This window comes from Choloepus didactylus, chromosome 16, assembly GCF_015220235.1.
Source record: "Choloepus didactylus isolate mChoDid1 chromosome 16, mChoDid1.pri, whole genome shotgun sequence".
NCBI lineage: Eukaryota > Metazoa > Chordata > Mammalia > Pilosa > Megalonychidae > Choloepus > Choloepus didactylus.
The window spans coordinates 10,082,168-10,226,346 of record NC_051322.1 but is presented as its reverse complement, the minus strand read 5'-3'; the positions used below and the strand labels follow the sequence as shown (position 1 = coordinate 10,226,346).

Genomic DNA, 144,179 nt, shown 5'->3' with positions numbered 1-144,179 from the left:
TCGTGATCCTAGCTCACAGAACATCCAACTAACATTAAGGGTTTTGTTTTGTTTTGTTTTGTTTTTCTCCTCAACCCAGTCTAGACAGATATACGGGAAGAGTCTTCACCATTCAGAAAAGGGCCAGTAGAAATATGCGTCTTCTGTTCCTTATCCTCCCAGGTGTCTCCTGCCCCCACCAAATCTCTTCAGTCCTCTCACCCACATCACTGGGTGCCTGGGGAGCTATTGGCACCCCACTCCTTCCAGCAAGGGAGACCAGGCCTGCACGTCTCAGTGCAGGGGAGCCTCCTCCTGCTGGGCACCGCGTCCCACTCACCTTTGCTTTGTTTCACGTGGAAACCCTGGGCCCACCCCGAATCTGGCTGCACACTTTTCATGTTCACTCTCTGTCAAAAAAATTACAACGTTGCCTCTTTTATCTGGATTGGGTTTCTGAGCAGACCCTGATAACTGGACTGACCAGGGTAGGTAATGAAATCTGAATTTAAGCTAAATGGAATGAGGAACCCCTGGATAGTTTTAAACAGGGAAGCTGGCAGGGTGCAGCAGCTGATTCCCGGTGCTCTCGTATTTCCTCACCCGGCTGGTTTAAAGCACTGACCTGACTGGTCCCTGCAGGCCTTAGAGTTGGTGGCTCCTGGTGTAGGAAGAAGCAGGGCTTTGATGTCAAACCCCTAGGTCCCATGCTGGCCCCAAAACACACTAGCAGGAAGTAACTGGCAAATGTCACAGTCTTTCAAGCACAATCCCACTGAAGCCAGGTGGAGAGAGAAGGGACATCTAGGCAGAGGAAGGAAGCCAGAATTTTCTACTCCCATTCCCAATACAAAGTAAATGGGAAAAAATAGCTACAAGAAAAAGGCAAAAACAATCAAAAACAGGCATGACTCCATGATGTAAAATAGCAGTTTAGGCAATAAGCAAATCCTGGAGAAACTCCCCAGCCCCCCACAGTCATCCAGAATCTTCCCAATAGCAAAGAAATAAATTCTGGAGATCTTTCTCCTGCTGTGTGTGTGTGTGTGTGTGTGTGTGTGTGTGTGACTCCAATAACGGCTGCTGGGAGGAATTCATAAAATGGTGGAGGGGACGTAGGAAGATCGGCTCTGTCTGAAGTAGAGGTGCAGAGGCTTAGGGTTTTGTACAGGATTGTGGGAGCCCTTTGAATCCTGGGGATATCCCCCCATGGGTATAGCAAACATCCTGCCTGCTCTCTTTAGATTAAGGAGCAATAGTGGAAGACATTTAGCAAAATCTCAAAAGAGAGAGTAAAACTCCAAATTCAGTTCATAAACCACTCCGTTTGGCCATCTTAAGTAACTCCAACTTTTTAGTTCATAGGAAACAAAATTGAATCTGAGATTTAAAAAAAAAATCTCTCTTGAAGGGCATGTTCAATAAATGAATGAAGCTATTTAGCAAAGTACAATTCCTATTTGAACATTAATAACCATTTTAGACATTCAACAACTGCTCTTTCATCAGAATAAATAAGAAATTATTTTTTATTCATTATAGCTTTACTGCATTGCTTAAGCGAGAGCCTCATTACCCAATGGTAAGATTTTATAATGAGGAAAAAATGACGGTACATCCTGCATACTTTTCAAAGGTGTGCCTTTGTTAGTGAAAGCTGGCTAGGGTTTGGTGGAGCCCATAGACAGCATGAAGTTAAAGGCTTATAAAAACAAAAGCATTAGAGGACACCTCTTATTCACAGACAATGGAAAGCTGGCAAAACAGTGTGCTGCTTATATGACATTCAGATAGGAGCCAGAAACAGAAAAATAGCCCTATTGAGCATTTTGAAGTAATTCTTTTTAAAAAGGCATTATTTTCTCTGTTTACCAATGATATATTTCTCTACACAAATTTGCAGAACATTACAATACAGGGTAAAACATTGGCCAGGCTTGAAGGAATAATGAATTCCAAATAATACAATTGATTAATTTGTCTGAAGACCCGTAATTAATGGTGAACATCAACAAATGTTGTCTGCTAATTTGGGTACACAGGAAAAATTAAGGGAATCTGGCCCATGATTTTAAGAGGAACTGCCTATTTACCTTTCTCATATCTAGAAACAAAAGATCCACACATGATTCGAAACTGTGGTTACCAATAAAATATTTGCTGCTTTGTTTCTTTGTTTACTCCAAGTTTAATTTTCTCAGCATTTAATTACGATGGTGCTCAATTAGACAAAACACTGCTGCGTAATATTCATCCCTTTCACCCTAGCAAAGAATTTTCTTTTTTTAAAAAAAGAAACAGAGGAATTTCTGACAATGTTTTGGGGGAAAAAATGTAACTTTTTTTAGTTGCAATGGAATGCTTTCTTTAGTGGTTGGAAACAGTAACAACGGACACTCAAAAACATGCTATACTTTTTATTTTTTTATTTAAGGAATAATATTTTTCAGACATTGCGGTTTCTTATAGAAAAATTAGTGTACAGAGAGTGCAATGTATTACTAATTTTCTGAATCACATAAATGAGACAAAAATTTGAGGAACTTTATTTATATAGACAATGTTTTTAATTATTAAAAAACTAATGTTTGGAGACCTTTTTAAAACTAGTTATAACATTAAGATGGTTAGGAGATTTTATATATACATAAGATAGCTAACCAAATATATGCAATATTTAAAAATATGTCTATATATCAAGAAACTATTTATATCAATGGTTTGCCATTGTATTTTTTAAGTATGGAAATGCTTATCATTTAGTCAACTTTAAGCTGTATTGCCTTATAGGTAGCCTACTTGCTTAGGATCACAGGTAGATTTTTTAATATAATTTTAATTTTTTAATATAATTACTAAATTATAGATGTCCACAGTACCCTATAAAACAAATTCTCAGACACTTTTATGCTAAAAATGCATTAAATGAAAAATATATATAAATTCAAACTTTAACATTTCCTTTTTGCCAGGTTTGCATCCTGGCCTCGCTACTTACAAGCTGTGTGTCCTCAGGCACACTGCTTAACTGCTTCTAAAACTGGGTACTAATGACAGTATTTACTTCTTGCGGTTTTAGAGAGATTAAGAGAGATAATGTATATAAAGTAGTATCGTGCCTAGCTTAGCAGATACTAAAAAATAAGTTCGTGTTTTAATTATGATTGTTCTTTTTGCTGTGTAATTTAACCTCTTTATACTTGATTTTCTATTTTGGAAATGGGACTTATAATAGAACCTATCTCATATGGTTGTTCCAAACACTAAAGGAAATAAAATATTCCAACATTGTAACTAGTACAAGTAAACACTCAAAAAATGTTTGCTATTTTGTGATTATGAATAAGCACTTGAAAAACAGATAAAACAATATCTGTCTGGCCTACACCCCCATGTTGTTGTAATGTTCGAATTTGGTCATGTGAGTGAAAAGCACTGCACTTTAAAAAAAGCCTAACACTATACAAATGTACAAATATAAGATATGTGTGTATGTGTATATGTATGTATGTGTGTATATATATGTATACATACACATTATAAAACACACTTGTATACATAATCTATTTATAATAAAGATGTGGAAATTTACAACAGGCTTGAATTTGCCTCTTTCTTCCTGTGATTGGCTGAATAATGGCCCACCAGATTCACATCTTAATCCCAGGAACCTGTGAATATGTTACATGGTGTATCAGTTTGCTAGGCTGCTGAAAGCAGATACCATGAAATGGGTTGGCTTAACAATGGGAAGTTATTAGCTTACAGTTTTGAAGCTGAGAAAAATACCCAAATCAAGCATCATCAGGACGATGCTTCCTTCCAGAAGACTGGCTGCCGGTGATCCTTGGCTCCTCTGCCACTTGGCCAGGCACATGGAGGCATCTGCTGGGCGATCCCTTCTCTTCTGGGTTTGGTTGTTTTCAGTTTCTTGCTTCCATGGCTTTCTCTCTCTTTTTGCCTGAATTTCATTATCTTATAGAGGACTCCAGTAGGAGGATCAAGACTCACCCTGGGCCATGCCTTAACTGAAGTAGCCTCATCAAAAGGTCTTATTTACAATAGGTTTACACAGCAGGAATGGGTTAGTTTTAAGAACATGATTTTTTGGGGTACCTACAGTTCCAAACCACATGCAAAAGGGATTTTGCAAATGTGGTTCTGTTAAGGATCTTGAGGTGAGAAGACAATCCTAGATGAATCAGGTGGGCCCAATGAAATCACAAGGTCCTCAGAAGTGAGAAGCAGAATCATGAGCGTTAGTAATGGGAAATGTGACAACAGAATCAAGAGGTTGGAGTGTTGGGAGGAAGGGCCACAAGCCAAGGAGTACAGGCAGCCTCTAAAAGCTAAAAGAGGCAAGGGAATGAGGTGTCCTCCATAGCCTCCAGAAGGCGGCCAACACCTGCCCTTTAGCACCTGACGCTCATTTCAGAGTTCTGACATCCAGAATTGTAAGAGAATAAATTTGTGTTGTTTTAAGCCACTAATTTGTGGTTAATCACTACAGCAGTAAAAGGAAACTAATACACTTCCACTGAAGTTGGGAAAATGAAAAATAAAAATCAAGATGGATGAACTGCTTATTACCTTTAGGCACAGTAGTTTCAACATCTTTATTTACTGACATTTTCTCTTCTGAAGTAGGGACATGAGAGGATAGTTCATTTTTAATTCCTCCAAGAAAGAAGGAAATTGCAAAATCAATTAAACTGATATTTGTTGAATACTTAGTCTATGCAAAATTGTTGTATGTTATCTGATAGTAAATATTATACAGTTTTACACAACAAAGAGTTAGAAAGCTATAATCTGATTATCTCAACAGCATTATCAAAAGTGAAAATTAACATTGTTTCCTGGTACATAATAATATGGTTATCACTCAAGATTTTGTATATATATGGCTATTTATCATTTATAGATAAAGAAATTTGATGGCTCAATTAATTGAGATAAAAAAATTACTTCCAAAATGATCAAAAACATATTTTAAAAGGTATTCACAGCAATAAAGGAAGACTTTGTTGATAGTGGGCAATTAGTTATACGCAGGTTTGCCAGATTAGCAAATAAAAGTATAGAGTATACAGTTAAATTTGAATTTCAGAAAAAACAACAAAGATTTTTTTATATAAGTATACATACAATATTTGGGGCATATTTATACTTAAAAAATTATTGTTTCTCTGAAATTCAGACTTAACTAGTCCTTCTATATTTTATCTGGCAACCATACTTGTATGGCTATTGGTAAAACCAGTTAACATACAAGCAATCCCTACTTTTTACTTTAGTGAATTTATGAAAATCACAAAAGAGAAGAGAACTGTGAAATAAAGATCATTTTAACCTTACTGAGTATAAGCTTCTACTTAATCGCAAATCACCATTTGTATCATCAGATACTACCTTACGTTGGTCAATTAAAATGCAAATTGAGGCTGTTTCCTGGCGAACCTATTTCAGAGATGGATAAAGCTTATGAATAACTGATTAATGGTGGAAAATGATATATAGATTTTAATGGCACCGTCAAATAAGTAAATCAGTGAGCATCAAAGAAGGAAAAGGAATAAATGGTGGTGTAATTATTAGATGCTCTAAGGATTATACAACAGCAAGGCATCTCCTAGGGGAGTTTGATATGCAGGGCTATTTCTAGGAAGTATTGGGGCACTCATAATCACATTATGTGCTTCCTTCTCTTCCTAACCATCAATTTTGTCTTGCTGAAATCTAGTTAAATACATTTCAAAGGTTCCCTTGAGGAAAAAGAGAGGTCACCAAAGGACAGAGAAGAAATAGTTTCCCCATTGCTTTGGAAATTTGGGGAGAGAATATAGTTAGAGTTTGTGCCAATCAATTTAGCAGTAATTAATGGGGAAAAGAAGTGGAAAAAAAGGAATAAACCTCTTTATTTTTCCAGCACTTCTCCAGCAGTGGGGCCTCTCTTAAAAAAAAACAAAACAATGACTGATGCCATCTATGGACTAGGGATGGCTTCAAAAATGAAACCAAGACAATGTAAAATAAGGCCAACTCTAATTTATAACTGCCGGAGTTTGAGTACTTAATAGATTTCAGAGAGCAAGAGATCTGTCATTTAGTACTTAAAAATAATAGATGTATCTTGACCATCAACAATGTACAAAAGAATCTCCCTCAAGATGTTTCCATCCATCAGATCCTGAAATGCACTCATTCTCATGGACTTTTTGCTAGGATTAGAGGCACAACACTCAAAAATATCATCAATGACACATCAGGCAAAAAAGGTACCTACTAAAAACTGTAGTACTGTTTTACACATGTCAAATTGCTAAGAAATATTTAAATAATATCCAAACACAATGCACTCCCTTGAAAAGACCTGATGTTTGCTTGTAGAAGTGGGTTTTAGTAGGGTCATGGCTTGTGAATTATTGTATCATGGTAGAAAAAAGGCTATTTGAAATCAGACGGTGTGCTGGTTTTTATATATTATGTCCACTAGAAAAAGCCATATTCTTTAATGGAATCTTGTGGGGGCACATGTATTAGTGTTGATTAGGTTGGAACCTATTGGTTCAGTGTCTCCATGGAGATGTGACTCAGTCAACTGTGGGCGAGACCTTTCATTGAATTATTTCCATGGAAGGTGTTGCCCCTCCCATTCAGGGTGAATCTTAATTGGATCACTGGAGTACTTTAAAAAGAGCCACACAGGCCCGCTGCAGATGAGAGACAGTTTAAAGACAGCTGTTGAAAGCAGACTTTTGTCTTGAGAAACTAAAAGAGGACAAACGCCCCAAGAGCAACTGAGAGTGATATTTTGAAGAGCAGCTACAGCTAAGAGAGGGCAAAATGCCCCAAGAGCAACACTTTGGAGAACGCCATTTTGAAATGCAATCTGGGAGCAAGCAAATGCCAACCACGTGCCTTCCCAGCTAACAGAGGTTTTCTGGACACCATTGGCCTTTCTCCAGTGAAGGTACCTTTTGTTGATGCCTTACCTTGGACACTTTATGGCCTTAAGACTGTAACTTTGTAATCAAATAAACCCCCTTTATAAAAGCCAATCCATTTCTGGTATTTTGCAAAGGGCAGCATTAGCAAACCTAAACAGACAGAAAGTCTTAATACTAGATATGGATGGGTATGGCTTTTAACACATGTAATGAATTGAGGCAGCTAGTAGATGTTGAGGGGTGTGTGTGTGTGTGTATTTTGTGAATTCCTACACAGCTTGGTTCAGCTGGGTACAGTTTATTACATCTACTTAGTGTTTCTTGAGGATGAAATTGTGCATAAGCAAGTGGGAAATTCACGTAAAGCTCAAATTGTTCCGCAATGTATCAATTGCGTTAGAATTAAATCATGACTTAAAAATAAGCATTATAGAGGCGGGGCAAGATGGCAGACTGGTGAGCTGTATGTTTTAGTTACTCCTCCAGGAAAGTAGGTAAAAAGCCAGGAACTGCGTGGACTGGACACCACAGAGCAATCTGTCTTTGGGCATACTTCATACAACACCCATGAAAACGTGGAACTGCTGAGATCAGCGAAATCTGTAAGTTTTTGCGGCCAGGGGACCCGCGCCCCTCCCTGCCAGGCTCAGTCCCGGGGGAGGAGGGGCTGTCAGCTCCAGGAAGGAGAAGGGAGAATTGCAGTGGCTGCTCTTATCGGAAACTCATTCTACTGATTCAAACTCCAACCATAGATAGACTGAGACCAGACACCAGAGACTCTGAGAGCAGCCAGCCCAGCAGAGAGGAGACAGGCATAGAAAAAAAACAACACGAAAAACTCCAAAATAAAAGCAGAGGATTTTTGGAGTTCTGGTGAACACAGAAAGGGGAAGGGCAGAGATCAGGCCTTGAGGCGCATATGCAAATCCCGAAGCAAGGCTGATCTCTCTGCCCTGTGCACCTTTCCTTAATGGCCCTGGTTGCTTTGTCTATTAGCATTTCAATAACCCATTAGATCTCTGAGGAGGGCCGTTTTTTTTTTTTTTGTTTTTTTTTTTTAAATCCTTTTTGCTTTTTCTAAAACAATTACTCTAAGAAGCTCAATACAGAAGGCTTCAAAGAATTGAAATTTGGGCACGTCAAGTCAAGAGCAGAACTAAGAGAGCTCTGAGACAAAAGGCAATAATCCAGTGGCTGAGAAAATTCACTAAACAACACAACTTCCCAAGAAAAGGGGGGTGTCCGCTCACAGCCACCATCCTGGTGGACAGGAAACACTCCTGCCCATCGCCAGCCCCATAGCCCAGAGCTGCCCCAGACAACCCAGTGTGACGGAAGTGCTTCAAATAACAGGCACACACCACAAAACTGGGCGTGGACATTAGCCTTCCCTGCAACCTCAGCTGAATGTCCCAGAGCTGGGAAGGGGGAGCAGTGTGAATTAACAGAGCCCCATTCAGCCATCATTTGAGCAGACTGGGAGCCTCCCAACACAGCCCAGCAGCCCAGAACTGCCCTGGGGGGACGGCACTCACCTGTGACATAGCACAGTCATCCCTCAACAGAGGACCCGGGGTGCACAGCCTGGAAGAGGGGCCCACTTGCAAGTCTCAGGAGCCATACGCCAATACCAAAGACTTGTGGGTCAGTGGCAGAGACAAACTGTGGCAGGACTGAACTGAAGGATTAGACTATAGCAGTAGCTTTAAAACTCTAGGATCATCAGGGAGATTTGATTGTTAGGGCCACCCCCCCTCCCCGAATGCCCAGAAACACGCCCCACATACAGGGCAGGCAACACCAACTACACACGCAAGCTTGGTACACCAATTGGGCCCCACAAGACTCACTCCCCCACTCACCAAAAAGGCTAAGCAGGGGAGATCTGGCTTGTGGAGAACAGGTGGCTCGTGGACGCCACCTGCTGGTTAGTTAGAGAAAGTCTACTCCACGAAGCTGTAGATCTGATAAATTAGAGATAAGGACTTCAACTAGTCTACAAACCCTAAAAGAACCCTATCAAGTTCAGCAAATGCCACAAGGCCAAAAACAACAGAAAATTATAAAGCATATGAAAAAACCAGACGATATGGATAACCCAAGCCCAAGCACCCAAATCAAAAGACCAGAAGAGACACACCTAGAACAGGTACTCAAAGAACTAAAGATGAACAATGAGACCCTAGTACGGGATATGAAGGAAATCAAGAAGACCCTAGAAGAGCATAAAGAAGACATTGCAAGACTAAATAAAAAAATGGATGATCTTATGGAAATTAAAGAAACTGTTGACCAAATTAAAAAGATTCTGGACACTCATAGTACAAGACTAGAGGAAGTTGAACAACGAATCAGTGACCTGGAAGATGACAGAATGGAAAATGAAAGCATAGAAGAAAGAATGGGGAAAAAAATTGAAAAACTCGAAATGGACCTCAGGGATATGATAGATAATATGAAACGTCCAAATATAAGACTCATTGGTGTCCCAGAAGGGGAAGAAAAGGGTAAAGGTCTAGGAAGAGTATTCAAAGAAATTGTTGGGGAAAACTTCCCAAATCTTCTAAACAACATAAATACACAAATCATAAATGCTCAGCGAACTCCAAATAGAATAAATCCAAAAAAACCCACTCCGAGACATATACTGATCACACTGTCAAACATAGAAGAGAAGGAGCAAGTTCTGAAAGCAGCAAGAGAAAAGCAATTCACCACATACAAAGGAAACAGCATAAGACTAAGTAGTGACTACTCAGCAGCCACCATGGAGGCGAGAAGGCAATGGCACGATATATTTAAAATTCTGAGTGAGAGGAATTTCCAGCCAAGAATACTTTATCCAGCAAAGCTCTCCTTCAAATTTGAGGGAGAGCTTAAATTTTTCACAGACAAAGAAATGCTGAGAGAATTTGCTAACAAGAGACCTGCCCTACTGGAGATACTAAAGGGAGCCCTACAGACAGAGAAACAAAGACAGGACAGAGAGACTTGGAGAAAGGTTCAGTACTAAAGAGATTCGGTATGGGTACAATAAAGGATATTAATAGAGAGAGGGAAAAATATGGCAAACATAATCCAAAGGATAAGATGGCCGATTCAAGAAATGCCTTCACGGTTTTAACGTTGAATGTAAATGGATTAAACTCCCCAATTAAAAGATATAGATTCGCAGAATAGATCAAAAAAAATGAACCATCAATATGTTGCATACAAGAGACTCATCTTAGACACAGGGACACAAAGAAACTGAAAGTGAAAGGATGGAAAAAAATATTTCATGCAAGCCACAGCCAAAAGAAAGCAGGTGTAGCAATATTAATCTCAGATAAAATAGACTTCAAATGCAGGGATGTTTTGAGAGACAAAGAAGGCCACTACATACTAATAAAAGGGGCAATTCAGCAAGAAGAAATAACAATCGTAAATGTCTATGCACCCAATCAAGGTGCCACAAAATACATGAGAGAAACATTGGCAAAACTAAAGGAAGCAATTGATGTTTCCACAATAATTGTGGGAGACTTCAACACATCACTTTCTCCTATAGATAGATCAACCAGACAGAAGACCAATAAGGAAATTGAAAACCTAAACAATCTGATAAATGAATTAGATTTAACAGACATCTACAGGACATTACATCCCAAATCACCAGGATACACATACTTTTCTAGTGCTCACGGAACTTTCTCCAGAATAGATCATATGCTGGGACATAAAACAAGCCTCAATAAATTTAAAAAGATTGAAATTATTCAAAGCACATTCTCTGACCACAATGGAATACAATTAGAAGTCAATAACCATCAGAGACTTAGAAAATTCACAAATACCTGGAGGTTAAACAACACACTCCTAAACAATCAGTGGGTTAAAGAAGAAATAGCAAGAGAAATTGCTAAATATATAGAGACGAATGAAAATGAGAACACAACATACCAAAACCTATGGGATGCAGCAAAAGCAGTGCTAAGGGGGAAATTTATAGCACTAAACGCATATATTAAAAAGGAAGAAAGAGCCAAAATCAAAGAACTAATGGATCAACTGAAGAAGCTAGAAAATGAACAGCAAACCAATCCTAAACCAAGTACAAGAAAAGAAATAACAAGGATTAAAGCAGAAATAAATGACATAGAGAACAAAAAAACAATAGAAAGGATAAATATCACCAAAAGTTGGTTCTTTGAGAAGATCAACAAGATTGACAAGCCCCTAGCTAGACTGACAAAATCAAAAAGAGAGAAGACCCATATAAACAAAATAATGAATGAAAAAGGTGACATAACTGCAGATCCTGAAGAAATTAAAAAAATTATAAGAGGATATTATGAACAACTGTATGGCAACAAACTGGATAATGTAGAAGAAATGGACAATTTCCTGGAAACATATGAACAACCTAGACTGACCAGAGAAGAAATAGAAGACCTCAACCAACCCATCACAAGCAAAGAGATCCAATCAGTCATCAAAAATCTTCCCACAAATAAATGCCCAGGGCCAGATGGCTTCACAGGGGAATTCTACCAAACTTTCCAGAAAGAACTGACACCAATCTTACTCAAACTCTTTCAAAACATTGAAAAAAATGGAACACTACCTAACTCATTTTATGAAGCTAACATCAATCTAATACCAAAACCAGGCAAAGATGCTACAAAAAAGGAAAACTACCGGCCAATCTCCCTAATGAATATAGATGCAAAAATCCTCAACAAAATACTTGCAAATCGAATCCAAAGACACATTAAAAAAATCATACACCATGACCAAGTGGGGTTCATTCCAGGCATGCAAGGATGGTTCAACATAAGAAAAACAATCAATGTATTACAACACATTAAAAACTCGAAAGGGAAAAATCAATTGATCATCTCAATAGATGCTGAAAAAGCATTTGACAAAATCCAACATCCCTTCTTGATAAAAACACTTCAAAAGGTAGGAATTGAAGGAAACTTCCTCAACATAATAAAGAGCATATATGAAAAACCCACAGCCAGCATAGTACTCAATGGTGAGAGACTGAAAGCCTTCCCTCTAAGATCAGGAACAAGACAAGGATGCCCGCTGTCACCACTGTTATTCAACATTGTGCTGGAAGTGCTAGCCAGGGCAATCCGGCAAGACAAAGAAATAAAAGGCATCCAAATTGGAAAAGAAGAAGTAAAACTGTCATTGTTTGCAGATGATATGATCTTATATCTAGAAAACCCTGAGAAATCAACGATACACCTACTAGAGCTAATAAACAAATTTAGCAAAGTAGCAGGATACAAGATTAATGCACATAAGTCAGTAATGTTTCTATATGCTAGAAATGAACAAACTGAAGAGACACTCAAGAAAAAGATACCATTTTCAATAGCAACTAAAAAAATCATGTACCTAGGAATAAACTTAACCAAAGATGTAAAAGACCTATACAAAGAAAACTACATAACTCTACTAAAAGAAATAGAAGGGGACCTTAAAAGATGGAAAAATATTCCATGTTCATGGATAGGAAGGCTAAATGTCATTAAGATGTCAATTCTACCCAAACTCATCTACAGATTCAATGCAATCCCAATCAAAATTCCAACAACCTACTTTGCAGACTTGGAAAAGCTAGTTATCAAATTTATTTGGAAAGGGAAGATGCCTCGAATTGCTAAAGACACTCTAAAAAAGAAAAACGAAGTGGGAGGACTTACACTCCCTGACTTTGAAGCTTATTATAAAGCCACAGTTGCCAAAACAGCATGGTACTGGCACAAAGATAGACATATAGATCAATGGAATCGAATTGAGAATTCAGAGATAGACCCTCAGATCTATGGCCGACTGATCTTTGATAAGGCCCCCAAAGTCACCGAACTGAGCCATAATGGTCTTTTCAACAAATGGGGCTGGGAGAGTTGGATATCCATATCCAAAACAATGAAAGAGGACCCCTACCTCACCCCCTACACAAAAATTAACTCAAAATGGACCAAAGATCTCAATATAAAAGAAAGTACCATAAAACTCCTAGAAGATAATGTAGGAAAACATCTTCAAGACCTTGTATTAGGAGGCCACTTCCTAGACTTTACACCCAAAGCACAAGCAACAAAAGAGAAAATAGATAAATGGGAACTCCTCAAGCTTAGAAGTTTCTGCACCTCAAAGGAATTTCTCAAAAAGGTAAAGAGGCAGCCAACTCAATGGGAAAAAATTTTTGGAAACCATGTATCTGACAAAAGACTGATATCTTGCATATACAAAGAAATCCTACAACTCAATGACAATAGTACAGACAGCCCAATTATAAAATGGGCAAAAGATATGAAAAGACAGTTCTCTGAAGAGGAAATACAAATGGCCAAGAAACACATGAAAAAATGTTCAGCTTCACTAGCTATTAGAGAGATGCAAATTAAGACCACAATGAGATACCATCTAACACCAGTTAGAATGGCTGCCATTAAACAAACAGGAAACTACAAATGCTGGAGGGGATGTGGAGAAATTGGAACTCTTATTCATTGTTGGTGGGACTGTATAATGGTTCAGCCACTCTGGAAGTCAGTCTGGCAGTTCCTTAGAAAACTAGATATAGAGCTACCATTCGATCCAGCAATTGCACTTCTCGGTATATACCCGGAAGATCGGAAAGCAGTGACACGAACAGATATCTGCACGCCAATGTTCATAGCAGCATTATTCACAATTGCCAAGAGATGGAAACAACCCAAATGTCCTTCAACAGATGAGTGGATAAATAAAATGTGGTATATACACACGATGGAATACTACGCGGCAGTAAGAAGGAACGATCTGGTGAAACATATGACAACATGGATGAACCTTGAAGACATAATGCTGAGCGAAATAAGCCAGGCACAAAAAGAGAAATATTATATGCTACCACTAATGTGAACTTTGAAAAATGTAAAACAAATGGTTTATAATGTAGAATGTAGGGGAACTAGCAGTAGAGAGCAATTAAGGAAGGGGGAACAATAATCCAAGAAGAACAGATAAGCTATTTAACGTTCTGGGGATGCCCAGAAATGACTATGGTCTGTTAATTTCTGATGGATGTAGTAGGAACAAGTTCACTGAAATGTTGCTATATTATGTAACTTTCTTGGGGTAAAGTAGGAACATGTTGGAAGTTAAGCAGTTATCTTAGGTTAATTGTCTTTTTCTTACTCCCTTGCTATGGTCTCTTTGAAATGTTCTTTTATTGTATGTTTCTTTTCTTTTTAACTTTTTTTTTCATACAGTTGATTTGATAAAAGAAGGGAAAGTTAAAAAAAAAAAAAAAAAGAAAAAAGACAAACAAGGAAAAAAAAAAAAAAGATGTAGTGCCCCCTTGAGGAGCCTGTGGAGAATGCAGGGGTATTTGCCTACCCCACCTCCATGGTTGCTAACATGACCACAGACATAGGGGACTGGTGGTTTGATGGGTTGAGCCCTCTACCATAAGTTTTACCCTTGGGAAGACGGTTGCTGCAAAGGAGAGGCTAGGCCTCCCTGTATTTGTGCCTAAGAGTCTCCTCCGGAATGCCTCTTTGTTGCTCAGATGTGGCCCTCTCTCTCTGGCTAAGCCAACTTGAAAGGTGAAATCCCTGCCCTCCCCCCTACGTGGGATCAGACACCCAGGGAAGTGAATCTCGCTGGCAACGTGGAATATGACTCCCGGGGAGGAATGTAGACCCGGCATCGTGGGACGGAGAACATCTTCTTGACCAAAAGGGGGATGTGAAAGGAAATGAAATAAGCTTCAGTGGCAGAGAGATTCCAAAACGAGCCGAGAGATCACTCTGGTGGGCACTCTTACGCACACTTTAGACAACCTTTTTTAGGTTCTAAAGAATTGGGGTAGCTGGTGGTGGATACCTGAAACTATTAAACTACAACCCAGAACCCATGAATCTCGAAGACAGTTGTATAAAAATGTAGCTTATGAGGGGTGACAGTGGGATTGGGAATGCCATAAGGACCAAACTCCACTTTGTCTAGTTTATGGATGGATGTGTAGAAAAGTAGGGGAAGGAAACAAACAGACAAAGGTACCTAGTGTTCTTTTTTACTTCAATTGCTCTTTTACACTCTAATTATTATTCTTGTTATTTTTGTGTGTGTGCTAATGAAGGTGTCAGGGATTGATTTAGGTGATGAATGTACAACTATGTAATGGTACTGTAAACAATCGAAAGTACAATTTGTTTTGTATGACTGCGTGGTATGTGAATATATCTCAATAAAATGATGATTAAAAAAAAAAATAAGCATTATAGAAGTTCATAATCTGGGGGTTGATGTTTTCATGCCATTTGAATACTCTGTTTCTAATCATGAGTTCTCTTGTTGGTTTCAGCACCCATTGATTAGGTGTACCTGAATCAATTATTTCAATGTGAGTTGCAAAATGATGATTTTCTAATTCCTTGAATCCTTCTACATTTATAAGCTAAAGATCTGAACAAAGAGCTTTTCCTCTTCTATAAGGAAGATGATCTCAGTTTTACCCCTGTGGACTATGCACAGGCCAAATCCTTCTTGTCTGTCTGTCCTTCAAATGCTCTTGATTTTAGATTCCCTCGGTCTTCTGGTCTCCCAATTAAACATTCAAGTTTTCTTTAACTGTTTCTTATATCACATGCTTTGCAAATCCTTCACCATGCTGGGTACTTTCTGGAGTATAAGTTCCAGTTTGCACAGAAAATGTAATTTTGCAAGTGGGGTCTGACTTGGATTGAGACCATTGCTTTCTTCATTCTGGACATTATCTCGTAATGCAACCCAAGGTCAGCATAGCTTTGCTAAGAGTCATATCCTACTGTTGACTCATATTTTGCTCACAGTTCACTAAAACTGCTAAATTTTTAATTTCCTCCAACTGCACTTGTTCAGCTTTTTTTTTCCCTCCAACTACACTTGTTCAACTATTTTTAAGAGACTGACTTATATCAATAACTATTGACTAATTGTTATTAACTAACTGACTAATATCAATAACTTATTGTATTAAATTCTCTCTTAGTAAATTCAACCCAATTGTCCAGATCTTTCTGTTGTCCAGTTTTTCATGCTAGCTATTAATCTAAGGGGCTCCAAATTTTTGTCCAAGTCACTAATAAATTTGCTCAGCAAAGGACCGAGGATAGAGCTTGCCCTTTATTATGATCAGCTTACGTTTCTAGATTCTGATCGTTCATCTAATGCTCGATCTGTCAAAATGTCCTTGCATTTACCTAAACTTTCTCCACTTAATCCCCAAAGATATCACATGAGAGACCCAGTCAAATCCAAATGCCCCAAGTCTACAGCATGGCCCTTAATTACCCCGTTGGTCACACTGTATAAAAGAGAAATGAGGTTCATGTGACATCACCTGGTTTTAGGGAAACCATGCCACAGCCTCGTGAGCATGGCTTCCTTTGTAAGGAGCTCACAAACTGCTGAATAACAAGCAACTCATTCATCAATGTAACAAAATCAGCTAATTTGAAAGAGTAAAAATAAAATATGTTTAGGGAGAATTGCCTTAAAAGTAGGTAAAAGATAGTGAGTTGTAATAATTGCTTATTTTAAAAAGTTCTAAATTTCTTTTGTGCTTTGACTAAAGTTGAATATTATAGAAGCAAGAAAATATAATAAATAGCAATGATAAGTGTGCTTAAGTTCAAAAGAAATCCTTCCATTAAGGTTTGTAATGCATTTTATTAATTTTAATTGTTTCATATTTTGAATAAATTCTCATTGTTTTAAAGGGTTTACAATTTTCTAAAAGAAAAAAAAAATGTTGAAATCAGCCCTGTTCTCCAAACTTGCTTTTAAATTTTTAATATCATTAGTTGGTAACACTTGCTGTGAAGCTTCTTTAAATAATATATCTATATTACTCACTTTATGTGATATTTGATAGATCTATAAATCTATCTAAACAGAAGGTGAAGGAATCAGTTAACAGGCACTAACCAAAGGGATCAATCAGTGATTTCACGGCAGACAATCATGAAAATACTTTGGTCTGTGTTAAAATTTTGTCATTGCAGTTACATTCTGGAGTGAAAATTCATGCAGTAGAGTCTGCATGTCATTACATCATAAAATTAAAAATATGAGTGAGAAAGAGTTCAATGACTATTTTGGTATAAATTTAGAACACTAAAGAAGTGTTTCTGGCAATAAATTTTCCTAGACCTAAAACCCCACTAAATCTTTGTCTTTGAATTCAATATGCAGGAAAATCAGTCTGTAGTGCAGGACCCCAAATTTCCCTTGTGAGTGAGAATTGCTGAAAAGGGACAGTGAGGTATGAGGTTGAAATGTTAAAGGCATATAGATAAATCCTCACTGATGCAGCTGTTTTGTTCTGTTTATTTTAAGATATGAAGATCCATGTTTAAGACTTTTGGGAAATGAAAGTGAACATATAAATCACTTTCATATGGAGTAGAATGCTAGGTGTTTAATCAAAGAAAAATAATATGCTTAATATCATCACAATATGTGGGAGAGTCATTTAAATGTTACCAAAGAGAAAATACTGATGCAAACTTATATCAACAAAAAAACTAACAACATCAGTCGTATTTAAAAGAGGATAATTTAATGACTTTGTTTTTCTGGAGAGGAAATTAGCTTATTACCTTTTATTTATCTCATGGAATTCTTCAAGGAATTTTGGATATAAATATTACTTGGTAATTTTCATCTTCTGTCGAAATATCAACTTTTTTTTGAATATCCAATCATTGTTATATTGTGCAAGGAATAAAACTTACATGGCAAATGATTCTTTCTCTCCTCACCACCCTGAAAGAAGAACAGAAACTGCTTCTTCTGGGTGATTTTTTTTTTTAATCTAGATAATGACAGCGGCTTTTGCATTATTGTTTATCATGCTAGTTTATATTATAGGGAATTATGGAATATATAATAAAAATGGAATCATTGTTAGTAGTAAATTATGCAAAATATATTTTACTGAGAAAGTTTAATGTTTATCTCAGATGAAATTCCTAAGGATTTATTTATTTCTCTCCCCCTTCCTTGCCCCATCTAAGCTTTATGTTATTTGCAAACTTAGCTCTGGCTCAGTAAATTACTGACCCTGCTTGTCTCTGTTTGTGTGAGCTACCAACAGACTACATCACCAGCGTGACTCTTTTAATAGACTATAAAATTAGTGAAATAGAACATTGTCCAGGTTTTGGGCCAATTACTTTTAAAATAAACCTCTTTTTTACTAAACAAACTCTATGCCAGTAGATTTATTTGATTTAGAAAATGATTTTCAAAATTAAAAGAAAGTCTTGGCTTAGTTTCCATAAGGATCTAACAACCCAAGCCCATTATCCTCTCAGATTGGTGAGTTCCATTGTGGATGGCATTTAATTAAACAAGGTAATGTATGTTCTTATTAATATGGATGTTCTTAATCATCTCTTCTTAAGAGGGAGATTCAAATTTTAATCATTACATTAAATAATATTTTTCTGGCAGTGAATATGAAAAGCTTTTGAAGTATAATTGTTTTCTAAATTATTTTGTTCTATTCAGCTAATTTTACAAATTGACAAATTAAGATTCTGGTTTTCTCCCCTCTATTCCTATTTGAAATAAACAAGAAGTCTTGTGATTCTTAGACATGCTGTTAGTGTTTTTTATACTTATATTTATGAATATAAACTTTTCCCCTATTCTAACATAAAAATATTTGGACAGACTCCACAATATCACATTGCTCCATAAACGCAAAGACATTCATTCATAGTAAGGGTGGTCCTGACATAATTTTTGATATTATTACTCAATATTGTGTGATACTTTCTATCAGATATGAGTGTCAGACAGTGAATGTACTGTATGCATTAAAGTCTTAACTTTGAAGAATAAATTCCAAAAGAAGAATGAAAATAGGAATATAACTACTTCTAGAATATGAAAAAAATTTAGATTAGCAACCTTTGTTTCACACACGTGTGCACACACATACGTGCACACACATACACACAGAAGACAAAGGCTGACATAATAATGAGTTTCAAATATATGAAAAAATTTATAAAAAGAGAAATGTAGAATGTATCCGTGTTTGCAACAAATGCCACAATCAGTAATGCTCTCAGGTTGGGGAGATTTTTATTGTTGTAATGAAAGAAGGTTCTTACATTCAGCTGATAAAACACTTGAATGGAAGGAGGTTGTTTACTAGAAGTTTAATGAAAGACTAGATAACACCCATTTCCTGATTGACTTAGACAGCCATTTAATCAAAGCGATCCCTGGTTACAAAGAAAAAGAGAGAGAAAAAAATGGGATTAATACAGATGAATAAAAAGCATGTCATTTAAATTTTATAAGTTAATGATTTCTTAACATGTTTCACAAAAGCCTAATAACTATCACACGATGGTTTGAGATGTAACAAAAATAGCTAATTTGAATTTTAGTTAGATTCCATGTCTTAGCCTCTGTGGGAATGAATGCTGATGGCCCCAAAGTAGACATCCAGATTGACATTCATTAATGACTTGTTTTCTCAATGGGAATGCTGTTTCAGAGTGTTGTTGCTGTTTCAGAGTATTGTTTCTAAGGTATTTTAGAAGGTAATGAGACTCTGACATTATAGTTGAAATGGCATTAATATAGAAGAAAGGTAAATAGAAGAAAGTATTTGAATCCTTAATGTACATATGGAAAGATAAAAGAATGGTGGCATCTGTACAAGTTGGGGTTTGATCAGGGAAGCTGAACACATGGAGACACACATACACACACATATTTCTTTATCATACGAATATTGATTTATTACAAGGATTGACGTTACACAATCACTGGATTGCATTAATCAGTCTCTACAAGGCTGTTCTCTTTCCATCTGATGTTTGACCCTCAGGCTGCAGGGCCACAGTCAGGAATGGAAGTGGATGAAAAGTGGAGGACAGGGAGGGCAAACTGGAAACCAGGAGCGTGAGCTGGAGCCCACAAAAACAGACTTGAACCCAAGTGCATCTTCTACCACTTCCAAAGCAGATGATGCAAGTGTCCTCCAGGGGAAGCTGGCACCTGTCTTAGAGCTAAACACACTGGCCCAGGATCAGAGACACTTGAGGATCTGGGGAAAATGGAACAGCCACAGGCCTAGGCACTGTCCCACTAACTATGGGAGCCAGCAGATAAGGGACAATGAGCCTGAGCTTCTTTACCTGGTGCTTCTCCACTCATCCTCTAAGCATAAAAGCAATATAACTGCTAATTTACTTCCATTTTTAAAATGTCTGTTATAGTCCACACTAACTGGAAACATAAAGGATAGAGAATTCTGGCAAATGTTGTGCCAACTTGGCCAAGTTAGCACATTACCAGGCCACCAGTGTGTGCTTAGAGATTATGGAGAAAATGAGATGACAGCATGGTTCTAAAAGTGTGCTCCAATAAAACTCTTCCAAGCTACAAACTTGAATCTCATCCATTTGCATGAGGTATAAAGAAAAGGTGCTATGTTAGGGCGCTGGTAGAAACAGATGACAGACCCAAGGGGTTTAACCAAAGAAAACCTAACAAATGCCCTGCAGACTAAGCTGTGAGCAGAGTTAAGGAAACTGACAAGGGATAATGAGGCCCCCAGGAACAAGCAACAATGGGAAACCATCCCCACCCACCACTGCTGAACCCTATGGACCTCAGAGGGCAAGAAAGCCCAGCTGCTACAGTCCATCGAGGCCAGCATCCTGGAGCTCAGAACAGAGTGGAGAAGGATGGGCAGTGGATTTGAGTGGGGAAACAGAGAGTACTCAGTCCAAGTGGTCAACCCAAACTAAAATGGCCCCCTTTCATAAGCAGACATATTTATTGAAAACAAAACAAAGCAAAACAAAAAGACATGGCATTTGCTGATCCTATTGTAGAAGTTATCAGTCAACAACAGAATTTTGTAAATATCATTAAAGGTGACAAATTTCTGGGAAATACTAAATAACTCAAAAGGAATTATTCCTAAGGGAAAAGGTAATTCATTGTTCTTTACACATAATAGAAACTGGTAGTTTTGGCATCCCAAGCAAAGGATTTAGAGAAAAGTACAAACAGGAATTATTCTACAGGTTTAGAGATAAGTTTAGTAATGAAACATAAACAAGAAGATTATTTTCAAGTTTATCAGTACATTGGAAAGAAACCAAAAAATGTTAACAGAAAAACATATTGAAATCTTCTAATTGGGAACAAGAGTTGAATTAATAAGTCTCTTCTAGAAAGTTTGTCTGTATATCTTCATCTTGCTTGTGTTCTGAATCACCTTTGTTTCTGGAAAATCAGTTTCTCTTTCTAGATACCTTTTGTCACATTTACACAGATGACTGTGGTAGATGGATACTTTGGTGGCTCCCAAAACCCACGTCTCCCAGAATGCCAGCACACCTGCAGGTTGCCCCCTCCTTCACTGACTGTAGGCTTGGCCTTGTGATTGGCTTTAGCAGTGGGACGTTAGCAAGTGTGATGCAGGAGATGACTTAGTAAGTATGTGTGAAATGGGGCTTGCTGTCTTGGGAAACTGTCTTGAAGCTTGGCCTCCATGATGTGAGGGAGTACAAGCAGCCACGTGGAGACGCCGATGTGGAAGAGATTCCTAATCAGCAGTGAGCATTAATCGCCAGCCATAGGAGTAAGTGCCCCAGCTGCCTAAATGTGAAGCAGAGGAACCGCCTGATCAACCCACAGAGTTGCGAGAAATGATGAATTTGTGTTCTTTTAAGACACTAAGTTATGGAACGGTTTGCTATACATACAGCAATAGGTAATTGGAAGAGTGACTGTGGTTTTAAATGTGTGAAAGAGCTTCTGGTTCAAAATATTTGGTGTCAAAAGAAATAAAAATTAAATATATATTTCAGTGTGTTATTTTGAAGCAGATGCTCTTTCACACATTTAAAATTACAGCTTTAAACTAACAACAACACAGAGAGTGGGAGGGGCCCATCAGCTGTTGAGGAATTTCACAAAAGTTTTGGAAGACAGAAAGAGAATGGACAAATGATGAACGATGAAGCTGAATGAAGGAAGCCACTGCAAAAAAAAAAAAAAAAAAAAAAAGCCATAAGGCTTCAGAAAAGAAGAAGGTTGACCTGCCTAGTAGAATCCTAAAGAAGCTCCAGACATGCAGGCACGGTGGGTCCCTAGAGTAGGACCACCTCCTTGCAAAGCCTGTTGATAAGCACCCAACGAAAGCAGCCATTCTTTGGGTCACATCATTCTTTTTGTTTGTTTGTTTTTGTTTTTTTGGTTTTTTTTTTTTTGTTTCTTTTGTTTGTTTTTGTTTTTATTTACACATCATTCTTAAGGATGAACAGACAACCAAGTATCCATAGATGCTTGGGAAAATGTGCAGAGAGAACAGGAAGACCAAAATGAATGGTAAAACCAATTCCAAAGGTAATGGGGACAGTTCAAAGATCTGAAGAGAATTTGAAAAGGAGGGACAAAAAGCAGAGTTGATTGGGTTGAAGTGAGCTAAATTCTTATCTTTCACAGAAAGAAGTCATTAAGTAATATCCCAGATTAATAAATTAGGACGCAGACAATATTTAGCCAAATGAAGGGAACCACCAGAAAATCTTAAAACAGACACTGTTAAAAAGTGGTTACTTCTAGTGGTGGGGTAAATGTGGATTATGTTCAATATAAGCTTGGTTAAACTAACATTTTTGAATTTTGAGCATGTATTATTTTTGTATCCTAATTTTGAACAATAAATATAAATGTGAGTATGTGTCTTTTTTTAACCTACCTTTTAAAGAGTTCTTTTTTTTTTTAATATGTTTCATGATTCTCAGCATTTGTCAGTTTGCTGGTTTGAATGTATTATGTCCCCGAGAAAAAGCCATGTTCTTTGATGCAATCTTGTGGGGGGGGGGGAGGGCAGACATATTAGTGGGGATTAAGTTGGAATGTTTGGATTAGGTTGTTTGCATGGAGATGTGCCCCACCCAACTGCAGGTGATAACTCTGATGAGATATTTCCAAGGAGATGTGGCCCCACCCATTCAGGGTGGGCCTTGATCAGTGGAACCATATAAATGAGCTGACAGGCAGAGGGAACTCAGTGCAACTGTGAGTGACGTTTTGAAGAGGAGCTACAGCCAAGGGGGACACTTTGAAGAAAGCACAGGAGCTGCAGATGAGAGACAGTTTGAAGACGGCTGTTGAAAGCAGACTCTTGCTCTGGAGAAGCTGAGAGAGGACAAATATCCCAAGTGCAACTAAGAGTGACATTTTTGAGGAACTGCAGCCTAGAGAGGAACATCCTGGGAGAAAGCCATTTTGAAACCAGAACTTTGGAGCAGATGCCAGCCACATGCCTTCCCACTAACAGAGGTTTTCCGGACACCATTGGCCATCCTCCAGTGAAGGTACCCAATTGTTGATGTGTTACCTTGGACACTTTATGGCCTTAAGACTGTGACCAAATAAACCCCCTTTTATAAAAGCCAATCCATTTCTGGTGTTTTGCATTCCAGCAGCATTAGCAAACTAGAACAGTCAGCAAAATATTATGAGAAGTAGTTTTCCAGTTATGGTGGTAGAAGCTTACCCTCTTAAAAAGAGAGATTGAGATAGAACAGGCTCTGGGTCCAATCATAATTCTTATTGCTGATAAACGTTTAACAAAAGGGGCAAGAACTGGAGTTTCCTTCCACCCCTGCACTCTGAGTCCCAGCAGCAGCACACTCCCCTGAGTCCCTCACTTCCCCTCTTCTCCCCCACTTTCCTCTACTCACACACACACCAATTCCAGAGCTGCCTTTGAACTGTTTCAGAATCAGATAATCTATCCCTGGTCCTCTCTTCTTATGAGCATTTTAATGACCATGTTAAATAGAGGGTCCCTTACTAGGACAGAATTAAAAAGAGGCCTGGAATCTACAAGGCACAGGCAGGGGAACTTGTATTGTAAAGTGAGAGAACATAAGGCTCCTAAAGTCCTTCTAAAGCGTCAGCCACCAAGAACAAGCATGTCCCCACCTGCTCTACTCCCTGCTCGGGTGGCAGAATCTCACATACTTAATAAAAGCAATCTGGTAACAGGCCTTTAATTACTGTCGGGATTTAAGAAGGGATTAAACTGGTGAACAGAAGGTTAAAAAACTGTCCCCACCACATAAAACTAGTGTGCAGAATAGCAAGGAATCAAGGCCTCCAAACTTAATCCTTTCTACAAACTAGGAGAACTTACCGATGCATGTGGTGTGGATGAAAGGCGGTAGTTATTTTAAGAAAGCTTCTTCCAAAGCTTGTCTCCTAGAAATGTGAATAGAAGTCTGAGTTTAGCAAATAAACTAAAGGGTGATTCTTACTTCATAGGAAAATATCCCCTTTACAAATGGACTCACCCCAGGATTCCTTTGAGTGGAGTTCTGTTAATAAACATATACGATTGGCTATGTATACCCTTCTTATGCCTCATCACCTCTACCAGGATAAACCTGCATCATCAATTGTCTTCAGCCCCAGACAAGGCTGAGATTTCCACATGGGGCCAACTTTATATTCAGATCTGTTTTAGAGTCATCAACAGTGAAACCACCCACAGGCAGTACCTGATCCATCCTTTACTCAGAAGAATCCTTAACGCAGTAACAATTTTAACTTTTGGTAATCATGGGACATAATGTAAACAGACACTTTCAGATGAAAACAGTGAGAGAAAGAGATAAAAGACTACATGTCTCTTTTAAAACAATTTTGATTGTGAACTATTTCAGACATAATCAGTTTTTAATGTTAACAACTGTGTTGAATATTGCTGGTTTTAACTCAATAAATATTTTTCTTCAGTCAGTGCTACTCTGAGCACTGGAGATGGGAGGGCAAGAGGTGAGAGCTGGAAGCAGGCACAGGATAAGCCAGCAACATGCCTGATTTGAGAAAACACTACACACTTTGGCCAAGGAAATTTTTTTCTTGAGAAAAAGCAAATGAAGTAGCAGTTTCCCTCTCTCTCTCATTCTCTCCCTCTCTCTGTCTCTGTCTCTCTCTCTCTCTCTGTCTCTCTCTCTCTCTCTCTATATATATATATAGGGTAGGGCAAGATTACCTAATTTGTGGGGCGCAGTGTGAAATGAAAACATGGAGATCCTTGTCCAAAAAGCAGGAAAAAAAGGGGGGGGGCTGTTAAAGGTAAATAGAAATAATGTTTCATCATTTGTAACAAAAGTACCACAAAAATGTTAGAAAATAGGGAAAACTGTGTGAGTGGTGAGGGATGTAGGGGAACTTGACTTTCTGCATGATTTTTCTCTAAACTTGCAACTTCTCTAATAATAATTAAAAAAAAAAGATAATGAGAAAATAGAAAGCTTTTTCCTGTCTTCCAGGGCCCGTCTCCCCCTCTCCCCTCCACCCCTCCAAGGTGTTTTTTGTTGGCCGTTTGATGTGGCCATCCCTCAGGCACCAGGAGCCTTGCAGCGTGTGTGCAGATCCTCAGGGGAACGCACACAACTGTTGAGTGCCCCTGCCACCCAGCCACCCAGGTAATCCCCCACGGGGGTTGCAGCTTCCATTCGGGGTACGCTAGGTACCCCCGTGCGCGACCCCAAGGTGCTGTGGGGTGAGCGTGTCCCCGGTGGACCCTCCAAGGCAGGGGCTGGGGTGGGGGTGCAGGAGGGGCTTGGCCTGTGCAGGGGGAGGCCGAGGGGTGCAGGGCCACCTGTGGGTGCGTGCGCTGTGGTCTCTTCTCTTACCGCACTCAGATGCAAAGAGCAGTTACCAAGAACCCCAAGATCGCGGCTGCAGGCCCCAACCCACGGTGGCCTCCGTATGACCGTGGCCCTGCGGGACTGCGTGGGTCACAAGCCCACGATGCCAGCCCTGAGTAGGGCGTTGAGTCGGGCTTTTTCCAGAAATTCTCTCAGGGATTTTAATCCTAGTTAAAATGAAGCCAATTTCCTGAAGGGATGCCACCCCTTGGGCCTGGAACATCTTGCAAATACTCTTGAAACCAGACATAATGGTTGAATGTCTTGGGCTTTGAGACAAGGAAAGATATTTTGATTTTTTTTTTTCTAATTTGGTGAAAGGGTTTTCTATGTATTAATTAGTCAATAAGTGATATTTCCCTATATGCTGGCTGTATTTCTGGTAAAGATGTTTTTAATACTGACACATGATGAACATAATGAAAAGGATTTTCTCTTGAAAATTTTCTTGTGAACCCAGTGGCTTTGACAAGTAGCTGAAGACCTTTTACAAAGAGTTTTAATTCCCATTCTCTAAAAAACAGTCTTTTTCACTTCTTTCCAAATGTTAAGATTTTGAATTTTTATTCTGACACGGATAAAGTGAATTACTCTCAGACAAATATTAGACTCTTTCTTAAAGAAACACTGAAAGTAGAAGAACCAGTGTAAGCGTTTCCACAACATACCTTTGTTTTACATGGTTGAAATGTTGGTAATTCATTTAATTAGATCTGAATGTCAAGCGCAATGTGTCTATTTCTGCTGGTTTCATAAGCTGAAAGGAATAGTCAAAATTTTGCCTACTATTGTATTTTCAGTTAGTTCAAAAAAAAAGTCAATAATTGGAAAAATTCAGATCTTGCTTTTTGAAGCATGAATTAATGTAAAATAGTTTGGAAAATGTCTTCTTTCCCATGGAGTAGCTATTTAGAAAATATGTGATTCTTGTAACAGTTCTGAATTCCAAAATGGAATTTTTTTTTAACCATTAGATAATTCATTTTAAGCCTCTTAAGAGACTGAAAGATGTAAAAAAAGATTAGGGGAAAAAAATAACTTTGAGATTCTTCAATTCCCTGATTTAAATAGACAATAAAATAAAACTTTTACCAAAATCTTTTGAGACAAAGAGTGTTCTAAATGGCCAGCATTAACATAAAATATTTAACCACAGTGCTTGTGAAAATTAGCTGAAATTTAAACCTGTGTTTGTATTTCTCAGTTTTTACTATATGGCTCCCTATCTCCCTTTTCAAAAGAATGAGGTATATAACAAAGAATAAAACCAAGAAGTAATAATTTGTAGTAAGTTCTAGAAAACAAAAAGGAAGTTTATTTCATCTCCCAGAAAATGTCTGAGTTCTGTTTCATTACATCTGTTTTATTTTTTTATTTTTTTAATTATTATTATTTTTTGACTTTAACAATGAGAATTTATTAGCTTACAAGCTTACAGTTTTAATGCTGAGAAAAATGTCCAAATCAAGGCATCACCAAGGTGATGTTTTCTTCCTGAAGGCCAGCTACTGGCAATCCTCGGCTCCTCTGCCACATGGCAAGGCACAGGGCAGTATCTGCTGGTCTCTCCCTTCTCTTCTAGGTTTTGTTTATTTCAGCTTCTTGCTTCTGTGGCTTTCTCTCTCTTCTCTGTATTCACCCCATTTATAAAGGACTCCACGAAGAGGATTAAGACCCACCCTGGGACACACCTTAACTGAAGTAACTTCACCAAAAGTTCCTACTTACAATAGGTTTATACCCACAGGAATGGATTAGCTTTAAGAACATAATTTACTGGGGTACATACAGTTCCAAACCACCACTGGGAGCAATGACCCATACGAAGAAACGGGGTAGAGAACTGTTAGTATACATCTGTTGGGTATATATCTAGGAGGTTGCTGGGAGACAAATTATAGGTACGTTCAATTTTAGTAAAAAGATAATTTTTTCTAAAATGTTTACATCCATTTACATTCCACCAGCAGTGAATGGGGTTTTCTATTGTTCCACACCCTCATTTCTACATTGCATTGTCATTCTTCGCAATGTTATTAGTCATTTTGGTGGTTGTGTGGTGGTACGTTGTTGCATTTGCTTAATTTTCTATGACAGAAGTGTCCAACACACACAAAAACAGAATAGTATAAACAACCCATGAATCTCAATGTGCCAGTCACTAGCTTCAGTAATTGATATTTTGCCAATGAAGAAAACCCCAACATCTAATTATTCTGGGAATTATTTGTTGTGTCTCTAATGGATAAGGATATTATGCATGATTACATCTAACATAATTAGCAATAATTCTTCAATGTTTAGTTCAAATTTCCCCCAATTGTTTAAATGTTTTTTACAGAGTATCAATGACCAATAAAGTCCATACATGGTCACTGATTTGTCTCTTAGATCTACTTAATTCAAAATAACCCTCCATTAATTTTTGCCTCATGCCATTTATTTGTTGATGTAACTAGGGTAATTTGTCTCGTAGGATTCTTCATATTCTGGATTTGGCTGATGGCCAGTCAAGATGTTCGAACCCTTATGACATCATTGACCATGTTGATGAATCCCTCTTTATTGATGAAAACTAGCAATTAAATCAAAAGACTTGATGAGATCTAGACTCAGGTGTCTCTCCAAAAACATTTCTCAAGTGGAACTTTGTACCTCCAAGTGCATCCATAAGAAGGCACATAATGTATATTGATGTTAAGTTTGATCTGAGAATTCATGAATTTATAGCCTAATCTACCCCTTAAAAAGTTCCCCAGAAGTTTGTCACCTAATAGTTAAACATCCTTGGGAAACCACATAATCTTTGCCTATATCCTTTATTCCATTAAGAACTGCAACACGGTGAATTTCTAACTCCTTCTGCATATAGTAGTAGGAACCCTTCTATAACAATTTTCTTTCATCAAATACTTTGTTAATCTGAAATACATTTTATATGGAAAAAGACAAGATAATTGCTTGTTTCCATTTATTTGCCAATTTTCAGAATAATTTGGTGCCCTACCTTTTTTTCCTTCATTTTATATATTTCAGCGTATCATAGTTATTATTCTTTTAGTGATATAACATGATACACAAATTTAAATAAATTATAAGTGTACAGCTTAATGTATTATATCATTATACCTGTTTATCCAAGGCCAAACATTAGACCACTGCTCACATCTCAAAAGCCTCTGTATCCCCTTACCATCACTCTCTCACTCCTCCACAAACGCAACATTTATTCTGATTTCTAACACCATGTTACTTCATGTAATTGAATTTTTTTCATTATAGTAATAGCACATTAAAAATAGTTAATGAATGGGAGAAAATCACAAGCCTCAAATCTTTTAGGTTTTTCTTACTTGCCGTGCAAAATGCATTTACTGTTCTCTTATTTCAATTGCTCTATTGATAGGTTAATAGCTGCAAATAGAGCTGATAATGAATTTGATTTCACAAAAAAAATAATAATCAGCAGTTTGCTAAATAACCTGTCTATCCTGCCTAGAAGATTCAGAAATGTAAGGACACAAATTATGTAGGTTGAGATGTCCGTCAAGTTGTTCCCTGACAAAGACAGTAATGGTCTTGTCTCTGCACATGAACCAACCATTTTTGTTGACATCTAACACAGAACAGATTACATATAGCCTATTTCTCTAACTCTTTATTATAAATTTCCGCACAAATCTTTAAGAACAAATGGCACCTTCACTTGATCAGCCACCTTCTTGCCACTTCAGTGCCTCAACAATAGCAAGAGCAAATTCAAAGCTGGTTTCAGGATCCTGGCTGGTAAGAATAAGGCCATCCTTCTCCACATGGTTCTCTGAGTAGCTGTAGTGATTTCCATTCATCATTTTGTCTTTAGCAAGTGGGTGTGTTGTAACTTTGCTTCCAAAACCTGTTTCATGAGCCAATAGAGCCATAGGACCTGCAGAGATGGTGGCTATGAAACCCTTCCTATTTACTTGTTCTTTCAATCTCTCTCTCTCAGCACCAAACTTGGGTAAATCCTGTGCACCAAGATTACCTCCTGGCAAAACCATCACATCATATGGTCCCTCTCTTTTGGCATCTTCAAGACTGGTATCAGGACAAATGACAACATCTCTGCTACACTGTACTGGCTCTTTTCCAGCCAAATCTGCAACGATGACTTTAATTCCAGCTCATCTCATGACATCCACAAGGGTGACCATCACCATCTCCTCTGCTCTTTTAGCCAGAATAACCAGAGCTCTTTTGGAAGTCATTTCATTGTATTTTTTTTAAAGACTGAAGCCTCTTCTCTTCCTAAAGACCCAATGTAACTGAATTTTAAACAAGCATTTCTTGCAGTTAAGTATTTCACGTGTCTGGTATTTGTACAATATTATCTTAGTGAGATAGATCCATGCTGTTATTTATTTTCATCGTGGTGTACTATTCCATGGTTTGGACAGTCACAATTTATTTATATATTCTACTGTTGATGAATATCTTTTCAAATTGGGGCTATCATAAAATACTTAGGAATTTTTTTTACGTATCTTTTAGTGCACATATCCTTTAGCATATATTTACGTTTGACACAGATGGAGAGGTGAAATGTTGAGTCCTAGGTGAAGCATATATTCTACTTTACAGGTAATTCTAAAGTTTTCATAAAGATACTATCCGCACAACTGAAAGGTATATATAGTTCATTTTGTATATATATAAAATGAAAGAATTAAACTTGTTCTGAGTTACAAATCCAAAATATCTACTAGAAATGTATAAACATTTAAAAAATCTACTTTCAGTAAAAACAAACAAAAATAGCTCTATCAAACATTCATCGGAGAATGGGAAAACGGTTTCTTTTCTATGTTAAAATGAGAAAAAGAATGCTTTGCAGGAATGTAATATTTTTGGTTCTTCCAATGGTCAATTATAGAAGCCTCTACTTCTCCTGCAGAAATCTGAGATCCCAATCAGGTATTACTTTTTTTCTTGAGTAAAACAGCATCTCTTTTACACTTGAACATATATGTGGTGCTGGGTAATCCACTAATCGCAAGTTGACTTTCTATCACCAGGAAGGTGATTTTTACAAAAGGAATATGTTGTACTGACACTTGGACTTGATTGTTGTAGCTGGAAAATGACCATGATTAGAGCAGAAAAGCAAAATGAAATGCATAGGATCCTCCAGAAAGCAAAGCTGTGGCTGAAATTCTTGTCCTAGGTACCAGAAAAAACAAGTGGATTCGGTGTTCCTTTGTTCTGACCCGATGTCTTGATTTCCGTTTTACTCATTCTCCTTTCCATGGTATTTGTCACATACCTTTAGGCAATGCAGACACTAAACAGGGTTGTATACCCAGAATTTGGGAACAATATCAGGAAAAGCAACTAATCCTGGGGGCCAGAAGTCCAAAATCTGAAGGACCGTGTCTCCTCTGAAAGCTGTGGCTTGCTAGCAAACCATTAGTGTTCTTCAAATTCCGCCTCTGTCACTTGGCCATCTTCTCTCTCTTTCTTCTCAGTCTGTGCTCAAATTTCCTCTCCTTAGTTTCTCAGAGCTGGGAAGCCTACATCTGTTTTAAAAACGATTTAGGCTAAAAGTTTTTGCCATGTGCAAGCATGGATTTGAAAGTTGGGATCTCTGTTGCTTATTGGTCGTCAGGACAGAGCAGAAGTAAAATTTGTTAGGCTTATGTTGGCCCAGTCCTTGGAATGCCCTAGGGCAGCCTGAGGGTCAGCCAGGAATCTTCTAGTCCGACCAGTCTTTGTCTAGTTCCCTGACTTTTGCGGGTGCTACTGGCCTACCCTCCACCTGTCTAATGGTTAAGCCTATTGCGCTGCACTAAGCAGCCGTAAAGTCTAAGGACACTCCACACATTTGTGTACCCCACCACCACTCAATTCTTATCAACAACTCAACTGAGGTAGTTATCTTCACAGTGGTAGCCCATCAGGGATTCAGTCCGCCAGTCCTCTAAAGAAGAGAGCTAAAAACTTGGACTGCCGTTGTTTGCTCCATCATCCCCCATGGAATTGTTTCCAGATAAAATTGAACCTTCAAATAGTCAGTGACAGGAGAGCTGAATCATGCTGATGCTTCCTTAGTAGCTCTTCAGGTCTCCTTTTGTTGCTTTCTCTTCCTAAATTGTAGGGTTGCCAGTTTTTCCTAAGTTTACCCAAACTCAGCAGTATTTTTGAGGGAGAATCTGCTGGAAATCTGTTCCAGAAGATCTTGGTCAAAATTATTCATTGAACATTTTTCATAGATGTTCGTTTGCTATTATAGTGAACTATACCCTCTATGCCAATGAAAATGTAATTTTCAAACAAAATAATGAAGCATTTATTGAAAGGCATTTATTTGTTTCCTTGGATAATAAAGGATCATCTTTTGCCAAATGTTTTTAAGTTGGTACACAGCTACTCGTACTTCTGGTCTCATTTGAAGTCATCATTTTTCATGAGGACAACCTTGGGATAATAAAGGGAGAGAGGAAAGAGATGCATAGGGGTCCGATTTAGTACTTATTTCTTGTGTTAATTATTACTACCTAGCTGAAAGTTCCTTCTACCTTACAGTTATTCCCAATTCCTCTTGATCGAAAGGATTAGGCGTAAGTTTGCATTAAAAATTGGTTCGTCTCCCCACTTTCTTTCATGTGATTGTTGGATCATCTCTCAGTCATTTGTTCCCTACAAAATATAGTTTCCATGAATAAAAAATAGGCCTTGGATGGGATCCCATCAAAATGTACACGTGCATGTTATTCAACCATAAAAAGAAATGATATTTTGATACATGCTACAATATGAATGAATCATGAAGACATCGTGTTGAGTGAAATAAACCAGACACAAAAGGAAAATATTATTTGATTTCACTTATGTGAATAAGCAAAAACATAGAACAGAGAATAGATTACAAATTATCAGGAGTTGGGGTATAGGAATGGGGGATTATTGATTAATGTGTATAAGTTTCTGTTTGAGATGATAAAAAAGTTTGGACGATACTGATGGTAGCACACATGAATGTAATTAATATCACTGAATTGCACATATGATAGTGGTTAAAATGAGAAATTTTGTGTTGTATGTAACTTATCAAATAAAAATTTTTAAGGTAAAAAATATGTAGATATAGATATACCATGGACATAGCAAAAGGATTATTTGGATAATGTCAATACTAAGGAAAAAACCAAGGCGGTAAATTAGAACAACCACATGGTCAAGGTACAGAGTTTCTTATTATGGGGAGACTGGGTTTATGTATTTCGAATCCTCACAAGTAGAGGATGAATGTTATTTTCTTAAAATGTTAATACTTGATTAGGTTATTTAAATTGAACATCCAGTCTATTAAAAATTAAATTAAATTTTAAAAATTAAGGTTAATACTAATGGAGAAGGGAGGTAAATCGGGACAAGAGAAATACATTCCAAAAAAAATTTTTTTAATGAAAAGAGCACAGAAAAATCTTTATTAAAAATGTTCATTTATCAGAATCTCATTAAATTCAAATATATAAAACCCTGACTACAAAAAAATAATAATAAAATTCTATAATGAGCATATTCAAATACCTATGGCCACTTAGAAATCCTAGTCAGTCCCCATGCTGAGCAGCCTGCACCACTCTCTTTTAAAAGGCACAGAGTTTAATGATTAAGGACGGGCACTAAACCAGACTAAGTGGATTCAAATCTTGGTTTTACCACTTTCAGGTGAGTCACTGGACAAGTTATTTAACCTCTCTATGACTTATTTTCCTCTTCAATAAAATGGGGTGTACTCGTTATCTATCACTGGATAACAAAGCACCCCAGAACTTGGTGGCTTAAAAGAATAAACATTGATAATCTTACAATTTCTTAGCTGGGTGGTTCTGACTCAGAGCCCCTTATGAGCTCGCAGCCGAGATCTGGGCTGGGATGCATCATACAAGGGCTCGGTTGGGGCTAAGGTTGCCACGAGGCTCCTCAGGTGTTGCTTGTCAGCAGGCGGCCTCAGTTCCCCCCACCTGGACTCCAGGGGTTGCTCGAATCTCCTCACAACACGGTGAGCGGCTTCCTCCAGTGCGAGCCTTCCAGACTCAGGAGGGAAGCCGCAGGGTTTCTCAGATCTGGCCTCAGCAGCCCCACTTCATCAAGTCTGCAGGATCCTGCTGGTTGCACAAATCAGCTGTCTACGTTGCGGAGAGAATGAAATCAGGGCGTGGTGACCAGAAAGGGATTGTTCAGGACCGTGTTAGAGTCTGGCCGCCAAGTAGGGGTGATAATAGAACTCACAGCCCATGGTGTGGTGGGGAACACACTAATTTAACAGGTAAAGCGCTTATTTATATGCAAATCACTCTGTAGCCATGACCTATTATCATAGTGTTTATTGTCCCTCATTCTCTTTTTTCCTTTTTCAGGGCTAAGTATTTTCAGCCCATAATCAACCATCTTTCCCATTAATTGAAGTTACCTGAACAAAACAGCATGCTATACTTGTTATTTAGGGAATAAATGACCAAGTATGTTACACTTGACTCACTTCTTATCAACTGCCTATTAACATTTCACCTAGATATGTCAAAGGAACTTTAAACTCGGTCAAACCAAGATCACGATATTTAGCCCCAAAATACCGTATCTCCTTTCTTAACAAAGGGGAATGCTATCCGCCTGGGTATACATGACTGAAACCCAAGAGTCAACCCTAACTCCTTCCTCTCCCCACGCTAATATCTATTCCATAACCAAATCCTGTCAATTTAACCTACTAAATGTCTTTCAAATCCATTTTCTTTTCTTTGTAATAACAACCCTTGTTGAGTTAATGGTCATCTCAGCTGAACTACTACAGTAGCCTTTTCACTGACCTTTCTGCTTCCACCCTTGGCTCATTTCAATCCATTTTACAGTCCAAAGCCAGATCAATATTTATTTCTTTAGAGTAGCCTTCTATGGCCAAGTTAAATTATGTGCTTTTATAGCATCATGCATCACTACTTTAGAGCACTTAGCACATTTATCTGTTATTTTTTTAGGGTAATGTCATCTTCCTTTCTAGACTGTAGATTCCATGATGTCCAAGAAAACATAGCCATATCCCCAATGCTGAGATGCTCATTATGTACTTGCCAATGAAATTTCTTTCAAAAGCTTGATTTTCAACAATATGATTAGTGTATTCACTTTACTTTTTTTCTCATTGTAACCAAAAAGGAAAATAGTTGACAATATGTGTTACTGTGGAATTGCTGTATGTACTCAAGCATCTGTTCAAAAATAAACTTTATTCTTTTTTTGATACTTTTCCTTCAAAACCAGTCTGTAGACATAAATGTCTTCACTCCTGAATAAAATCTCTGATGGGTCCCCTTGCTTTTCCAGGCATTATCAGGTAGTAAAAAGTCCTCTCATCACTTTTAGATTAAAAAAAAAAAATCCAGTCCATGGTAATATCAAACCTATGAACTGTCATCCAATATAAAATGTCTCCCTTCTTCTGTAGCAATAAGGGCTTTGGGTTTGGAGGAGGGAAATGTGGTGAGCTTCCCGATCATTTTCTCCCTCCACTTCTTCCCCCATTTCCTAGATGCTATTTTGGGACATACCAGTATTGGAGAAAAAAAAAAAAATAATGAGCAGAAAGTTCTCACCAGTAATAGAGTTGTAATCTGGTGAGCTCAATGTAGCAGATTCCCAATCCGATTTTTTTCTGACGGGGCGCTTTTGTGGTTCCTTAGAGACAAATTCCCCTCACCCAACCGTCACTGGGTTCTTTCCCCTGTAGTTCGCTTCATTCAGGGTGTCTCTCTCTCAGCTGGCCTCTGACATGTCCTCAGCTCCTGTCTTCCAGAGCATCCATCTCTGCTGCTCCTGAAGGCCCCTGTCAAATAAACAAGTCCAGACTTAGGTAAGTAGAGACTTTATTCAAAAGGATTATTGCAAGGAGGGAAAGCAACGATTGCAATAGGGGGAGGGTGGCTATTGCAACGGTGCAACTGCTCCCTCCTTGAGATCTGGAAGCATCTCAAAGGGTTTTTCATTTACATGGAGGGGCAAACAAGGCTAGAAAGAAGGGCATGGGGAAGTGGGATGAGCCAGAACAAAGGGTAGTGTGATCTGATTGTAGAGCACAGAATGTGTGACCCTGAGGTCAAGGAGGGTCTGTATGCTGGCCCAGGCTCAAGGTGGGCCAAAGTTCAGGGGGAGGGAGGGAAGGAGGGAAGTTTAAGCAAAGTTTGGTTAACAAGCATTTTTGTTTTGATTGATTGTGTGGACAAAACAGTTCAGCTCATAAACGAGATACAGAATGGGAAATTGGAGGGTTTGTTCCTGGCCTTGTCATAGGTAAGCAAGGGGGCACCCATGGGTCTTATCTAGGTCATATGGGAAGGGTCATTGCCTTGCAGTAAGCCATTTCCAGAACACAAAGACGAGGGGCATTTTTTAACCTTCTCTGTTATCCATGATCACAGGGCTCAGTAAAAGTTCAACAATGTCATCTCTCTAGGGCAGAGATCTTTGTATGTTACCTCCTTCCAGCTCATTTCTCCAGGTCCACGGTGACCAACGAGAGACAACAGAGCCCTGTCTTCCTTCTGCTGCTGGGCAAGGGGCAGGTCTAGCCACAGCCAACATTCTTCAGCTTTTCCACATGTGAGTCTGTCTCTCAGATCCAAGGACAATCACAGTCAAGCTCCCAGTTGGGTTTTCTGGAAGCTTCCCGGCACTTGGCTTAAAATGTGGAGCAAACCACTCTCTTCTGACTCCTAAAAAATCCTTACCCCTGGCCTTTGCTGTTCAGTCTCTCCTCCTTCATAAGCTGAAGCTAGATGGTTAGGCTAATTTGGGCAGAACAGGTTTTGTAGCAACCCTATTTGCAAGACTGGAATGTCAAGCACTTAGGTAAAAGTACTTAGCACCTATTGTTCTCAACTTCTGTCAAAACTCTCCCCCAAACAGAACATTAAAATGTATTCCTTCCGAAATGCTTTTCACAAAAACACTTCTGTAGTGCTTCTTTCAAAGAGAATGCCTTTTGATCTCCAGTCCTTTGATCAGTCACTAGTAAGCATAACCTTTAAAAAATTAAAGGCTGAGACTAGGCTAGAATAACTATTACAATAGCAAGTATACACAAGGGTGAGACTCCTTGTGTTTCAGTAATTTCAGGTATTAACTTCTGTCTGTTCTACAATATAGAAAGAAAGACATTTATGTAATGATTCAGTAATCATAATCATTTGTTCATTTTTAATTTCTCAGTTACAATTCCTCCCTTTTGTTTTTGTTAATTCCTCAATTTTCAGGGGTATCTGGATGACTACTGTTCTAAATTCTTCATGCTGAAAATGGGCATTGACATTATGGGGCAGAGGAATGAAACTGGTTATTGTTCTTGGAGACACTGGTACCTCTGGGTTTCAGGGCTTAACTGGTTTAGGAACAATCCAGAGACTTTTAGTCTCTGAAAAATAAACTTAATAAGTAAATTGAAAATTTTAGTTTTAAACAAAAAGAACAGAAGGAGGTGATTTATAAGTATGTTACCTTGGGAAAATAATATTTTATAGATTTTAGATAGAACCTCGGTGTTCCTTATGGTTTTCAGGAATAATGTCTGAGACCTGCATAAGAGTAACCTCCAGAATGATCTCCCAATTCTATTTGAAATCTCTTAGCCACTGAAACTTTATTTCTTTTCCCCCTTTAGATCATTAATCCATTGCTAATCCCATGATTTCAGGGAAATTTACCCCTGAAAGTCATGTCCCATGTAGGGAGGAAAGTAGTGAGTTTATTTACAGAGTTCCAGAGAGAGAGAGAGAGAGAGAGAAAGGGAGAGAGAGGCAGAGAGTCCACATTTGAGCAACATGGAGAGTTTCAGTGAGTGACTGTTGTGTGTTATGTCATATTAGCCAGAACTCATATATTTTAGAGTAAATTAGGAGCCCCTGTTGCTTGAGAGAAGAGTAGGAATTCCCCAGGTGGGGAAGTTTAATAGTTCCATACTTTCTTTTCACAGTCACTCAAGGCACCTGGAAAATACTTTTTCATTTTATGCACTGTTCTAGTTTGCTAATGCTGCAGAATGCAAAACACCAGAGATGGATGGGCTTTTATAAAACGGGGGTTTATTTCGCTACACAGTTACAGTCTTAAGGCCACAAAGCATCCAAGGTAACACCTCAGCAATCGGGTACCTTCACTGGAGGATGGCCAATGGCGTCCAGAAAACCTCTGCTAGCTAGGAAGGCAGCTGGCGTCAGCTCCAAAGTTCTGGCCTCAAAATGGCTTTCTCCCAGGATGTTCCTCTCTAGCAAGCTTGCTCCTCTTCAAAACATCACTCCCAGCTGCACTCAGTTAGTTCCCTCTTTCTGAGTCAGCTCATTTATATAGCTCCACTGATCAAAGCCCACCCCGAATGGGCGGGGCCACGCCTCCATGGAAACATCTCATCAGAGTCATCACCCACAGCTGGGTGGGGCACACTCCAAGCAAATCCAACTAGCACCAAAACGTCTGCCCCACAAGACCACAAAGATAATGGCATTTGGGGGACACAATACATTCAAACCGGCACATGCACAAAACACTCTTAAATACAGCTGAGTATCACATCAACTCATACAGAATACTAAGATCTCATTCTCTAGTCTAGGTTCCATGCCACATAAAGCATAAAGAATTAGTTTATTTAAACAAACTGACCAGACAGGTTAAATTAGATAGTATGCCATAGAAAATTTAAATTTTGGAGAAGATAAACTTCTCCTTCTTTGTCTCACACAGAAATTAAATTCTGAAAATACAGACAATATCATCTTTTACCCCGTATTCTGATTTACTTTAGTCCTAAACAGATTAGCCTCATTTACATCCCTAATTGAAGGCTAATCTTTTTCAGCTTCTTTAATAGTGTCTATATGGCATAACATTGCTTCTTTAGTACTTCTAGAGCTAGAGAACTCTGAAACTGAGTCTCAGATTTCACGGAGGTACCCAAACTTCCAAGGAACTACCAGGTTATACGCAAAGAATAAAGCACCTCAGAATTTAGAAATAACAGAGCTCAGGAATGAGTGTGACTGCTGTATGAACTTATAGTCTAGGCCCCTAATTTTCTTATAAGCATTTTCTAAATGAAGCTATTTCCAGAAATAAAAACATTTCACAGTTGACTTATATTGGGGTCATCAACCACAAACGATAGCAGTTTTACCTTCTCACATTTACCAGGGTTATGTTAATTAACAGGTAGAACATAATTTAAATACTTGTCTTGCTTCTCTTTTAAACTCCCTTTTTGTTGACCACATGTATTTTAGAGATGCATTAGAGCAAAGTAGTATAACTGACAAGTAAATTGGGTTGTTTCCATGATCTGTAAACTTCTTTTAAGAATAACGAAAACCGTGACTAACAATATCATATTGTTGTCTAACATTGTGCAGATCAGTATCAGGATATTACATAGACAGTGAGAACATTACCAAGTCTGTAGGAATTTTATACAATCTCTAAATATATAATAACATTTCACCCATACAAATTTAGCCAACAGAGGGATAGAATATCTCTTTTAATTATTGTATTACTTCCCAAACACTTCCTATGTAGTATGTTCAACTGTGTTAGCATCTCACTTTTACAAGGTGAAAGATCAAATCCTTTGCAACAGTTTGAAATAAAAGGATCCTTTTGGTTTGATTTTGGGAGGGCAAATGTCAATAGTTGTCAGGTTTGAACACTATGCTCAACAGGAAAATGGGGTACTGTGAAACAATTTTTGGTTTCTTATTTAACCAAAGTGACAACAAAAAGTCTTCTAAAATAAAGGATGATGAGGTCGACATAAACACCAACAAAGATGTTATTCTGATATGACATAGAATCTTTATCTTCTTAACAGAATATTCAGATGGTTAAGAAAAACTTTTTATAACCTTTCATTAAGAGCAGACCATCAATCTGCATTATTTTAACAGAGAGAAAAACAAACTTCAATTTTTTTTGAATACACAGTTTGACACAAAATGGTCTTAACAAGCCTATCAAATTTTTTTTTTTGTTGTTATGCTACCTTGTTTTATCAATAAACATGTATAAACTTAGGGAGAACCAAATTTACCCAAGTGGAATAAAATTGTATTCATTTGGTTCAGAAATCATCAGGAATAGGACTAGACTTTGTCACTGCATTTTTGCAGAAGTGTTTGCCTTTTTCTATTGGAGATTAAAAAATCTCTTTGTTTTCATAATATCCTAAAATTATAAACAACCTCAAAAACATCAAACTCTGGAAAATATACTACAATTGTTTAATTTGTCTCAAACAAACATCCAGGAAAATTCTCCATAGCTTTCAAGGACATTTTCCTTTACTTACTGAAATTTAGCAATTCAATCTTATTCAATTACCCATATCCCAAGGCTGTTTATACTTTAATAATGATTTGTTTATTGCTGTTACTGTTGCAAAGGTATATTGGAAAAAAATAATTTTAAATTGGGGAATTCTCTCAAAACAAGCATGGCCTATTCCACAACATTTCCTCTGTGCCTACCATTACTAATCTCCAGGCCGCCCAGTAGAAAGAATTCCAAACCAAGACCATACCTCCCCCATCTTTCTGAATTCAACCCTCCCCCCATCGCTGCCTTAGCTGGTTAGCCCTGGGGCAGGAAGAGGTAAGACAGAAACAATGAGGCCTGGTTCTAAAAGTTTTAAATGAAGGTGGTGGGATTTAAGAACCCTAAGGTGGTTTTAGTGTTGATGAACATTTCTATGCCCTTCTTTTAATTGTTTCCATTTATTACATCTATTTTGCCTAAAGCTGTGACCCATACAATTGTAAAAATCTTTGCCTTTTCCTGAGAAAGCCCTCTGCTGCCTTCAGGAAATTCCAGGGAGTGGATTCTTTTCAATATCCAGGTTTGTTTACAGTAATTACAAAAACTAAGACTTTGAATCTTGGTGCCTTGAGTATTTTTTTTCTTTTTCTTTAACGGAGTCCAGGTGTACTAATTTTTACATATATATATATATATATATATGTATATACACACATTTATTTATCTTTAAGCAATTCAAATAGAGCTCTTTAAAGAATTTTTGTTTGCCAATTTCGTATTACTCTCCAGAGGTAGGAAAATATATATTGCACAAAAAAATAGAAAGTTAGACACACAAAAAAACAGAAACATAGAAATTAAAAACACAATAATTTGAACCCTACTTTTTCATCTTTTCTGATGTGCTTGAATATTAGCCCAGTTTGGGTTATTGGTTGAACTAAGCTTCTATTTTGGGCCTTCTCTATAGAGTGGGGTATTATTTTCCCAATTATAGAAATCTGATGTGGAATGGGGTATGCACGTACACAAATCCTCTGGGGCCTCCCTGTTCCTCTACTCCTGATCACTTGCCAGAGGGGTAGACATTTTGCCAGTGGCTCTGCTGCTGGTTTTAGAGAGCAGCCCTGTCAAGATTGAGCACACTAGCAGGTATGGGGGGGCATCTTTTCTATCTCAGAGTCTTTTGCCTCTGATGAAGAGGGTCTCAGATGTGGAGGAGGAGGTAGAGGAGCTTCTTCCTTTCCTGATCTATTGGCCCCTTGGTTATAGGATGTAGGTGGAGCAGATGAAGTAGTTAATTAAAGTTCTATTGGATCCTCTGGATTTGAATCAGGGAGGACATTTTTCTTTTCTCTGCTAATCTTTACAGGTAAAATTTTACATTTTCTCATCAACAGTAATCCCTGGGAGAGACAAAAAAAAAAAAAAGAGATTGAACATATCTCATCCCATTTCTGCTCTTTGCAAAACATCTCTAACTGTAATACAGTTTTATTTTCTATAGAGCAATTTTCAGGTCATTTCTTTCCTGATTCTATATCATATTGAGGCCAGACTGTATTGAAGAAATAAACTAATTTCTGTTGTTTTTTTTTTTTCCCATAGGCTGTTCCAGTTTGTATATATTATGTCCCCCAGAAAAAGCCATATTCTTTGATGCAATCTTGTAGGGGCAGATGTATTAGTGTTGATTAGGTTGGAACCTTGTGATTGACTGTTTCCATGGAGATGAGACCCACCCAACTGTGAGTGACACCTTTGATTAGGGTGTGACCTCTTGATTGAATGTTTCCATGGAGGGGTGGCTCCACCCATTCAGCGTGGATCACTATTGGATCACGGGAGTACTTTAAAAAGAGCCACACAGGCCTAGATGCTGCTGCAGCCTAGAGAGGAATGTCCAGAGAGAAAGCCATTTTGAAACCAGAACTCTGGAGCAGATGCCAGCCACGTGTCTTCCCAGCCAACAGAGGTTTTCCGGATACCATTGGCCATCCTCCAGTGAAGGAACCCGATTGTTGATATGTTACCTTGGACACTGTATGGCCTTAAGACTGTAACTGTGTAACCAAATAAACCCCCTTTATAAAAGCCAATCAATTTTGGGTATTTTGCATAATGGCAGCATTAGTAAAACAGAACATAGGCTCATAACTAAAATCTTCCCAATTTTTCAAAATACAACCCAAAAGTTATATTCAGGAATGCTGTTAGAATTAGATTTCCCATTTTAAAGAATTTCCATAATCAGCAACCAATTAGGAACACTTGAACAATACAAATGCAGTAACACACCAACTATCAAATTTAAACAAACACTTAATACTTGCTTAAGTAACACATCATTTAATAACTAGACAGAATGCACCAATTAAATAGGCATCATACATTTGCTTAATTTCATTAAATACCAATTAATTATTGGATTACTTAGTTTCCAGGATTTTACTGAACAGACAAACTCAGGTCAGGGCCTCAAACAGAAAGGTGTAGGTGTCAGAACAAAGGGGGTTCATTCTCGAAGTGGGACCCAGAACCTCAAATCCAGGACAAGGTAACTCAAACTGCCATACTAACTTCCTGATCCACTTCTACCTTGATGACCCACTCACCCAGTCTGATGTCCATACTTTGAACTGTAAATTGTTTCGCTCTTTCTTCTCTATAAAAATTTCACTCACTGAGTTTATTCTTCAGAGACTTAAATCCTTCAGAGTGCTCCTGTGCCAGCTAAGCCCCAAAACTCAGAGGCAACAGCCTCTTCAAGAACATCATGTAGATGTGTCCCCATTGCTCATAAAGTTGACACCCTTTTCAACATGAACAGGTAAGGGTGGTCACTGCTTAGACATCTCTGAAGATCAGGAAAGTGATCAAACCAGAGGAGGGGTAGTAACAGACAAGATGGAATTTAACAAAGGATTATAAATACTGAATCTCTATATAATTTTCTTTTTCTTAGTTGCTAGGGTATTAGAAAAGCTAGAAGGAAAGAATTGAAATGGTGGAACTATAACCCATAGCATCCTTTGAAATTTGTTCTATAGCTACTTGTTAAATTGTAATTTGAAAGCTATCACATTTTGTATATATGTTATATTTCACAGTAAGGAAATAACTGAAACTGTGGTACTATAGCTCATAACAACTTTGGAAATTTCCTATATATCTATTTGTTAAATTATACTTTGAAAGATATTAACCTTTTTGTAATCTGTTATATTTCATTATAAGAAAATAACTGAAACTGGAATGGTAACCTATAATATTCTTTGAAATTTGCTAACCACTTGTTAAATTGCACTTGGAAAGCTATTACTTCTATATATATATGTTATATTCTACAATAAAAAATAGTATGTATAAACAAGGGTGAGACTAGTTGAGTTTCAGTAATTTCAGTTAACTTTTGCTTATTCTTTAATATATAAAGATAAACATCTATAAAATGATTCAGTAATCATAATCATTTATTAATTCTTAATTTCTTTGTTACAGCATTATAGCTATTAGATCTTTATGATAAAAATTATAAGTTTGGGTTTAATTAAATTAAGTTATTATTTTGACAAACTTTATTTTAAAAATATTTATGCTTCATAAGATGTTGAAAGACAGTATCAAAGATCTTTTTGTTACCTTAAAGTGTGTTAATATGTAAAATATACAAGATGTGTTTTGTTAAAGGAAAGGGTATAGTTTTATCCTCAAGAATGTGTAGGAGAAAGCCTGAGTGAATTTGGAAGGTTGTAGGTGGTTTGTGAAAGGGAATATTGTTTACAGTAGTCAATTTGATAAGCTTGTCTAAGAGAGTATGGACTGTCCTAAAGTAAAATGACTAGTTTTAATATGTAAGTCAAGACCTGAATGGAAGATTTGTGAAAGTGAATTCTGTCTGTTATAGTCAGTCTGACCAAAAATTTGATAGGCTTGTTTGTAACATATTTTTAAAAGAGTTTTTGTGTCAAACTTGTATTCATAAAAAATTGGAGTTTAGTTTTCTCTCTGTTAAAATAATGTGGATGTTTGGGCTGCTCTTAATGAAAGATTATAAAAAGTTTTTCTTAACTGAGTACTCTGTCTAGAAGACAAAGATTTTATATCATATCAGAATAATATCCTTGTTAATGCTTTAAAAGCATTTTCTAAGAAAATTAGGGGCCTAGACTGTAAGTTCATACAGCAGTCACATTTATTCCTGAGCTTTAATTCTGAGATGCCTTATTCTTTGTGTATAACCTGGTAGTTCTCTGGAACTTCGAGTATCTGTGTGACACCTGGGAGTCAGAGTTAGAGTTCTCCAGCTCTGAAAATACAAAAGGAGCAACATTACTTCATATAGCAACTGTTAAAGAAGATGAAAAAGACACCAGACTTCAACTAGAGATGTGAATGAGGCTAATCTGGTCAGGACTAAGGTAAATCAGAATACAGGGTAAAAGATGATGTTGTCTGTATTTTAAGACTCTAAATGCTGTGTGAGACCAAAGTAGAGATGTCTATTTTGCAGAAAATTTAAATTTTTTGTAGCACACTTTCTAATTTAACCTGTCTGGTCAGTTTATTTAAACAACCTAATTCAGCTTTATTTGACATGGAACCTAGAAGAGGGAATGCGATCTTGATATTCTGTACAGATTAATGTAATACCCTGATGCATTTCATAGTATTTTGGGTAGAAAATGAAAAAGTATTTGAAAAGTCCCTTGAGGGACTGGAGAAAAAGACGTGAAACTATTAAACTTCCCTACCTGGGGAATTCCTGCTATTTTCTTAAGCAGTAAGGGCTCCCAATTTAATAAGCCAAGCCTTCGATCTTGAGGCTTGCCCTTATGAAACTTATTTCTGTAAAGGCAAAGTTAAGCCTAATAGTCACCCCCAGAGAACTGCTTTTGTTGCTCAGATGTCGTCTCTCTCCCTCTCTCCCTCTCTCTTTCTCTCTCAGCCAAACTCTGTGAATAAACTCACTGCCCTCCCCCCCTACATGGGATATGACTTCCAAGGGTGTAAGTCTCCCTGGCAATGTGGGATGTAACTCCCAGGGATGGGCCCTGGCATCGTGGAATTGGCCATGATTTCTTGACCAAAAACGGGGAAAATAAATAAAACAAAATAATGTTTCATTGGCTGAGGGATTTCAAATAGAATTGAGAGGTCATTCTGGACATTACTATTATGCATGTTTCAGCCAGATACTGCAAATTGCCCTAGCATGCCAAGTCCCAACCAACCTGAACACACTAAAGTATATCCCAGGCTCTGCTTATTAAGTTTATTTTTCAGAGACCTAAAGCCTCTAGTTTGTTCCTATGCCAGATAAGCCCTGAAACCCTGAGATTCCAGGTCTCTCCAAGAACAACATCCAGTTTCATTCCTACCCATAATGTCAATGCTCCTTTTCAGCATGAAGAAGTTGTCACCCAGATATGCTTCCAGATTGAGAGAACGATCAAAAGAGAAGGAGGAGTCATAACTAAGGAGTTAGAATTTAACAAATGATTAATGATTACTGAATCATTATATAGATATTTCTTTTTACTTTCTTTTTAGACTAGCCAGAGGGAAGTACCTGAAATTGCAGTTGCCTTGATCTTTGATAATTATGTGTAACTATGTAGCCTTTATCTTTTTATTGTAGAAACCTTGTGACTGACGCTCACTTTTACACCCTTATCCCATTTTTCAACTTTGGAGTCTAATGATTGCTAAAGATAGCCCCTAATTTATTAATAAAGGGCTTTGAGTCATTCCAGAATTAACCCATCTCTAATCTCTTCATCTCAAGCCATTCTACTCATTATCCTAAAACCTGCCCATCTTTTGATACTATGAAACTGTCAGAGTTGCTGCAGTTCAGAGAGACAGATTTTAGGCTGACAGGCCATCTGATCTTCTGCTTCCTGCTTAGCAATAAACTCTTTCTGTCTTTGAAACCCCAGTGTCTCAGGAATTGGTCATTTGAGAACATCAGGAAAAGGACTCACTGCTTTTGATTGGTATTAATACTTTAATAATATTTGATTGACAGGCCTGATGTAGCACTATTTATATCCTTTAAATTCCTCCTGGATTGCTCACTAATGACAATTGTTCACTACGTTAATCTAGTACCAATGTCTGCCCCTTGGAGTAGTTTTTCTCTCTGAGATAAATCTGACTTTTAGCACATTTGAAGTATTTCATAATCTGTGACCAACTTCCTTCTCAAAAATGTATCTCAATATAGTAGAAAATTGTAAGGCAACTTCCCTAAATAATTGCTCCCAATGTCCAATGTAGCATTTTTAAGTATCCGTTAATATCCTCTGAAAAAGAACAGTAGAAAAATAAAAGACTTGGGAATGTAAGTTTTTCAAAAAGTCATGAATCTTGAACACATGTTCTCTTTCTAATCGAATGTCTTATTTATAGGTGACTTAAGATAAATAAACAAAAGTTATCTTACTTGAAAATATGTATTGTATAGTTTGGAAAAGAGTAACTAAATTACAAGCAACTCAAAGTTTGGTAAATTTAATGATGACTATATAATCATACAAGGCCCATATGTAATCTTCAGATGATGAATTTCTCATCCAGATTCTCATTCATAAACTGGCAATAATTTTACTAAGCACATCGAGAAATTTTGCAAACAGAAGTAATAAAGACACTATAATAAGAAATTTAATGTCTTTTTTTTTCTACTCTCCATTTGGTCCCACCCAGAATTTATATTTTGACATGGACATCTTCAAAACCAAATGTGTCAACTACGTTTTTAAATCATTCATTTATTCAACAATTTGCTATTAAACACCTTCTGGTGCCCACTACACTTAGGAATTGCAGTAAAGAATACAGAGGTCTCCACCTCTGCCCCTTGGATTTGAAGTCTCTCAGGTGACAAAGACATTTAACAAATAATCTGGTAAGTAATTAAACAGTTGCAATCATAAGGGCCAGGAAAGAGCAGTAACGGCCAGCTGCCATTTATTGAGGATTTGCTGTAAGTCCAGCTCGGTGCTAAATGCATTAGATAGTCACTTAATCTTCTTAGCAACTGAATAAAGTAAGTGCTGTTAGTATGACCATGACAGATTTCCACAGTTTTGGCTTGCCCCGTGTCTCTTGCATGTTTTTTTCTTGTGGGAAGACCATTTCATGTTGCTTACGTGGACCGCTACATGCCAAACGCCACAGGCGGGAAGACACAACCCCAGGCTGGTCAGTCAGAGGAGGCGTTCCCTGACTACATTATCATTCATGCCAGACCAAGTAGAGCCTTCCCTTTTGGAAAAAGACACCCTCTCTTCTCTGGGATCACCAACAGAATGGATCAAAAGCAGAAATGACTGGAGATGGCTGCAAAAGAGAACACAAAAGGAGGCTGGACCCCAGATTCCCAACATAGCCAAGAGTCCCACTTCCAGCTTAGACCTGACCAGTGGTCCAGGGGCACACTGACGAGTGGGAGATGAACGGACCCTCGTTCTCCAGGAATCACCTTAGCTGCACACATTCTTGTGTACCCCTAGAGAAAGAGGAAAGCAACTCCCATTCGCAATAACTATAAACTTGAATTTTCTCCCAGTCCACTAAGATAAACACTCTGAGCTGTACAAAGAAAATTAAAAAGTAGGATTTCTCCTACTTGTGTGTGTAGTTGCTTATTCCTATCTTCTCTAGGAGTAGAACTAGTATTTGTAAACCAGGAAAGGCAAAGAGAAGATTTAGATTCAAGGTTGACTTCAGACTCCACATATAAATTTTTTTTCAATATTTCAAACATGCTGAAAAGCTTAGAGACTGATAGAATAAAAACCTACATACGCAACACCCAAATTTAACAAATGGTTACCTTTTGCTGTTTCCTTCCTTTTTTTTTTTTCTTAAAGAAAAATATATTAAAGGCACCGCTGAAATTGCCTTTGTGCCTCTCTCTGGTGATTCTCCTCTCTCTTTCCTCCAAAATAACAACTAAATTAAGTTTTGCGTGTATTCTTCAATTTATGGTTATATACTTCTAACTATGCATGTGTCCATAAAATTTTTTTTATCAGTTTGAATGTTTCAAACTTTATATGGTATTATGCTGCAAGTATCCTTCTAGAACTTGTATTGTTTTTTTTTCCACTCAGTAATGTTTTTGATACATATCCATGCTGGATACACATAGTCCAGTTTATTCATTTTTTGTTTGGCTCTAAGTCATTTAATTTATTCCATTATCCAATTGATTGACATTTGCATATTCCCCCATTGTGTAGTCTTGAGGTTTTTACTATTATAAACAAAGCCTCATTGGGCATCTATGCTTCATTGGACATTCCTTGTTTTCATATAGGAGGGTTTCTTGATAGTATATACCCAAAAGTGGAATTGCTGGTCAGAGAATATTTATATCTTCAAATTTATTAAATATTTCCAGGTTGCTGTTTAAAGTGGTTGAACCAATGTGTAATCCCATTGGCATTTTAAATTTTGAAATCCTGTCATTCCCTTACATTCTCACCAACACTTGGTATTGCCAGGCTTTTTAACTGCTTTTTTTCCAGTCAGTATTGTGTTGATTTTTATTTCTCAGTTTACCAATTAAGTTGAGTATATTGAGATTCTTTTTTTTTTTGAGTTTCCATTTTTGCCATTGAAGTCTTTCGCCGATTTTCTAAGTCTATTGTCGTGTGTGTGTGTGTGTGTGTGTGTGTGTGTGTTCATTTGTCTTTTTATTTATAGTTTGGTTTTCCTTACAGCATGGCAGCCTGAGGTCATTTGGACTGCTTATATGGAGGTGTAGAGCTCCAGAAAGAGTGTTAGAGCAAATACAGCAGAACTGACTTCCGCTTTCATGACCTTACTTTAGAAGTCATGCAGGATTCCTTCTATAGCATTCTATTGGTTTAAAGTCCGTCACTATGATCAACGCAGATTCAAGGGACGGAGACCTAAAGAAAGAGTGTCAGACAACTTTGGGGCATATTTTCTGGCCTCCAAAACGCCTCTGTCCTGCTTTTAAATTAGTTGTACTTGCCTATTAATTAGTTGTACTCACCTGTCATCTTAACTCCAACCAAACCCATTCACTTTACTTCCAAGGCCACTAGCCTAGTCCAAAGCAGTATCACCCCTTACCTGGATTCCTAACTCTTCTCCCTACTTCCAACCTTTTCCTGCTAAAATCCATTCTCCATTCAGCAATGAGAGAGACTGTTTAAAAATGTAAATTAGCTTTTATCATCCCCTGATTAAAATACGTGTTACTTCCTGTTGCTCTTAGAATAAAATTGAAACTACTTACCTATAGGGTCTGACAAGATTTAGCCCCTGTCTCCTTTCTCATCCCATCTCATGTCTTCCCATCCCTTTTCATCATGTTCCAGCCACACTAGTCTTCTTTCCTCCTCCAACATGTCAAATTCTTTCACACCTCAAAGATTTCCTGTCTTTTCATAGAACTTAGAAGACTTTCCTGCCCAGATCTTTGCCTGGTTGTCTCAGGCTCAATCATCAAGTTTCAGAATGAAGGTCACTTCCTTGATCAATTCAGATAAGTTTACCAATCCCTTCCCCAGGTACTGTCTACCCCTATTTATTTCCTTCATAGCTGTGCCAGTTTGAATGTATTATGTCCCCCCAAATGCCATTATCTTTGATGTAATCTTGTGTGGCCAGACCTATCAGTGTTAATTAGATTACATTTCTTTGAGTGTATCCATGGAGATTTGCCCCACCCAACTGTGGGTGATGACTCTGATAGGATAATTTCCATGGAGGTGTTGGCCGGCCCATTCAGGGTGAGTCTGAATTAAATTACTGGAGCACTATACAAGATCAGACAGAAGGAGCAAGCTGCTACAGCCAAGAGGGACACTTTGAAGAAAGCACAGGAGCTGCAGATGAGAGACAGTTTGAAGACAGCCGTTGAAAGCAGACTTTTGCTCCAGAGAAGCTGAGAGAGGAAAAACGCCCCAAGAGCAACTAAGAGTGACATTTTTGAGGAGCTGCAGCCTAGAGAGGAACATCCTGGGAGAAAGCCATTTTGAAACCAGAACTTTGGAACAGACGCCAGCCACGTGCCTTCCCAGCTAACAGAGGTTTTCTGGACACCATTGGCCATCCTCCAGTGAAGGTACCCGATTGCTGATGTGTTACCTTGGACACTTTATGGCCTTAAGACTGTAACTGTGTAACCAAATAAACCCCCTTTTATAAAAGCCAATCCATCTCTGGTGTTTTGCATTCCAGCAGCATTAGCAAGCTAGAACAATAGCACATTATTAATACAGATTTTTTTGCTCATCTATTTGTTTAATTACTTTGTGTCAGGTCTTTCCTCCCTTCCCCCATCCCCACTCGATTAACCTCTTTGAGGGCAGGCATCTTGTCTGTCATGTCCCCTACCTGGAACATACGGATGTTCAATAAATATTTCTCGACTATTGAATGGACGAAAGCTGCGATTTTGCTCCATGCATCTAACCCATCTACATGATTGGGTTTCTGCTTTCTTGAATGGGATGTCATTTGTAAGGGACCTAACACAATATTTATAACATACGGGGGGCTCCAAAGGGAAAATCCCCTTCCCAACTTTGACCTACTTTAGTTTCTCTGCTTGGAGTGGAAGCCAGTCCTGAGGCTAGGCAGTTCACTCAGCTGAGTCCAGGACACCCTTCCAGTCTCCCCAACCCTTTCCTGCCAGGAGCTGAGGCTGACAGGTTAATTTCTCTGATCCAGATCTTTTGGTTCCAGCTGCTACTCATTCCTCAAAAGCCTACCACTAAAGCACTAAAATACCTTACACACAGCATCTAATATATTAGCACCCTAGAAAGATCTAACATTCATTCTAGCTGAATAATTTAATTGCATTATAAGCTTTTTTGTTGGGGGGAGTATAATCTGGGAATCAAATGACCTTTTATAACACTGCATTGTTCCTTAGAAACATTGAATTGTAAATATCTAAATCACAAATAAACTTGCTCAGGTAAATAGCAGGACATTTAGATACGAAAAGTTAGAAATGACACAGGAATCAAATAACATGACAATAATATATGATCACAAAGTAATAAACAACTGATGACATCCAAAAGGACTATTGCTCCTAGAGGGTTATTTGGACTTTAAAAAAACCCCAAACCTAAAGGAACAAAGCCCTAAAATAGAATTTTTGTCAATGTCATGGGAGATACAGTATTTTTTTCTGGATTGTTAGGCCTTCCTAAGGCTTTAGAATCACAAGCGTGGGTAGACGTTTACTTTTTCTGTAAGTGCTGATCCTGCTATAAGTTTCTAGCTTTTCAATTCAGTGAGTTTGCAACTCACTGCCTTGCCATAGAGATGAGAACTTTAAGAGCTGGATTCTACCCAGCTTGTAATCTCACTGGGAGAGGATTGAGAGATGGAGTTCAAGGTCACCCTGAGCTGGCCATGGGATTCCTGGCTCTCTGCCCATGGTAGTGAAGAAATACAATATGTTTTTTCATTGTTGGGTTAATAGGGGAGAACCGTAGATACTGTTAGTCTGTACTGTAGGTCAGACTGTCCACATTTCCAGGTGTGGCAAATACCTGTCATCCACTCCTTATGATAATGGAGGCTTGCTAGATTTTTCTCATTAACTCAGTAGGGTTTCCTTACATAGTTTAAGCACTCATGGGAAGCTCTGGATCCTGGGAGTGGAGAGGGTAGGCCAGAGCGAGGTGTTTCCTTTTACTGTCTACAAACAGGAAACTTCGATTTGATATAGAAAATAAGGTAAAGCCAAGCTAGATGTACTAGGACCCTTATCATGTAACAAAAATATTTTGCTGAATTGCTACTTTTGGGAGTAAACGAACAGGTACACGTGTACTTTCTGCAGGTCTTAAAAGTCTTCAGAGCCCGTTGTTCTGGGTGGCAAGCATCATTCTTGTGTCTCCAGCAGGTCCCCACCCAGAGAACCTGGCTGCTCGTTGGAGTAGCACAGACCTTTCTACTCACTGATGATGCTTCGGAAGGCAGGTATTTGTCACTCCCCAAAGTACAAGCAAAACACCCCAATATCCTGAAGTGGATCTTTAAAAGGGTTTTGAAAACCCATTTAACACAGGGCTATTCTCAAATAGATGGGGAGAAGAGTGAAATATCCATATTTATTCATCTTTTACATATAGGGTAAAAATGAATAAGATAAAGAATCTGCATTCAAAAGAAGGGAGAAAGATTATGGTAATTCAGGGTAGAGAGTGAAGTATACTCTAAAAGAGATTGATCCAAGGTGAGGTTCCTAAATAGGAATGCGTCATTTCTGACTGGGTGGATCTGAGGAAACGGTATTTGAAATGAACCTTGACTGATGATGAGTAAGATTTCAAAACCACAGAAACAAGCAGAGGGTAGGGGGTGAGGTGGAAGAAAATTCTAGGCAGACAGAAAAGCACGAGTTAAGGTACAGGGCTGGGACTGCTAGAGGAGTTCTCCAGGTCGGGCTGGCAAAGCATAATATGATGCAGTGAGCTGGGAGGCAGGTTGGGTCCGACTCCCAGAGAGCTTTCTGCCAGGTAACTGAGTCACTATTTTACACTTTTGGTGGAAGGTGGGTGTCTTAATTTGCTAGGCTGCTGTGACAAACACCACACAATAGTTGGCTTAAACAAGAATTTGTTGGCTCGCAGTTTTAGAGGCCAGAAGACCCAAATCAAGGCGTCAGCAAGGCCATGCCTTCTGGAGTTGGCAGCATTCTGGTGATGGCAGTCCGTCAAATGGCCACGTCCTCGGTTTCCTCCTGCGTGGCTTTCTCTGACTCTCTGAGTCTGCGTTTCTTCTGCTTCTGAAGGACTCCAGTAATACAGATTAAGGTCCACTCTGGTTCAGTTGGGCCACATCCAAATAAGATCTTAGAAGAGCCTATTCACAAATGAGTCCACACCGTAACTGATAATCTATCTTCAGAGGGTCCTATTTACAAATGGGTTCATGCCCACAGGAATGCAGATTAAAATTAAGAACACTTCTTTTGTTGGGGTACATGATTCAATCAACCACAGTAGGGTAAACATAGAAATAAACATCTGGACTGGGGTGAATTTAACGTGAAAGGTGGCACTATTAATAATTGTGCCAGGACAACAGATATCATGGCACTGTCCAGGACAAACTGGGGCTTGTGGTTGCCCTAGTCTTTGGGAAAACTCTGCAAAGAGTAGATTTGATTGGCAGGAGGCTGCGGTGAGATCAATCCAGAGAACAGGCACTTGGGGTGGACAGGCTAGGCACACAGTAGAGGGAACTTTGAATGAATGGGGGACAGCAGGTAGACCTCTAAGTCGCAAAGGCAGGAGGCAGCAGAAGGGCTGCTGTGGGAAGGAGAGAGGCAAGTGGTGGGTGTTGGGCTTTGCAGGGACCCAGGGACCCAGAGGGTGCTTTTAGCCCTGGGGTGCACTGGGAACGTCAGGACTGGGTGGGAAGACTGAAAATTGTATCTTGCACGCTTTCCACCTGGTTTTCTCAAGTCTAGGCTCTTTTCTCCTTCTGAGAGAAAGGAGGAAGTATTTCCTGTTAGAAATCAAAGCAGACTTGAAATTGGAAGATCTCAGTTCAGGTCATAGTTCAGCTATGTATGGCCAGTCATTTGATCTTGATCCCAGAATTTCCTCCTCTGTGAAATGAGGGTGTTGGATCTTTATCACCTCTCCTTGTCTGTAAAATGAGGTTGTGGAGGATGATCATAAAGGCCCCTCTGGCTCTACACACTATCACTTTTGGAAGAAGCAGTGGAAATATGCTCCCCTGCCTCTGTTCAGAGTCGGGCTTTTAATAGGAAACTTTGCCATCACTATCTTTTAATAACTATATCATAGCATTTGTGGTTGCAAACAACAGAAATTGGCTTTCTTGAGCAAAACGGATTTATTAGGCTACTGGGGGCTGGCACCAGGAGCAATCTGGTGCAGATCTGACCCTTCTTCTTTCCCCTGGGCTGCCCTCCTCCCCCATGGCTACTCTGTGTTTGCGTCACTTGCTCAACAGTCAAAGTCCCAGGTAATAGTCTGATGAGTGGATCTGAGTCATGGGCACACGTCCTAGCTGTGCTGGGTGTAGATGAGACAAAGACAAGATTTCCCTCACAGGGAGACTGAGCTGCTGATAGAAAGAAGGATTGGATGGTGGACAGCCAGGAAGTATTTGGAATTTGGCCAAGCATGGTAATTTTAATAGTATATTTAGCCACTAGTGTATATCTACACTAAAGTTGCTGCTATATTATGAATATTAACTCTATTATTTTAATTTCGTGGTTAAGAGCTCATTTTCTGCATTTAGAATGACTAAGTCTGAATTCCACATCTGTCCCTTAGGTAGCTGTGTGACTTGGGGAAAGTTATTTACTACTTACATACGAAAAGCCTCTGTTTTCTCATCTGTAAAGTGGGGATGATAATACTGACCTCAGATGATTACTGTTAAAAACTAAAAGAGATAATATATACAAAAGAGTTTAATGCAATGCCTGGCCCATAAAATATACATTACCTGGTAATATTCATTACCGAGCAGGATCAAGTTTTCATGCAGTATCTCACAACCCTTATGTTAGAGTTAATATTAGAACCTACCCACCTTGCTTCTTTTCTAATATTATTTATTACTACCACCAGCCTCTGACCATTCTATTTCAATCTACATTCAGTCGTGCATGCTGATTAGATATTTGAAAGTTTATTTGCACTTAAATCAGGATAATAATAATGGTAGCACTGTATTGACAAATTCAAATAAGAAACAAAGATGTCTGTGGTCAGTCTGGTGAATAACACAACCGATGACATCAACTTTACATATACTGTTTAGTTATGAAAATGGATTGATTCACCTAAAGATCCAAGTTTTCTGTTATTAATCCAGATTTTGTGTTTAGATGAATATTGCACATTGGACATGTAGAGGGATTAAGATCAATTACTTGAAAATTTTTTCTTAAACTAACAGCTTTGTTGAGATAGTATTCAGATATAAATTCACACTTGAATTTAAAAAATTTTTTCCCTAGCTTTATATCTTTGCACTTTTTCTTTTCAAAGGCCCATAATATTCAAGAAACACAACTTTTAAGGTAATAATTCTTAAACTAGATTTTACTGCTTATTTTAAATCACTTTTCATCAAACTAGAAATAAAAATTTTCCTGTTAATTCTCATTGACAAAAATCAAGTTTTCTGTTACTGCTATATATTAGTAGTACAGTCAGCCAATTTCTAAAGAAACGAGGCAAAAAAGATTGATAAGATCTAGTTTAGTTCTCTAAACCTTTGATGGAATCCTAACCATCCAGAAGGGTAATTTCTGGGTGGGGAAAAAAAGTTATGCAACTTTCCATCACACCACCTTGGAAGCCGGCGGCACAAACGATAGTGAAATATAACTTGCATAAAACCCCACTAAAAATGACTACATGGAAAAGTACGTGATTTGAACTAAAAACTAGGTTATTTTTTAAAGCAAATCTTATGAATAAGGTAGAGAAGGTGTGGGAAAGGCGTGCCCACCACGCGCCCGGGTCCGCAGGCGTGCACGGCCGTCTCGGGTCTCCCGGCCAGGTGCGGGGACCTCGCTCTCGCTCTCGCTCTGGGGGGCTCAGCCGCTGGTCGCAGGAGCGGGGGGTGGGGGTGGGAGGACGCCGCAGCCAGTCCGAGGGGCAAGAGGGCAGAAAATGTTCGTTCCTGCTTTGCCTTACCCAAGGCCAACGAAGAGGGGAGGTAAAAAAGGCAGAAGTGGTATCACGGGGGGGCACAGCGCCAGGGTCCGGGGTTGGGGGGCGGCTCAGGGACTGCGGGGGCTCTCCGCCCGCTCCGCCCGGCGCCCCAACCCCCAGCCCGTCTGCTCCAGTCGCCCCTCGCCCGCCGGGGCGCCCTCCGGGGATCCTGCTCGGCCCCCCCGGCCCCCAGCTCCTCGCACCCGCCCCGCCCCCTCGGCCCCTGCCCCTCTCCCCGCCCCCTCTCCCCGCCCCCTGCGCCGCGGGCCCGGGTGGTGGGAGCGGGATCCCCTGCCCCTCTCCGCCGCTCCCCGCTCGGGCCGAGGCGCCTCGGCGCGCCCTCCCGGCGGCAGCGGAGGAGGAGGAGGAGGAAGGAGGCGGGAGGAGGAGTTGCCCGAGAGGAGGGACGAGCGCGGCAGTCGCGCCGGCGCTGGGCGAGGAAGCGGAGCTGCCGCCGCCGGGTGAGCGTCTGCGGATCCCGAGAGGGAGGTCGGCCCCGGGCGCTCCCTTCTGCCTCCCGCTTTCCCGTCCCCGGAAACCGGCCGCGGAGCTCCGTCCTCGCCCCCGGCGGGGTGGGCGGTGGGGGGAGACGCGCCGGGCCGGGCGGCGGCGGAGGGGCCGGGCGGGCCGCCGGGCCTGCGGTGGGCCGGGGGGCGCCGGCCGCGGGGGCCGCGGGGGCGTCCCTGGGAGGGCCGAGGCCTGCGCGGCCGCCGCTTCCGCTGCGCGCCGCTCCCTCCCGGGCCGCGCGCGAGGCCGGGCCGCCGCCTTTGTTGCCCGCCGCCCGCGGGGAGAGGCCGGGGAGAGGCGAGGCCTGGGGCTGGCGGGGCCTGCGCGGCTCCCCCCGCCGCCGCCCCGGGTCCCCGCGGCCCCCGAGGGCCCGGGGCCAGCGCCCTGACGCCCCCGAGGGACGAGGTCCGGCTCGCCGCGGCTCTCAGGCCGCAAAGCGCGGCTCGGCGCGGGCCGGCCCCCTCCGGGTGGGCTTGGGGGCCTTGTACCCGCACGCTCGCCCGCCCCGGCTGGGACCCTGGTTCCTCTGTGAAGGTGCGCCTGGATGTTAAATTTAGTTATCGGCTGTAGGGAGTGAAGGAGGGTCGAATTTAAACTGCCCCTGGGACCGAGGCAGGCCCTGATTTTCAATTTGCTTTAGTAGTTGGCAGTTTTCAGGAACACCATCCTGGCTCATTTATGTGGCAGAAGTATAGAATTTCTCACTGGCAGGTCCTGGCACAAAACTTGGAATGTGTGCAGTAATCTGTATACCCAGTAACATTCAGGCAGAATGCGAAATTCGGGGTTCCCATTCCCACTCTTTCTGACAAGAGCGAGGTGGTCACATGTGGTAGAACTCAAGCTTCCAATAATTAAGTAATTTTGAATTCAGTTCAGCAAACGTTTCTTGAACCTCTGTCTTGGATAAGGCAACATGCTAGAGTGTATGAGGAAGAAGAACTTCATCACAATAATAATGTGAATAAGATGCAAAACGTTTCCTAAATAGGTTTTTAAAAAATTTTACTGTGTTCCTTGGAATGAATACAGATACATTTGTAATGAAACAGAAGTAAACTACCATCTACTCACAGATGAAATATCTGACATGTTCTTACTCAGAGGAGGCAGAAAGTTATCTTGACTTCCTTTTTTTCATTATTATTCATTTTATTGAGATATATATACATACCACGCAGTCATACGAAACAAATCGTACATTTGATTGTTCACAGTACTATTACTTAGTTGTACATTCATTACCAAAATCAATCCCTGACACCCTCATTACCACACACACAAAAATAACCAGAATAATAATTAAGGTGAAAAGGAGCAACTAAAGTAAAAAAGAACACTGGGCGCCCTTGTTTGTTTGTTTGTTTCTTTCCCCCACCTTTCCACTCATCCATCCACAAACTAGACAAACGGGAGTATGATCCCTATGGCCCCTCCCAATCCCACTGTCCCCCCTCATAAGCCACATTTTTATACAATTGATGTTGACTTCTTTTGAACCCAACAACTCCCAAAACATGAAATCCACTTAGGTTACATGAAGGAATTTTAACTAGGATATTTGGTGCCAAGGAGAATTAGTGTTATTTGAAAACATGAATGACATTGTTTATCAAGTTTCATAGATAAAACCCTAAAAAGTAATTTGCGATGTGTTCCCCTGTGCTTGCTAACTTATTCTCCCTTCTGTATCACTTAGCATGGACATAGTGAGTGTCAGAATCCGTGCTACAAGATATGTGGCCTTGACCCTTGGTTTCCAAGGCCCTCTCCCTCATCCTTTTTTGTTGTGTCTGAGGAAACTGTATGATAAGAGTGTCTTTAGAAGAGCTCAGTGTCTGTGGGTCCTCCTTATGGATAAGGAGTTTATGCACCTGACCTTTACCCCTTCTAGGGTTCCACTCAGTATCTCTTTTGAAACACGTTTTCCCCTCTTTTTTTCTCTCTTATTATTGTCTTTCTAAAATGCCTTCTGGATTTCTGGGAAGTACCTGGCCGGCTCCTTTCCTGTTCTTGTAGTGGAAGATGGGACGGCCCTAGGCACTGCCTCCATACCCAAGGACACACCCTCAGGATGTCACCTGGCCACCTGGCATGCAACCTGGGAGGGCGGTGCAGGGGGTTTGGGTGGAGAAGCTGTGCTGTACTGACTGGATTCCCAGGCATTCACATTGCTGTGCTTTGCTCCAGTCTTGCTTTAGAACTGGAAATGTGCTCTTACCACACTCTTTTTAGAAAAGAAAAGGCAAGTATATTCTTAAGGCTGCCTTTTTCTGTAACTTCACTCCTCCGAGAAACCCTAGAATTGTTATCCATTGTGGCCGGTTTTCAGGAAACTTTTGTGCTGCGATAGTATCTTTTATTTTGTTTATAGAAGCACTGTGTGATCTTATTTAATATTCTCTGAAAAAGGGGGAAATATATCCATTTCTGATTTGTGGCAGTTACTGTTATGCTCTTCCGAAAATATGCAGTCATGCGAAAAGGGATGATATACATACATACGTATGTTGAAGTACGAGGTCAAATGCCCTGTATTATGTATAATCCAGCACAACTAATGGGTATGTATATGTGTGTGTGCATGTGCGTGTGTAATTTAAATAACAAGGGTAGGGAGGTAAGTGACCTAGAGCTAAGAAGATCACCTTTTGCTATTTTTCTATTTGTTGTTGCATCTTTTTTAGGAAGTAAAGATTGTCTACTTCAGTTTTCTGTCTTCATCTCTCTCCTCTTCCAATTTTGGAAATGACACATCTTTGATGCCTATGAGCATTTTGTAAAATTATTCTTTTCACAGGGGCGAACTTTCTAATACTAGTATGTGCCGTTAAAAAGGGAAACCTTGTGTGAATACATTGTCAAGATCATAGTAAAAGAGAAACATCAGTGGGACATGCTTGTTTTTGAGTTGTTGAGAGTGAAATTGTCATTAATGTTTTTATGGATAATTTATTGTGCTACTCAGCATGTTGGTTTAGTTGGTGAGTAGTGAAAGGTTTAGGACTGAGGGCATGTTTTACTTTAAACTGACTTTGGGGTCTTTATTGGTGATCCACACAAAAATTAAATTGTACTTTAATAGGAATAATTGCTTTAAGGTGGCTATTGGAAACTAGATTAGGAGGGTATCTCTTGATGTTTTGGGAACAGACATACTCAGATAAAGTCATTTGATATTTCAGTCCCCGCATTACATGTAGAGGGTGTTTTGGAGGTGTTAGATCTGGGGGAAAGAGCATGCTTTTACTAGCTATGTGACCTTGAAAAAGTTTTATACCCCCACTCACAGAGTTATTGTGAGTACGTTTTGTTTAGAATAAAATCCAAGCTCTTTGCCCTAGGCTTCCAGGCTTCTGCCTCATTCTGGAATGTTACTCATTTTTGCCTACTTCTGAACCTCATCTTGAACAGCACTCTGCCTTGAAAAGTTATGCTCTAGCCTTTCTGTTTCTCCACATCCCAAGCTGTGCCCTGCCTCCCACCTCGGACATAGTCCTTCACTTCTCCTATATGTTCTGTTTTTCACTGGCTCCTCCCATGTTTGGTTCACTCTGGGATCTCAGCACAAACACTACCCCTCAGAGAAGCCTTCCCTGACCGCTTCCATGCTCCTGCAGTAGTTCTTTCTTAGCAAGTTGTTTGTTTCCTTCATAACATTTATTAGTGTGTAATTACTTCATTTACTGGTTTCCGGTGTGTCTCCTTTCCTCCTTCGACTCCTTCCAGTGTAAGTTCCATGAGGGAGGACATAGTCTGTGATCTGTCTTCTTTGTATCCCTAACACACCCCACGGGGCCTGACCACTGAGTAGGGACGTGGCATACAGAAAGTGCTTAGCCAGCTTCACCTCTGGCAATAGAAGTTTGTAGCTGTAATATTGTCATCTATACATTAACGACAAAGATGTGTTGTGTTCATCTTAGAGATCTCTTGGGTTTTTGTATTGTTTATTTACCCCTGTCTGAGCTGGCCTGCTCAGCTGATTAAATCATAGTAATAATAAAGCCAGAGTACTTATAAATGCACAGCCCAAGAGAACAGTCTCTGTGTGTGGGGCTGATAGTGATGCCAAAGCCATCATCACATCTGGAAGTTCAGTTATTTATAGTGTGTGGAGAGTAAGCTATGTTAGCTTAGGTGGCTTCTTAGGTAAAAACCTCAGCTATCTGACACTTTCTGACAAGCTCTGTAATCTGCAGAATCAAGCTGGAAGGGAAAACTTGTTTGGAATTAGACAAGCCAAAGGTCTAGAAGACTCAGGGTGCAACTGGTGAAGTCTGTCTCTCATAGGGATTCAGATCTAGGTTTGAAGTTCAGCACTTTGATTTTGGAAGGTTGGTTTTAAAAGAACTCTTTAAATCTTATTTGCCTTATCTATAAAATAATAGTAGTGCCGTCCTCAGAGTTGGTGTGAAAATTAGATGAGATCGTGCATGTAAATTTATTAGGTCAGTGCCTGAAATATAGCAAGTGTTAATGGTAATAATTAGTTCAGAATATACTATCATTAGTTAAAGGGAGTATTCTGATCAATCATCAACATCTATGTAATACTCAGCTTTTCTTGTTAAGGAAGCCAAGTGTGGGAAAAGGATATGAGACCAAAGGGACAAGAAAAATGGAAATAAAGGGGAAATAGAATGGAAGTTTACAGGACTCTCAATGGTGCAAGTGGTTACAAGGTCGGCAGGTGATGGGATTGCTTGGCAGCTGGGTGGTTCTGGGTGGGTGGGAGATCCAGGACCAGGAGGTACCAACCTTTGCCTTCTCTGCAGAGCTCCTGTTAGTTCTAATATTGTTTCATCACTCTGAATAGTCGTCACAGTGAAATATTTTCTTTAAGTTATTAAAAGGGCGTCACATTTGAAGAATATGTTTGGGGAGCAGTGGCAATTTCATTTTCTCTAGTAGCAGTCTCTTAGTAGAGAAGAAAAAGACGAAAAAATCAAACATGTAAAAGAGAAAAAAGAATCTCTCTGAAGGCCTGGGAGACATCAGTGACCCCTAATGGTGTCACATGCCACCCTGAAATTTTCCAGCAGGTAAATTGGGCCATGTCTAGAGGCTTCTGTCTATACACTGCAGTTTAATGACCAACATAAGGTATGTAACATACACAGTGGTGTCTGAAATATCTCTTTAAAGAAGGCAAAAGAATATATGTCTCCAATAGGTAAGATTTCCATCAAAAAAGTTCTGATATTTTAATGTTAATCTTTAGAACACTCTCTGGTCAAGGTGTTTTCACCCAGTGTTCTGATCACCTGTCATTTTGTACTTGTAGTGATTTTTTTGTGGTAGATATTCTGACCATGCCAATAACAAGCTGGATAATTGAAGTAACAGGGGTCAAGGGCCTTGTAAAGTAGGGTGATTTCTCACTTGTAGACTTGATACTTTGTATAATTTTCCTTTTGTGAATTTTTTTTGATGGTTATAATAATGGTGTTTGTTTATTTTGATTTTTAAATGAAATGTCATTCATCCCTCTGACAGTAGTCATTTTTGTCTATCAACAATGCATTTAAAGTTTAAAAAAATAGTAACATATTTAGGGAATAACATTATTACCAAGTATGACGGACTCTGGCAGATGTACCAGTTGGATTGGGGCTTCAGTTGTTTTACACATTTGCAGGATTATTGTGTTTTAGAGATAGGCAGAACCTTGCTTATAGTAGACTAGCTTCTTCTGATACAGGTGATGAGGAAATGGAGACCAAGAGTGATTAAGCAATTTACCTAAAGTCATATACCAGGTTCTGAGCAGATTTAGGAGTGGAATCTAATGTGTGTGACTCTTGTATTACTTTTCAGGGTTGTTCTTTTGCCACTGATGCACAGTGTTTTAATTTAACCCAGGTAGTTGGGGAATTTGGATTTGTATTTTCTTGGCGGATGTGGCAGTTGAGCTGTCTCTGGTGACCCATATTTGATTGGGAAGAGATTATAGAAGGCGGGGCTGGTACCTCATTGGGTGCCAGCATCCGAGATACTCCTTCCTCCGCTTTCCCATAGAGGGGAACCTGTTCCCTGTTGCCCAGTTTACTTCCTTGATTTGAATCCTCCTGGTAACTTCTGAGAAAGGTGATCGGGGAGGTAGTTTCTTTCTTTCTTTTTTGGGGAGGAGATCTTGTATGTGAGAACATGTCTGTGTTCTAAATATTTGGATTATAGTCTGGCTGTGTATAGAATTCTAGGTAAATATTTTAGTCAGGACAGAATAGGTTAACCCTGAAGTCTCGGCGTGTATTAAAGGATTATCTCTGCCTCCCACAAAGCCTGCTGTGGGTCTGGGGTTTTGAAGGCACTGCTCCACTATCTGTTTGCTTTCAGTGTTACTTTTTTAAGTCAGTTTTGATCTTTTACTCAATTATTTGTCAATGATTGTTTTTTCCTCTTTCTGGAAGCTTTTTAGGACTTTTGTGATATCTCTTTTGAGTTCTTAAATTTCACGATGGTGTGCCTGATTATTGTTTTTTCTTCTTTGGATATATCAAGCGTCCCATGGACCCTTTCAATCTGTTAACTTGTGTCCTCAGTTCTGGGAAAAATTTTTTTTAATTACTTTAAAAATGTCTTCTTTTTCATTTTTTTCTTTTTTGTCTTCACCCCCCCCCCCACCTCCTTTCTGAAGCCTCTCTTAGTTGGATGTTGGACCTCCTGGATTGATCTATTAATTTTCTTAGCTTTTCTTTCAGAATTCCATTTTTTTGTCTTATGTTTTTCGAAAATGTCCTAACTTTGTCTTCCATTGACTTTTTAATTTTGGCTATTGGACTTTTTGTTCTCTGGCTGTTCTTTGCCTCCCTTTCTGTGCCTTTTTAAAATAAAAAGTATATTCATTTCATTAATCAGTTCTTCATAAGCCAGCTACGTTAACAGTTTTAAATGATTCAATTGATGGACATTTGTTTCACATTCAGTTTAATAGGAATCCATGGAACACAGAGGATACATCTTATGGTAAAAGATGCTTAGAAATGCCCACTTAAATGTCATTCTCAGTAGGCTAAACTTCTAAGTCTCTGTGCATATTTTTATTGTTTTCATATGAGCAGATCCTTTTAGAGCTGAATGTTATTTTGAGTTCCACCGCAGTACTTTATATGGGAAAACAGACCCAGAGAGTAAGGAGATAATATTCAGTGTCACACAGCAAGTTCATCTTAGCGCTAACTCATATTTTTGTCAGTAGCCCTCAAAGATGTTTTCTGGGAATGCATCACTTCTGGGAGTGAAAATTTATTAGAGCTTTTCTGTAGTTATAAATTTATCCTCAACTTACTCTCTTAACTTCGTAATCTTTAAATTTTTTACCCACCTTTCTGGCCATGTAGATCTTCAGATTACTTTTTTAAAGTAGAGCTTATTGTGCTAAGATCTATAGGTCCTGAAAGAAGTCAGAGCATTTTTATTCATTTGTTTTTATTTGCCTGTATGATTCAAGTATTGGGAAAGGACTGAGATTTTACCCCACCTGCAAGCTACCAATTTAGTCTGCCACAGTTCCATGGATGCTGGCAGAAGACATGAGACTCCTGGGTCAGGGATGAAGAACTTTATTATTCAGGGCAGTAGCTGTAGCCAGAGGGTCAGGGTTTGTCTAGTTTCCTGAGCCCCAGTTCCCACAGCTGAGGCAGAGAGGGCGAGGTGACACCTACACACTCAGGGTTGCATGGAGAAGAGGAACCTCTAGCTTAGAGAACCTGAATCTTTTATAATGGGTACTGAGCCTTCCTGGCTGACCTTTGCCCCCGGGGGAAATATTTATCTTTATTATACTGAATAGTAAACAGACTTGTTCTTTGCTCCAGGAAGAAGAGCCTATCTCTGTCATCTAAGGCAGTTTGGTCTGCAAACATCCTTGAAAAGATAGTCTAGTCTAGAACAAAGTCCTTCTGTGCCTTTGCAAGATAGGCAGAACTACAAGAGACCAGTGGGAAAGTTTTTCCCAACAGTAAGTTTTCAGAAGTTATAGTATTTTCTGAACTTTTTGGCTTCTTTGGGAAAAAATCTATAGCTTCCACTCCTGCTTTATGTTCAGTAGGAAATTTTTTGATTAAATCTAATTGTTTTAGTTTCCTAGGCTGCTCAAAGCAGAAACCATAAAATGGTTTCTGTTTAAACAATGGGAATTTATTAGCTTACAGGCATGCAGTTTTGAGGCCATGAAAATGTCCAAATCAAGGCATCTTCAAGGCATCATCAAGGCGATGCTTTCTTCCCGAAGACTGGCTGCTGGTGATCCTTGGCTCCTTCTGCCACAAGGCCAGGCACATGAGGGCATCTGCCATTCTCTTCCTTCTCTTTCGAGTCTCATTGCTTTCAGCTTCTTGCTTCCGTGACTTTCCTTTTCTCTCTCTCTCTCTGTATTCATTTTGTTTTTAAAGAACTGAGGTAAGAGGATTAAGACTCATCCTGAATGAGGTGGGTCATACCTTAACTGAAGCAGCCTCATCAAAAGAGCCTACTTCCAATGGGTCCCATATCCACAGGAATGGATTAAATCAATTTACGAGCATCTCTTTCTGAGGTACAAACAGCTTCAAACCACCACACTAATTAGCCATCCTAGTTCCTGAGGCATTTCTGGGCCATGAGTTTAGACAGAAACAGAGATAGCAGGGTTTTAATTCATTTAATACTTATCTGCTGTGCACCTGCCCTGGGCCAGGCCCTGTTCTAAACAAAACAAGCAAAAAATCCTTGCCTTTGTAGAACATACATTCTGTAGATGATGTGAGTATTTTGTGGGTGAGAGGGGAAACAGGGAACAATAGAACTAATAATTAAATAACAGAACACGTGTGTTAGAAGGTAATAAGTATTGATGTTGGAGTGGGAAAGTAAGTAGAATAAAGGAGGCTTGGAAGTGCCAGGTGGTTGTTGCAATTTTAAATTGGGTATTCAGGGTAGACCTCATTGAGAACCTGACATTTGATGAAGACTTAGGGGGAGAAAGTTACCCACTGGCAGAAGAAATAGCCAGTGCAAACCCGAAGATAGGAGTATGCCTGGTGACTTAGAGGACTGGCAGAGAGGCCAGGGTGGCTGGCGGGAAGTGAATGAGGAGGGGCAGATTGATAGGAGATAGGTTTAGAGTGGTAGTGGGGACTTGGATTATGAATCATTATGAGGATTTTAATGTTTATTCTATCCAAAATGGGGAACCACTGGAGGATTTTGAGCAAAGGATTGACCTAATCTGGCTTATTTTTAAAGGATGAATATGGCTGCCATATTGAGAACAGACTGTAGGGGACCAAAGGAGAAAGCAAGGAAACTGATTAGGGCAGGTGAGAGCGCGGTGATTTAGACCAGTTGGTGTGGTGGTAAAAAGTGTTGGCATCTGCATATGTTTTGAAGGTAACAGCAGTCGGGATCTTGTTACATTTCATGTGGTGTGTGAGATAAAGGGAGGACCCAAGGATGATTCCAGAGGTTTTAAGCTTAGCAACTGGAAGAATGGAGTAGCCATAAACAGAAGTAGGAAAGACTGCAAGTAGAGCTGGTCTGGGGAGTGGGGAGGGAAGGTTCAGTTAAGTTTCAGATATCTATAAGGCATCTAAATGGGAGTGTCAGGAAGGGTGTTCAGAGTTAGCTAGTCTAATATTAGAGAGAGACAAATTTGGGAGTAGATGGCTTATAGATGACTATTTAAACCCTTGAGAATGGATGAAATCACTGAAGGGCTTACATGTAGATGGAGAAAAGATGATCAGAATCTGAGTGCTGGGGTTTTCCAGCATGAAGAGGTGGGAGAGAGGAGGAGGAACTAGTAAAGGAGACTGAGAAGGAGCCACCATGACAGTGTGGTGTCTTGAAGCAAAATGGTAAAATTATATCAAGGCAAAAGGAGTGATCAACTATGACTGCTGCTAGTAGAGCTTATGGACTGAGAAGTGATACTGGGTTTGCAAATGAAATCACTGGCGACCTTGACAATTGCAGTTTCTGTGGAATGGTGGAGAATGTCTCTGGTGTGGGCTGAAGAGAAAATGGGAGAAGAGAAATAGGAGCTCTTGAGTATACATAATTCTCACAGGTGTTTTTCTGCATCAGATTAGAGAGACGTGACCATAGAGGCCAAAACAAGCTTGTTGATATATATGTGAGAGAATATTTTTGGAAATGATCCAATAGAAGGGAGAAATGGGAGGGAGAGAAAGGAGATTAAGTGCACAGGTGGAGGGGAGCCTTTAGAAAGGTGACTGGGTGGCTCATCTGTATGGTAACAGGATGGAGGTACATATGGAAACAGACGTTGCTAAGTGGGTGGAAGTGGTGGTGCAAGTTGGTGTCCAATGTCCTTAATTTTTAAAGTGAAATAGGAAGCTGGGCCAACAACTGAGTTTGAAGATAGTGGAGTAAACCTTAGAGGTGCGAGGAAGGGAGCAAGAAGGTGTAAAATGGTCAGCCAAGAAAGTGAGAGGGTGAGTGGGCCAGGGAATGTAGTTTGATTTCCAGGCAGCATCAAGAATCTACCTGAAGTTCATGGTCATGAATGTGAAAGTGAGACAAAGCAGAGAGGATCCGTTTTTCTTTAGCCACATTCATACGAATAGCTGCAGGCGTGGGGCAGGCAGAGAGTTTAATTTAACCAGTGTTGTAGTTTTGCCAAGAGAGTTTTTCTGAGGGAGAGTGGGGTGAGAGAATAGGGGGTATTTACGAGGGAGTGTTTGTAATGGTTAATCATGGAATATAAGCTGAGTAAAGAGGGAGAGAAGAGAGTCACTGAAAAGCTGATAGGTTTACCAATCTTTTGTCATTTAGACTTTGGATATTCAAGGCCAATTTTTTTTTGCCAATGTGAAAATTTTACCATTTGCAGAAATTTGTGCGGTTTTTTTAGGAGAAGGGTGAGGCTGTTTGGGTTCTAATAAGGTAAATGTAGAACGATATTCTTATTTGTTGATACACTTTTTTTGGTTGGCAGTGATGGTAAAAAACTGAAGGACAAGAAAAGCCCTTGCATTTTGCATTAACAAGATGAATTAACTCAGCCATTCCCTTTTAAAAAGTAATTTAAGAACAAACAAGTTCACAGACATTATTCTTATAAAAACACTGTGCTTTCATTATAGAATATTTAAAAAAACAAAACAATTTTGAAAATAGCATTTACAAAGAATTCCATGATCCACTTAACAGTTCTGCTATATTTCTTTCTGGTCTGTTTTTCTTCCCTATTCTTTGAGGCCATACTTTACATATAATTTTGTTTCCTGTGTTTTTGCACTTAACAAATGAACAATATGAACTTTCCCCCCATGTTATTTATAACTCTATATAAATATCAATTTTAGTGTTCTCTAAAGTTTCATTGTGTTGATGTGCCAGACAGAATTTTGTTTACACTTCTCATACTGTTGGATGTTAGGTCGATTCTGATTATTTTAAAAAATTATTTTTTATCTTAAATTTTGGTGCATGGAACATAGTTATGCTTTGGTTTCATATTATTTCTTTAAGATTTGTAAAATTAGCATTATTGGTTCAGAGTATGAGCATTTTTAAGAGACTTGCATAATGCCAAGTTATGTTTTAGAACTGTTTAAGAAACTTGGAAACATTGAATCTTCATCATTTAAAAAAATCTTTGCTTATTTGACCCGTGAAAAATATTATTATTTTAATTTGCATGTCTTTGATTCTTAGGAGTGTCAGTATTTTTTCTTTTTAATAAGTGGTGTTGTGGCAGTTGGTTATTCATAGGGAAAGAATGCAAATTAATCCCTGCCTCACCCATAAATCAGTGCTAGATTGATTAATCAAGGACCTAAATGTAAAAAAGCAAAATTTTAATACTTGTAGAGGAAAATACAGAAGAATATATTTATACAGAGACTACTATTCTTTTCCATTGATCTTTATGCCAGTACCATGCTGTCTTAGTCACTGTAGCTTTTTAGTCACTTTTGAAATTGGGTGTTGTGAGTCCTCTTTGTCCCCCCCCCCTTCAAAAAAATTGCATTCCTTTGCATTTCTTTATAAATTTTAGGAATGGATTGTCAATTTGTACAAAAAAGCCAAATGCCATTTTGATAGAGATTATGATGAGTCTATAGACCAAATTTGGGAGAAATGCCATATTAATAACATTGTCTTCCAATTTATGAGCATGGAATGACTCTCCAATTATTTAGATCTTATTTAGTTTCTCTTGGCAATGTATACGAATTTTGTGCTTCTTTGCTTTCTCTTGTGCTTCTTTTTGTTAATTTTAGTCCTAGGTGTTTTATTCTTTTTGATACTTTTGCGAGTGGAATTGTTTCCTAACAGTTTTGAAGCTTGTAAGTTTTCTTCTTGAGTTGCTCAGATTTTTCCATATATATAGGATCATGTCATCTGTGAATAAAGATTGTTTTATTTCTTTCTTTCTGATCTGGATGCTTTTTTCCTTTTTCACTGGCTCAAATCTTTATAGTACAGTGTTTTGTAGAGGTGGTGAGAGCGGACATCCTTGTCTTGTTCCCAGTCTTAGGTGGAAAGCATTGCTGCCCTTAATCAGTTTTAGGAAGTTCCTTTCTTTTTTCTATTTTTTTTCTTAAAGCAGTTTTATAGAAGTTCCCTTCTATTCTTAGTCTGTTGAGTTTTTTGTTTTGTTTTGTTTTTAATCTGAATAGTGGGTGTTGAATGTTTGTCATGCTTTTTGCAATCATGGAGATGACTGTGTTTTTTTCTCCTTTATTCTATTAGTATGTTACAGTACATTGATAGATTATGTAAATCAATCTGGGATAAATTCCACCTTGTCAGGGTATGTAATCCTTTTTATATGTTGCCGAATTCAGTTTGCTAATATTTTGTTAAGGATTTTTGCATCAGTGTTATGGGGGATATTGCTGTGTGGTTCTCTTGTGATAGCTTTGTCTGGCTTTGGTGTTAGGGTAATACAGGCATCATAGAATGGTGGTGAAGTGTTCCTTCCTTCTGTTATCAGAAAGAGTTGTTGGAAGGTTGGCATTAAGTCTCCTTTAAATATTTGGTGGAATTTTCCTGTGATGCTATCTTGCCCTGGCCTTTTCTTTCTGGGAAGATTTTTAATTACCAATTTATTTATTTACTTTTTTATGGGTCTGTTCTGATGATCTCTTTCTTTTTTAGTCAGCTTTGGTAATTTGTGTCTTTCTAGGAATTTGTCCATTTCCTTTAAGTTGTCTAATTTGTTGGCCAAAAGCTGTCCATGGTATTCTTTTATAATGCTTTATATTTCTGTGGGGCAGGTGGTGATGCCCCCTCTGTCATTCCTGATTTTGGTAGTGTATGTCTTTAATTTTCTTGGTCAGTCTAGCCTAAAATTTTGTTTTCCCTGCAAAGAACCAACTTTTGGTTTCACTGACTTTTGTGTTGTCACTATTTTTCTGTTTCCTATTTTGTTGCTTTCTACTCTAATCCTTATTGTTTTCTTTCTTTTTGCTTTTGGTTTAGTTTGTTTTTCATTTTCTGATTTCTTAAGGTGGATGCTTAGGTTATTGTTTTGAGAACTTCTGTTTCTGGTAGGCATTTAAAGCTATGTATTTCCTTCTAAGCACTACTTTCGTTGCACCCCATAAATTTGTATATGTTTTGTTTTCATTCAGTTCAAAATATTTTTTAATTTCTCTTGTGAGATAATCTTTGGCCTGGAGATTGTTTAGAATTGCTTTAATTTCCAAATATTTGAGTTTTTCTAGATTTGTTTCTGTTGAAGATACATAATTTAATTCCATTTGGTCAGAGAACACACTTGGTATGATATCAGTCTTTTTAAATTTATAAAACATTGTTTTGGTCTATCCTGAATAGTGAAGCCATTTTAAAATGTTATGTAGGTCAATTTGGTTGATAGTATTAAAGTCTTTTATATCCTTGCTGACTTTCTTTACTTTTTCCATCAATTGTTGAAATCTCCGAGTATTACTGTTGAATTGTCTGTTTCTCTTTTCAATTCTGTCTGCATTTGCTTTCTATATTTTGGGGCTTTTTTGTTAACGTGCATGTACATTTATAATTGTTATTTATTTTCCTGTTTAATGACCTCTTGTCATTTAGAAACGTCCCTCTTTGACTCTAGCACCATTTCTTGTCTGAAAGTTTATTTTTGTCTGTTGTTAATACAGCATTCCAGCTCTCTTGTGATTGCTGTTTACATTTTATATCTTTTTGCATCCTCCTATTTTCAGGTAATTTGTGTCTTTCAGTATTAGGGATGCCTTTTTGTAGGTGGCTTTTAGTTGGGTCTTTCTTGTTTTATATAGTCTGGTAATCTCTGTCATTTGAGTAGGGTTTCTTTCTGTAAAAGAAAAGACAGTAAATAATGTTAGGCTTTGTGTCTATATGGCCTGTGTCTCCATGATTTAATGCTGCTTTTGTAGTATGGAGGGAACCATAGATAATACATAACAAATGTAATTTCATGTAAAAAATTATTAATTTTATTAATTTGATTCCTTGCAACCATTAAAAATACAAAGATCATTTTCAGCTCATGAACCTTGCAAAAACAGTTGACAGGTTGGATTTGCCTGCAGACTGCAGTTATCAACTCTTGGAATAGGGTATTTAGTCCATTTACATTTAATGTAATTATTGATATTGTATTTACATCTTTCATTTTGGCATTTATTTTTTATTTATCTTGTGTCTTTGTTTCATTGTTCCTCTGTCACTGCATTCTTTTGTGTTAGGTGCATATTTTTTCGTGCATTTTAGTTGTGTTTTCCTTTTAGAAAAATGTTTTCTGAGTCATTTTCTTCATGATTGCTCTAGGGATTACAATGTGCATCTTTATTTATAATCTATTTCAGAATAATTCTAATTTAATTCTGGTAAAATATAGAAACTTGGTTTTAATAGATCCCCTTTTCTTCCACCTCCTTCTGCCATCATTCACATATATTATTACATCTATCTATTTTATAACCATAACAGTATGATTTATAATTATTGCCTTATGTAATCTCCTATCTTTTAAAGAAGAGAAGAATGAGAAGAAGTATGTTTATGGAGTCTTTCATGTTACACTGCATATTTACCATTTCTGGTCATGGTCAAGTGTTATTTCCATTCAGCTTGAAGAAGTTTCTTTAGTATTTTTTATTAGACAGGTCTGCTGGCAACATGTTCACTTAGTCTTTGTTTAGCTGAGAATGCCCTTATTTCATGTTCATTTTCTTTTCATGGTTATTTTTGAAGGACTGTTCATTGGATATAGAATTCTTCATTAACAGTTTTTCTTTCAGCACTTTGAATACCATCCCCCTGCCTCTGTTCCATTGTTCTGGTGAGAAGTCAACCTTTATTTGTGTTTTGTTCCACCCGTACGTGGTGTTTGTTTCTCTCTTGCTCCTTTCATGATTTTCTCAACTGCAATTTATCTAGGTGTGAATCTGTTTGTGTTTATCCTATTCTTTGTTCATTGAACTTCTTAATCTGTAGAAGAATGTCTTTCATCAAATTCGAGGAGTTTTCTATTCTTATTCAAATATTTCCTGTGCCCCATCTCATATTTTGAACTCCCAGTATATGTATGCTAGTACAGGTGATACTGTCCCACACGTCATCAAGGTGGCATTTATTTTTCTTTTAACTTTTTTCTCCTGTTCTTCAGATTGTTTAATTTCTATTAATTTCCAAGTTCCTGATTATTTCTTTTGCCATTTCAAATCTATTTTTGAACCCTCTTGTGAATTTTTTTTTTCAGTTATTATACTCTTCAACTTCAGAATTTCCATTTTGTTCTTTTTGACATTTCTCTACCTCTTTATTGAGATTCTCCATTTGTGGAGTCATTGTTGTCACACTTTCCTTTAACTCTTTAAATATCTGTGGTTTCCTTTAGTGCTTGAACATATCTATAATAGCTGCTTTGAAGTCTTTGTCAGCTATATTCAACATCTGGGTATAGACTAAGATAGTTTCTATTGATTGCTTCTTTTTTGAGAATAGGCTACACATTTCATTGCATGGTCTCTCATTTTTAATTGAATATTTGACATTTTAAGTAATATGGTAGCAACTCTAGATTCTGCCTTTTTTCCTCCTGAGGGTTATTGTTTTGTTTGTTTAGTAACTTGCCTGGATTAAATCTGTGAATTCTGTCTCCTCCACGATGTGCAGCTATTGATATCTGTCTGCTCATTTTTATTTTATTATTTTTTTTAACCTTAATTAGTAAGGTTGGCTTCCTAGGGGTGGCCTCTTTGTCTGGATAGCTTAGGTTCAGTCACAGATTGGTCAGAGCTTGTGATTTAACACCTCAAGTTAGTAGGCTTCTTTCCTCTCTCTGCTGATGGAGCTTTGTGTTGGTTGGGGAGTGATTCAAAGATCAGACTATTTTCAAGTCTGCCATGACTTTTGCTTTCTGTTGTGCCCTCTTGTATGTCCTCTGAACCAGAGATGTTTGGGTTACCTGGGCCTGCTCCAGACTTTGCTGCACATGTGCAAAAGCTGTTGTCAGCTCCAATAGGTGGAAGGCTTAAGAAGCCCTCTGTTGCCATCTCATTTCCTGAGATTCCCTGTTAAGTCTTGGCTAGTCTTCAGGTTCATTGTCTTGTGTAAATAGGACCAGATTCTCAGGTTACTGGGGCCACTGGCCTTCCTTGTTTGCCAGGTCACCACTTTTTCACAGACGGTGCTCCACATCTAGTGGACTCCCTCCTGCACCAGCAGCCAAGCTGCTTGTTTCCACACCCTGCCCTTCCCTGGTTGATCTGCTGCTCTGGGGTGTGGGGTGCAGCACACTCTCTTACCTGAAGTTTAGTAGTTTTCATGAATAAATTTCTCAGTTTGTTGCATGCTGTTTGTTTATTCCCAAAGTGTTGAAATGCTTGCTTTTGACAGTTTGGTTCAGCTTTTTACTTGCTTTTTTGGAGAGAGGATTTATTAGCAGAAGTGAATCCCTCTAGGTATATACTGCTTATATTCCCATTTTCAGTTGAGGAAACTGAGACATGGAGATGGTAAATAAGAAGCCTGAGGTCATTAGGAAGTGGTAGCTGCCATCTGAACTCAGGCAGTGTGGCTCCAGAGTGGGCTCTACATCACTAGACCGTGGCTGACCATGCTCCATACTGTGTTGATGTACATTCACATAAAAGGGGAGCTTGCTGTTCATGCTCCCAGCTTCAGCACTCGTGTCTATTACTCGGCAGTTTCCCTTACGACTTAGGGTAGTTATTAAACTGCCTAAAGTTCAGTTTGCTTTTCTGTAAAATGAATATAAAAATAATATCTTCCGAATAGGGTTCATGTGAGGATTTAAGGAGGTACCTGTAAATTTATTAGTATAGAGTAGCCCCTGCATGGGGCTGGTGGTGGTGGTAACAGTGGTAGAGGAATAGCAGAAGGAGTAGCAGTGGTGATGGAGGCTTCCCTGCTTCCTCCTGCTCTGAGTTGGATGTCTCTCTGAATGATGCATCCTAAACATCTTTCTTTTATAGGCCTTTTCACAGCCTACTGCAATTGTTGTCTCACTTATACTAGATTCTAAGGCTTTTGAGGGCAGTGGCTTTATCTTTTACCCCTGTGTTTTTACTGTTGCTTGCAGCCAACTCTTTATACTTTTCCAGGCGGTGGCATTGTTTTATCAGAGTCTCAAGAGTGACAAAGATGTGACCAGGGTGATAGAGTAAGGGAAGAGAGGACAGCACAGAGGTGGGCATAAGGTAAGGAAACTTTCGGGAGTCATAGTGAGTAAGTGAACTCGGGGGCCAGGGTGTTGGCTGTCAAGGATTTGACTTGAAGGTGTTTCTTCGTGGTGGCCAGAGGCAATGTAGCCACTTTAGAGTCTGAGTTGTGATTGATTGAAGAAGGAAGCAAAAGTCTGAAGTACAAGTTTGTACATGGGATGAGACAAGGTATGAAGCAGAAGACTTGTGGCGTGAGATTGGAAGTTAAGAAGAATCAGGGACAGTTTGGGAAGGTTTATGGAAGAAGGATTAAGGAAAGCCATTTGAGCCTCGGGCACTGAGGCCTTCAGAGCCCTACTTTCGTGACAACACGTACCACTTCAGGAGCACGGCTACACCTCTTCCCATAGAAACACACCAACACACCTTCTCTCATCTGGACTGCCCTATATTCTTTTGTAGATCTGGGGTGAGGTTTTTATTCTGTAGTGAAATAAAATATAGTCATAGGCTCCCGGGGATGAATCTGGACCCAGCATTGTGGGATTGAGAACATCTTGACCCAAAGGGGGATGCGAAATGAAACGAAATAAGGTTTCCCTGGCTGAGAGATTCCAAATGGAGTCAAGAGGTCACTCTGGTGCAAGTTCTTATGCACTATATAGATAACACTTTTTAGTATTTAATGTATTGTAATAGCTGGAAGTAAATACCTGAAACTATCAAACTCCAACCTGGTGGCCTTGACTCTTGAAGACGATTGTATAACAATGTAGATTACAAGGGGTGACAGTGTGATTGTGAAAACCTTGTGGATCACACTCCCTTCATCCGGTGTATGGATGGATGAGTAGAACAATGGGGAAAAGACTAAATGAAAAATAGGGTGGGATGGGGGGGTTGTGATTTGGGTGTTCTTTTTTACTTTTATTTTTTTATTCGTATTCTTTCTGGTGTAAGGAAAACGTTCAAAAATAGATTGGGGTGATGAATGCATAACTATGTGATGGTGCTGTGAATAGTTGATTGTACACCATGGATGATTGTATGATATGTGAATGTATCTTAATAAAACTCAATTTAATTTAAAAAAAAAGTACAATTATTAAAAAAATGCTATCAACAATTGGAACAAATGTCCCACAACAATGCAAGGTTTTAGTGGTGGGGTGGTGTATGGGAATCCTGTATTCAATGCATGATTGTTCTGTAAACCCACAACCTTTCTAGTAAAAAAAAAAATTAACATGGAGGGTGGCAGAGCATAAAAATGAAAATAATTTGGGTCCTCCTTTTGATGCTTTTTGGCCACGAAATTAACCATTGAGAAATTCTGGACTTACTGGAAATCATAAACCTCTTATAATTTAAGCAGTTTTGTGGTGGACAATGTCCATGACTAACTGTACAAATATAAAAAAGTTCTTTCATGAACTAGAACAAATGTGCAACACTATTACAAGGAGTTAACAGAGTTATGTGGGAAAAAATGTACCTACTGCCAACTCTGGACTATAGTTAACAGTAATATTTTAATACTCTTTCATTAATAGTAACAAAGTTACTACACCAATACTATGCGTCAAAATAGGGCAGTATTAGGGGTATGGGAGAATTTGGGTTTTCTTTTTTATTTTTACTTCTTTCTGGAGTAACGAAAATGTTCTGAAACTGATCATGGGGATGTGTGCACAACCGTGTGACGATACTGTGAGCCAGTGACTGTATACTTCCGAAGGTTTGTATGATGTGTGCATGTAGCTCAGTAAAACTGCGTTTAAAAAAATGTAGTCATAGTAAAAACAAGTTCAGTGGTTGTTGGAAGGTCTACTATAGAAAATAAAGCCAATCCCTTTTCCTGTTCACTAGCAGTGTAAATACTGTTACTCACATATACTTCAAGACATTTACCACATGTATTTAAGCATATAAACTTATACAAAAATATGATCTTATTTGCATTCTGTTTCAGACCTTTTTTTCAGCAGTGTGTCTTGGACATCAGACATCTTTCTATGTCAGTGCATCTAGATATACTTTACATTTTTTGTCAGCGTAACATTTCATTGTGTTGTATTAAAATTTATTTAACTAATCCACTGATTTTGCACATATATTATTATTGTGGTTGCCTGACGGTTAGGTTTGTTCCACTTTTTTTGCCAAAATAAATTAGGCAGTAAAAAGTGTTGTGTGGTGATCAGGGGGGCAGGGGGGTCTGGAGTCAGTTGTTGATGGGGAGCATGTGCCGGAATCTCTCTGTGCTTCAGCATTCTCGTCTATGAAATGGAAGAACAGCTACTGCTATTGCTGCAACGACTAACTGAAGCTACTGCTTAGTATGTGCTCCAAGGCCTTGTTGGAAGGACATCACGTATATTAGCGCCTTTCAACCTCACAGTTAACCTGTGTGATAAATAATGTTATAAGATCACTCAGCTGTTAAGTAGTGGAGCTGGGTGTCTCAATTTGCCAGGACTGCTATACGGATAAACACCACAGGCTGGCTTAAACAGCAGGAATTGGCTGTCTCACGATAGGGAGGCTAGAAGTCCAAAATCAAGGTTATTTGCCAGGCCACGCTCCAAAGTCTGCCGTGTCCTCGTGGTGGCCTCCAGCACTCCTCTGTCACATGGCATTCTGTCTCCTCCCGGGACTCCTGCTTCCGTGTCTGTTTTCCTTTGCTAGAAGGTCTTCAGCCATGTTGCAGTAAGGCCCACCTGAGTAGTTCACACCCACAAGACTGGGGTTTGGGACCTACATGTCTGTGGGGGACAGGATTTGGCCTGCCATGCTGGGACGTGCATGAACTCACACCGTCTGAGCCCAGGCTGAGTGCGCACCACCATGTTACGCTGCTTCGCGCACTGTGCATACTCACAGGGCTTCAGGAGCGGTGAGACACAGTAGATGGAAAGGCTAAGCTGAGGCCTGGCACACGCTAGGCCAGTGTGAGGCAGGGGAATCAAGTAATGTTAGCTTTTTTTTTTCTTTAATGCCATTGTGAACATTCTTATCCATGTGTCCTTGTTTTGGGCGTGAGCATATATCCAGAAATTCCTTGTTTGTTTTTTTTAATTATCTCTCTCTCTTTTTTAAATCAACTATATAAAAAAAAATTAAAAAAAAAACATAGAATAAAAAAACATTTCAAACAAGCCATGACAAGGGAGTAAGAAAAAGACAACTAACCTAAGAAGCTACTTTACTTCCAACATGTTCCCACTCTATCCCAAGAAAATAACCTAATATAGCAACATTTCTGTGAACTTGTTCCTACTGTACCCATCAGAAATTAACAGACTGTAGTCATTCCTGGGCATTCCCGAAATGTTAAATTTACCCACGATAGCTTATCTATTCTTACTAGGTTATCGTTCCCCCTTCACTAATTGCTCCCTATCATTAGTCCCCTACATTCTACATTATAAACCATTTGTTTTCATTTTTCAATGTTCACATTAGTGGTAGCATATAATATTTCTCTTTTTGTGCCTGGCTGATTTCACTCAGCATTATGTCTTCAAGGTTCATCCATGTTGTCATATGTTTCACATCGTTTCTTCTTACAGCCACGTAGTATTCCATCGTGTGTATATACCACATTTTATTTATCCAGTCATCTGTTGAAGGACATTTGGGTTGTTGCCGTCTCTTGGCAATTGTGAATAATGCTGCTATGAACATTGGCGTGCAGATATCTATTCTTGTCACTGCTTTCAGATCTTCCGGGTATATCCCGAGAAGTGCAATTGCTGGATCGAATGGTAACTCTGTATCTAGTTTTCTAAGGAACTGCCAGACTGACTTCCAGAGTGGCTGAACCATTATACATTCCCACCAAGAGTGAATAAGAGCTCCAGTTTCTCCACATCCTCTCCAGCATTTGTAGTTTCCTGTTTGCTTAATGGCAGCCATTCTAATTGGTGTGAGATGGTATCATTGTGCTCTTAATTTGCATCTCTCTAATAGCTAGCGAAGCTGAACATTTTTTCACGTTTTTCTTGGCCATTTGTATTTCCTCTTCAGAGATCTGTCGTTTCATATCTTTTGCCCGTTATATATATGTGTATATATATATATATATATATATATATATATATATATATATAGAGAGAGAGAGAGAGAGAGAGAGAGAGAGAAATCCTACAATCCAATGACAAGAGTACAGAAATTCCTAATAGTATAATTACTTGGTTAAAGAGTGTGCAAATTTAAAATTTTGCTAAATAGTATTAAATACTCCTCCACAAAGTTGTACCAATTTACACTTCAGCCTTTAATTGTCCACTTCCCTATAATCTTGCTAGCATTAGGTATTAGTGATTAAAATTTTTCAAACTTATGGGTGAATGATGTAATCTTGTTTGGTTTCGAATTTGTTTTTTAAATGCATTTTAAAAATTGGGGTACAGTTTTCTTACAGTAAAATTTCCTCTTTTTAGTGAACAGTTTGTTGAGTTTTGATACGTGCATTTAGTCATATAACCACCACCACAATCAAGATGTGAAATAGTTCTGTGACCTTCAAATTCATTGAATTTCTTTCTGATGAATGAATTGAGACTCTTTTAAGGTGTTGATTGAATTTGTTTTCTCTCTCTTGCTTGATTTCTTTCTTGCTTGTTTTCTTCCCTTCCTACCTTCTCTTTCCTTCCTTTCTTTTTGTGTGAATTGTTTGTTGGTATATTTTGCCCATTTTGTTACAGGATTGTTTGCTTTTTTCTTACTAATTTCTAAGAGCACAGTATGTGTTATGGAATTTAAGCCTTTGTCATATATATTTGCAGTTTCCCCTCAGGTTTTTTTGCCTTTATTTATGGTATTTTTTTGGCTATTCAGAAATTTGTATTTGGCATTGTCAGATTTATCAACCTGTTCCTTTTTTGGATGCAAGATTTTATGTTAGGTACAGAAAAATTATTTTTAAGAAAAGCTTTCTTCTACAAGGTTTATGGTTTTATTTTTTTATGTTTGCATATTTGATCCTTCTGAAGAGCCCTGCCTTTCCCACTATCTCCAAATGGTTGCCCGACTTATGTGTTGTCATTTATTGAATAATTCATCTTTTCCCAGTTGAAAATGCTGTCCTAATCATATATTCTTTCCATGTGTCTCAGTCTATTTCTTGTCTTTCTGACTTGTCCATTGCTCTTATTTTTCCCTCTATTTCTGAGATGTCGCAGTGTTTTAGTATTTTGTGTGGCTCACTCTCAATTGGTCTTTTAGAATTTTCGTTTATACATCCAAGTTAACTTCCGTATCGTTTTATTCCTCCCCAAAACCTTTGTGATGTTTTATTGGGATCTTGAATTAACATTTTGACAAGATTGGATTTGTTATGGTTTGCTAATGCTGCCATTATGCAAAATACCAGAAATGGATTGGCTTTTATAAATGGGGTTTATTTGGTTACAAAGTTACAGTCTGAAGGCCATAAAGTGTCCAAGGTAAGGCATCAGCAATTGGGTACTTTCACTGGAGGATGGCCATTGGCATCCGGAAAACCTCTCTTAGCTCAGAAGGCATGTGGCTGGCATCCACTTGCTCCCAGGTGGCATTTCAAAATGGCGTTCTCCAGAATGTTGCTCTTGGGGCGTTTTGTCCTCTCTTAGCTGCAGCTGCTCTTCAAAATGTCACTCTCAGTTGCTCTGAGGTCCTTCTGTCTGTGAACTCCTTTATACAACTCTAGTGATCCAGTTAACACCCACCCTGAATGGGTGGGGTCACACCTCCATGGAAATTATCCAAACACACTTTACTCACAGTTGGTTGAATCACATCTCCATGGAAACACTCAGTCAGAAGGTTCCAACCTAATCAACACTAAATACGACTGCCCACACAAGATTGCATTGAAGAACATGGAGTTTTGGGGGACATAATACATCCAAACCAGCACAGAATTGTCTTACCTAAGAACAAGATGTGACTTTCTGTAGAGATGTATTCTGATCCTCTCAGGAGTTTTAAAGTTATTCATGTAGTTCTGGACATTTCTTACTCATTTCATCTTTTTTAAAGCTATTGTATATAGGATCTAGTCTTTTATTAAGTGTTTTACTAGCCTTTTTTAAATATGGAATTACTAGTGATTATTGCATATGAATTTTGTAGTTGGTCACTCTACTTAGTAATCTTTTTTTTCCTAATAGATTTTCAGACTGCATTTATTGCATTTCCAAGTATTCAGTCTTGTCTAATTCATTGGCTAATATGTTGAAAAATATGCTCATTAATAGTGTTGATGACTGGCATCCTTGTCTTTTCGCTGGCTTTTAGCATTTCATCATGCTTAATGGCTTTCTTTTTGCTATATGTGTACGTTAAATGTCCTTCTACACCTGCTTTACAGAGTGTTTTTTGGGGGAGTCAGGAATTGATGTTTAATTTTTTTTCAGATCTTTTTTATGATTAATAGCTTCGAGCATATGCTTTTCTTCCTTTGACCTGTGGTGAATTATGTTGATCAGTTTCCAAATACAGAGCCATACTAGCATTCCTGGGATTTACCTTATCTAGCTGAATTTTCCCCCCATTGCTGTCAGTGTTTGCTAATATTTAAGATTTGTCCCTAAATATTCATATGTGAGATCAGTTTGAATTGTTTTTTTCAATATGCTATCTTTATCAAATTTTGCTGTCATGGCTCTTTTCACTTTAAAAATAATTTGGAAGCTTTGTTTTCTCTTTATGGTCTGAAATAGTTCAGAGTATTGGAATTAAGTATTGGTGACCTTTTCTCCCCAAGGGAAGGGAGCCAAGGTAGCTTTTTTCTAACTTTCTTAGTTTCTTTGACAGTTCTTAGCCTCTTTTGGATTCTTATCTCTTCTGATGCGAATTTTGGTAATACATATTTTGCTATAAAATTATCCATTTCATCTGAGTTTCAAATTAGTTTTCCTAGAGTTTTTCAAAGTACTCACATATTTTAATTTCTCATGAGTTTGTGGTTATTTCTTTCCATATCTTATTTTGTGTATTTATATTTCCCTTTATTTTCTAGTTATTTGCTTACATATGTAATTTTCTGTTGTTTATTCAAAGCATCAACTTTTATAATGTTTACTATAGTTTTTTCCTAATTCATCAATTTCTATTTTATCTTTTTTTTGCTTTTCCTTTTTTGTTGTTCTTTTCCTAACTTCTTAAATTGAATGCATAACTGGTTTGTTTTAATTCCTTACTGTTTAGTTTTGTAAATGTTTAAAGCTTGCATTTTTCTGTGTGCCTAGTTTTAGGATCTTGCAGAATCACGTAGATTTTGCTGTGTAGTATGGCATTATGTTAGTTTCTAAATAGTATGCCATTTTCTGATTTCCTTTTTGCTCAAGAATAATTTAAGAAAGTTTGGTGATTTTCATTTAATTCATTTAAAATTTTCTGGTTTTCCTATTGTGTTGCATTGTGTTCAGTTTATGGGCTCTTTCAGGTTTTTAAAATTTACTGAGGTTTCCATTATAGCTTATATTGTCACATTCAGTAACTATTCTTTAAGTTCTTGAAAAAAAAGATTTATTTTCATTTTTAGTATACAGAATTCTATATATCTAACAGATAAATAATTATATAATTATATAAATGTAGAACTATAGTTTTCATTTTTTTTACTTCATTTTCTTGGGCTGAGAGACATTTTGATACTGTTGTATTTGGTCTGTTAAGATCTTTGGCAGTTTTATCTTCATTGTGGATTAGGCCTTTTATAATATGCCAATTTTTATTTTGTTAAACAATTTTCCTTATATGGAGCCCTGTCTTCATATTACTTCTGTTTCTTTAGCCCTTTTCATCTCTTCTTTGGGCTTCTGGGTTATATCCTTTTTTTTGCTATAGAAAAACTTTAATTTTAAGTATAGCACTTCCAGTTAGTTCTGTGAGTGGTTTCAGTGAAATATCAAACCTGAGGAATGATGGGAATCCCAGATTTGTAGCCAGTTGGTCAGAGGTGCATGTGGTCCTGGGGACTTCCGAACCTGCCACCGGCATCTGAAACGAGAGCAGAGACTGATCTAACTCCACGCAGAGTAAAACTGCATTGTAGTTGTTCTCAGAAGATGCTGTACTTAGCATATACCTTTTTCCATTTTCTTTCTGTTAGAATATTTGTTTTTTTTCCAAGGTCAGGATTGGTAGTTGTCAGTTCATTGAAAAACTGCCCTAAAGCAGGGACTCAAATACTTCGAACATTTTATTTTAAAATAAATTGAACGGTTATGTGATCTTTTGTTAATTTCTGAATTCTGGACCAGTGTCTTTTCTTCATCCATTGTCTGAATTCTGCATTAATCTGAATTGTATAATCTATATCCTTACGTTGTGCTCTAACTAGGATTTCCAATTTGGCAGTTGTTTTAAGTAGAATTAGATGTTAATCACATTTGCAAAGCAAGCTTCATAGAAAGTTCTTCTAAAATTTTTGTTTCTTTAGTCTTTTAGAATGGATTTGCCTACACCTAATTCCACAGAAATTTTTTTTAGCAGTTGCATTTATTTAGTCTTTGCAAATAATTTAGCTTTGTTTGTATAGAAATAACTTTCAAATATATATTTATTTATTAGCACTTATATAAATTGTGTAATGAATTTAAATTCAGCAAGGTTTGGATGAGCATCAGCTATGTCCAGGAACTAATTTGGGTACTGGGGAGATTAACAGTGACCTAGACTGACCCCAAAGTTCCTGATCTCAAGTAGAACACAACTGATGGCATAAGAAAGCCACAGGCATGTTAAAGAAGAGGATAGGTGGAGAGCATTGGCTAAGAGAAATTCTATGGTATTTTGAAACTTTCTAAAACAGTTGGTTTTGGTTGTGTTGCTTCCTTTTAACATTATTTTTTTTTTAATTAGACCTGATCATCTTTTTCTTCTAATAGTTGCATTTATCCTATTTATATTTATTGATGTTACAAATATGTTGGAAACAAAATTCTGTCATATTTCATGTTTTATTTGCTGTTCCTATTGTTTACTTTTTTATTATATGATCTGTTCCCTTCCTCCTCTCTACAGCTCCCTTTCTGGAAACACTTTAATATCTGTTCTTTATTTTTCCTTTATTACGAGGAAAATAGTGTTACAATTTAATACAATTACAATAGTGTTGAAATAGTATTACATTGGCAAATAGTGTTTTTATATTCAGGAAGTGGAGTGAAAACCAAGGAACTGGAATGAAAGACTCAAGAATTGGAACCAAGACATGCTCAGAAATTAGTGCAACCTTTGGTGCAGAGGGGGATGTTTATGACAATAGTAACTCATCTTGCTAAACTTACGTGGATGCTTTGTTTTCTTTTTGTTTTCACAGCTAATTTAAGCCAGTGGCTCTCAAAGTGTCTGTTTTCGTGATGAATACTAACTAGAACATCCTTGCCCTTTTCACATTTTGATCTACTCACTCCTGGTGCAGAAGCAGTGGTGGATAAAGTTGCCCGCACCTGAGCGTGAATGAAGGCTGTGCCCCCAAGCAGGACTAGTAGGCCTGCTTTCTTTATGCCAGGCACTTGCATTTAAAAGAGAAAATCCCAGTTACGCTTAAAAATGTTGTTGAAAAAGTAGTAAAAATTACTAATTTTATTAAACCTTGGCCCTGAGTACACATCTTTCTAATGTTTTGTATGTTGAAATGGAAGTATGTAGAAAGCACTTTCTACTACATGCAAAATGGATGTCTCTAGGGAAAGTGTTTTTGCCATTGTTTGAGTAGCTAACTGAACTAGCTACTTTTTTTAGGAAATACCACTTTTACTTAAAAGAACAACTGACAAACTATAGTTATTCCATTTGGGGTTTTGGTAATCATTTTCTCATAAATGGACAAAGTGAGCCTTTCACTTCAATGCAAACAATTGATATTACTGTTGGCAGTTTTAAAATTCAGGCTTTCAAGCAGAAATTATAATTGTGGAAAACTTGTATCTACCAACGTGAGGTTAACAGCTTTTTCACTAGATGTCGTGTGAAAAATGCATGTGTAAATATTCATTCAAAATGTAAGAGAGACCAATGAATTTAAATGTAACAGACTAAAAAAAAATCTTGATGTGGCTTCAGATTCCACTGTGCAAATAACCTTTAAGAAACTACCCCTCATTGAATTTTGGAATAATATCAAAGAATAATATCCACACTTATATGAAAAGGCTATTTGTAAAACATTTCACCATTTTTCAACTATATATCTCTAGGAGGTTCGATTTTCTTCATGTTCTTAACTAAAACAAAATATCATAACAGATTGAGTATAGAAGCATATAAGTGAGCCCAGCTATCTGTCCTTAAATTAGACATAAAAGAGCTTTACAATAATAATGTACAATAGTGCCTCGTCTCTCACTGAATGTTTATTGTTTTAGAAAATGTTATTTTTCATAAAAGTGTTACGTTAACTTGTAATGAGTATAGTGTTATTTTTTTATAAATTAAATATTGAAGTTTTCTTAGTTTTAATTTTGAATAGGATAAATGTCAGTAGATATAACCCACATATGTAAAAACTTTTTGGAGTCTTTAATAATTTTTAAGAAGATAAAGGGGTCCTCAGGTCAAGAATTTTGAGAACTACTGATTTAAGAAATAGTAATTGCCAGCAAGGCAACTTAATCTAGGAAAAGAATGTGAGCTCTGGAGTAGGCAGCCAGGATCAGTTCTGGATCTGCTATTTCCTGGTGGCAAGTCATCTAACTTCTTCGGGCAAGTTTTAATCTCTCTGAGACTCAGTTTTCTTGTTTGTAAAATGGGGTTAATGAAGCTGTTTTGTTCTTTGCAGGTTAAGTAGATGATGTTATCTTCAATTTTTTTTTGTTAAATACTATAATTTACAAAAATACAAAACTACTCAAATCATTCCTTAAAAAAGAGTTTGGAATTATTTGGTGATGGTATCTTCTGCATGTATGGATAAAGTATTCATGTCTAAAATCTTTTCCTTTATTGAGCCTTTATGCACATTTTCAAGTATATATGTAAACTCAAGATTTTACATTAGTAAAACAGTAATACTAATCCAGACCATTTACTTAGGCTTGAGACAGATGGTAGTACTAAAAAAGATGGTATTTATTTTTGGAAATGCAGACAGAAAAACAGATACCCTTAAAAACTCCAGAGTAATATTTGCCTAAAAAATGAAAGGAAGAGATAAAAGACCATATGGCTTAATAGAACTTTTTATAGTTTCTGATGTTTAGGATTGAATTTTATTTTTTTAATATTGGTATTGAGTTGCATATGAATTGGTGAGTGAAAAATGAATAATTATCAAGTAGGGAGTTATCAAGTACTTTTACTGTGGTTATAAATCTTCTGTTACTTTATCTTATGTGATGTGATAGTGGGAAGCAAAACCATTCAAACCTCAATTTAATGGGGCTATTTAATTAAAATTGTGACTGTTTATCACCTGAGATCAGTTACTGATTCTGCCATCAGAGCAATTATATACATTGACATCAAATTTTCACTGGTATTCTTGTACAGTTTTATGTGAAGCATCATACCGGATGTTTTCTTGTGTGAAACAAGAAAAGTATGGATTGCTCACATCTTCCAGGCTGGCCCCAGACAAAACTGTAGATTAGTCTTTGTTTTTGACCCTTTCCATCCTTCTATCCTTTCACTCTTGTCTTTAAATTGATTAGCATATCATCGTGGAGCCCGCGTTCTCATTCATTTTGCTCAATTATTCATTCAACATGTATTTGCTGAGTACCTTCTTTTTGCCAGGTAGTAGGTTCTGGGGATAAAATGTTGAGGAAAAAACTCTGCTTCCTTGTAGTTTATAGCCTGCTGGGGTGATAGATGTTGATCAAATAATTATTCAAATAGATGTAAGTGTACATCTGAGATACAAGTTCTAGGCAGGATTTTGGTATCCTGTCATTGACGGATTTCACCTGGTCAGGAAGGGCATTTGGCAAATGAACTGGGGTTTGAAGGAATTAGTCAAAGAGGGCATTGAAAAAAAAATTTCAAATCAAAGGAGCAGTGTGTTAAAAAGTCCTGTATTGGGTGGGAACATGGTGAGTGTGGAAGCCTTCAGTGTGAATGTAGCAGAAGTCCCCTAGGAAGGAATGGCCAGACCATGTTGGCCTGTACAGGCCATGGTAGAGTGTGGTGAGTTTATCCTAAGTAATGTAGATTATTGCTGGAGGTGTAGGGTGAGGGGGGGTGTCCGAACACCATACCTGATTAGATCTGCTTGTCTAAAATTCATTTACTCAGATAATTACTGAGCACCTCCTGTGTCTTTGTTCCAGTTCTAGACACTTGGGAGACAGTGAATAAAGCAGAATAAAATCTCCTGCTTTTGTAAAGCTTACATTCTTTAAGGAGGGGGGAAAAGAAAAAACATAAGAAGTAAGAAAATTCTGTTGTCTGCTAGAAAAAATAGCCTCTTTACAGGGTAGAGGGGATTAAAAGCTGAGAGTTGTTACAATTTAAAGTAGCATGGTCAGGGGAGGCCTCGTTTAGAAGGTGACAGTTGAGCATAGAAAGAAGTGAGGGCATCAGCCACGTGAACTTTTTACAGCCAGTGTAAAAGCCTTAAGATGCCAACATGGGTGGGGTATCAGGAGGACTGTGGAGTGGGCAGGGGGAGAGTAGAGTAAGAATAGGTTCAGGAGGCCTGGGAAGCTGATCAGGTAGGCCCTTGTACACCTTTGTATTGGGCTTTACAGACCTATGCAGACATGTTTTTTTTTTTTTTCCTTTTAATTGTTTATTTTGAAATATTTCAAATTCACAGGAAAATTGTAAAAATAATACTGAAACAATACATAGAATCCCAGCATACCCCCCACCCAGATACACCAACTATTAATTAGCATTTTGCCACATTTTTATATCATTTTTATCTATCATCTCTTCATTATCTAAACATTTAAAGTAGGCTGCATACATCATGTTCCTCTAATATCTAACAGTTGCATGAACATTTCCTAAGAACATTCATCTATTAAGCCAGCTTAAATACAGCTATCAAGTTCAAGAAATTTAAAATTTCTATAAAAAGCACACGATCCATATTCCAATCTTTTCTATTGTACTAATAATGTCCTTTTGGCAATTTTCTCCTCCATTATTAGATCCAGTCCAGGATCATGTATTGCATTTAACTGTCATTGTCTCTTTAGTGTCTCTCTTTTTTTAAAATTGTGTTAAGATATATTTCCCATCTCAACCACTCCCAAACTTACAATTCAGTGGTATTAATCACATTCACAATGTTGTGCTACCATCACCACCTTATATTACCAAAATTTTCCTTCACCCCCAACAGAAACCCTGGTCCCATTATGCGTTAACTTCCCATTCCCCTATCCCTACACCCTTGCTAACCTGTACTTTACTTTCTGTCTCTGTGAATTTCCATATTCTAGTTATTTCAGATAAGTGGAATCATATAATATCTGTCTTTTTGTGCCTGGCTCATTTCACTCAACATGATGTCTTCAAGGTTTATCCACCTTGTATGTAGCATGTATCAGAACTTCATTCCTTTTCACAGACAAATACTATTCCATTGGATGTATATACCATATTTTGCTTATCCATTCATCTGTTGATGGACTTTTGGGTTGCTTCTATTTTTTGGCAATAGTGAATAATGCTGCTACAAATGCTGGTATGGTTTTTCTTTTAACTGGTTTATGGTATCTTTCATGGTACAAAGTTAGTTTAAAATGTTGATATAGTCACATGGATTTATCTATGGCTTTTGTGTTTTGTGTTTTGTTCAAAAAGGTATATACTCTCTACCCAGAGTATATAAACCTATTATCCTATGTTTTCCTCTGGCATGATTTTTAGATTAAGCTAATTACGTCCCTTAACAAAATAACAATTTTGGGTTAGTATAGTGAGTATAGTACAAAAAGAAATTTACAACTTGCAGTAGTGAAATAAAAAGTAAAAGTAGTAACCAAAATGAGGCCTCTTGAAAAATTAACCAGCTCTGAATATACAATAGCTCTGCATCAAGTTTAATTTTAGGTCCCTGGAAAACATTATAAATGGATCACACCTTACAGATCAATATCCTAAGATATATTCTTTTTTTTTTTTTTAATCATCATTTTATTGAGATATATTCACATACCACGCAGTCATACAAAACAAATCGTACTTTCGATTGTTTACAGTACCATTACATAGTTGTACATTCATCACCTAAATCAATCCCTGACACCTTCATTAGCACACACACAAAAATAACAAGAATAATAATTAGAGTGAAAAAGAGCAATTAAAGTAAAAAAGAACACTGGGTACCTTTGTCTGTTTCCTTCCTTCCCCTATTTTTCTACTCATCCATCCATAAACTAGACAAAGTGGAGTGTGGTCCTTATGGCTTTCCCAATCCCATTGTCACCCCTCATAAGCTACATTTTTATACAACTGTCTTCGAGATTCATGGGTTCTGGGTTGTAGTTTGATAGTTTCAGGTGTCCACCACCAGCTACCCCAATTCTTTAGAACCTAAAAAGAGTTGTCTAAAGTGTGCGTAAGAGTGCCCTCCACAGTGACCTCTCTGCTCGTTTTGGAATCTCTCTGCCACTGAAGCTTATTTCATTTCCTTTCACATCCCCCTTTTGGTCAAGAAGATGTTCTCCGTCCCACGATGCCGGGTCTACATTCCTCCCCAGGAGTCATATTCTACGTTGCCAGGGAGATTCACTCCCCTGGGTGTCTGATCCCACGTAGAGGAGAGGGCAGTGATTTCACCTTTCAAGTTGGCTTAGCCAGAGAGAGAGGGCCACATCTGAGCAACAAAGAGGCATTCAGGAGGAGACTCTTAGGCACAAATATAGGGAGGCCTGGCCTCTCCTTTGCAGCAACTGTCTTCCCAAGGGTAAAACTTATGGTAGAGGGCTCAGCCCATCAAACCACCAGTCCCCTATGTCTGTGGTCATGTTAGCAACCATGGAGGTGGGTTAGGCAAATACCCCTGCACTCTCCACAGGCTCCTCAAGGGGGCACTACATCTTTTTTTTTTTCCTTGTTTTTCTTTCTTTTCTTTTTTTTTTTTTTTTTAACTTTCCCTTCTTTTTTAAATCAACTGTATGAAAAAAAAAAGTTAAAAAGAAAACAAACATACAATAAAAGAACATTTCAAAGAGACCATAACAAGGGAGTAAGAAAAAGACAACTAACCTAAGATAACTGCTTAACTTCCAACATGTTCCTACTTTACCCCAAGAAAGTTACCTAATATAGCAACATTTCTGTGAACTTGTTCCTACTATATCCATCAGAATTTAACAGACCATAGTCATTTCTGGGCATCCCCAGAACGTTAAATAGCTTATCTGTTCTTCTTGGATTATTGTTCCCCCTTCCTTAATTGCTCTCTACTGCTAGTTCCCCTACATTCTACATTATAAACCATTTGTTTTACATTTTTCAAAGTTCACATTAGTGGTAGCATATAATATTTCTCTTTTTGTGCCTGGCTTATTTCGCTCAGCATTATGTCTTCAAGGTTCATCCATGTTGTCATATGTTTCACGAGATCGTTCCTTCTTACTGCCGCGTAGTATTCCATCGTGTGTATATACCACATTTTATTTATCCACTCATCTGTTGAAGGACATTTGGGTTGTTTCCATCTCTTGGCAATTGTGAATAATGCTGCTATGAACATTGGCGTGCAGATATCTGTTCGTGTCACTGCTTTCCGATCTTCCGGGTATATACCGAGAAGTGCAATCGCTGGATCGAATGGTAGCTCTATATCTAGTTTTCTAAGGAACTGCCAGACTGACTTCCAGAGTGGCTGAACCATTATACAGTCCCACCAACAATGAATAAGAGTTCCAATTTCTCCACATCCCCTCCAGCATTTGTAGTTTCCTGTTTGTTTAATGGCAGCCATTCTAACCGGTGTTAGATGGTATCTCATTGTGGTCTTAATTTGCATCTCTCTAATAGCTAGTGAAGCTGAACATTTTTTCATGTGTTTCTTGGCCATTTGTATTTCCTCTTCAGAGAACTGTCTTTTCATATCTTTTGCCCATTTTATAATTGGGCTGTCTGTACTATTGTCATTGAGTTGTAGGATTTCTTTGTATATGCAAGATATCAGTCTTTTGTCAGATACATGGTTTCCAAAAATTTTTTCCCATTGAGTTGGCTGCCTCTTTACCTTTTTGAGAAATTCCTTTGAGGTGCAGAAACTTCTAAGCTTGAGGAGTTCCCATTTATCTATTTTCTCTTTTGTTGCTTGTGCTTTTGGTGTAAAGTCTAGGAAGTGGCCGCCTAATACAAGGTCTTGAAGATGTTTTCCTACATTATCTTCCAGGAGTTTTATGGTACTTTCTTTTATATTGAGATCTTTGGTCCATTTTGAGTTAATTTTTGTGTAGGGGGTGAGGTAGGGGTCCTCTTTCATTCTTTTGGATATGGATATCCAACTCTCCCAGCCCCATTTGTTGAAAAGACCATTATGACTCAGTTCAGTGACTTTGGGGGCCTTATCAAAGATCAGTCGGCCATAGATCTGAGGGTCTATCTCTGAATTCTCAATTCGATTCCATTGATCTATATGTCTATCTTTGTGCCAGTACCACGCTGTTTTGGCAACTGTGGCTTTATAATAAGCTTCAAAGTCAGGGAGTGTAAGTCCTCCCACTTCGTTTTTCTTTTTTAGAGTGTCTTTAGCAATTCGAGGCATCTTCCCTTTCCAAATAAATTTGATAACTAGCTTTTCCAAGTCTGCAAAGTAGGTTGTTGGAATTTTGATTGGGATCGCATTGAATCTGTACATGAGTTTGGGTAGAATTGACATCTTAATGACATTTAGCCTTCCTATCCATGAACATGGAATATTTTTCCATCTTTTAAGGTCCCCTTCTATTGCTTTTAGTAGAGTTATGTAGTTTTCTTTGTATAGGTCTTTTACATCTTTGGTTAAGTTTATTCCTAGGTAGTTGATTTTTTTAGTTGCTATTGAAAATGGTATCTTTTTCTTGAGTGTCTCTTCAGTTTGTTCATTTCTAGCATATAGAAACATTACTGACTTATGTGCATTAATCTTGTATCCTGCTACTTTGCTAAATTTGTTTATTAGCTCTAGTAGCTGTATCGTTGAGTTCTCAGGGTTTTCTAGATATAAGATCATATCATCTGCAAACAATGACAGTTTTACTTCTTTTCCAATTTGGATGCCTTTTATTTCTTTGTCTTGCCGGATTGCCCTGGCTAGCACTTCCAGCACAATGTTGAATAACAGTGGTGACAGCGGGCATCCTTGTCTTGTTCCTGATCTTAGAGGGAAGGCTTTCAGTCTCTCACCATTGAGTACTATGCTGGCTGTGGGTTTTTCATATATGCTCTTTATCGTGTTGAGGAAGTTTCCTTCAATTCCTACCTTTTGAAGTGTTTTTATCAAAAACGGATGTTGGATTTTGTCAAATGCTTTTTCAGCATCTATTGAGATGATCAATTGATTTTTCCCTTTTGAGTTTTTAATGTGTTGTAATACCTTGATTGTTTTTCTTATGTTGAACCATCCTTGCATGCCTGGAATGAACCCCACTTGGTCATGGTGTATGATTTTTTTAATGTGTCTTTGGATTCGATTTGCAAGTATTTTGTTGAGGATTTTTGCATCTATATTCATTAGGGAGATTGGCCGGTAGTTTTCCTTTTTTGTAGCATCTTTGCCTGGTTTTGGTATTAGATTGATGTTAGCTTCATAAAATGAGTTAGGTAGTGTTCCCTTTTCTTCAATGTTTTGAAAGAGTTTGAATAAGATTGGTGTCAGTTCTTTCTGGAAAGTTTGGTAGAATTCCCCTGTGAAGCCATCTGGCCCTGGGCATTTATTTGTGGGAAGATTTTTGATGACTGATTGGATCTCTTTGCTTGTGATGGGTTGGTTGAGGTCTTCTATTTCTTCTCTGGTCAGTCTAGGTTGTTCATATGTTTCCAGGAAATTGTCCATTTCTTCTACATTGTCCAGTTTGTTGCCATACAGTTGTTCATAATATCCTCTTATAGTTTTTTTAATTTCTTCAGGATCTGCAGTTATGTCACCTTTTTCATTCATTATTTTGTTTATATGGGTCTTCTCTCTTTTTGATTTTGTCAGTCTAGCTAGGGTCTTGTCAACCTTGTTGATCTTCTCAAAGAACCAACTTTTGGTGATATTTGTCTTCTCTATTGTTTTTTTGTTCTCTATGTCATTTATTTCTGCTTTAATCCTTGTTATTTCTTTTCTTGTACTTGGTTTAGGATTGGTTTGCTGTTCATTTTCTAGCTTCTTCAGTTGATCCATTAGTTCTTTGATTTTGGCTCTTTCTTCCTTTTTAATATATGCGTTTAGTGCTATAAATTTCCCCCTTAGCACTGCTTTTGCTGCATCCCATAGGTTTTGGTATGTTGTGTTCTCATTTTCATTCGTCTCTATATATTTAGCAATTTCTCTTGCTATTTCTTCTTTAACCCACTGATTGTTTAGGAGTGTGTTGTTTAACCTCCAGGTGTTTGTGAATTTTCTAAGTCTCTGATGGTTATTGACTTCTAATTGTATTCCATTGTGTTCAGAGAATGTGCTTTGAATAATTTCAATCTTTTTAAATTTATTGAGGCTTGTTTTATGTCCCAGGATGTCCGGCGCTTCTCCGCCCCGCCTCGAGTCCTCGGTCGGCCGGCGATGGGGACCAGAGAGATAAGGGGAGAGAGGGTGCGGACAACGTCTTACCCGGAGCGCTTGTGATCACTCAGGACTCGCAGCGGTGGAGCATGTAGGCTTTTAATGGGACTAGGCAATACAGGTTCCACCCGGGGCGAGACGCCTCGGGGGAGAACAACCTCGATGCGGCCGTCAGGCGCGGCTCCTTGTGGGCTGTCTCACCCTACCCCGTCCGGGTAAGACCTTTTATACATAATTAACAACCAATAAGCTTCTAGGCTAGTATCGCGTATACAGGATTTCGATTGGTAGGAGCGGGTGGCGGATACATGCGTCACTATGCGGAAACAGGATGCAGGCGCCATCTTGGCTCACTCGGTGGGCGGGGGTAACTCTAGAGCAGGCTGCAGTGCATACGCTAGGCCCGATTCGGGAGGCGGCTTTCCACAGAGTGGGAGCCGGGACCGGGCGGGCCGCTGGGCATTACTCGATCGCGGGCTCGGCGCCGGCTCCCCGGGCAGCAGCGCAGACGCCCGCGCCCCGGCACCCCTCGGCCGGGCGCTCGCGGCTTCCCAAACGGCACACACACGCGGCCCGGTACGAGCCCACCCGGGCCCGGGGGCTTCCCGTGCGCAGAGCACCCGCCCGCAGCGGCGGCGGCGGCGGCGGCTTTCCACATCTCCCCCTTTCTTATTTATTTTTGACCCAGTGTCTCCAGTGATGAGCGTGCTCCCATGAACCCAAATGGTTCACAACCTCTTTGGTGCTTTGGGGAGTCTGGACTAGGCCTCAGCCATCTAGCGGCGGAGCCTCTAGCACCAACCAGAATGCTCACGTCATATGGAGACCGGAGAGTCCGTAAGCTGGAAGCAACGTGACTCTCCCTGCAGTGCTTTGCCTGGCAACTGGGGAACAACGACGGGGGCAGGAACAGCAGTAACCAGAGTCGGGGGTGTCACTAGGTGTCTCTGTGCAATGGCTAGGGTCCAGTCTGGCCACAACTAGGACTCTGCCCTAGAGACCCACCTGAGACAAAAATTATGACTGCTGGCGTCGCCCGTCATACCCGGGACACAGCTGCGCGCTTAGCTACAAACCTCGCTCCCGAGTGCCCCGCCCGAGGCGGCCAGGATGGGGTATGGCCATCAGAATGGTCGCTGTTGGGGGTATCAAAGGTGGAGGACATAGCCATCATAGTGGTAACACGGTACTGCCGCGCTTGAAACAGGCGTTCTAGCAAAGATTTAACAATGACTAATCCCACCAATAGTCCCACCATCAAGAGAATCCAATTAGTCAAATTGGGCCAAGAGAACCAAGAGGTGACTTGGTCCCACAGATTTTTTACAGTCTCGCCCAGTGTGGAAAGGTCGAAACTAACAGGCTTCAATTCCCTAATGTTCTCAAGTCCCTGAAGGTCGGATTTCACTTGGTCGGAGAGATTGGTGAAGTTGGGGAGATAAGTGTCCTTGAGCCACTCGGCGACATCTTGCTGCTTCTCTGTCAAGTTCACCCTAACCGGGGTGACACAAAGCCTCCCGAATAACCATCGGGTATCACACGTCTGCTGGAGAACTCTCCAGAGTCCATCTATTTCTAGTCCCAGTTCCTGTATTTCATTTTGGAGCCGCATGATGGCTTGGGAGTTTAAGTTTATCATTCGGTTCTGGGCGAGCAGCGCGTCTCGGGTGGTATTGGCCAGGGTGTTGACTGTTTCCATCGTTCTGAGGTCCAGGCCTGAAGTACAGCGTTTCCGACCGCTGGGATGAACAAGGAAGCGACGATACCGCCGATGTTCCATAGCCAGTCTTTTACACTTCTGGGCTTCCTATTAAAAGAGGGTAAAAGGGGCCCAGAAAACGGAAAATCTCCTGTTGACACAACCTGGGTGACAGGTCCTACCCAGTCGGTAACATTGACTGGGACCCAAACATAGCTGGGACGATAAACTAGGATAGCAAAGGGAGGGAACCCGTTCCAGCACTCCGATAGACGGCAGGGACTTGTAGAGCAATTGAAATCTGCGCTCTCAGAGGCTAAAAATGCAAAGGGAGGTGACACGCAAACATCTCGGTGCAACTGAAAAGAACAGTTAGTGTCAGCCCGCGTTCCTTCAGCATCTGAAAAGGAGCAATTGGTATGGTTACTGGTGGCGAGTGACGAAGTGTTGGAGAGGGTACCGTTCAGAAGCATTCCTGGATAAGGGCAAGTGGGTGAGGCTTAGAGACGGATCGCGCGTGAAAAGATGAGGCGAAGCGGGGGATCTGGCAGAGAATGGGGCTAGGGTTGGGGGATGATGCCACAGGCCCCAAAGGAGGGCTTCATCGCCTCGAATCACCGCGAGGGCACTGAAAAGGCAAAGGCAAGTTAGAAGGAAGCTCGCAGTGGGAAAAGTGGGGTTTGGTCGTCGCCATCATCAGCAGAGCTGGAGACCGGGTCTGATGGTTCGGGTTGAGGACTTGCTGACTCGTCAGGTAGCAGTTCCTTGGTACTCTCGGGCGGTGTCACGGTTCTCACCAGCCTCTCCGGAACCCACACCGGCTGGCGTCCTGGTTCCTGGGGAAAGACACAAACAGAGCCTCTGGCCCAGCTAAGCACCGGGTCAGGGCCTTTCCACTGCCCCGACAGGACATCCTTCCAACGGACTAGACCTCTATGCTGAGGACTCGGGGTGGTGTGTTGCAGGGCAGGTGTCATTCCTTGTGAATTTTCGTTTAAAAAATTGTATGTAAACAAGGCTACAGACAGTCGAGCTTTTGGGGACAGGCCGTGGCCTATACCCTCTTTCTGTTTTTTAAGCAAGTCTTTGAGAGATCTGTGCGCTCTTTCAATGATTCCTTGCCCCTGAGGGTTATAGGGGATGCCATGTTTTAATTGGACATCCATGTTGTCACAAAATTTTTGGAAGGATTTACTAGTGTAGGCAGGTCCGTTATCCGTCTTTAACGTCTTTGGCTTACCCCAAGCTGCCCATGCAGCAAGGCAGTGTGCAATGACGTGGGAGACTCTTTCTCCTGGTTCAGCAGAGGCAAATAAAACTTGGGAGCATGTGTCCACCGACACATGTAAGTACTTGATCTTACCATACTCTGAATGATGAGTGACATCCATCTGCCAAGTATCCCCTGGGGTGAGACCCCTAGGGTTGACCCCAACCGAGGGGACTGCTCTCTGCTCTGCACAATTGTTGCAGGCTCGGACAATATCTCGAGCAGCTGCACGTGGTATGCTGAACCGCTTAGCTAGGGTACCTGCGTTGATGTGAAACTTGGCATGGAATTCTCGGGCTTGTTGATACGGTACCAGCGTCGGAAAGATGTGCAGCTGTCGAGTGGCTACATCTGCGCTATGGTTCCCCTGGGCCATAGGGCCAGGCAAACCTGTGTGGGCTCTAATATGGGTTATGTAAAAAGGGTGTTGCCTGGTCCATATAACCTCCTGTAGTTTGGCAAAGAACGTCCTTACTGTAGAGGAATGTTTAATAATGCCCACCGTTTCTAAAATTTGCACAGAGTTCACAACATAAGCAGAATCCGAGACGACATTTAAGGGCTCGGAAAGGCTTTCCAGGACTGCAATGATAACCTGCAGTTCTACCCATTGAGGCTTTTGTGGTTGGAAGAGCACTGTTTTAGGAGTGTCCCCCTCCACACAATACGCCCCTGTTCCAGAGCTGGAGCCGTCCGTGTATACGGTGGGGGCGCCTGCTAGTGGCCTAGGAGAGGTTACTTTGGGAAAAATCACTGGGTGCCGGGTGACAAACTGCAAGAGAGGAGCCTTAGGGAACTGATTGTTAATGGGACCAAGAAATGTACACCGGAGAATGGCCCATTGATCTATGCATCCGGTGAGTATCTCAAGCTGCTGGGAAGAATAAGGCACCCTGAGATTTTTGGGCTGCTGACCGAAATGCTGCACAGCCCTTTTAATGCATTCTAGGGCCAAGTCTGCAACCGCTGTAGGATAGTGCTCTAGGACTTTTTTGGGGGAAACTCCAGGGTGGACCCAGAGCAGCGGCCCCCGCTGCCACAGTACCGCAGTGGGCTGTAATTCTGTCGGCAGCACGCAGGCTTCAAAAGGCTTATCAGGGTCTATTCTCTTCAATGCAGCGCCACTGAGCGCCTGTTCCACCTGGCATAGTGCTCGCCTTGCCTCTGGAGTGAAGCTTCGAGGTGAGTTTATATTAGAATCCCCCTTCAACAGGTCGAACAAAGGTGTTAGTTTGACATTGGGTATTTTTAGGTATGGACGGATCCAATTGATATCCCCCATGAGTTTTTGTAGATCATTGAGAGTGTGTATATTGTCTAGCCTGAGAGACACCTTTTGGGGGGAAACATGAGTGGGTGCGACTTTCGCCCCCAGGAAAGTGGTAATGTCAGTCATTTGGATTTTTTCAGGGGCAATCTCTAGGTTAGCTTCTCTAAGACTAAGGACTAAATGTGACAAAACTGTTTTAAGAAGATCTGTGTCTCTATGGGCTAAGAGAATGTCATCCATATAATGGATGATTTTCACTTGAGGGAACTGCTGCCGAGTGCCAGCTAGCTTCGCAGCGACATACAGCTGGCACATGGTAGGACTATTAGCCATGCCTTGGGGCAGGACTGTCCATTCAAAGCGTTGACAGGGCTCCTCTTGGTTACTAGAGGGCACAGTAAAGGCAAACTTAGGGGTGTCTTCAGGGTGGAGCGGAATAGAAAAGAAGCAATCTTTCAGATCTATGATGAAAATCGACCAGTGCTCCGGTAATGCCGAGAGGAGGGGCAGTCCCATCTGAACGGGCCCTAAAGGCTCCATGCAATCGTTAATAGCTCTTAGATCATGTAGCAGTCTCCATTTACCAGATTTCTTTTTTATTACGAATATAGGGGTGTTCCACGGTGACGTGGAAGGGGCGATATGGCCCTTTTCTAGTTGTTCTGATACTAGGGCGTATAACGCTGAGAGTTTTTCCTGTGGCAAGGGCCACTGAGGCACCCACACCGGAGCCTCGGCTTTCCATTTCAGTTTTATAGGTGTGGGTGGGAATTGTTCCTCAGTGGCCCCCAGGAAAAACCCAGGCCTTGTCTGTCAGTATTAGAGACAGCTGGTATAGGTCTTGTGCGCCCGTGCAATGAGGCTCCCAAGCCTTTGCCGGGGACATATCCCATTCTTTTCAGCAAGCACTTAGAAGTTGGAGAGTAGCCACTGATCAAGGTAACGTCCATCTGGGTTAGAATGTCTCTTCCCCATAAGGACACAGGCAAAGGTAGGACAAAAGGTCGAAAACTGCCGTGATGTCCTTCTTCGTCTGCCCAATGAAGGGCAGCTGCGCTCAACATGGGTGTTGAGACTTGACCTATTCCTCTAATGGCGTCCTCCGCTTTGCACGTCGGCCAGGCGGAGGGCCACTCTTGCTGTCTTATGATTGATCGATCGGCCCCGGTGTCTAGTAGGCCCAAGAAGGGTCTACCTTGCACTTTAATAGTCAGCATGGGGCGATCCTCCAGGGACATATGGAGGCCCTCAAAAACTTCTCCAGAAGACCCAAATCCTTTATCCCCTCTCTGTCTGGGTCTACTCGGGAAGGATGTATGTAAGCTGGGTAAGAGCAGGAGTTGTGCCAGCTTATCACCCTCTGCAATGACTAGAGTACCTCGCTGAGATTGAACCATGACTTGGGCACGGCCTGTGAAGTCTGAGTCTACAAGTCCTGGTATGACTGTCAATCCTTTCAGGGCTGTGGATGCTCTTCCCAATATGAGCCCTACAGTGCCAGCCGGTAAGGGTCCCTTGAAGGAGGTCCCCACCAACTGGACACCCATGGAGGGGGTCAGTACGAGTCTGGTGGTGGCACGGAGGTCCAATCCTGCTGAGCCGGGGGACGCACGAATTTGGTCGGGTTCTGTGCTGTCGTATGGCATGCAAGGGGGTCCGTCGAGGGGGCGGACCCCCTCCGCCCGTTTTTTGGAATCTGCTCAGGGCGGCCAGAGAGGCGTTTACCTTGCGCATCGAAGACCGACTTACAGTCTTCCGCGCGGTGGGGCCCTTTGCGGCAACGACCACACAACCTGGTGGTTGCATATGGTCTGCCGAGCTGTTGAGTGGCAGAAGGCTGATTTTTATTGGGGCAATCTCTTTTAAAGTGCCCTGATTGGCCGCAGCCGTAGCATCCGTTAGGCTTCATCCCTAAGGCTCTCGGGTTCTTTTCAGCCACCTGCAGGGAGCTGGCCAGCATAGCAGCCAACCCTGCATTAGTTAAAGGGCTGCCAGCATCTCTGCAAAGCCGAACCCATTCTGTCAAGCTCTTCCCCTTATTCTGTGCCAGGATAACCTTACATTCCCTATTGCATTGCTCAAAAATCATCTGCTTAACTACAGTTTCTGCAACCCCTGGATCTGAGAAGATTCTCTCAGCCGCAGTCTGCATCTTTGCCACAAAATCCACAAAAGGTTCTGTGGGGCCCTGGTGAATGCCGCTGAGTGAGGCCTGGGCTTCTCCCTCTCCTGTCAACTTTTTCCATGCCCCTATGAAACAGCGGAAAATTTGGGCGTAAACTTCCTGGGGGTATCCTGTCTGATTTTGGGCGTGAGCACCCTTCCCTAACAACATATCTACATTCCACCCGCCGTGCCTCCCCGCCGCATTCCTCGCTGCCTGCTCCTCAGCTAACTCCTCAAACCACGCTTTCCAATCGATAAACCGGCCGGGTGGCAAGCAGGAGCGAGCCAGCTGAAGGATATCAGCAGGTGTATGATTTAGGGTGGAGAGGTTTTCAACCATGTTCAAGGTGTAAGGGGCGTTGGGGCCGTACTGATGGACGGCTTGCCTCAGCTCCTTCAAGAGCTTGTAATCATAGGATTCATGCAGATTACGACCTTGGTGATTGATGATGACTGGGAACATTTCGGGGGCTGGTTCGGGTTCGAGCGGTTGATAGCCGCCCAAAATGCCAAAAGGTCTGAATGTGGTAAAAGGACTCCACTTCCAAAAATGCCTCCTACTGTTATTTAGGGGTGAAGGGCCCGGAGGGTCCGCATAGTCGGGCGGGGGTTCCGGGCGTTGCGAGGGAGGGTCAGGGTATCTACTCGGCATGGCCGTCAGAGGGAGCCCTCTACAAGGGCCCTTTGTGGAGTCGCTTAAACTGTCCACCGGATGCAGGTGCATCCCTAGGGGCGCAACAGTCGTCGCCGGTGGGGCGGAGGGCCGCGTGGGTGAGATAGGAGGTGCCTCTAGCTCAATCAGCGGAGGTGCTTCCGGTCCTTCGTCTGCCTCGCTTTCAGATTCTGAGTCAGAACTATCAAAACTAGTACTCGACTCTGGCGGCTTGCCCTTACGGGTGCCCTCCGCGGATGAAACGGACTGAGTTTCTTGGAGCGCATGTCGCACCTGCAACAAGGCAGCAGGCGTGGTCAGGCCCATGGCCGACTCCAGCTCAAGTACAGCACGAACAGTCTCCCATATAAGGACCAGGACTGGGTCCAGACAAATGCCCGTTTGGCGCGCTCGGTCTATATCACGGCCAAGTTTCATCCAAGAGGGCAGGTTGAGGCCGCCAGAGCAGGGAAACCAGGGGGCAAAAGTGGCCACATCATCAAGGAATCGTTGGAGAGAACTTTTCTTAACTGAGATACCCCGCTGTTTCAAAAGGGTCTTTAAGGGGGTTAATAGGGGTGAACTCCCAGACTGCCCCATGCTTGCAGTCGGCGCTATCTCTTAATCACTCGGAGAGCTCTTCCGAGTCCCCGGGGCTACCTGAACGCCCACGGGCCCTAGTCCTCGTATGGAAAGGGGTGCTTACCTTCTCGCGGTGATCAGTCGCGGAGGTCAAGCCGCGAATCCCGGGAGCACGTCTCCGTCGGGTCGAGGGGAACGAGGGGTCGATTGAGGAGTGTGTCCCCGTACGGGCCACCACTTGTCCGGCGCTTCTCCGCCCCGCCTCGAGTCCTCGGTCGGCCGGCGATGGGGACCAGAGAGATAAGGGGAGAGAGGGTGCGGACAACGTCTTACCCGGAGCGCTTGTGATCACTCAGGACTCGCAGCGGTGGAGCATGTAGGCTTTTAATGGGACTAGGCAATACAGGTTCCACCCGGGGCGAGACTCCTCGGGGGAGAACAACCTCGATGCGGCCGTCAGGCGCGGCTCCTTGTGGGCTGTCTCACCCTACCCCGTCCGGGTAAGACCTTTTATACATAATTAACAACCAATAAGCTTCTAGGCTAGTATCGCGTATACAGGATTTCGATTGGTAGGAGCGGGTGGCGGATACATGCGTCACTATGCGGAAACAGGATGCAGGTGCCATCTTGGCTCACTCGGTGGGCGGGGGTAACTCTAGAGCAGGCTGCAGCGCATACGCTAGGCCCGATTCGGGAGGCGGCTTTCCACAGAGTGGGAGCCGGGACCGGGCGGGCCGCTGGGCATTACTCGATCGCGGGCTCGGCGCCGGCTCCCCGGGCAGCAGCGCAGACGCCCGCGCCCCGGCACCCCTCGGCCGGGTGCTCGCGGCTTCCCAAACGGCACACACACGCGGCCCGGTACGAGCCCACCCGGGCCCGGGGGCTTCCCGTGCGCAGAGCACCCGCCCGCAGCGGCGGCGGCGGCGGCGGCTTTCCACACCAGGATATGATCTATTCTGGAGAAAGTTCCGTGAGCACTAGAAAAGTATGTGTATCCTGGTGATTTGGGATGTAATGTCCTGTATATGTCTGTTAAATCTAATTCATTTATCAGATTGTTTAGGTTTTCAATTTCCTTATTGGTCTTCTGTCTGGTTGATCTATCTATAGGAGAGAGTGATGTGTTGAAGTCTCCCACAATTATTGTGGAAACATCAATTGCTTCCTTTAGTTTTGCCAGTGTTTCTCTCATGTATTTTGTGGCACCTTGATTGGGTGCATAGACATTTGCGATTGTTATTTCTTCTTGCTGAATTGCCCCTTTTATTAGTATGTAGTGGCCTTCTTTGTCTCTCAAAACATCCCTGCATTTGAAGTCTATTTTATCTGAGATTAATATTGCTACACCTGCTTTCTTTTGGCTGTAGCTTGCATGAAATATTTTTTTCCATCCTTTCACTTTCAGTTTCTTTGTGTCCCTATGTCTAAGATGAGTCTCTTGTATGCAACATATTGATGGTTCATTTTTTTTGATCCATTCTGCGAATCTATATCTTTTGATTGGGGAGTTTAATCCATTTACATTCAACGTTCTAACCGTGAAGGCATTTCTTGAATCGGCCATCTTATCCTTTGGTTTATGTTTGCCATATTTTTACCTCTCTCTATTAATATCCTTTATTGTACCCATACCGAATCTCTTTAGTACTGAACCTTTCTCCAAGTCTCTCTGTCCTGTCTTTGTTTCTCTGTCTGTAGGGCTCCCTTTAGTATCTCCAGTAGGGCAGGTCTCTTGTTAGCAAATTCTCTCAGCATTTGTTTGTCTGTGAAAAATTTAAGCTCTCCCTCAAATTTGAAGGAGAGCTTTGCTGGATAAAGTATTCTTGGCTGGAAATTTTTCTCACTCAGAATTTTAAATATATCGTGCCACTGCCTTCTCGCCTCCATGGTGGCTGTGGAGTAGTCACTACTTAGTCTTATGCTGTTTCCTTTGTATGTGGTGAATTGCTTTTCTCTTGCTGCTTTCAGAACTTGCTCCTTCTCTTCTTTGTTTGACAGTGTGATCAGTATATGTCTCGGAGTGGGTTCATTTGGATTTATTCTATTTGGAGTTCGCTGAGCATTTATGATTTTTGTATTTATGTTGTTGAGAAGATTTGGGAAGTTTTCCCCAACAATTTCTTTGAATACTCTTCCTAGACCTTTACCCTTTTCTTCCCCTTCTGGGACACCAATGAGTCTTATATTTGGACGTTTCATATCATCTATCATATCCCTGAGGTCCATTTCGATTTTTTCAATTTTTTTCCCCATTCTTTCTTTTATGCTTTCATTTTCCATTCTGTCATCTTCCAGGTCACTGATTCGTTGTTCAACTTCCTCTAGTCTTGTACTATGAGTGTCCAGAATCTTTTTAATTTGGTCAACAGTTTCTTTAATTTCCATAAGATCATCCATTTTTTTATTTAGTCTTGCAATGTCTTCTTTATGCTCTTCTAGAGTCTTCTTGATTTCCTTTATATCCCGTACTATGGTCTCATTGTTCATCTTTAGTTCTTTGAGTAGCTGCTCTAGGTGCTGTGTCTCTTCTGGTCTTTTGATTTGGGTGCTTGGGCTTGGGTTATCCATATCGTCTGGTTTTTTCATATGCTTTATAATTTTCTGTTGTTTTTGGCCTCGTGGCATTTGCTGAACTTGATAGGGTTCTTTTAGGGTTTGTAGACCTATTGAAGTCCTTATCTCTAATTTATCAGATCTACAGCTTCGTGGAATACACTTTCTCTAACTAACCAGCAGGTGGCGTCCACGAGCCACCTGTTCTCCACAAGCCAGTTCTCCCCTGCTTAGCCTTTTTGGTGAGTGGGGGAGTGAGTCTTGTGGGGCCCAATTGGTATACCAAGCTTGCGTGTGTAGTTGGTGTTGCCAGCCCTGTATGTGGGGCGTGTTTCTGGGCAGTCGGGGAGGGGGGGTGGCCCTAAGAATCAAATCTCCTTGGTGATCCTAGAGTTTTAAAGCTGCTGCAGTAGTCTAGTCCTTCAGTTCAGTCCTGCCACAGTTTGTCTCTGCCACTGACCCAGAAGTCCTTGGTATTGGCGTATGGCTCCTGAGACTTGCAAGTGGGCCCCTCTTCCAGGCTGTGCACCCCGGGTCCTCTGTTGAGGGATGACTGTGCTATGTCACAGGTGAGTGCCGTCCCCCCAGGGCAGTTCTGGGCTGCTGGGCTGTGTAGGGAGGCTTCCAGTCTGGTCAAGTGATGGCTGAGTGGGGCTTTGTTAATTCACACTGCTCCACCTTCCCAACTATGGGACAATCAGCTGAGGTTGCAGGGAAGGCTAATGTCCACGCCCAGTTTTGTGGTGTGTGCCTGTTACTTGAAGCACTTCCGTCACACTGGGTTGTCTGGGGCAGCTCTGGGCTATGGGGCTGGCGAGGGGCAGGAGTGTTTCCTGTCCACCAGGATGATGGCTGTGAGCGGACACCCCCCTTTTCTTGGGAAGTTGTGGTGTTTAGTGAATTTTCTCAGCCACTGGATTATTGCCTTTTGTCTCAGAGCTCTCTTAGTTCTGCTCTTGACTTGAGGTGCCCAAATTGAAAGTCTTTGAAGCTTTCTGTATTGGGCTTCTTAGAGTAATTGTTTTAGAAAAAGAAAAAAGGATTAAAAAAAAAAAAAAAAAAAAAAAGGCCCTCCTCAGAGATCTAATGTGTTACTGAAATGCTAAGAGACAAAGCAACCAGGGCCATTAAGGAAAGGTCCACAGGGCAGAGAGATCAGCTTTGCTTCGGGATTTGCATATGCGCCTCAAGGCCTGAGCTCCGCCCTTCCCCTTTCTGTGTTCACCAGAACTCCAAAAATCCTCTGCTTTTATTTTGGAGTTTTTCGTGTTGTTTTTTTTTTTTCTATGCCTGTCTCCTCTCTGCTGGGCTGGCTGCTCTCAGATTCTCTGGTGTCTGGTCTCAGTCTGTCTATGGTTGGAGTTTGGATCAGTAGAATGAGTTTCCGATAAGGGCTGCCACTGCAGTTCTCCCTTCTCCTTCCCGGAGCTGACAGCCCCTCCTCCCACGGGACTGAGCCTGGCAGGGAGGGGTGTGGGTCCCCTGGCCGCAAAATCTTACAGATTTCGCTGATCTCAGCAGTTCGACATTTTCATGAGTGTTGTATGAAGTATGCCCAAAGACAGATTGCTCTGTGGTGTCCAGTCCACGCAGCTCCTGGCTTTCTACCTACTTTCCTGGAGGAGTAACTAAAACATACAGCTCACCAGTCTGCCATCTTGCCCCGCCCGCAGACATGTTTTTTACTGAGCGAAATGGAAAGCCACTTAAGAGTTACTCTTCCTGCAGTTTGGCGATTGGAGAAAGACCAAAGAGTATGTGGGTAGAAAGTTAGGTTACAGAGCCTTTTTACAAGCTGCCCAGGTCCTCCAATAGGGCCTCTTACTTAGGCCTGCTCTCCACATTGCTTCTTGCTCTGGATCATTCTTTGTTTTCTGTACCTGCTTTTCAGAACTTGTGTGTAGGACCCCCTAAAGCTTGAGCTTGTGGTTCGGACTTGTGCGTCAAATGTTACCCCCACCCCAAGGTGAGTCTGTGTATTCCTAGCCATGTTATCTGTTTTCTCTGCCCCCGTCACATTTTTATTGCAATACAGTAGTATACCCATAACTGGTGGATCTAGAAGAGTCTGCAGCTACAGCTGTCTTTGCCAGGTATCATGTTGAACCATTTAGTAATTCTAAATGAGGTTGAATGTTGTTTTAATGCCACTAAAATTATATCATGAAACTGGGTTATTATGAAAAATTACTTGCAAAAGGAAATTATGGATGAATAAAACCTTCCTATGCAGTTGAATCATGTTTGAGTCCTATCCAGTGTTTCTGTGTTGAACTAGGGCCCTCTCAACCCAACCATGTGAATTACTGGTGAGTTACTAGTACAATTTGGGTAGCCCTGTCCTACAGCTACAGATGATTCCAAGTACCTTTTAATCTCTCCCTTTAAGTAAAGAAACTGCAACCTCATTTTACATTTTAAGAAACTTTAGTTTTGGGGTAAGGCAGTTGGAGAACACTGGTTTTTGGTTGTTTTGTTTGCCAAAGTTACCTTTCTAGTGAATTTGTTTGTGCATTGGGGAGGATGATGGGTGGGCTCAAAACTGGGATGTGTACCTGAAAAATATATAAATTAGACCACGTTGGTATTTAAAACCTTTTAGTCACTTCTCACTGCACTCGAGAAGTGCACTGAGGCACAGGGGGCTCTCTGGTTGGAGCTGAAGTCCCTCCTCAGTGGTCCCGTCACAGGCCTGCTTTGGCCCTGTTCACAGAATCTGAAGTAGGAACCCGGTGTTCTCTCGTTGCTCCCTTTCATGGTTTGCTCGTGTAGTATCTGTCTGTCCTGCTCAGGCTGCTTCCCCGTGGGCGGTGAGCACCATGGCAGGCCAGGATTGCTGGGGCTCTCAACCAGCAAGGGGTATTTTTCTTACCGGTGACAAAATATTTTCTGAAGACACGCCTCTCTGTGAGTCACAGACTCTTTTAAGAATCTGTGATCGTGACCCTTAAAGAAAATAACCTATACAAAATGCTGTCTGTGAGTTCAGGAGGTTCACAGATTCCTTAAAAACCATGTGGGTTTCCCGAACCACATTGACTTGATATTGAAAGAATATTTGTTTGGTATCAAAGAATTTAAGCATATGTATTAAAGATCTATTGGTAGTTCTTGGTTACGAATATAAAAATGAATAAGACATGGTCTTTTCTATGCTGCAGTCTAGTTGGGGAGATAAAATATGAATAAAACACAAGCAATTCTCTGTCGTCATGTGTCACATGCTATTAAAGAGGTACAGATTGCAGCTGTGGAGTCCAGAGAAGGAAGGGAGAACTCCCTGCTGTCCAGGTGATCAGGAATGTTCTTGTCAGGAAGCCCCTGAAAGGTTGGCTGGGGAAGAGGAAGAGGGCGTCCCTAGCAGGAGGGACTGGCCTAAGCCAGGGACAGAGGAGGGAAAGGAAAATGCCTTCGGGCTCAGATTGAGACACAGCCTTCCCTCCCCGTGTGTTAGCTGGGCCTGACCCTGTAGGTTAGGTTTGAACTAAATGTATTTGCTTGGGTGTGAGACATGTTGGGTGGCACTGCTGGTGGACCGTATATAGGCCATTCTGGATATCGATCCATCCATCCAGCCTAGAGTTTGCTGATTCTCAATAATTATTGTAAACAGTACTTTCTTTGCAAAGTCCCTGTTATTGGAGCTACAAGTGTTTTTCTCTTGTATTCACATCCTTTAGTTTTATGGATATTGGTAATTAAGTTTTCCTTATCTTTATGTTAATTAATGCCCCAGTTTTTTGGTGGACAAAATTGGGTTCATTGCTAGTGAGCCAGAAAATTAACAATTAAAACAGTAAGGTTTTATTGTCTTTCAGTCACTGTTCTCAGTCTAAGATAAATATATACAATTTCTACTACCAAGAGGAGTTGTACTTAAAATTTCTCTCTGGTTGAGAGGTTAATGGAGCTTTTGGTATACTTAAAGTTGACATATTCTTCTTAGCTTCTCAAGAGAATTTGACAAGTGAGGTTTCAGTACCTTTTCAAATGTTATGGAGTCTTTTCAACTGAAGCTTTGTTGTTTATGCTTTTTGTGTCCTGTTTTAAGAAATTCATCCCTATCTCAAAAGCACAGAGATACTCTTATTTTGTTCTAACAACACTTGGTTTTTCACAATTAAATCTTTAATGTGCCTATAATTTATTTTTGTGGCTGGTCTGAAGTATGGAATCTAATTTTTGAAAATGCATAACCAGTTGTCTCAGCACAATCTCTTAAGTAGTGTACTTTCCCCATTGGCTTGCCCCTCTGTCATCTGTCAGGTTTCTATACATACATGGATCTGCTTCTGTGTGTGATAGTGTTTCTTTATTTACAAGGATTTTTGTAAATATTTCCATGATAGACACATTTCTTGTATTATGACACTGTTTTATAGTTATTTGGAATATCCTTTAGAAGCAGCAGCATTTGCAGCTAATTCGCTTAAGGTTCAAACATTCTGAAAACTTAATACTCTTAAGGAGCATCAACAGCAATGTGCATGCAGGTTGCTTGAAAATATTTTTCCTTACTAAAATATTTGTGGAGAAAGGTAAATTGCTATGAAGTTAGTGTTGAGGTGCCCCGGGTGGGAAGTTCTGGCGGGCACTGACGAGGCACAGGGAAGCTGCCTTCACTGGGACACCATGTGCAGGGCCGGTTCCTGCCCACTCTGCCCACCGAGCTGGCTGTGCGGCTCGGACGCAGGCTGCACGCGCTGGCTTTTACTGGAAAGCCAGTTTACTAATTTTAACTCACATCGCACATCAGCTGCTTTCTAATGACAGGTAGTAAGTAGTTCATCTTATGTCAACAAATATTTCTAACTCCTACCACATGATGCTTTTACTTCTACAAATGTACCTGTTGCAACCACAGTGTATGATTCTTATTCTTGTTAAAAGAAATTAGATTGTGGAATCTGTCTTACTTTGGGGTACAAAATCTTCACTGTCTACACAAAACTAGCAACTTGTCAGCTAAAATGTATTCTCATTATATTTTTTTGTTTATGAATGGCCGTATTTTCATTAAACAAAATACATATTGTTAACTTAAATATTATTTTGTCTGGATGGAGGATAATGGACTTGGACAATGAGTTCATTTAAGATACACAAGTCAATTTAGTGTATAAAATAACTGATGCTCCAACATTGTGAATGTAATTAGTACCGCTGAATGGTATTCTTGAAAATGGTTAGAATGGGAAATTTTATATTGTATATATGTTACCACAATAAAATTTAAAAAACAGCAGCAACATAGAAATGTACAGCACAAAGAGTGAACCCTCATGTGACCTGTGGACTTCAGTTAATAATATAATAACAGGGTTCATCAGTTGTAACAAATGGATCACACTAATGCAAAATGTTACTAATAGGGAAAACTGTGTGTGGGGAGGGCTATATGGCAGCTATACTTTGTGCATCATTTTTCTGTAAACCTACAGCTGCTGTAAAAAATAAAGTAACAGGCACTCCAAATATCTGTATGTATTTTTTTTTACCACTTAAAAAATGTAGTATGATAATAAGACTTAAAAATTACTTCTTCCTTTTTGGAGAGAATATTGCTGGTCCCCTGATAGGTTGTCTGACCTGAGTGGTTTTTAGTAAGAAGAATGATTTTATGCAGATTCCATCTAGTGCTCACCAAATCATATCTATAACTAAAAGTAGATATTTGTGAGATACCTCCCCCTCCTCTCAAGTTACTGTGTCATCATGGTGTATTGCTAAGGGGTTTGTATTATGATGTATCCATTCACGTATTACTGTCTCCTGGGTTACGAGAGTGTAAACAGTTTATTAATCTGCATATTATCACACAGTGCTGGGCATGGAGTAGGGGCTTAATAAATATATAGTGAATTAATGAGTGTGATATAGGTTAGAGCTATGATCTTTTGCCAAGAATCTGAACAATGCTGAACTGATAGATGGGAGATCAAGATCTTACTTTTGTTTTTATTAGCATTTGCTCATGTTCAAGCAAACCCTCTTGTCATGCCATTATACTTTGGTGGTTGCAGAAAAGGCAGAATATGGCTACAGAGGAAATAAAATATTAATTGCTAGTTTAAACGACTGCTTTTCGTAAAGCCATATTACAATAGTTGGTATGACTTATGGGACCAAAACTTTTTGCTAGTTAAACGACTGCTTTTCGTAAAGCCATATTACAATAGTTGGTATGATTTACGGGACCAAAACTTTTTCCTATGAGATGATTTTCGGAAAGTCTTTAGAGAATTGAAATCATATCATTTTAATCATGGAACAGTGTACTAAAAAAGTTTAGAAAGTATATTTCTGGATACAGGAATTTTACGGAAGTAAAATAGTGAAAATAATTCTGGAAATTTTTTTCCTTCTTCCAAATAGATCTAAGCTAGACTTACCTAGTTTTTATGGGTACACCATAGAGATGAACACTTCATCCTGCAGGCATTTGACTTTACTTTCTTCTAGGTGCTGGCAGAGCACTGGGAAGGGGAATGTGAATGAGCCTTATTCTCAAGGAGCTCAAGAATATGGAGGGAAAGTGTCTAGACTTGTTCCAGATGACACCACAGATTATGGAATTCTTTTAAAGTATGCATGAGTTGTTGAGGAGTTGACTGTTCGTTGTCCTCGCAGTGCTACCTAGTCTTTATTCAGTGTTTTACTGCTTACTGAGACATACAATAGTGAGTTAGTGCTGAGGCTGAGTGTGGGTCTCTCTAGAATGGAGATAGGAAGGATATGGACACTGACCTATGCATTAAGGACAAACAAAGAGCAGCGGGCAAAAGAAGAGAAAGTAAATTAGGGTTTGTTCTTTAAACATCAAATATTTATTGAATGCCTGTCAGATAGTAGGAAGTAGTTTACTGTGTTGCGTGAAATAGAAAAATTCCCCTATCCTCCCAGAGCTCACATTCCCCAGAAAATACTCAGGCATTGCTGTTCAGAAGCTAACGCTAAAATTGTGAGTAAAATAAAACTTGTGGAAATATTTTTTAATGTTATTTTTTTTTTTCTCCCCAGAAAATGGCTCCAAAGGTTAAAGGAAGCTGGAAAAATACATAGATGCAGCATTGCAGCCTCTCCAGATGTTTGGGGGATAAATACTCTGCAGACAAATTGATCCCCTGGATTAGGTAACCAGTCATAATGAAGAAAATTAGTCTTAAAACCTTCCGTAAGTCTTTTAACTTGAATAAAAGTAAAGATGAAACTGATTTCATGGTAGTTCAGCAACCAGCGCTAGCCAGTGATTTTGGAAAAGATGACTCCTTATTCGGTAGCTGCTACGGTAAAGATATGGCCAGCTGTGAGATCAACAGTGAAGATGAACGCGGTGGGAAAAACAGATCCAAGAGTGAGAGCCTCATGGGCACGTTGAAAAGGCGGCTTTCTGCGAAACAGAAGCCGAAGGGCAAGGGCAGCGCGCCCGCCGGGAGCCCCGCGGACGAGGACGCTTTCTCCTCATCGTCGGCGCCCATCGTCTTCAAGGACGTGAGGGCGCAGCGGCCCATGCGCTCCACCTCGCTCCGCAGCCACCACTACAGCCCCACGCCGTGGCCCCTGCGGCCCACCACCTCCGAGGAGACGTGCATCAAGATGGAGGTGAGGGTCAAGGCGCTGGTGCACTCGTCCAGCCCGAGCCCCGCGCTGAACGGCGTGCGGAAGGACTTCCACGAGCTCCAGGCCGACGCCGTGTGCCAGGAGCAGAGCGCGGCCCTCAAGAGCTCGGACTCTCCGAACCGAGACCTGCGGCTCCATCTGGACGAACATGTGCCTGTCGTTATCGGACTTATGCCTCAGGACTACATTCAGTATACTGTGCCTTTAGATGAGGGAATGTACCCTTTGGAAGGGTCACGGAGCTACTGTCTGGACAGTTCTTCTCCCATGGAAGTTTCTGCCGTTCCTTCCCAGGTGGGAGGGAGCTCTTTCCCTGACGACGAGGGTCAGGTGGGCCAGGACTTAGTCACCGCCCCAGACATCTTTGTGGACCAGCCCGTGAGTGGCTTGCTGATCGGCACCACCGGCGTCGTGTTGCAGAGCCCCAGAGCGAGTCACGACGACGTCCCTCCACTCTCACCATTGCTACCTCCAATGCAGAATAATCAAATCCAAAGGAACTTCAGTGGGCTCACTGGCACGGAGGCCCACGTGGCTGAAAGCATGCGGTGTCATTTGAATTTTGATCCTAACTCTGCTCCTGGTGTTGCAAGAGTTTATGACTCTGTGCAAAGTAGTGGTCCTATGGTTGTGACAAGCCTTACAGAGGAGCTGAAAAAACTTGCAAAACAAGGGTGGTACTGGGGGCCCATCACACGCTGGGAGGCAGAAGGGAAGCTAGCAAACGTTCCAGATGGTTCTTTTCTTGTTCGGGATAGTTCTGATGACCGTTATCTTTTAAGCTTGAGCTTTCGCTCCCATGGCAAAACACTTCACACTAGAATAGAACACTCAAATGGTAGGTTTAGCTTTTATGAACAACCGGATGTGGAAGGACATACGTCTATAGTTGATCTAATTGAACATTCAATCAGGGACTCTGAGAATGGAGCTTTTTGTTATTCGAGGTCTCGGTTGCCTGGATCTGCCACTTACCCTGTCAGACTGACCAGCCCGGTTTCACGGTTCATGCAGGTGCGCTCCTTGCAGTACCTGTGTCGTTTTGTTATACGTCAGTATACCAGAATAGACCTAATTCAGAAACTGCCTTTGCCAAACAAAATGAAGGATTATTTACAGGAGAAGCACTACTGAAAGATTATGAGAACCCTGCATCTTGCACTTTGGGAACAAGTAAAAGAGATTGAAATATAGTTTACAGACTTTCATTGCTATCGAAATCTTTTGCTGCCATAACTATTTCAGTTTTATGTGTAAAGAGTAATCAGTTTGTTTGGGGGTGGGGAAGTGTCAGCAAGTTGTCTTGGGTTTATTTTAGTTCTTTAAAAAGGGATGTCTTGAGGTTTCAGAAGTGTGAATTATTTTTCATTAATGTGCAAAATAATCACAATGTGAATGATCAGATTCTCCCTTAACACCCCTCCCCCCCACCAAGTCCTTTGCTGCTATCCACTGTGATTTTTATGCATTAAAAGCACATTTCATGTGTATTCAACCCTAAGTAAGTTTAATGAAACTTAACGGAATAAAAATTATGTCTCTCTTTAAATGGCCCATTTTAAAAAGTAGTGTTGAAGAAACCTGCGTGATAAAACACAGAACTTACATATACACTGAAAGTGATTTTTTTTTTTTACTCTCATTCTTTAGAAAGGTTTATTTAGAATGAGGGATTCACATAATTTTGGGCAATGAGAAGCAGATCTGCAACATAATTTTACAACACATCCTTTTCTAAATTATTTTTAACGTTCTCATTTTTTTTGGTTGTGAAAGTTGAATTTTTCTGTTGCCTTCATTTTTCAACTTGTGATTTGTCTGTTTTTTTAAAAAATGGCCTTACATTAAAAATCTTAAAGAAATATATACCACCAATTTAGAAGTTGTTGCCTTTTCTGTCATTAAACTCTGGTACAAATTGGCATAACATAAAGACCTATGGAACTAGAACTGTAATTAAAGAAGTGTTAGATGATCATAGTTTCCTGTGATACCAGTTTTTGTTATCTGTACTTTTACTTTTCGTAAAATGTTTTATCTGTGATTTCTTTAGCTTAGTCAAAATTTTCTTGGGTGAAACTTGATTGTGCAACTAATTTTCATAAATGAACTGGATTCTCTTGCAACATTAAAGTTGAGTTTTTCCCTCATACTCATATAACACGTTTTTAATGTTTCCTGGTATATAAAATTTGGAATTGATTTGGATAAAAAGAAAATATTGTTTTGAAGTTGGATTTTTCTTTTTCTTTTATGTAGTTACTATTAAAATGTGCTAGACTGGACCCCTCCTATCCCTCCTCCTCCCCCTGGAAATGATTGTAGTTGACGAAGTGTGGAAATTGTGGAGCATTATGGAAGAAAAATTTTAAAACCATATCAGATATATGGAAGTCTTGTTCCCTATATATCTGCCATTTAATAATCATTTTTTGTTTCTTTTTAATTTAGCTAAGTCTCAAGTCGTTTGGGATCATTGTTAATCATTTTTTCCCTTTGAACCAGTCTTCAGGCTGATGGTGGGGTTATCACCAATACTTTTCAGTTATTTTGAGATGCAGAGTGTTATTCATTGCACAATACTGCCATGTAGTATTTTGGATTGCCCTTGCAGAAAAATGATTCCAGTTATACAGCTTTAAAGGAAAGTGTTTCCATCTCAGATGGGACGTGCACTTGGAGGTGTTTCTTCCTTCTGTTGGTCACTTTTCCTGTCTCTGCCCCCATTGAAACTCAAGGATAAACATCTTAGGTAAAAGCTAGTGGCTTTGTCATTCAAACATATCTATATCCTTGTTTGTTTCTCTGTTTGCCTTTTAGGGTCAGAACTGAGATATTACCAAGAAAGGCACATGCCATAATTATCATGGTGTCCTGGTATTTTGACTTAAAGGGGAAAAGGTACTTAATTTTAGTGGACTGTTGATTGTACCTTGTTAGAAAGACTCCTCTTTCCTTTTGCTGATGTTTTCACCTAATATGATGGACTATGGAGAATACTGTAATAATATAATTTAAGTGTTCACTATAAGCTATTTGGGTTAAGAACTATTACAGAGTTTTAAACTTGTTATCAAATTAATGCAAGACATTTAAACTATTTTTTTTTTTGCAAAACTATTTATTTTTAAACAATTTAAAATATATCTAGGGTGAGTTAAAAGTCCCTGTGCATCTATATTAGATGGCAGGAATTGTCAGAGAGTCACTGTGTATTAATAATAAATGTTGAGATGGCTTCTCTATGTTTCTAGAAGCATTTACATGTTCTCTTTGTGAAATCGTGGTGCACAGAGGCCTTTGGACTGCCCTGAACCCCACTTCATCATGTGGACATAGCCTGCTCCCCCCATTTTCCTCATGGTGCCATGTGTTTAAGATCTAGCCAGTTAGTGTCAAGTGAAGATTATTCTGATTTTCATCTAAATTTATTTAAAAGTGTATTTGGTGGTCTTTTTGATGGGCAAGACTTGATACTGTTCTAATTCGGAAAGCAAATTTTTGATGTGCTTTTGTATACCCATAATATAAAATACTCTAAAACAATATGTCCTGCTATAGTCTAATTTGGAATTACTAGGTTCTGATAGTGTATTGATGAAAATCAAAGTATTTGCCAAGAAATTAAATGCATAAACAGAAAGGAAAGGGGTATTGGAAATATTTTCTGTTTTAGGATAGAGAGATACTCATTTGGCATAGGTAGCATGGCATAATAGGAAGGATTGGTTTTATATGAGAGGAAAACAGTTTGGTTAAAAATGGAAGGGAAAAGAGAGAGAGAAATATTCATCCTGTAATTTGGCCTAGATACAATTTCATTACGTTTTTGGATCCTATTGAATGGTGGCTTAGGTGACATGTAGACGAAACCTCTAAGTGACTTTTCAATTTGTGCTTCTAAAAATCTGTATTTAAGGCATGAAAAAGAAGAAAATGGGAAAGCTGTACCAATTTTCCATAATAAATGGATCAGAGTTTTTGTTTTTGTTTGTTTTGTTTTGAATCAAATGTTTCATTACAAAAAATGATGGAGGCCAGAGGCTATTTTCAGACTTACTAGGACACTATAGTGCATTTTTACGAATAAGAAAGCGATAGAAAGTACTTGAAAAAGCTCTCACTGTTTCTTTCTGTCTAAGAAAAACTGTTCTCTTTCTACTTGGTGCAATAATTTGAAAATTTAAGTTTAGAAGGTCCAAAATACTTTTCACAGGAAAGATCATAGAACTAAAAAGTTTTTAAGGAAAACAGCTACACAGGGCAACCACCTTGCTCTTAAAAAAATAAGTGCCAAAAGGCTTAATCATTGGCGTATAGGAAATAAAATATAAAGTATACATTATAATTTCTGAGCCAGTATTATTGAAACAGGATAAAAGTTACTAAAAATCTTAAATAGATTATATGCAATGTCTGCTACTGCTACGAGTCTAAATATTTTTCTTAAACCTTTCAGAAATGCCAATTTTAATTATACATGCCACACTATATGATGAGAGATATTGCTTTATGAATGATTCAAAATAATAATTTTCATTTAAATCTTAAGTTGGCATTTCTTCAAATGTGAATTTGTAATTTGAAAGTGAAATCACATTACCAGCAATAGACAGTTTGGTTAAATATTCTATTAAGGAGCAATCACCAGTTCCATAAATAACTTTAAAATTCTAAAAGCATTGGTACGCGATTAATCACACATTTGATTTCTTTTAATACTTTTTTAATCCTGTAAAGGTTTTTTATAAGCATTCTTTTTATTAATCAAACATAATATGGCAAAATGTGTAGTTGCTGTTTCTGAAAAGTGTTCCAAACTCTACATCCAGAGATATGAAAAAATTCTTATAGAATTTTGTAATAAATATACATGTTGGGTTAAAGAAATTTTATAGTCTTGTTGGAGTGCCATGAAATTAATACTTGCAATCCAGATTGCTGTAGTTTACACTTTTTCTCTATGTTTCAAATCAGGTGTATACCATTTGTATGAGAACACCACAGAATGAATTATCCAAAGTCCATTGATTTTAATATGTGTTTTGGTTTGTAAACAAATTATAGTAATTTCTTGCACATTTTTGGAAATTAATTGTATAAGAATTTATGTATCTGCTTCTAGATACAGTGTGTAAATAAAAAATTTCACAAAATTTGCCTTGCAATCTATTTCATGATCTGATGCATTCAGCTTCTAATTAGTACAGGGTTTACTGGGTAAGTTCTGGATGTCCCATGGACTGGACCCAGGTTGGAGGAGGGGCAGCAGATTTTAGTAAGAAAATTGTGAAGTGTTGCCACTGTGGTTTTGTTGTTTTAACTCATGAGGGATGTCAAACAAATTAGGAATCCACCAATGTTGTTAATATCCAAAAGCTATTTGACATAAAAGGCTGAAGTGACTTTGCCATGCATCTAATAAAACAACTAAATTAACTAAAAAAGAACAGTAATAAAATCTGAAAAGGTTAACCAGAGTTGATAAAATGTTGGGATTGTGACATTTTTGAAGGCATAAACCCTATCGTTTAATGGTATTTGGAGGAAATAGAACCAGGTCATCAAGGTTTATCTGTGGAGACATCATTTAGAAATGCTGTCATATGGAATAGTTCTCTAATATTTGCATATCTACTGAATTTAAACTTTATGTTTTTAAAGTTCTTAAACATGTTGGGTTAAACAGGCTTTTAAAAATTTTGTTGTATGACATATAGCAAATCTTTTTTTTTATTGTAGCTAATTCAAAGATGAATTTCAACATGACATTGTTCAGGATATACCACAAATTTTGAAGTTCTGACATCGTTTTCCATGGAGCAACATTGAGTTTAATGTCACACTTTGTCTGCTGATGACAGTGATAATGGAATAAAAAATATGAGAAGAGCAGTCGGACCTCAGAAATTGTGTGACAGACCACACTTAGTAAACTTGCACTCTAGCCAGGCAAACATGTTTCCTTCTAAATAAGAGTTCTATTTCCTCTTTATCAGACCCCTCTCCAGGGTAATCACTGGCAAAGGTAGAGGAATGGGGAGTGCATGGAGGCCGGTGGGTTCCCCACCGTGAGCTCTGACTGAACACCCACTCTGGAGAGGGAGGGAGGGGCTGGAGGAGAAGACACTCCGAGGAGGAGTGAGACTGACCGCCCCAGCTGCGGATCACCTGCTGGGAGTACTGAGCCTCCCTTAGAACTTCCTTAATTTATCTTTACTTGACCTTGGACAATTTCTTTTATTCCCTGCCACCCGCACCTTTAAATTCTTAATATATTTTTTTTAACCTTATTGGGTTTACTTTGTTTCACATGCTTTTGCTAGGCTCTCAACTTTCAAATCAAAAATATTTTAACTTTTATTTCATTTGAATTTTGCTCCTTATTGTCTGCTATTTTAACTTCCAGTCTAATTTTTAATATTTAAACTTCATTTAAAAAATATATCTTTAGTTCTTTTAACTTATTTTACTTCAGTCTCCAGTTCTAAGGGTTTTTCTAATCTGAACCATCTGTAAAAAAAAATTTAACTCCTGTGTTCTTACTTTCTTCCCTTCAGCATGACTAGTCTTGCTAACAGGTGTGAAGATGGACGAGTAGAGACAGTGGAGAGGGTCTGTTTTTCCCCAGTTGTTTCTGCACGCTGCTTTACCCCATCCAACCCCTTCCCCAGCGCATTCTCAAAGACTTCTTTTCAAAGGACCTCAGCAATTTCACAGGTTCATTCTCTCTCAAGCCATGTGCTCCTTTAGGGAAGAAGCAGATTTGATTGGATGGAAGTATTGATTCATGACATTGTGCAATAGGAAGGTAAGTCACAAACCGCCAGATATACTTTGGATCTAAAGGAAAAGTGTGCCTATTGCATATTAGAATACGATGACAGGAGGAATCAAATCCAGGGACCCCGGTCATGGCTGGGCCTGGCACTGTCAAGAAACCAGGTAGAAGTGAGCACCTGATAATTGCCTTCTGTGAGCACAGTGAGTTCAGCAGCCAGGGTCTGGAACCACTGCTGTTCCACGCTGCTTTCCTCCCCACTTCGTACCGGGCAGTCCCACCACCACTTCCATAAGGACGGTGGGAGGTGGGGCCCCCTTGGGAGTGGCTCCCCCAGATCATAAAGCCAAGGAGGGTATGGCTACAGCAGGGGCTATGAAGTGGGCCAACTGTCCTGTCTGGAGGCTCTGCTGCGCTGTCCAAGACTCCTCTAGGTAATTTTGGCTTGCAAGTCAGGGTAGATCTTCAGTTGAAAAGAGATGCTTACTTTTTGATCAGTCATGGATTTCTCCACACCAAGGAAGGCCTTGCAGCACAGAGCATGTATAAGGCTGACTTTTTCTGACCTCTTCCTTGATTCCATGAGACCACTAGGGCTGGGTTATACCAAGCCTGGGCTGCAGTGTCATTTATATAGTTCCTTAAATCTCCTGTTGGATTCCATTTTAGGCCTGCACTGAAGAACATCTCTCTTCCCTTGCCGAGGTCTGCCCCCTAGTCAATAATCTGCCCTCTGGCCTTCCCACCCGTCGGTTTCGAAAGATGACATCTCTGCCTTCTCCATGAGAGACTTCCTCAGAAGCCACCTATTCTCCCCCAGATGCTTCTGCCATTGCGGCCTCATTTCTTTCTCCTCACTATGGTCCTTGACAATCTTGTTTTCTTGTGACTGGCTGGCGTAAGCCCCTTGGCCCAGAGAAGAATTGCCAGCCTAATAGTGGCTGTGGGATGTGACAAGTTGCCTCATAAACCAATGGATGCATTTTTTTTTTTTTTAACAGAAGATTCCATTGCAATAAACTAAGGTTCTCCTGGAAGCTAGTCAGTGGAATCAACAGGTAAAACTAGAGAGCTGTAGTTTACACTATTCCTCTCTGAATGATAACAAACTCAGATATTGTACTTAATAGATACTGGTATGGTAATACCTAAAATACATAACTCCTTAAATCCTCAAAACCCTGTGCAAGGCAGGCACCTTTATCCTCATTTGATAAGTTCAGAAATGGAGGCACAGAGTCTGCCCAAGTTCACAAAAGTGTAAATGACAGAACCAGTTGATAAATTTGGGCAGCTTGGCTCCAAAATCCATGTTCTGGTCCCAATGCAGTAGTACTTCCTCTATTCAGGGTTTTATAATATATAAAGGCATAGCAAATGAATTACCTACTCCTTCTCCAGGGGACTGCTCTGTAACCTAAAAAAAGAAAAAAATATGTAAGTCAATGCAGAACTAATGATTTATGGAGGCCTAACTGGTAGCTTAGCTAATGGGCTTCACCACTTACTGCTTTCCCTTGTGAGCCCCTTGTTCTGGTTTGCTAATGCTGCTGGAATGCAAAACACCAGAAATGGATTGGCTTTTATAAAAGGGGGTTTATTTGGTTACACAGTTACAGTCTTAAGACATAAAGTGTCCAAAGTAACACATCAGCAATCGTGTACCTTCACTGGAGGATGGCCAATGGCATCCGGAAAACGTCTGTTAGCTGGGAAGGCACGTGGCCGGCATCTTCTCCGGAGTTCTGGTTTCAAAATGGCTTTCTCCCAGGATGTTCCTCTCTAGGCTTCAGCTCCTCAAAAATGTCACTCTTAGTTGCTCTTGGGGCATTTGTCCTCTCTTAGCTTCTCTGGAGCAAAAGTCTGCTTTCAAAGACCATCTCCAAAATATCTCTGTAAGCTGAAGCTCCTCTCTCCTCTCCTATGTGTTCTTCAAAGTGTCCCTCTTGGCTGTAGCAAGCTTGCTCCTTCTGTCTGAGGTTATATAGTGCTCCAGTGAACTAATTCAGACCCACCCTGAATGGGTGGTGTCACACCTCAATAGAAACTATCCAATCAGAGTCATCACCCACAATTGGATGGGTCGCATCTCCATGGAAACACTCAAAGAACAATCTAATCCACACTGATACGTCTGCCTACACAAGATTACATCAAAGATAATGGCGTTTGGGGGAACATAATGTATTCAAACTGGCTCATTCCACCCCCTGGACCCCAAAATGACATGACCTTTCCATACAAAATACATTCATCCCACAACAATATCACAGACACTTAAATCATTTCAGTAACAATAGTTAAGTACAAGATCCCACCAAAATCAGTTACAGACATGGTCTGTCCAGAAGCGTAATTCCCCCCCTCTAGCTGTGGACCTGTGAAATTTAGAACAAGTTATGTGCTTCCAATATACAAAGGAGGGACAGTCATAGGGTAAACATTCCCATCGCCGTAAGGAGAAACCGAAAGGAAAACAGTGAACAGGAACAAAACAGTTCCTAAAACCTGCAGGGCAAACTCCGTTAGATTTCAAAGTCTGAGAGTCGTTTACAGAATGACATTGCATCCTTGGGGCTTAAGAGGGCGGGAGTCCAACCCTTTCCAAAGGCTTTTGTGGCAGCTTTTTTCTCTCCAAACGCTTGGGTGAGTCTCCAACATATCCACACATTGGGGACACCACCTGTTTGGCCCCACTCTCCTCAAACATTGGGGTGCCACCCGAACTCGACCTCTCTGGGGCAAAGGCTCTACCCTCTCCGAATAGTGGGGTGGTGGCCAGGCTCTCCCCAATTCCCTTGGAATGTGCTCCACTCTTTTTGGGGCCTGGGGTGGCAAAACTCTCCTGGATCATCGAGATGGAAGGCCCACCCTCGACGTCCAGGGCAAACTCACCCTTTCCATGCGTGTGGGCCACTCCACTCTCCCAGCCCGAGACTCTTGCTCCAGACCTCAACCTCCATGGCTCTGTCTTTGAAGAAGTTTTTCCTTCAATTTGTTCCTTGCCTGTCCCCTCCAGTCTGGACTAGTAGTGGCTCCATCTATAAAGATCTTGCAAAAATTCTGTTGGCTTCACAAGAAGCACATGGGTCAAAGCCGTCAGACAGTAGGACTTTCCATCAATCCTTTCTGGATAATTCCATCTCCGATCCTGTCTTGTACTGAAATGGCGGCTGGGTTCCATGATTGGTTACATCCTCATGTTGGGCTGTAGGTTCTGGGGTTTCACACCCTGGAAGCCCAGAGTTTTTCAGGCCATCAATTTCTGGTTTCTTTGAAACCAAGAGTTCGTTTCTCAGCTTATCTCTGTCTTCTGGCATTTTACTATAAGCTGCAAGTAAAAGCCAGGCTACTTCTATATTTTGCTTGGAGATCTCATCAGCTAAATATTACAGGTCATCACTTTCAAATTCTGCCTTCCATCCAACAACAGGACTCAATTTTGCCAAATTCTCTGCCACTTTAAAACAAGGATTGCCTTCCTTCCAGTTTGCAAGAACACATTCATCATTTCTGCTCAAGGCCTCATCAGAAGTTTCTTTAGAGTCCATATTTCCACAAACAGTCTCTTCAAAGCAGTTTAGGCCTTTTCTATCAAGCTCCTCACAATTCCTCTTTGGTGCAGCATAGAGCTGCTAGCCAAGACTCCAAATTGTTTAAACTGGGCCACATGTCTGCTCCTGGGCCAATCACTGAGATCGGAGTAATGGACATCTCAGACCAGCCCAGCAGGGCTCCCGTGGCTACTGCTGTGCTCAGGTGGGAGGAGCCTGTTCCAACAAGCGTGCTCCCTTCCAACAGTGGGGGCTGAGATCTAAAAGTTTCACTTAGAGTAGACGTGGCGATGCATAAAGAAACATGCTAAATAAAATCCAGATGTTAAAACGTGGGTGCCTTCCCACTAATGATATCGTGATCACTTTATATGAAGCACGTTTAAGTACTGTGGTAGAGTTCACATTCTTTTTTTTCTTATTTAAGTACTGTTACATTCTATAGGCATAATTAGATTATTATTATTTTTTTTTTCTTAAAATGGGCTTTTACAATTTGTTTTCTACTCTTATTAGATTCAAAGCCACTAATGACTCCATTTCCGATAATCAAGATGGCACTGACAGTCCACAGTATGTGTTGGCAATGGAGATACACAAAATATCACTGTTTGATTCTCCTAATCATACTCATGGGTGATACTCAAGTTGTATTAAAGTGCTTATTTCTGAGATGCACCAAAATATTTTTATAAATTGAATTTTTGATTATAAGTGAAAGATGCATAAAATTCAATTGTTACATCCAAATTTTATTTACCTAAAATAAAATAGTGATTTATAACATTATTTTTCGACAAAGCATTCAGCAATGAATGGGCTCTAAACTAGAAGCTGAATATTTCTTCTTTAAGTTATGTATATGTACATGTTTGTCATATGACAATAAATACATATTAAATAATATTCTATTGAGTATAAATCCAGCAAATACCAGTATTCTATGCTAAAAGGGATGAAAATGATTCATCTCTGTCACTACATTTTGCTTATGGACACATCAGTGGAATGACAGTATGTTTACTTAAATTTTCCTGATACTTTTTTTTTTTATCTTCATTTTATTGAGATATATTCACATACCACGCAGTCATACAAAACAAATCGTACTTTCGATTGTTTACAGTACCATTACATAGTTGTACATTCATCACCTAAATCAATCCCTGACACCTTCATTAGCACACACACAAAAATAACAAGAATAATAATTAGAGTGAAAAAGAGCAATTGAAGTAAAAAAGAACACTGGGTACCTTTGTCTGTTTGTTTCCTTCCCCTATTTTTCTACTCATCCATCCATAAACTAGACAAAGTGGAGTGTGGTCCTTATGGCTTTCCCAATCCCATTGTCACCCCTCATAAGCTACATTTTTATACAATTGTCTTCGAGATTCATGGGTTCTGGGTTGTAGTTTGATAGTTTCAGGTATCCACCACCAGCTGCCCCAATTCTTTAGAACCTAAAAAGGGTTGTCTAAAGTGTGCGTAAGAGTGCCCACCAGAGTGACCTCTCGGCTCCTTTTGGAATCTCTCTGCCACTGAAGCTTATTTCATTTCCTTTCACATCCCCCTTTTGGTCAAGAAGATGTTCTCCGTCCCACGATGCCAGGTCTACATTCCTCCCCAGGAGTCATATTCCACGTTGCCAGGGAGATTCACTCCCCTGGGTGTCTGATCCCACGTAGAGGGGAGGGCAGTGATTTCACCTTTCAAGTTGGGTTAGCCAGAGAGAGAGGGCCACATCTGAGCAACAAAGAGGCATTCGGGAGGAGGCTCTTAGGCACAACCATAGGGAGGCCTAGCCTCTCCTTTGCAGCAACCGTCTTCCCAAGGGTAAAGCTTATGGTAGAGGGCTCCACCCATCAAACCACCAGTCCCCTATGTCTGTGGTCATGTTAGCAACCATGGAGGTGGGGTAGGCAAATACCCCTGCATTATCCACAGGCTCCTCAAGGGGGCACTACATCTTTTTTTTTCCTTGTTTTTCTTTTTTTTTTTTTAACTTTCCCTTCTTTTTTAAATCAACTGTATGAAAAAAAAATTAAAAAGAAAACAAACATACAATAAAAGAACATTTCAAAGAGACCATAACAAGGGAGTAAGAAAAAGACAACTAACCTAAGATAACTGCTTAACTTCCAACATGTTCCTACTTTACCCCAAGAAAGTTACATAATATAGCAACATTTCTGTGAACTTGTTCCTACTATATCCATCAGGAATTAACAGACCATAATCATTCCTGGGCATCCCCAGAACGTTAAATAGCTTATCTGTTCTTCTTGGATTATTGTTCCCCCTTCCTTAATTGCTCTCTACTGCTAGTTCCCCTACATTCTACATTATAAACCATTTGCTTTACATTTTTCAAAGTTCACATTAGTGGTAGCATATAATATTTCTCTTTTTGTGCCTGGCTTATTTCGCTCAGCATTATGTCTTCAAGGTTCATCCATGTTGTCATATGTTTCACGAGATCGTTCCTTCTTACTGCCGTGTAGTATTCCACCGTGTGTATATACCACATTTTCTTTATCCACTCATCTGTTGAAGGACATTTGGGTTGTTTCCATCTCTTGGCAATTGTGAATAATGCTGCTATGGACATTGGCGTGCAGATATCTGTTCGTGTCACTGCTTTCCGATCTTCCGGGTATATACCGAGAAGTGCAATCGCTGGATCGAATGGTAGCTCTATATCTAGTTTTCTAAGGAACTGCCAGACTGACTTCCAGAGTGGCTGAACCATTATAGAGTCCCACCAACAATGAATAAGAGTTCCAATTTCTCCACATCCCCTCCAGCATTTGTAGTTTCCTGTTTGTTTAATGGCAGCCATTCTAACCGGTGTTAGATGGTATCTCATTGTGGTCTTAATTTGCATCTCTCTAATAGCTAGTGAAGCTGAACATTTTTTCATGTGTTTCTTGGCCATTTGTATTTCCTCTTCAGAGAACTGTCTTTTCATATCTTTTGCCCATTTTATAATTGGGCTGTCTGTACTATTGTCATTGAGTTGTAGGATTTCTTTGTATATGCAAGATATCAGTCTTTTGTCAGATACATGGTTTCCAAAAATTTTTTCCCATTGAGTTGGCTGCCTCTTTACCTTTTTGAGAAATTCCTTTGAGGTGCAGAAACTTCTAAGCTTGAGGAGTTCCCATTTATCTATTTTCTCTTTTGTTGCTTGTGCTTTTGGTGTAAAGTCTAGGAAGTGGCCGCCTAATACAAGGTCTTGAAGATGTTTTCCTACATTATCTTCTAGGAGTTTTATGGTACTTTCTTTTATATTGAGATCTTTGGTCCATTTTGAGTTAATTTTTGTGTAGGGGGTGAGGTAGGGGTCCTCTTTCATTCTTTTGGATATGGATATCCAACTCTCCCAGCCCCATTTGTTGAAAAGACCATTATGACTCAGTTCAGTGACTTTGGGGGCCTTATCAAAGATCAGTCGGCCATAGATCTGAGGGTCTATCTCTGAATTCTCAATTCGATTCCATTGATCTATATGTCTATCTTTGTGCCAGTACCATGCTGTTTTGGCAACTGTGGCTTTATAATAAGCTTCAAAGTCAGGGAGTGTAAGTCCTCCCACTTCGTTTTTCTTTTTTAGAGTGTCTTTAGCAATTCGAGGCATCTTCCCTTTCCAAATAAATTTGATAACTAGCTTTTCCAAATCTGCAAAGTAGGTTGTTGGAATTTTGATTGGGATTGCATTGAATCTGTAGATGAGTTTGGGTAGAATTGACATCTTAATGACATTTAGCCTTCCTATCCATGAACATGGAATATTATTCCATCTTTTAAGGTCCCCTTCTATTTCTTTTAGTAGAGTTATGTAGTTTTCTTTGTATAGGTCTTTTACATCTTTGGTTAAGTTTATTCCTAGGTACTTGATTTTTTTCGTTGCTATTGAAAATGGTATCTTTTCCTTGAATGTCTCTTCAGTTTGTTCATTTCTAGCATATAGAAACATTACTGACTTATGTGCATTAATCTTGTATCCTGCTACTTTGCTAAATTTGTTTATTAGCTCTAGTAGCTGTATCGTCGAGTTCTCAGGGTTTTCTAGATATAAGATCATATCATCTGCAAACAATGACAGTTTTACTTCTTTTCCAATTTGGATGCCTTTTATTTCTTTGTCTTGCCGGATTGCCCTGGCTAGCACTTCCAGCACAATGTTGAATAACAGTGGTGACAGCGGGCATCCTTGTCTTGTTCCTGATCTTAGAGGGAAGGCTTTCAGTCTCTCACCATTGAGTACTATGCTGGCTGTGGGTTTTTCATATATGCTCTTTATCATGTTGAGGATGTTTCCTTTAATTCCTACCTTTTGAAATGTTTTTATCAAAAAGGGATGTTGGATTTTGTCAAATGCTTTTTCAGCATCTATTGAGAAGATCAATTGATTTTTCCCTTTTGACTTGTTAATGTGTTGTAATACATTGATTGATTTTCTTATGTTGAACCATCCTTGCATGCCTGGAATGAACCCCACTTGGTCATGGTGTATGATTTTTTTAATGTGTCTTTGAATTCGATTTGCAAGTATTTTGTTGAGGATTTTTGCATCTATATTCATTAGGGAGATTGGCCAGTAGTTTTCCTTTTTTGTAGCATCTTTGCCTGGTTTTGGTATTAGATTGATGTTAGCTTCATAAAATGAGTTAGGTAGTGTTCCATTTTCTTCAATGTTTTGAAAGAGTTTGAGTAAGATTGGTGTCAGTTCTTTCTGGAAAGTTTGGTAGAATTCCCCTGTGAAGCCATCTGGCCCTAGGAATTTATTTGTGGGAAGATTTTTGATGACTGATTGGATCTCTTTGCTTGTGATGGGTTGGTTGAGGTCTTCTATTTCTTCTCTGGTCAGTCTAGGTTGTTCATATGTTTCCAGGAAATTGTCCATTTCTTCTACGTTATCCAGTTTGTTGACATACAGTTGTTCATAATATCCTCTGATAATTTTTTTAATTTCTTCAGGATCTGCAGTTATGTCACCTTTTTCATTCATTATTTTGTTTATATGGGTCTTCTCTCTTTTTGATTTTGTCAGTCTAGCTAGGGGCTTGTCAATCTTGTTGATCTTTCAAAGAACCAACTTTTGGTGATATTTATCCTCTCTATTGTTTTTTTGTTCTCTATGTCATTTATTTCTACTTTAATCCTTGTTCTTTCTTTTCTTCTACTTGGTTTAGGATTGGTTTGCTGTTCATTTTCTAGCTTCTTCAGTTGATCCATTAGTTCTTTGATTTTGGCTCTTTCTTCCTTTTTAATATATGCGTTTAGTGCTATAAATTTCCCCCTCAGTACTGCTTTTGCTGCATCCCATAGGTTTTGCTATGTTGTGTTCTCATTTTCATTCGTCTCTATATATTTAGCAATTTCTCTTGCTATTTCTTCTATAACCCACTGATTGTTTAGGAGTGTGTTGTTACCCTCCAGGTATTTGTGAATTTTGTAAGTCTCTGATGGTTATTGACTTCTAATTGTATTCCATTGTGGTCAGAGAATGTGCTTTGAATAATTTCAATCTTTTTAAATTTATTGAGGCTTGTTTTATGTCCCAGCATATGATCTATTCTGGAGAAAGTTCTGTGAGCACTAGAAAAGTATGTGTATCCTGGTGATTTGGGATGTAATGTCCTGTATATGTCTGTTAAATCTAATTCATTTATCAGATTGTTTAGGTTTTCAATTTCCTTATTGGTCTTCTGTCTGGTTGATCTATCTATAGGAGAGAGTGATGTGTTGAAGTCTCCCACAATTATTGTGGAAACATCAATTGCTTCCTTTAGTTTTGCCAGTGTTTCTGTCATGTATTTTGTGGCCCCTTGATTGGGTGCATAGACATTTGCGATTGTTATTTCTTCTTGCTGAATTGCCCCTTTTATTAGTATGTAGTGGCCTTCTTTGTCTCTTAAAACATCCCTGCATTTGAAGTCTATTTTATCTGAGATTAATATTGCTACACCTGCTTTCTTTTGGCTGTAGCTTGCATGAAATATTTTTTTCCATCCTTTCACTTTCAGTTTCTTTGTGTCCCTGTGTCTATGATGAGTCTCTTGTATGCAACATATTGATGGTTCATTTTTTTTGATCCATTCTGCGAATCTATATCTTTTAGTTGGGTAGTTTAATCCATTTACATTCAACGTTATAACCGTGAAGGCATTTCGTGAATCAGCCATCTTATCCTTTGGTTTATGTTTGTCATATTTTTCCCCTCTGTCTATTAATATTCTTTATTGTACCCATACCGAATCTCTTTAGTACTGAACCTTTCTCCAAGTCTCTCTGTCCTGTCTTTGTTTCTCTGTCTGTAGGGCTCCCTTTAGTATCTCCAGTAGGGCAGGTCTCTTGTTAGCAAATTCTCTCAGCATTTGTTTGTCTGTGAAAAATTTAAGCTCTCCCTCCAATTTGAAGGAGAGCTTTGCTGGATAAAGTATTCTTGGCTGGAAATTTTTCTCACTCAGAATTTTAAATATATCGTGCCACTGCCTTCTTGTCTCCATGGTGGCTGCTGAGTAGTCACTACTTAGTCTTATGCTGTTTCCTTTGTATGTGGTGAATTGCTTTTCTCTTGCTGCTTTCAGAACTTGCTCCTTCTTTTCTTTGTTTGACAGTGTGATCAGTATATGTCTCGGAGTGGGTTTATTTGGATTTATTCTATTTGGAGTTCGCTGAGCATTTATGATTTGTGTATTTATTTTATTTAGAAGATTTGGGAAGTTTTCCCCAACAATTTCTTTGAATACTCTTCCTAGACTTTTACCCTTTTCTTCCCCTTCTGGGACACCAATGAGTCTTATATTCGGACGTTTCATATTATCTATCATATCCCTGAGGTCCATTTCGATTTTTTCAATTTTTTTCCCCATTCTTTCTTTTATGCTTTCATTTTCCATTCTGTCATCTTCCAGGTCACTGATTTGTTGTTCAGCTTCCTCTAGTCTTGTACTATGAGTGTCCAGAATCTTTTTAATTTGGTCAACAGTTTCTTTAATTTCCATAAGATCATCCATTTTTTTATTTAGTCTTGCAATGTCTTCTTTATGCTCTTCTAGCGTCTTCTTGATTTCCTTTGTATCCCGTACTATGGTCTCATTGTTCATCTTTAGTTCTTTGAGTAGCTGCTCTAGGTGCTGTGTCTCTTCTGATCTTTTGATTTGGGTGTTTGGGCTTGGGTTATCCATATCGTCTGTTTTTTTCATATGCTTTATAATTTTCTGTTCTTTTTGGCCTCATGGCATTTGCTGAAGTTGATAGGGTTCTTTTAGGATTTGTAGACCAATTGAAGTCCTTATCTCTAATTTATCAGATCTATAGCTTCATGGAGTACACTTTCTCTAACTAACCAGCAGGTGGCATCCACGAGCCACCTGTTCTCCACAAGCCAGTTCTCCCCTGCTTAGCCTTTGTGGTGAGTGGGGGAGTGAGTCTTGTGGGGTCCAATTGGTGTAGCAAGCTTGCGTGTGTAGTTGGTGTTGCCAGCCCTGTATATGGGGCGTGTTTCTGGGCAGTCAGGGAGGGGGGGTGGCCCTAACAATCAAATCCCCCTGGTGATCCTAGAGTTTTAAAGCTGCTGCAATATCTAATCCTTCAGTTCAGTCCTGCCACAGTTTGTCTCTGCCACTGACCCACAAGTCCTTGTTATTGGCGTATGGCTCCTGAGACTTGCAAGTGGGCCCCTCTTCCAGGTTGTGCACCCCCTGTCCTCTGTTGAGGGATGACTGTGCTATGTCACAAGTGAGTGCCATCCCCCCAGGGCAGTTCTGGGCTGCTGGGCTGTGTAGGGAGGCTTCCAGTCTGCTGAAATGATGGCTCAATGGGGCTTTTTTAATTCACACTGCTCCACCTCCCGAACTCTGGGACAATCAGCTGAGGTTGCAGGGAAGGCTAATGTCCACGCCCAGTTTTGTGGTGTGTGCCTGTTACTTGAAGCACTTCCGTCACACTGGGTTGTGTGGGGGCAGCTCTGGGCTATGGGTCTGGCGATGGGCAGGAGTGTTTCCTGTCCACCAGGATGATGGCTGTGAGCGGACACCCCCCTTTTCTTGGGAAGTTGTGGTGTTTAGTGAATTTTCTCAGCCACTGGATTATTGCCTTTTGTCTCAGAGCTCTCTTAGTTCTGCTCTTGACTTGACGTGCTCAAACTGCAAGTCTTTGAAGCTTTCTGTATTGGGCTTCTTAGAGTAATTGTTTTAGAAAAAGAAAAAAGGATTAAAGAAAAAAAGGGCCCTCCTCAGAGATCTAATGGGTTATTGAAATGCTAAGAGACAAAGCAACCAGGGCCATTAAGGAAAGGTCCACAGGGCAGAGAGATCAGCTTTTCTTCGGGATTTGCATATGTGCCTCAGGGCTTGAGCTCCGCCCTTCCCCTTTCTATGTTCACCAGAACTCCAAAAATCCTCCACTTTTATTTTGGAGTTTTTCGTGTTGTTTTTTTTCTATGCCTGTCTCCTCTGTGCTGGGCTGGCTGCTCTCAGATTCTCTGGTGTCTGGTCTCAGTCTATCTATGGTTGGAGTTTGGATCAGTAGAATGAAATTCCGATAAGGGCTGCCACTGCAGTTCTCCCTTCTCCTTCCCGGAGCTGACAGCCCCTCCTCCCACGGGACTGAGCCTGGCAGGGAGGGGCGCGGGTCCCCTGGCTGCAAAAACTTACAGATTTCGCTGATCTCAGCAGTTCGACGTTTTCATGAGTGTTGTATGAAGTATGCCTAAAGTCAGATTGCTCTGTGGTGTCCAGTCCACGCAGTTCCTGGCTTTCTACCTACTTTCCTGGGGGAGTAACTAAAACATACAGCTCACCAGTCTGCCATCTTGCCCCGCCCCCTATAGGCATAATTAGATTATTTTTGTAGAGTAGAGTAGCGAATTTACCCAATTCATCTCTATCGGGAAATAAAGTCTCTGCACAGCAGAGATGAGGAAGCACATGCTTATGTTGACCATTTCTTGGGATATTATGTGAAAACATTTGGAATCTTTTAAGTGCAATGTGATAAGAAAGGAAAAAAAAAACACATCTTGTGCCAGTTTGAATGTATTGTGGCCCCCAAAACACCATTATCTTTGATGCAATCTTGTGTGGGCAGACATATTAGTGCTGATTAGATTGTAATTCTTTGAGTGTTTCCATGGAGATGTGCCCCCACCCAACTGTAGATGATGACTCTTGATTAGTTTATTTCCATGGAGATGTGGCCCCGCCCATTCAGCGTGGGCCTTGATTGGTTCACTAGAGTGCTGTATAAGCTCAGACAGAAGGAGAGAGCTTGTTACAGCCAAGAGGGACACTTTGAAGAACACACAGGAGCTGAGAGAGCAGCTGGTAACTGAGATGTAGTCATTTCGAAGACGACCGTTGGAAGCTGATGCAGACATTTTGGTGAACGCCATTTTGAAACACAACCCGGGAGCAAGCAGACTCCAGCCACATGCCTTCCCAGCTAATGGGTTTTCTGGATGCCATTGTCCATCCTCCAGGTGAAGATACCCTTTGTTGATGGACATTTTATGACCTTAAGACTGTAACTGTGTAACCAGATAAACCCCCTCTATAAGAGCCAGTCCATTTCTGGTGTTTTGCATTCTAGCAGCATTAGCAAACTAGAACACCTCTCATTATTGATGATCCCTTAATGGCTGAAAAAAGTTAATTGATGTTGAAAAGTTTTGTTTCTCTGCTCATTCTGAGGGAAACCAACTCCTAGTCAGAAGTTGTTTCACGACAGTTTTCTCCAACTACCATTTTGTAGGTCGCATCTATAAATGTACATCAAGTTTGGATGGGGATTGAAGAGAATGTAAAGATCATGTCAGAAAAAAAGCCCTTTCTAATTGTTTGGGGTAGGGGGTGATATAAAAAGAGAAGAAAAAGGAGCACACTATTCAGAATTCTTGATGAGCTGCTCGTGACTTTTAAGGAGCATTGAGATGAGCAGAGAAAGGAGGTTACTGGATTCTTGTGTTTTATTACGTTTTAAATTTAATAAAAATTGCTTATACTAAAACTTATTAAAGATTATAATTAAGAGTAACTCTGATTAACAGTCTTCCAATAGCTAATAATTTTCAGGAACATGAATTGCAGAATAGATACCAGAATCCTTTGGTAAAAAATTTCCTACATCATCTGCATTTTCCATTTTCATTTTCTCTTTGTCCTAAAGAAAATTGTCTGCAAATGTATAAAAATTCTGCAGTGCCCAGAGCATTTACTTTCTTGAGCAAAATTGGGTGTTGCATTTACCTTTTTTTTTTTTCACATGTACTTTTTGACCCATTTTTGGAAGTAAAGAAAAGTTTTTGTCCTATTTTATTATTAAAAGGGTCAACTTCAACTTTTATTTTAACAAGGTTAAGAACTTTGTAATGCCTAATGGACAGACTTTAAATTTTTTCCCATTTAGTTAATGTTTAGTTGTAGTGATATTTCAGCATGGTGTGTATGAAATGTAATTGGTGTTTCATTTGCTTAAAAATTGTGGAAAAACCCAATCCAAGACAAAGAGGCTCCCCCCCCCCCATTATCTAAGTAGGTGAATTTGCTCTGGTGAATGGAAAGCATTCTTGCAATTAATTTGTTTCTACTCAGCCCTTGCCACCCTTAACCCAGGATTCTTCTGACTTTAATTCAGCATTTTCTAATCTCCAGAAATAGCATTTTTACAATTCTTTGTCTCATTTGTGCTGTGCATGTTCTAGCATCTAAGAATATTTTCTTTTCAAAGAGAAGTGGTGATTTTTCTTTTTAAGGGGAAAGATTCAATTCCAAAATACTTCCTCCAGTCTTAGCATGTGAATAGATTAAAGGTAAAAGAAAATTTAAGTTGCTGAAACGATTTCATTGAAGTCTAAAATCTACAAACTTTCTCTTCCTCTGATAACAGAACTGCTTTTCCTGTGGATCCCAAATGAAACCATTTTAATGAAAAAGGAATGAGGCAAAAATATAAGCCAATACTTTTCTTGACTGTGAAGTTGGCGATCTCAGTAAAATGCATCTTTAAGTCCCTAAATAATTTACAAAATTATTTTCCATGGCTTTGATTGCTTTCTGAGCTGGTCCCTTGATTTACCCAGGCAGTGGCCTCATTTTCACATGAGAATGCCTTTTCAGAAAGCTGCAAGGTTGTGAAACCGAACTTCGATCTGTATCCTTTGATTGTGGGAAAATACAAATGTAATTCACGTATTAGAAACTGTGTAATTTTTGGAGCCTTCAGTTGGCAAGTACAACTAAGGCATGGTATGTAGAAGTTTATATTTATGCCTTTGGGGCCATAGTGAAAGAGTTCTTACTTCCTAATCCTAAGTACATATTTCCCATGTAATGATGGTTGATGGTTGGTTTGTGATTGCTTTAAAACGTGATTTAGTTTTTTTGTTTTTTTGTTTTTTTTTTAACTACTTCTGAGGAAGTCATTTTTCACTGTTTAGAATTTAAAAACAATTGGTGGAATCCAGAAATTCAGCAAATGCCAGCTAGAAGGGAAATCTGAGCTTGAGTTTTTAGAACAATTTGATCTAGATACTGATTTTTTTCCTTTCTGCCTTATGTTCTGAAATATATGCATTTATATTGTTTCCAGTCATTTGCCACTTTTCAAGCTGTCTACTTTAAGGCTGTGATGGAAAGATTAAATGTGAATTTTGAATTTAATTGAATTAGTTATTAGCCAAAGAGCATGGAAAGATACATTCAAGTACATCAAATATGGAACATTTATCAACTAATAAACTGCTAACCTTCATCATTATTTGGTAGAACTTTGGACTTTAATCCTGTTGTTAAACTGTTTTGGTTGAAAGGATTTCCCTCTCTATAGGAATCAGTTGATAAGGGTGTATCAGGGTGGGAATATATTTCTATTGTTTTCAGAGGAAGTTAAAAGCAAGAGGTCTAAATGTTCCTATAACTAAAAACTCAGTAAAACTCTGGGTCAAAGAAATAGAAAGAATATATTTATTTTTTTCAGTTTTCATTTCCATATTAGCCTTAGGTTAAAAATTCAATTTTAATACCATGATAAGTTTGTTTCTATGCAGAAATTGTGGCAGAAATGAATATGCTTACACCCAGAGTTTGAATATATATATAGTTAAGGTGATCTGTTTGAATTTTACTATGAATTTTTCAATTGCATGATCTCACCAACTTATAGTTTAGTAATTTTTTTCCCCGATCTCAGTAGATTTCAGAGTAAAGTCCTGGAGCAAATTCCCTAGTAGCCTGGGTCTTTCATGATGCTGAATTGGAAATTAAGTGTTTATAGCTCTCATTCTGGCAATTAATCATAGACTACTTCTCTCTTCACTATATAGCTATCCTGTCTCCAAAATGGAATTATAAATTCCTGGAAAGTAAGGTTGTGACATTGTTATAATATGCAGAGTTTAGGACTTGATTGCTTTCTTTAAAATGTTACCAAAATTAGTAGTAATTTTTAGTGTTGCATTAGCTAGCACATACACATGCGACAACTGTTCATGACAAAAACAAGGGTGATTCAAACTTTGGGACTGGCGGTTTGATGTGCTGAGCCCTCAATCGTGGGACTTGCCCTTATGAAACTTGTTACTGCAAAGGAGAGGCTAAACTTACATATAATTGTGCCTAAGAGTCTCCCCCTGAGTACCTCTTTGTTGCTCAGATGTGGCCTCTCTCTCTCTAACTGAGCCACCTCAGCAGGTGAACTCACTGCCCTCCCCGCTACGTGGGACCCGACTCCCAGGGGTGTAAATCTCCCTGGCAATGCAGGATATGACTCCCAGGGACGAATCTGGATCCAGCATCGTGGGATTGAGAATAGCTTCTTGACCAAAAGGGGGATGCAAAATGAGACGAAATAGTTTCAGTGGCTGAGAGATTTCAAATGGAGCCGAGAGGTCACTTTGGTGGACATTCTTATGCACTATATAGATAACACCTCTCAGGTTTTAATGTATTGGGATAGCTAGAAGTAAATACCTGAAACTACCAAACTCCAACCCAGCGGTCTGGACTCCTGAAGATGATTATATAATAATGTAGATTACAAGGGGTGACAGTGTGATTGTGAAAACCTTGTGGCTCACACTCCCTTTATCTAATGTATGGATGGATGAGTAGAAAAATGGGGATAAAAACTAAAAGACAAATAGGGTGGGATGGGGGGGATGGTCTGGGTGTTCTTTTTTTACTTTTATTTTTTATTCTTATTATGATTCTTTCTGATGTAAGGAAAATGTTCAGAAATAGATTGTGGTGATGAATGCATAACTATATGATCATACTGTGAACAGTTGATTGTACACCATGGATGATTGTATGGTATGTGAATATATTTCAGTAAAACTGAATTAAAAAACAACAACAACAACAAAAAAAGGGTGATTAGAAAATTCTTAAAGTCTTCCTTTTCTTCCTTATCTGGACCCCTTAAAAATCTTGAGTCTTATCTAAAGTGGATACATATCCTGAATTCTTCCTATCTCCCAAAGGAAGCCATGTAAGTTTCCAATATAAACTTAAAAAGGAAAAATGAGGAAGGTCGTCTCTGATAATCAGTTTGGAGTAGCATCCTCTAGAATCTAGAGAAACTCAGGTTACTGAACATCAACACTCACAGCTACACATTTTTGGCAGTCTTGCCGCTGAAGTGGCTCCCTTTTATGTGGGCTGGCTCGGGATGGCTGCCAGCAGCAGGGAAGACTGAAGTGGTGCTCTGTGGCCCTGGGAGCCACGGAACACCCTGCAGCTTGGGCCCAGTTTGCTGAGAATATCCTCCTGGCGCCCTGAGCCACCACGGGAGAGCCACGCTGGAGAGGCTGGTCTCAGTGTGCCGCCCGCAGTCCTGGTGAGCTGGCCCCTCACCGGCCATCCCAGGCGTGTGTGGGGGTCTCTGTGCAAGGACCCCTGTGCCGGTTTGAATGTATTGTGTTCCCCAAATGCCATTATCTTTGTAGTTTTGTGGGGCAGAAGTTTTTGTGCTGGCTGGATTTGCTTGGAATGTGCCCCACCCAGCTGTGGGTAATGATTTTGATGACATGTTCCCATGGAGGTGTGGCCCTGCCCATTTGGGGTGGGCCTTGATCAGTGGAGCCATATAAATGAGCTGACTCAGAGAGAGGGAACTAACTGAGTGCAGCTGGGAGTGATGTTTTGAAGAGGAGCAAGCTTGCTAGAGAGGAACGTCCTGGGAGAAAGCCATTTTGAGGCCAGAGCTTTGGAGCGGACGCCAGCTGCCTTCCTAGCTAGCAGAGGTTTTCCGGACGCCATTGGCCATCCTCCGGTGAAGGTACCCGATTGCTGAGGTGTTACCTTGGATGCTTTGTGGTCTTAAGACTGTAACTGTGTAGTGAAATAAACCCCCGTTTTATAAAAGCCCATCCATCTCTGGTGTTTTGCATTCTGCAGCATTAGCAAACTAAGACAACCCCTCACGGATGCGTCAGGCCAGCACGCCTGCCAGTGGGTACTGCAGACAGGGAATGTGGATTTTAGATGTTGTACTTTTTAGAACCTGTTGAAATGTTCCCAATATCCTCAATAATGATCAATTCTTCAAATATACTAAATATTTACATGACAAACATATATACAAATATGTGGGTATGTTTTTAAAATATTGTTAGTCATATTATTCAATTCCTATAATAATAATAACCAACACTCACAGAGAATTTACTATGGGCCTGGCACTGTTCTAGAAAGTTCAGGTAAATTAATGCAAGTGAAATAACAGCCCCTGGAGGTGGGTGCTATTATTATCCCCACAGTAAAACTTGGTCTGAGGAGTTAAAGGACCTGCCAGAGGTCACACACGGGAGGGGTCTGAATTCAGGCAGGGTGATTTATATTTTAAAAGCCTTAGGGGTTATGTCTCCTTTACTTCAAGCTAACTCACATTATTTTGAAAGAAATGGGTAGTGTGCCTTATTGACAAAAATAAAATGCTGGCTTAACCTCAGTTAATTCTCTAATAATATTTAATGTTTCTAAATTATTTCTTCCCTCTCTGCTGCTTCTAGTTACTCCAGTTTTGCTTACTTTGAAGAAGTTTTTGAAAATATCTCTGACTTTTAATTATTCCTGTATATTCCTGTATATTGGTGCTTTCCTTATAGTCTTTTATCCTTTTCTGCCTTTTTTCATTCTAAATGTTTGTGAACCACAAAATGACTAGGGTACCTTAATTACAATAATGCGGATGAGCTGGTTTGATTTGCCTTTCTAATCTGTGTTCGCTTCGTGTCCTTGTCTGGTTTCTGGGAGGTGCAAGGAAGGCTTTAGCAACTGCGTGAATCATCTTCATCTGCTGAGTCATCAGGAAAGGGGTGCCTGAGGGACGGGAGCTGAATGAGGATTTAAGTATCTGGGAGCCTACCTCCTGCTGGCTTACAGGCTGTCTCTACATGGGCTGCATTTTGATTATGGTTTAAAGGCGAATGTCATGTTCCTTCTATATTACTACACCCCCACCCCTGCCAAAATGGTAGTAATTATCCTTATCGCGCCACCTTCTCCCCAGGATATTTGCAAAGATTAATTATTATTAAAAACAAAATGAAATCAGCCATCTCTCCAGAGGTAAGCTTGCTGTATAAATACAAGAAACTATTCTCATGGTTCCCTTGATCTTGATAGCTGTGCCTGTAGGGTAAGTAAGCAGTTTCTCACAAAGAAAGAAAAGTTTTGAAATTCCTTCCAGAGAAGTCTAGCATGTATTTTAGTGGAGCCGGAGGCTGAGGAAACCTGGAATTGTTCCATTGGATTCTTAATCTGCCAGGTAAATATTTCCATGAACTATATGATATGTTATTCATGGATTTGGCTATTACTATTGCAGTGCTCTTGAGTTTCTTTCTTGTTGTATTGTATTTTGTCAAAACCTCCATGATTTTGTAGGTCCCAATCCTTATCTATATTGGTATTTATTCTTTTTTTTTAAATTTAGTTCTGTTGAAATATATTCACACACCATGCAGTCATCCAAAGTGTACAACAGTTGTTCACAGCACTATCACATAGTTGTACACCCACCACCACAACCAATTTTTTTTAACAGTTTCTGTACATCAAAAAATAAGACTAAAAATGAAAGTAAAGAAGAACACCCAAAACATCCTACACCCCCCCCCCCCCACCATTCATCTACTCTCTGTCCCTATTTTTCCACATATTTGTCCATACACTGGGTAAAGGGAGTGTGAACCACAAGGCCCTCACAGGTATTTGTTCTTTTAGACTGTAGCACACCGGAGCTGGTTGCTCTAGATCAGGTGCTTGCCTGTTCTAGAAAGGATATTTATTATATACTCAGTGAACTGTTTGGCAGAAGGTTTTCCTGGCTTGGTTAGGTGACTTGCCAATGTCTTGGAGGTCCCATGCTCTTTCTTTCCTTCTGCTCCAGCATCTTCAGTAGATTTACTTTTTGTCCTTAGGCTTGCTGCCTCTTAGTCACAAAATGGTTGCCACATTCATGGACATCAAGTCTTTACATGGCCTTGTACCAGTGCAGAAGTAGGGGGTTCACCAGGACGGCAACAGAAAGCTGTTCTCACATGCCTCTCTCCTTTTTTCCAGGAATGGAAATCTTTCCCAGAAGCCCTATCACCTTACATCATTTTAGCAGAACCAAGTCTCATGCCTCTGAACTGCAAGGGTGGCTGGACAAGTGAGTCACTCTCTCAGCATCTGCCACAAGAGACAGGCAAGGGAGAAAGGGATGAGGAACGACCAGGAAAATATCTGTCAAAACTAGCACATTCTTTTTCTTTCCCTTGTACCGCACTCACAGAAATCCTTGCCTGCCAACACCTTCACACATGCATCCTCGGGGCTGGATTCTGATAAAATGACTCTCATGAAAATGGACACTTCCTACCCAGGATGGAGGAATGGGGTTCAGAACTTTGTTACACAACTTTTGGAAGGTTGTCAGCTCCTGTACTGGGGTGGATAGAGCAGGTCTACTTCAGGTGCTGTGAAATTTACCCAGGAATGTACCACACAACTGTGCAAGCTGAGGACCTGAGGGAAAACGATGGCATCTGGCCTTGTGAAGGAGGCAGGCAGCAGTAGTAGCATGGTTTATAAGTGAGCATCAATGATTATGGGGCTCACAGTTCCAACTCCAGGATCCGGGTGTAAACAGTTCCATTTCTTGACTGAATGGCCAAACATGCCAGGATCAGACATTTTCTGTCCAAATTCTACTTGGTATAGGTCTGTTGTTGGCTGGAGTTCGTATCTGAAGTACATGGATCCCCCATTTTAAATAATTGTTTCCCCTCATTTCCTTGTTTTTACATTAAAATCGGTATTTTGTTTACTCTAAATAGTTGGAGAATGGCATTAGGTGACGTTGAAAAGAGTCAGGCAATATACAATCCTAGCAATTTGATGCATTAATTCTCGAATAGTTTCCCATTGATATGAAAGTAGGAAACATACCGGCATTGTGCTCATGGATATTTCTGTTTCATTGACTTTGGCTTACCTTAGTGTTCCAGTTTGCTAATGCTGCCTCTATGCAAAACACCAGAAATGGATTGGCTTTTATAAAGGGAGTTTATTTGGTTACAAAGTTAGTTTTAAGGCCATAAAATGTCCAAGGTAAGGCATCAACAATAGGGTACCTTCACTGGAGAAATGCCATTGGCATCTGAAAAACTTCAGTTAGTGGGGAAGGCACATGGCTGGCGTCTGCTGATCCTGGACTGTGTTCCAGCTCTTCTCTCAGCGCCTGTGCATTCTTCAAAATGTTGCTTTTGGGGCATTTGTCCTCTCTTAGCTTCTCTGGAGCAAAAATCTGCTTTCAAAGGCCATCTCCAAAATGTCTCTGTAAGCTGCAGCAGCAAGCTCCTTCTGTCTGAGCTTATATAGTGCTCCAGTAAACTGATCAAGGCCCATGCAGAATGGGTGGGGCCATGCCTCCATGGAAATTATCTAGAGTTATCACCTACTGTTGGGTGGGTGACATCTCCATGGAAACAACCTAAGCCAAAGATTCCAACTTAATCAACACTAATATGTCTGCCCTGAAAAGACTGCATCAAAGAACATGGCTTTTTCTGGGGCACCTAATATATACAAACCAGTACACTTAGAAAAGAAATTTGATGACTTTGACTTTCCTTTTGTTTTACCTTCATCACCAAAATCATGGAATGCAAAAACTTTCTTACTAGGAGTGTGGCCAGGTTTTTGCAACAAAGCGTGAAGTCAACAAGCACATCTTCCAGGAGATGATCCCCTTATCTCAAAACAAAGGAAACAACTTGATATGAATAAAACCCAGAGAATTTTGGAAAATCTGAATGTTTCCTGATCAACACTCAATAGTTGAGATTGATTAAGCTGAAGTAACAGAAACTTTGACACTACTTAAACATACAGGGAGTTTATATTTCTTGTAAAATTTTTGGAGGTAGTCATTTTAGGGTCCAACATGGCTGCTCCAGGAATAGGCTTATTTTCTCTTTCTGCTTTTCTGTTCTTTGTGAGTAGCTGAGAAACATCTAAGAGCTGTGTCAGGTTCCAGGAATGAAGAAGATGAAAAATGGAGGAAGGGTGGTTCTATCAGGATGTGGAACATCTATAACACCCCAGAAAGCTTCTTCTTATATCCTGGTGCCCTGAGCCATGTCCCACAGACACCTTTAGCTGCAAGAAAGCCAGATGACTGTTGTTTTTATTGAGGCACATTGCCATTTCTGTAAAAATTGGGATTTTCTTCAATAGGATGAATAGAAAACCACCATTGCCTGAATTAGTAGCAGAGTACACCATACCCATTGTAGTCAGGCAGATTATGATACCCACGACCAGTTTTAGTCCATACGTGCAACATCTATTGCTGTAAATATAAGTCCAATGATTAGATGTCAACGACCAATCTATCATTTTATTTTGTTTTTCAAGGCAAGCAGTCATAGCCTGCTCATTCATGCTTTCTCCTGAGTGGAATCTAAGTTTGTTTTTTTTGTTTTATGAGCACAGTTTTGATATGTTTACTTTTTTTTTTTTTTTTGAGGAAGCGAAGATTCATTTGGATGATAAAGAAAGCTTGGGAGGGACAAAATGCTTTCCATTGTCCAAGGGATCTGGGGTGCAACTTGGGGCGCCTGTGCTCCCCCCATGTCTGAGCATCCTTGCATTCCTCTTTGGACCAGTCCCTGCCATCCTGACTAGACCTGGGGATAATTTGAGTTTAGGGCCAAGGGACACCTTCTGAGTCATTCTGGGCCCATTTTGTGCTGTACCTGACACACAGCCGTCTGCCTTGATCTTAGGAACACTGCTTGATGGTGTCTACACCATCTATGGGGTATTTAAACAGAGCCAAAAAAAGTGCTGCAATTGCAGCCCAGTTGCATCGTGAGCCCAAACTTCTTTATCTCAGGAACTTGAATGTAACAGGCATGCCAAACTCATAGACTCATAGGAGAGTCCACCTTTTGCAACTATGATTAAAGTTTGATTTTTTTTCCTGCTAGCTTGTTTTCTCTTTCATCCTTTTACTCTCTAGGTTTTATCTTAGAAAATTTACTAGGAATTTTAAGTTGGAAAGATTTAAAGAAGCCACCTTTTCCAACTTTCCAGCCAGTGTAGGCCTCCTAGAGGGCCTCATCTAGATTCTTTGTGTTCTCCTCTAAAGATGAGAGGCTCATTACCTCACGAAAAGGCAGTTCGGAATAACACTCAAGAAAGGTGTTTCTTGTATTAAGCTTATATCTGCTATTACTTTCATAATCTTATGTCAACATTGAAACTCCCAAATCTTGTTTAATAACATGATCAGAAGGGATAATGCACTGACTGGGTATTATGTTATTAAGGTTTTTCCTTTTGCATAAACTTTGTGGATTCCGAATTAAGTGATAGCTTACAAACCACTATGCAGAAATTTGGAGGGGATGTATGTATGAAGCACAGCAGTGTTCTGTGCAAAAACTGAAAAATTTGATGGGCTGTGAAAGAGAAAGAAACTGAACAGTGACAGGTAGCATGCAGCTGTCATCTTTAAGATTAAAAGTTTGAGGCTCTATCATTGCAAGAGTCTTCAGTCATATTCCTCTACATTTCCAGCAAGGCTTTAAAACAGGTTGTTTCTTTCTCTTTTTAATTTTCTCCCTTCCTCCTTTCCTCCCTCCCTTCCTTCTGACAGTTTCAAGAAAGAAAGGTTAATCAATTTGATTTGGAATGATAAGGAAAGGCATCCAGAGTCTGGTGAGGCTAGAAATGACTTAGAAGAATGAGGATTTGAGTGTTTGGTCAGGTGGCATGGGAGAGGTTGAGTAAAGAAAGACGGAGAAATGCAATGATTTTTATTAGGTCTGCTTGAAGGGTCAGTCCCGATCAAGCACAGAAGCGGCTGTTAAACACAGTAAACATGCTGCCCTCATGCAGCCGTTCCTGACCGTCTGTCCTTATCACTTCCTTGGCAGAGGACCAAACATTCGCTAATGCACTGAGGTGGAGTGAACGTTGAATTCCGTTTGATACTCAGAGGTTCTCAACATTTTCCCCCAGGAGGCATAGCTTAAAGATGACCTTCCCAAGCAAGCCATTCCCCGGGATGCACCTTGGATTACATGCCATTCTAGGTAAGCTATTACAACTTCATCCCCTTTTCTCCTTAAATCAGACCGGAATACAAAGGAGGCTGGAATTATAGGGAAAGACAAATGTAAGTACTGTGCTTTTTTTAAAAATTGTGGTAACATATATATAACATAAAATTTGCCATTTTAACCATTTTTTTGTGTGTACATTTCAATGACAAGTGTTACATTTACAGTGTTGTGCCACCATCACCACCATCCATTACCAAAACTTTATCATCACCCCAAACAGAAACTTAGTATCCAGTAAGCAATAACTCCTCATCCCCTGGTAACCTCGAATCTACTTTCTGCCTCTATGAATTTGCTTATTATAGATAATTCATAAAAGAGGAATCATACCATTGCCCCTTTGTGTCTGGTTTAGTTAACTTAGCATGTTTTCAAGGTTTACCAGTGTTGTAACATGTATCAGAACTCCATTCCTTTTTTTTTGCCTGAATAATATTCCATTGTATGTATGTGCCACATTTTGTTTACCTGTTCATCTGTTGATGGACTCTTGGGTTGTTTCCACCTTTTGGCTATTGTGACTAAAGTTGCCATGAACAGTGGTTTCTGTTTGGGTCCCTGCTTTCAATTCTTTTGGGTGTAGAGTTGCTGGGTCATATGGTAATTCTGTGTTTACCTTTTTGAGCAACTGCCAAAATGTTTTCCACAGTTTTCACCATTTTACAGTCCCATCATCAATGTATGATTGTTCCTTTTTTTTTTTTTTTTTAAATGGTAGCCATCCTCATAGGTGTGAAATGGTATCTCATTGGGGTATTGATTTGCATTTCCCTAAAACCTAATGATGTTGAGCATCTGTTCATGTGCTTATTGGTCACTTGCATATCTTTTTTGAAGAAGAGTCTATTCAAGTCCTTTGTCCATTTTTAAATTGGGTTGTCTTCTGGTTGCTGAGTTCCATATTTGCTTTTGAAGAGTAGTCACAACTGAGTTTTAACTAACCATGTTCAAAACTATAGTTGAGAATTATCAAATGGACAAAGGCTACCTATAGAGCTCATTAAAGGTTATTTATTCAGCTTTATCCAATGCTTACTATATGCATTAGCTTGAAGTTGTTATGTATCCCAGAGAAGGCCATGTTCTTTTAATCTGTTCCTGTGGGTATAGACCTATTATGGGTGGAACCTTTTGGTTAAGTTGTTTCAGTTGAGATGTGACTCAGCTCATTCAGGGTGGGTCTGGATCCTCTTGCTGGAGCCCTTTATAAGAGGATAAAACACATACAGTGGCTAAGAGATGGAATTAAGAGAAGTTCATAGAGAAAAGCCTCAGAGAAGCTAAGAGAGGCCCACAGAAGCTCAGAGAGGAGGCCACTGGAACCAAAGCTGAAAGCAACTAAACCCAAGAGCAAAGGACCAGCAGACATCACCATGTGCCTTCCCAGGTGACAGAGGTGTCCTGGATGCCAGCAGCCTGTCTTGAGTCCAGGTATTGTCCTGTTGGTGCCTTGAGTTGGACGTATTTTCACAGCCTTAGAACTGTAAACTTGTAAGTTAGTAAATCCGCATTGTAAAAGCTAACCTATTTCTGGTATATTGCATTCCGGCAGCATTAGCAAACCAAAATGCTGTAGTAGGAGGGTGAGCTACTATTTGTTTCTTCTGGTAAAGACTCAAAGGGATTTGAAAAAGTGGGTTTTATAGAGGAAAGGAAGACAGCTTTGGACAGTCTTGGATTGGTCAATGTTCCATTTGAGTGGGATTTTCTTTTAGTATGGTTTCTGGGAAAGAATGTGGGGTGATGGGTGTGTGTGGGAGTTTCTGATGGACTTTCAGACTCCCTTGGCTGTCTGATTAGTTCACCATCAACTGGCACATAATTGGGGGCTCCCCTTGCTAGCTGGCATGATATGGGTTTTCCTTTTCAACGGAGAGAAGATCTGGTCTTCAGTTTGGGGTCCAAGTCTAGTGCAAGAGATTCCTCAGGATTATTGCTTGTTCAGTGTAGCATCGTTCAATGTCTGGTACAGGTAGGGAACCAATAAATTGAGGTTGAAAGAGATTATGTGGCAAACACCCATGTATCTACCACCTAGATTCTACAATTAAAATATTACTATATTTGCTTTATCAAATATCTAGCCATCCAAAAGGGTTGTCCATAGGCCCAAGAATTGATGATTGCTATAGTGGATGATGGGTCCCTGGGGGTTCACCAGACTGTTTATTCTCTCTACTTTTACATATATTTGAAACTGTCTGTTCTAGTTTGCTAATGCTGCCGGAATGCAAAACATCAGAGATGGATTGGCTTTTATAAAAGGGGGTTTATTTGGTTACACAGTTACAGTCTTAAGGCCATAAAGTGTCCAAAGTAACACATTAGCAATCGGGTACCTTCACTGGAGTATGGCCAATGGTGTCCGGAAAACCTCTGTTAGCTGGGAAGGCATGTGGCTGGCGTCTGTGCCAAAGTTCTGGTTGCAAAATGGCTTTCTCCTAGGATGTTCCTCTCTAGGCTGCAGTTCCTCAAAAATGTCACTCTTAGTTGCACTTGGAGTGTTTTTCCTCTCTTATGTTCTCTGGAGCAAAAGTCTGCTTTCAACAGCCGTCCTCAAACTGTCTCTCATCTGCAGCTCCTGTGCATTCTTCTAAGAGTCCCTCTTGGCTGTGGCTCCTCTTCAAAACATCACTCACAGCTTCCCCGAGTTCCCTCTGTCCATCAGCTCATTTATATGGCTCCGGTGACTCAACTTAGACCCACCCTGAATGGGCAGAGCAACACCTCCATGGAAATTATCCAGAGTCATCACCCACAGCTGGGTGGGGCGTATCTCCATGGAAACACTCAAAGAATTTCAGTCTAATCAACACTGATAGGTCTGCCCACACAAGATTACATCAAAGATAATGGCGTTTGGGGGACATAATACATTCAAACTGG

The 144,179-nt window shown here is 39.8% G+C and overlaps 2 protein-coding genes across 3 annotated transcripts; one reads left to right on the top strand and one right to left on the bottom strand.

Moving 5' to 3' along the window:
* Nucleotides 1-29,352: 29,352 nt before the first annotated feature.
* LOC119511799 (Parkinson disease protein 7 homolog) lies at nt 29,353-29,919 on the bottom strand. The gene is made up of 2 exons (XM_037806324.1): nt 29,852-29,919; nt 29,353-29,743 (listed from the first exon to the last, which is right to left on the bottom strand). The coding sequence occupies exons 1-2, from the start codon at nt 29,917-29,919 to the stop codon at nt 29,383-29,385; spliced, it is 429 nt and encodes a 142-aa protein (XP_037662252.1). The 3' UTR covers nt 29,353-29,382.
* Nucleotides 29,920-56,099: 26,180 nt separating this feature from the next.
* On the top strand, nt 56,100-116,217 carry SOCS6 (suppressor of cytokine signaling 6). Of its 2 annotated transcripts, XR_005212232.1 has the most exons (3): nt 56,100-56,192; nt 109,730-113,230; nt 116,072-116,217. XR_005212232.1 is itself a non-coding variant. In XM_037806215.1 (2 exons), the coding sequence occupies exon 2, from the start codon at nt 109,856-109,858 to the stop codon at nt 111,461-111,463; it is 1,608 nt and encodes a 535-aa protein (XP_037662143.1). In that variant the 5' UTR covers nt 56,100-56,192; nt 109,730-109,855; the 3' UTR covers nt 111,464-115,553. The 2 variants fall into 2 exon arrangements, 1 of the variants encoding a protein (XP_037662143.1); XM_037806215.1 differs by lacking the exon at nt 116,072-116,217 and having other exon boundaries at nt 109,730-115,553.
* Nucleotides 116,218-144,179: the final 27,962 nt, after the last annotated feature.

Bases quoted from the DNA above. Each gene is read 5' to 3' on its own strand.
- LOC119511799 (XM_037806324.1), bottom strand. From the start codon at position 29,919: ATGACTTCCAAAAGAGCTCTGGTTATTCTGGCTAAAAGAGCAGAGGAG. The intron at 29,744-29,851 runs GGATGTCATGAG...TACCAGTCTTGA, and splicing joins ATGGTGATGGTCACCCTTGT to AGATGCCAAAAGAGAGGGAC.
- SOCS6 (XM_037806215.1), top strand. From the start codon at position 109,856: ATGAAGAAAATTAGTCTTAAAACCTTCCGTAAGTCTTTTAACTTGAAT.